Here is a 124,282-nt window from a genome sequence, read left to right on the forward strand (position 1 = left end):
TAAGCAGGGTGACAATGTCTCTTGCAATTAGGTTGCAATTTCTAGCCATGCCCCACAAGCAGGCTTTCCATGCTCTGCAGGAGCCCTTCGCCTTACGAGTTTCTCTTTCATTTTAATCTCTGCTCACCTCTTTCTCTCTGGTTCCTTTGTTTTCAATAATATCTTAGTAAGTCTCTTCAAATATTTGTGTACTGAGATAGAATACAAAAAAACTAAAGTGCAAAAAAAAAAAATAAAGTTCCAATATCTTCTCCATTTATTCTTTAAACTCATACTCCCTTCAAAACCCTTTTTTTGAATGGCTGCAAGTTGTGTGGGTGCCTTCTGACCTCCTCCTCCCATTCCTGAGGGTGCTTTCTGCTGCATTCACATTTGTATTGGCTGAGGATGCAATTCCTGCATCACAATCTTTCCCCTTATATGCAATGCTTTTTGTTATCTTGAATGCTATAACCAATAACAAACTTAATTAGAGGAAGAGACAGAGGGAAATTTCAGATAGTGATGTGGATTTCTGGGCAGATTTAAAACCTTTAAGGGTGTTCACAATGTCTTTTTTTTAGATGTAGGGCTTTCCTCTCACTGGGCAATTTTCACTTAACAGTCCTTACATTGTGAAGTTCAACCAGAGTCTTATGCCTGTAAAGTTTCCAAGAACATCTGTGTACATGTATCTGCTGCTGCTGCTGCTAAGTCGCTTCAGTCATGTATGACTCTGTGCGACCCCATAGACGGCAGCCCACCAGGCTCCCCCACCCCTGGGATTCTCCAGGCAAGAACACTGAGTGGGTTGCCATTTCCTTCTCCACATGTATCAGGGTCATTTTTAAAGCTACTGTAACCTTTAATTCAAGAAAATTCATTGTCTTGAACATTTTTAAAAGTAAAAAATCAAGACATCCTTAATAAAGTTTCAAATTTAGACATTAAAATGTATGTGAAAGTACAAAGAACACAAACCATTCCTAACATCCATACATACCAAAGAAATTTTCTATTTTAGCTGATTGTATGGCTTTATCTTTTTATCCTTAAATAATTTCACCGGGTACCTTTAAGCCTATTAATTTCACCTGGCATGAGACTTTGGTTTGTTTTTTTTTTTTTTTTTTTTTTTAATATTGAAGACTTAGTTGGCAACCCACTCCACTATTCTTGCCTGGAAAACTCCATGGACGGAGGAGCCTGGTGGGTTACAGTCCATGGGGTCGCAAAGAGTCAGACACAACTGAGCGACTTCACTTTCAGTTCTTTCCCTACTCCAGGGAAGAAGATTTATCCTATTGACTTTTGCTACATCTGCTGTGTGGAACTTTTTCTTCTTTTCTTTTTTTAAACAACTGATTATCAATTTATTAAAAAGGTTGATTTAGACATTGGCAATGGCAGCTTCCACCTTGACTTCTGGCTCAGTCTTGATAGAAGGGATCTGCTTGACAATCTCAGAATTGTGGGTCCATGAGTCACTTGTGGATCCTCATCTGGAATCAATCCCAAGTCTTAGAACCATCATGACAAGGAGTTTTCCTTGTAGTTATTCTCCGAGTCTTGGGAGGCATTCAAACAGGTCCTTTCACTTTGAGATTCTTTTCCTTCATGCCTCTGCAGGTCAGCACATGCCTTCTTCAGAGACTTCACATTGAAGCTGGTGAGGGTGATCCTACAGGAATCAACATCTGGGCTTCCTGGTGGCTCAGTGGTAAAGAATCCACCCACAACGCAGGAGATGTGAGTTCGATCCCTGGGTTGGGAAGATCCCCTGGAGAAGGGAATGGCAACCCTTTCCAGTATTCCTGCCAGGGAAATCCCATGGACAGAGGAGCCTAGTGGGCTCGTGGAGTCCATGGAGTCACTAAGAGTCGGACACAGCTGAGCATGCACGCTTGGTGTGTTTATGTGAATTCCTCTTGACATTATATGTTTCATTATTGAAGAAAAGTACCTTTCATTTTTTTGCCTGAACTTTTGGTAAAGAATCCGCCTGCAATGCAGGAGACGCCAGTTCAATTCCTGGGTTGGGAGGATCCCCTGGAGAAGGGAAAGGCTACCCACTCCAGTATTCTGGCCTGGAGAATCCCATGGACTGTGTAGTCTGTGGGGTCACAAAGAGTCGCATTCAACTTGCACTTTCACTTTCACACTTTCACTTTTGAAATTCTGGCCTGTGTTATGAAGCCAGTGCTTTCCTGATGCATTGGCCAACCCTACAGTTTTTTAAGAAGTAGAATAATAAACTATGTGTGTGAATACATGAAATCCACCTTATCGGACACCATACCCACATTACGGAGCATGTTTGGTGTCATTTTACTGGTGGGTTCTTACTTGGGGGGGTCCCCGGGTGGGGTCAGTCCACATCTGGTGCTATCACTTTCCTGACTCCATTTTCCTTCTCCTCAGTGAGAATTTCATTAATTTAGAGAACTACACCCAGATAAAGCAAAAAGATGGTCCTAGGCTTGAAACTCATGCTTGACAACATTATACTCCACTGCCCTCCAAGGAGGTGGAATGTGTCTTTCATGTGGATACCAAATATCTCATTAAAAAAAAAAAATTTATTTACTTTACTTTTGGTTGCTCTGGGTCTTCACTGCTGCATGCAGGCCTTATTGCTGTGAGCGGGAGCTAGACTTCCTTGCGGTGGGAGGGCTTATTGAAGTGGCTTCTCGTTGCTGAGCACACAGGCTCAGTAGTTGCGGCTCATGGGCTTAGTTGCTCCTCGGAACCAGGGATGGAACCTGTGTCCTCTCCATTAGCAGGCGAATTACCACTGGACCACCATACCTCATTTCTGAAGTCCCAAACATCTCACTTCTGACCCAGAGAAAGCAATATCCAAGAGAGAACTTTGGCTAGGCTTTAAGACCATAAGAGTTACATATCATGCTTATGTCGTGTGCCTCTGTGTTGTGTTACCGTTTGGGAGGTACCTGGTCATGTATTCCAAGACGTATGTGAAACTCCGACCCCTAAGTGTTGGGGTTTTGGGGAATCAGCCCATCACCTTTAACTTCTGGAGCTTGGCAAACCATTTACAAACTCACTTCTCCCCGAGTAAAGTTGTTCTTTCTTCTCCATTCCAAGAGACGGAAGCCGCAGACGTCTCCTGGCTGCCCGTGTGGTTGGGTGACCGGGAGCGAGTGTGCAGCCAAGCTCCAGAGCAGATGTGTGCAGATGCTTTTGGGCAGCACAAACGCTTCCCCAGAGGGAGCCTGTTAGGACCCTGAAGATACAAATCTGAAGGAGCAGCACTTTTCCCACAGGTGTGGGGAGGGGTCCTTGAGCCCCTCACTGCTGGGAAGCCCTAAGCTCCACCTTTGAGACCACCACTCTAAACTTGGCTTTTTAAACGACTGCTCTAGAGTTTCATAGTGTGCAGTTTCACATGCGTGCAGTGTCCCCAGCCAGCCTCCCGTCTGGGGCAGACTTGGCATTTCTTCTCTGGAGTACGTGTCAGACAGTCCAGTTGAGACCAAGGACCTGGGGCCATAGGAAGTCAGCGTTATGTCCAGGAATAATTTCAAAAAATATGATGCGAGAGGGGAAAAAAAAAGATCCCCCAAATTGTTATCAGCATTTATTATGTTATTCTCGACTCTGTTTTCCTTTTATCTTTGATTTATCATTTACCCTCAGTTGATCAGTTTCCATCTGATAGTCTTACTGCTCCCAACTACCCCACAAAGTCCTACTCTGTGCTCTATATTGTCATAACTGTTTCTCTCTCTGCTAGCTTTCATCCCCCAAGATTTAAACACGACCCCACCCCTTTGGAGTTAACAAGTCAGCCTGTGACCTCCCCTCCCCTGTGGCTAACCCCACCCATGTGCTCTTGTGGATGGAGAGGTCTGTCCCATGGTCCTCAGTCTCTCACCCCCACGTACTGAAATGTTATCACTAAGGTCATCGGTTATCTTTGCCTTACCCAGTCTCTAGACACATTTCCTGTTTATTAAGTGTGTTTTCAGGATTATGTAAGGAATACGTTTAATTTTCCCAAATATAAAAAGTGAAAGGATACAATTAAAGTCACTCAGTCCCACCCACACATATAGCAGTGGTTACCATCTTGGTGCATTTGCTTCCATGTGCCTTATACACGGCACCCCACTCCAGTGCTCTTGCCTGGAAAATCCCATGGACGGAGGAGCCTGGTGGGCTGCAGTCCATGGGGTCGCTAAGAGTCGGACACGACTGAGCGACTTCACTTTCACTTTTCCCTTTCATGCATTGGAGAAGGAAATGGCAACCCACTCCAGTGTTCTTGCCTAGAGAATCCCAGGGACAGGGGAGCCTGGTGGGCCACCGTCTATGGGGTCGCACAGAGTCGGACACGACTGAAGCGACTTAGCAGCAGCAGCAGCAGCCTTATACATGCTGTGTGTCCTGACTGTGCACCCCCTTCTTTAACAGCTGCCCTTCCTGAAGGTGCATCGTGTGTTGGGTCCTCTGTTGTTGCTGTTTAGTCACTCAGTGGTGTCGGACTCTGCGACCCCATGGACTGCAGCACGCCAGGCTTCCCTGTCCTTCAGTATCTCCCAGAGTTTGCTCAGACTCATGTCCTTTGAATCGGTGATGCCATCCAACCTTCTCATCCTCTGTCATCCCCTTCTCCTCCTGCCTTCAACTTTATAGGGAAGCCGAGAGGGTGGAAGGCCCACTAAAGGTCACAGGGTGAGTGGTTGAACCCAAGCTGACTGTCTAAGGTCAGAGCTCCTGACCACTGGGATTTCTTGCCTCCTGCTTTTCTTCTGCTCACAATAAATCTTATTAATTTTTCTGTGTCATTAAAATACACCTCATTCATGGCACCATCTTCTTATTCCTTTTGCATGTAATGTTCTCCTATTATTGGAACTTTAGGTCATTTCTAATTTATTCTATGAAATGAAGATCTTCTGAGTATACCCTTTAATGTCTTTCTGATGATTTATTCTAGAATTTTCCAGAGCCAATTCACTAGGTCAACAAGGATAATATTTGAATTTTTGCTACATTGTTGCCATGTTGCTTTGCAGACTGGAAAATGACTTTTACCTCCCTCAGCCCCTCAACCATATGAGAGAGTTTGCACTAAGCTCTTTTCAGCATCAAACGCTGTCATCTGAGACTGTCTCCCCTGGATGCTTCATTGTCCCTGGAGGTTTATTGTTTGTATTACTAGGAAGGCATAGCATATGTTTGTGTTTATTAGTGACTTGTGTTTCCTTGTTTGATGGCTTTGGATTCTTTCACCCATTTTTCTACAGGGTTTTGTATTGTTCGACCTGGTGGTATGACTTTATGGCTTTTCCTTAGTATTTGATGCATTAACTGGTTTCTCCCTGGTGTGACTTTCACTTTCTCCTCCTCGTGGCTGTCATTTTGCTTTTCCAGTTCACCCCCTTTCAGGGGTGGATGACCCTCTTTCCAAGGATCCTGGGGGCCCCTGTAGACCCTCTCCTCTCCTCTCCTCTTCAGACCTCCCTAGAAGCCCTTGGTCCTTGACCCTATGTCCCCTCTCCTAATACCCCTTTCACACCCAAGCCTTAACTCCCAACTGTGTTTTGGAGACGGATAAACGGTGTACCTGGAATACCTGGCATGTGAGGCAGTGTGAAGGAGGTCCAGACCCATAATTAGTCAACTAGAATATCAGCTGACCTCAGAAAACCAATTAGAAACTAACATGGAATAAAGGCCCCTGAAATGTCAGAACAGGACTGCTTCCTGCCCTTTTTACACAGCCTTCCCATTTCTTATTTGAACTGTGATTAAAAAGCAAAAATAGACATTTTCTGCTGCAATGAAATAAGCAGTTTTTTCATTGCAAGCAAATGAAATCACTTGCTGACTGTTGGTGCCCTACTTAGAAGCCATTTGCTGCTGTATGGGAATCGCAGTAAATCCCTGGCAGGATTGATTTGTGGTTTTACAATAATGTATGTAAAGTACCAATTACTACTCCGAGTCTCTCTGTAAAACACCTAGAGAGGGAAGTAAAAGAAGCGCTTGTTGTTTTAAACAGCCTGGCCTGAGGGTTCTCAGCGGGCTTTAAAGAGGCGTCCAATCTCTGTGGCATGGGAGGGTTTTGAGGCTGGAACTGGCGATCTGGGAGGAAGAGCCAGGCTGGGAAGTCAGGAGCCGAGTGGCTGAGCCGTGGGTCTCAGCCTTTCCACTTACAGGGTGTGTGTAAGGTGAGGTGGAAGTAATATGCAAACTAAAGGAGGATTTTGGGGGTGGGGGGAGTGTTATATAATTGCTTATGTATTCCCTCAGTCTCGGTATTAATACATTCTGCTTTGGGCTCTGTGCCAGGCTCTGGGAATACAGTTGGTGTTCAGTCACTCAGTTGTGTCCAACTCTTTGAGACCCGATGGACTGCAGCATGCCAGACTCCTCTGTCCTCCAGTATCTCCTGGACTTTGCCCAAATTCATGTCCACTGAGTCGGTGACGCTGTTTAACTATCTCATCCTCTGTTGCCCCCTTCTCTTCCTGCCTTCAATCTTTCCCAGCATCAAGGTCTTTTCCAATGAGTGGGATCTTTGCATCCAGGGGCCAAAGTATTAGAGCTTCAACTTCAGCATCAGTTCTTCTTATGAATATTCAGGGTTGATCTCCTTTAGGGTTGACTGGTTTGAGCTCTTTGCTGAACAGATAGATCTGGTTTTAGTCTTAAGTAGACAGACAGGGGGCCAAACAGATCATGAAACATATCAGGGTACTCATGTCTTGGTGGAGAGTAGACGATGCTTCCAGAATAGGCCACTGGGCACCTGTGCCAGCCTGGGCATCATTGGTACATCCCTGAAGAGATGGTGCATAAGATTGGCAGGATGAGCAGGATATAACTAGCTGGATGTGGGGGGAGTTGGGGAAGAGGGCTGCAGACAGACTGTGGGACTCACACGGCTAAGTCGGGGCCCAGTGAGGAGCCTGGCCCAGAAGGAGAGGGAGGCAAGTGAGGTCAGGCTGAGGTACCTGGGTCTGGGGGCCAGCTGTGGGCCACTGGAAGAGCTAGAGAGGGGTGAAGGGGTGGGACTACCCCTTGGATGTGGTGATGACAGAGGTGAGGGTGGTGGGGGGAGGTCACGGGAAGCTGGGGGAGCTTGGTCCCAGGAGCAGACAGAGGGCCGGGGTGGGGGTGGAGGGAGAAGGCTGATGCCTTTGTTCTAGGAACCCCATGTTTGCTGTGTCTGCTCGACCGCCCAGGGATGTGGTGTAGCTGTTGGTGAATACAGGTCTGAGATAATGTTCGAGAGACAAGAGAGACAGGTTGCTCCTGCAGCTGGGATGGGAGACTCGGATCCCCAGAAGAGGAGGGGTACCCCAGAAGAGGAGTGGTATCCGGGGACATCTCCATGGCAACCGAGGCTTCTATGATACCCCGGGCTCAAGGCCTGCTCCTGGAGCCTGGGAGGAAATTGTCAGGGGTCCCTGGGACTCATGTGCTGGCTCCAAGTGTCGGGGTGACCCGGAGCTCGCTGGTCCTCAGGCCCTACTGCCCTGTCGATCAAAGTCCTCCTCCCCCTTCCTGTGACTGGATCATGGCAGGAGTCCTCTCTCCTGCCTGTCAGCTGGTCTTCTTGCTGCAAGCCGCTGGTTACAGCTCTCTCCAAAGCCATCAGCTTGAAAGGAGCCATCCTTTCCCCTCTTATGTGGTGGTCAGGGATGCTGGATCCTACCCCCCAGACAAGAGGGTGCACCCAGAGGGGCCCTGCCCACTAGGGAAGGGCCAGGGAAAGCATACGGAGGGACTGAACTCAGGCTGGGTCCGGGAGGAGAGATGAAGCGAGGAGAGCAGAGGAGGGGGGACAACTACCCGGTTAGGGGGGCCGGGGTGGGGGCGGGTAGGGATGGGGCTCTGGGGGCAGCAGACGGCGAGACGGGAGGGGCTCGGGGAGGGCCCTGCGGTGAAGCCTTCAGTGAAGCCTGTCCACGTTGGTGATCCCATCTTCCCCGCTCCGCTTTGTTCACAGGAGAAGAGATGTCTTTCAAGGGCGCACGGTTCAGCATGAGGAACAGAAGGAACGGCACCCCGGACAGCACCCGGACCCTGTACTCCAGCGCGTCCAGGAGCACCGACGTGTCCTACGCCGAGAGCGTGAGTTAACCGCGTCCCCTCCAACACGCAGTTAAGGTTCTTTGGGGACCTGTACTCCTTCTTTAAAAAGTTCATGTCTCATCTCACTCTTGTCTGTGGATTACTTTTGTCGAACGCAGAGATGTTTTCTTTTCTGTGTTGTTTGTCAAGCATTCCTGTTTTAAAGTTTGTAACTGTAACCTTACGTTGTTAAAGAATGCATTTCTTTTGGCCTTTTAAAAATAGATTTTATTGAAGTGTAGTTGATTGACAATGTGTTAATTTTTGCTGTACAGCACAGTGATTCAGTTAACACACACACACACACAAACACATATATGCACCTTTTCATATTTTTCATTATGGTTTATTACAAGATATTGCATATAGTTCTCTGTACTATACAATAGGACCTTGTTTATCCATTCAAGAGTGCACCTATTAACTGACTTATATAACATTTTAAATACTGCACTTTAAAAAATATTTATTTTTAATTGGAGGATAATTGCTTTACAATATTGTGTTGGTTTCTGCCATACAGCAACATGATTCAACCATAGGTACATATGTCCCCTGGCTCTGGAACTTCCCTCCCGCCTCCACCCCATCCCACCCCTCTAGGTTGTCACAGAGCACCTGTTTGAGCTCCCTGAGTCGTGCAGCAAATTCCCACTGGCCATTTTATATATGGTATCTATATTACACATGATATACACACATGATATTCATACTATGAATATTTGTTTGTTACTACTTAATGCTTGGTGTTTTTGCTTCCAGCCCTGTGGGTTCACCTTAGAAGTGAGTTTTGAAGTCCTTTTATTTAATTCCGTGGTGGGTGGCTCATTCTGTGTCTGCGTTTGTTCTGGCTGTAGCTCCCTTCTCTTTGGTACCCGTCTCACCTCTCGCCATTCTGTGTCCCTGTACACTGAGTTGCTGCTTAGGACTCAGGGCGGGGAGGGGTGACTGGGCAGAAGGCTCCTCTCTGCATGCCCCTCCCATCCAGTCCCACCTGCAGCTCCAGTGATGCCCACAGGCTTTCCGCTCACTCTCAGGTCCTAGCGAACACGCTCATGTGTCAGGAAATAAAGACAACATTCCAGTCTGATACCAAGGTCCCCCTCAGCCAGAGTGATAAAAGTCGGGGTGGTGGCTGACTCTGGAAAAGGGAAGGGGAAGGAGGGACTGGGCTGGGGCTTCTGGGGTGCTGGGCATGTCAGTATTTTTTTTTTTTTAAGCTATTTATTTATTTATTTTGGCCTACCCCCTGGACATGTGCGATCTTATTTCCCTCTCCCAGGGATTGAATCTGTGCTCTTTGCATTGGATGCTCAGAGTCTTAACCACTGGACCACCAGGAAAGTCCCCATGCGAGTATTTTGATCTACGGGGTGAGGTTCTCTGGGCACCCAGGCTCTTGCCATTCCCACCACCCAATGCCCACTTAGATTTTTGTAACTGCTGCGGTCACCCTGGCCCTGTGAGAATTACACCATGGGCAGAGGACCCTGGTGGCTTCTCCAGTGCCCTCTTCTCTGGCCTCCAGCAGTGTGAGACCCCTGGGAGGGCAGAAAAGGTCTTTCCGGATCCCACGTGGAGGCAGGCATGGGTGCTGTTGGCAGTCGGAGACTGACTCTTTCCTGTTTTGCTCCTCTGGGTTCCCCCAGAATTTCTGGATGGATTTCCCACTCTGCTCAGAGATGCCAGCAGTCATGTGGGTAGGATTTCTGAGACCACACAGGTACATCCCAGTTCTGAGGGTCCTTTTTATCCCTGAGAACACACACCTCTGCAAAGTACATTTTTCAGAGGGAATTATTAGCAACAAGATAGTTTTTATCCCCAACCCTTCTCCATCGATTTAAAAAGCTTATACATATAAGCTTATATATACTGTGGAGTTTTCTTTATCTGTGTGAAGTAGACTTAAAACTAGTGAAGAGCTAGAAAAAATTATGAGGAGGAAAGGACATCACAGGGCTTCAAAACTTATTCATTCTGAGGATATAAGATTTATTTTTGCTTTCTACATTTTTATCATTAATATTGGTAGAAAAGAACTTACAAACCTAAATTCCGAGCCTAAGGAAAAACAATACAACTAACACTCTTGCACCCATCGCCAGCACTTTTCAGGAGACTCCCATGTGCCCCCCATGTCAAAGCCCTCCACGCTCTCCTGAGTTTTGTGTTCCCCATTCCTTGCTTTTATTCATAAGCTTATGGTTTGAATATACGTGTGTAAATGGTGGATGGTTCCGTTTCGTCTGTTTTGACATTTGTGGAGCCCCACCATCAGCTCCTCTGTGGGTTCGGTTTTTTGCTAGCGTCCTTTGTTCGTGGTTCTCCGAGTGACCAGGTGTAGTGGCTGTTGATTCAATCCTGCTGGGCTGGGCTTTCTCTCGAGCTCCTTTGTCCAGCTTAAGGGGGATGAACATTTGAGTTTCTGATTTTGCCCTTAGGAGCAGGGCCATTCTGAACCTTCCTGGATGTGTGAGGTGGTCCCTGGAGAAGGTTCTCTGGGTTGAGGCTGCTGGGTGAAGGTGAACACCTCTCCCTAAGGGGAGCTGGGGTTAAGACACAGGATTTATGGCGAAACATCATTTAAAGGGCCAGGTAAAGGGGGCATGTGGTTCCCATTCTCTGATGTCTCAGAATGTACAGTGGTGGGTGCCAGATGGCTGAGGAGACTGCTGAAGGCACGGTGGGCCTTTTCCCAGGACAGGGACTGTCCCTTCCCTTTTTGTGGTGGCCTCACTGTGGGGGATGAGGAGTCAGGCTTGGCTTTGCTGCAAAGACAGGAGGAAAACCCACAGGACACTGTCTGAGAACCGTGGGTGCCCAGTGACCTGACGGAAGTGGGTTTGGGCTGCCAACCCCACCTCCACGGGGCAAGATAGTCCCCTAAAGCTGACAGCCCTGTGCCAGGCATCTGAGCGTGCAGGGCATTCCCAGGACACAGGGACTATTTCGAGGGGACAGCGGTGGCCAGTTTCTCAGAGTTGTGCCAATTTGCTCACTGCCCACAGTGGGTCTGAGGCCCCCTGCCTAGCCCTTCCCAGGCCTTTGGCGTTAATGCTTTCTTAATTTTTCCAGCCTGGTGCGAGTGTCGTGGGCGTCATTATGGTTTCCCTTCACGTTTGCCTCATTTCCGAGAAGGCTGAGCACCTTCTCACACATTTATGGTTGTATATCCACTTTTATTTAATGCCTGTTCTCATCTCCTTCTGTTCTCTTATGACGTTGTCTGTCTTATTCTTGGTGTCTCATCGTCCTTTATATTTTCGATTTACCAAGCCTGTGGTGATCAATACATGTTGCAAATATCTTCTCCCACTCTGAGGAGTATACATATTTTCAAAGTAGTTTTCAACCTTTGCCAATTGGTTTGCTTCTGTCACCTAAAGGGAAGTTTTCCATCATGTGTCAGAATTAGGTCCTGGATATGCCTGACCACCTGCCCGTGAGGAGACAAATGAAAGTCTGGAAAGAGCATTTGTACTTTATCATCTTTGGAAAAGCAAGCATTAGAGGAATGGGAATCTACAGTAATACATTATTTACGCTAAGCTACCAACAGATCCTTATTTTCCCCTGGTTGTTTTAGAGTTGAAAAAACATACTTTGCATGTGTGACATTTGTTACAAGATAATGCCAAGTAACTGTTAGAAAAATTTACATTCAGTTATAAAAATTTAAATGTATACCTCTTTTTTACAAGCTCTGTATGCTCTAAAGGTATGACGGGATACTGGGTGCTACTGATCTGCAATGAATCAATGAATCCTTAAACCCTTTGAAGTAGGTTTAGTTCATTCATGAAGAGCAGCAGGGGTTAAGAGCAAATTAGTGACGTGTTGTTCCCATGTTCTCTCTCCAAAGGACTTGGTGAATTTCATCGAAGCAAATTTTAAGAAACGGGAGTGTGTCTTCTTTACCAAAGATTCCAAGGCCACGTAAGCACCTCTTTTGCCTCCGATTTTGCTAGTATGTTCAAAGATAAATTATTAACAACCACGACAACAGACTAGTTCATTATTCAAGTTATTTGCATCTTGCAGTTCTCAGAAATGGTGTGCGAGCAGGAAGAATTTGGCAAGCAGCTTGTCCCTAGAGAGGTATCTTTCATATTTTAAGCTTTGGCAGGAGTGGGTGAAGGTTCCAAGACAGGCTGTCAGTCTCTTGGTATTCCCATGGGCCTGGGACCCCGCCCGAGTGGCCGTGGCAATCAACCTTGTTATTTCATAGCCGTTGGCAGGCGACAGCAGGCATGCGCACTCGTGGCAATCTGACTGGCTCCTCTGTCTGGCTGTTGACTGTGGCTATACTGTAGGACTTTGTTGTTTATCCTTTCTCTATATAGTAGTCTAGTTATTAATTGATTGTTTAGTTGCTGCCATAGTTTATGTTTAAAGACTGACTCTCTGTTGACCAGAGGCAGTTACAGCAAGATCAGGAGTGTTACCATCAGCCTTAGATCCAACCTTGGCTTGGCTGCCTGTTCGCTGCATGAACTTGAACTAATTATTATCTTCTGAACTGAATTTTCTTATCCTAGAAATCCAGCACAGTATACATTCTGGGTTGTGGTAAGGATTCAGTGGGATGTTTCGTAAAATCCCTACTCTAGGAAGTTCTCAGTCAGTGTGCTTTCTTTCTTTGTATAAGTTAGAAAACGAACATCAGAAAAAATAAGAGATTTCTATTTTGTCATTGGTATAAACTTAGTCATTATGAAGCATTTTGACAGAGTATAAATTCTGTGAGTCAGCTATCTACCCCCCATATTTCCCTGAAAGATTTTGTGTTAATTTGTTTGACTGGTAGAACACACCATTTGGATTCATTCACTCATTCAATCAATATTTATTGAGCATCAGCTGTATCAAGGGGACTTTACATACTTGATCATGAATTCTACAACTGCCCTGCAAGGTAGCTGTTATCATTTGACTGACAAGTCAAGTGAGGCCTGGAGAGGCTCAGTATTTTACCCAGGGTCTCATCACTGGGCTTCTCTTGTGACTCAGATGGTTAAGAATTGGCCTGCAATGCAGGAGATGCGGGTTTGATTCCTGGCTTGGGGAGATCCCCTGGTTGGAAATGGCAACTCACTCCAGTATTCTTGCCTGGAGAATCCCATGGACAGAGGAGCCTGGTGGGCTACAGTCCATGGGTGGCAAAGAGTCAGACACTGCTGAGGGACGAACACTTTCACTTTCATATTGCTGGTAGGAGAGAAATAAAGGATTGAACCCAGTTTTCTAATCTTCTTTGTGCATTTTTTTAAATTATTTTTAAATTGGGAGAAAATTGCTTTACAATGTGATGGTTTCTGTCATACAGCAATGCAAATCAGCCATAATTATGCTTATATCACCTCCTCTTGAGCTTCCCTCGCCTGCCCCCAGACCACCCCGCTGGATCAGCACTATTTGTAATAGCTAGGACGTGGAAGCAACCATGTGTGCATTCTTTTTGGGCCCAGCTCCTGCCCCTTCTAAGAACGACCCTGCCTTGGCCTGACTGTATTCATCAGTACCTTGTCATTTGCAGATATCCAATCTAATTGGCTGAAATGAGTGGTGATTGTAATGGGACCTCGTGGCTGGAAAGCACAGCCAGATCCAGGGCTTAATATTACCAAGACCTTGCCTCTTTTTTTACCTGTGAGTCTGTCCTTCTCTGGGTGTGAAGTCTCCTCCTTTGTAATGCAAAATGGACACCACAGCTCTGGCTGATACCATTTCAGCTTACCACTGAGGGGAAAGATGGCCTGGTTCCTAACAATTCTCCCCAAAGTCCTGGAACCTTGATCTTGGAGTTCATGGCTCTTATTGGCCTGGCATGGGCCATGGACCAGCTCTAATCCTTGGGAAGGTGATGGAATATGTAATTGGCCAGTCTTGGGTCATTGGAAGGACTGATGCTGAAGCTGAAACTCCAATACTCTGGCCACCCGATGCGAAGAACTGACTCATTTGAAAAGACCCTGATGCTGGGAAAGATTGAAGGCAGGAGGAGAAGGGGACAACAGAGGATGAGACGGTTGGATGGCATCACTGACTCAATGGACATGAGCTTGAGTAAACTCCGGGAGTTGGTGATGGACGGGCAAGCCTGGTGTGCTGCAGTCCATGGGGTTGCAAAGAGTCGGACACAACTGAGTGACTGAACTGACTGACTGGGTGTTGTGTCCATATGGACCTGGTGTGGGAAGGATGGGTCCTCAAAGGAAAGACAGGGTGTTTCTACTAGCTGCAGCAGAAGTGGATGGAGGATAGGGAAATCTACAACTGCCCAGCTGATGGTGTCTGACTGCAGCTCAGGTCTGACCCCAAACGAAGGGACTTGCTGTGAGTAGCCCTCACCCTCCACAACACCAGCTGAGGACAGGAACACCTCGGGGTCTCCCAATGCCTATCTCAGAGGAGACCCAAGGTTACAGACCAGAGTCAAGACTCCATAAGCTTTTTGACTTCTCATATTTGTTATTTTCATCTGTCTACTGGCAGCGGGGATGCTCTGTGTAATCTAAATTACTCATCAGACAAAGGAATCAAGGGAAGTGACTGGTAACAGTGATACTGTAATTTTGCTGCTGCCTGGCACACCAGCTGACGTAAGCTACTGCAAATCTCCCCAGAGTTGTCCCTTATATGCTAAGCCCAGACCATTCATGTTTTTCTTCTTTAACCCCTTTCGGATGTCTGTTTCTTGTGTGGTCACAGGAAAGTGATGCCTGACTATGGCCCCTGTTGCTGAGGGTACCCTCTGAGACACTGCTGCCCAGTTAGGGGTCGCCTCCTGGCACTCCCGAGGCTGTAGGTCCCTGAATCTGGGTTTGTTCTCTTCAGTTCTCACTGCCTCAGCTATCCTGGATTCTAGGTAGAGATAGGAAGAACTTTGTTTTTGCTGTAATGGGCTCTGTGCGATGGACCTTTCTACTATAATGGGAATATTCTTTATCTGCATCAGCCCATATGAGCATTTGAAATTGGCTAGTGCAACCAAGGAGCTGAATTTTCAAATTAAATTAAATAGTCACACATGGCTAGCGGCTACTATATTAACAGTGTAGTTCTGTAGGCTTCTGACTTGTCCCAAGGGGTAGAACTAGCATGCTGACTCTCTCCTAATCCTCTCCATCTCCCTTGTCTGTCACTTCTATGCCTCCTCCAAGTATCTATGCTCCTAACGCCTTCCTAGCATTCTTCCCACCTCCTCTCCATTTGTAGACCAATTTACGTACATTGGTGCTCAGATATGCAGATGACACCACCCTTATGGCAGAAACTGAAGAAGAATCAAAAAGCCTCTTGATGAAAGTGAAAGAAGAGAGTGAAAAATTTGGCTTAAAGCTCAACATTCAGAAAACTAAAATCATGGCATCTGGTCTCATCACTTCATGGCAAATAGATGGGGAAACAGTGGAAACAGTGGCTGACTTTATTTTTCTGGGCTCCAAAGTCACTGTGGATGGTGATTGCAGCCATGAAATTAAAAGACGCTTGCTCCTTGGAAGGAAAGTTATGACCAACCTAGACAGCATATTAAAAAGCAGAGACATTACTTTGCCAACAAAGGTCCATCTAGTCAAGGCTATGGTTTTTCCAGTAGTCATGTATGGATGTGAGAATTGGACTCTAAAGAAAGCTGAGCACAGAAGAATTGATGCTTTTGAACTGTGGTGTTGGAGAAGACGCTTGAGAGTCCCTTGGACTGCAAAGAGATCCAACCAGTCCATCCTAAAGGAGATTAGTCCTGGGTATTCTTTGGAAGGACTGATGCTGAAGCTGAAACTCCAATACTTTGGCCACCTGATGTGGAGAGCTGACTCATTTGAAAAGACCCTGATGCTGGGAAAGATTGAAGGCGGGAAGAGAAGGGGACGACAGACAATGAGATGGTTGGATGGCATCACTGACACAATGGATATGGGTTTGGGTGGACTCCGGGAGTTGGTGATGTACAGGGAGGCCTGGCGTGCTGCGATAACATGGGGTTGCAAAAAGTCGGACACAACTGAGTGACTGAACTGAACTAAACCCAATCATCAAGATGGAGCCAGGCAAGCTTCTTATTCGAGGTCACCCAAAACACACCCCTATTCTTGGAAGGGAAAAGGGTTCGAGAGTCACTCTTCAGTTGTAGCAAAGACAGATGGGACAGGGGCTTCCCTCCCCAGTTCTGCAATGAACTCGGGGAGGGGGTGTGGAAGGACCCCAAAGGATAGTGGCACAGAAACAGCTAAAGAGAGAGGGGAGGAAGCCACCTTGGACCACAACAGTGGGGAGGATCCTGAAACCACCAGGAGCAGCCTCAGCTCAGGAAGTGCTCCAGGGCTAGTCAGAGAAAAGCCTAAAGCAACTGCAATCAAGTCCAGTTGACTTTTTAAAATTTTTCTTGCCCAACTGAGTGATGCCTGAGAGACCTGTTCCAAAAAGAGAGGCAAGGTTACTGGTGGAGGAGTGATTTTGGATTCTAGGTTCTAGCTCAGTTTTTATAACTCTAGAAAATAGCGAATGTTTTGATATCAATACAGCTAATTTCTATACCCTAAAGTAATTAAGATTTGGGCTTCCGTGGTGGCTCAGTGGTAAAGAATCCACCTGCAATACAGGAGACATGGGTTTGATTCCTGGGTCGGGAAGATCTTGGGGAGCAGGAAATGGCAACCCACTCTAGTATTGTTGCCTGGGAAATCCCATGGACCGAGGACCCTGGCAAGCTCCAGTCCACGGGGTCGCAAGAGTCGGATGTTACTGAGTGACTGAACATACGTGTGCACACACACATACACAGTGTTAGTAGTTAAGACTTTCAGTTACAAGGAACCCAAGTTATTTTAACCTAAATGAAGAAATTTACTCTAAAGAAAAGGAAGTGCCTTGCAGAACCTGAGAGATAAGTGGCTGGGATCTAGAATAGATAGGGCTATGGCCAGAGTGTGTGAAGGCTCAAGAAGTCTTCTCTGTTGTCATTTATTCCATGCCTCCCTACATTCCTGCTTTCTTCTTTCTCAGTGGAGATGCAAGTGAAGTGTATTGCCTGAATCTTCCACGTCACAGGGATAAAACATCAAGAGAGTTTTTAACAACCAAGATGATGAAAACAGTCTGGAAATTAGATGTGATGCTAAAATCTCTTTTTGTGTTGATTTAAGCTAATCATGTGTGGTCTACAAGACGTGATGAAACATTAAAGTAGGTTTAATGAAATCTGTTCCTTCCTGTCAATATCCTCCTGCTCAGGGAGAATGTGTGCAAGTGTGGCTACGCCCAGAACCAACACATAGAAGGCACCCAGATCAACCAAAACGAGAAATGGAATTACAAGAAACATACCAAGGAATTTCCCACCGATGCTTTTGGAGATGTTCAGTTTGAGACTCAGGGGAAGAAAGGGAAGGTAAGCAATGGTTTTCTACTTGAACTAGCTAATCCATATGCTAACATGGTAGGTTACTGAAGTACCTTGAGTTACTTCAAATTGTCTGATAGTATGTATGAAAGCAGAAGAGATGGGTTGTCACCCAAAACATGATTGCAGAAAAAGATAAATCTTGTGAAAAATCAAGCGCTGTGATTAGATCACGTGCCATGGCAACACTCCTCAGGTGATTGTTAAGGCAGTAGTGAGTAGCGAGGAAAGAGCAGAATGAGTTCCACCTGTAAGGTGTTGGTAACGCCAAGGTGGCGGGTTCAGTTCCCATATGGGCCACCAAATGTTATGACTGTCTGGGCATGTGCTGGAAAAGAATTTCCAGACACAGAATATTTTAGAAGAGAGGATTCATTGAGAACAAAGGACTGAGGTAGTGAGAGGTGCTGCAAAGACAGCAGGCCGGCTTTCTGACAGACCAGGGAGAGATGACTGCCAAAGAGAGAATAGAGCGGAAGATGCTATTAGACCAGCAGGCCGATCCTGAGGTGTTTTCAAGGGAGAGCTGATGCTTTTGTGGGCTTGCAGCCAGTTTTTATAGCCTCAGGACAAAGAAAATTCCTAAGGGAAGGGTTGGCGTTAAGCCATTGGTTCTATATGGTACACGTGTTATTTAATATAGAGATGGGAGCTGGCTGGTTAGGGACAGGCTGGCTCTTGACAAACAAGATGGCTTTTGACAATGGTGGTCGTGGAGCTTGGCTCATTCTGGAAATATTGGCCTGTGACTCAGGATGGCTGGCTTGTCACCCAGTGTCCTTTCTCCAGGCACAGCGCAGGCTCATGTGATATCCTTGTTGACCCTCCCTGCTACAGACAAATGCATTTATGGTTTAGTTTGGCATATGACATTCTTGACAGTAAATGTGGCCTTGAATAAGGCGGCATTTTCCTTTGCACACCCACACTGCAGGCTCTTACACAGCATTTTACAAAGCTGTTTAATGGATTGTGTCGAATGGAAACAAAAAGGATAATGTGAGAATTGTGAGTTAAGTTTTATTGGGGGCAAATGAGGACTATAGCCAAGGAGACAGCAACTCAGATAGCTCTGAGGAGCTGCTCCAAAGAGGTAGGGGGGGGAAGGTCAGTGTTACCTATGATTTTAGTGAAGGGGGTATGTGCAGTCAGGCACCCACTTTGGTAGACGCTTGCTGCTGGTCATGAGAAGCAGGTGTCTTCCATGAATGATTTTAGTGCTTTTGTAGATATGAGAAGATGCAAGAATTTGGGCTCATATAATATGCTGAAAATACTTAACTGTCTGAAGCCCAGTTCTGTGGGTTTTCCCCAGAGCAGGAGAGTTTCCTTCTTGATCTCCACCCTGAACTCATTTCATGATGTGTGGAATGTCACTGATGACAGTGATTGATTGCATCCTTGTAAAGGCAGCTCCCTGGTGGTTAGGATCCGGTGCTCTCACCGCTGCGGCCGGGGTTTGATTCCCCATCAGGGAAGCCTTTCTTCTTCCTCTCCCCCTGCCACCTACCGACCTCCCCGGTAGGTCCCTTTAGGGCTTGAATCTGCCTGCAATGCAGGAGACCTGGGTTCGATCCCTGGGTTGGGAAGATCCTCTGGAGAAGGGAATGGCAACCCACTCCAATATTCTTGCCTGGAGAATTCCAAGAACAGAGGAGCCTGGCGGGCTATATCCATGGGGTCACAGAGTCGGATACGACTGAGCGACTAATATTTTCCCTTTCAGAGGCAGATGGCAGGTGACCGTTTTCAGTTGGCCATTATTAACAGTTTCCTTAAATTCTCTTCTGTCCACTCTGTCTCTTCCCAAGGCCTCTGTCTCGGAATGGGCCACCACTGTCTTGCCTCCCTGCCTGTCTTGGCTCACAGTCTGTAGTTAGCACTCCTGCTGGAGGGCTCCCTAAAATGTAAATCCCTTCTGGCTTCTACTCTGCTTAGAACACCTGACGGGTGCTCCACTGCCTTTAGGACGAAGTCTCCAGCTCTCCAGCTGGCTTGGGTGTCCCTTCCACTGCCCCAAGGGGACCTTCCTCACCTGCCATGCGCTCCCGTCCCAAAGGCACAGGTAGACTGGGCCACGCCCCCGCCATCAGGAGAGCACCTGCGGATCCTGATGCTTCTGTCCTTCCCCACAGTATATCCGACTGTCCTGCGACACGGACGCGGAGACGCTGTACGAGCTGCTGACCCAGCACTGGCACCTGAAAACACCCAACCTGGTCATTTCCGTGACTGGCGGCGCCAGAAACTTCGCCCTGAAGCCGCGCATGCGCAAGATCTTCAGCCGCCTGATCTACATCGCGCAGTCGAAAGGTGCGCGGGTCCCGCGGTGGCCGAGGGGACCGGCCCGGGTGGGGACGTGGCGCCCGCGGGTTTGTCCTTCCAGGCTGCGCCACGTCTTTAGAGACTGAACGAAATTGTCCTCTGCCATTCATGCGCAAGACTGCAGATACTCTAGGGCTGTATGATTAATCCTGATCTTAATTAGAAACAAGATCCTTAAATGAGGAAACAGATCCGGAACTCTGGAGGGTGGGATGGGGTCGGGGAGGGAGGGAGGATTTCCTTAATCAGAGCTCAGGAAATTGCATGTGGGTAGTTGCATGTTTCTCTTAACCTAACGTTTTCATTTAGTCGTTTTTACATAAAACACTCAGAGTATTCTGGCCAATCAAAAAAAGAAAGTTTAATTTTTGCTGTTTCATTTGGGGACCATTCACTTTCATGCATTGGAGAAGGCAATGGCAACCCACTCCAGTGTTCTTGCCTGGAGAATCCCAGGGATGGGGGAGCCTGGTGGGCTGCCATCTATGGGGTCCCACAGAGTCGGACACGACTGAAGTGATTTAGCAATAGCAATAGCAATATGCTTTGAAAAAAGTGACCGTGCCTGGCAGGTTGTGAGCGCCAGGTGAGTGTCTGATAGGGATCAAAACACAGAACCCTGGCTTTGTTATTTGAAATATTTTGCTTATTTTTTTCTATTTTGATTTTTTGTTATGATAAATTTTAAACCTACAGAAGAGTTGTAAGAATAATCTAGTGAATATCTGTACAGCCTTCACTTAAATTCACCAGTTGTTAACAATTTCTCATGTTTGTCTTCTCCCTCTCTCTAGATATTCACATATTATGATTTTAAAAATCGTTTGATGGATTCCCTGGTAGTCCAGTGGTTATTGTTGTTATTGCTCAGTTGCTAAGTCATAGCCGACTCTTTGCAATCCCATGGACTGCAGCATGCCAGGCTTCCTTGTCCTCTGTTATCTCCCGGAATTTGCCCAGGTTCTTGTTAATTGAGTTTTGTTCTTGTTCAGTTGCTCGGTTGTGTCTGACTCTTTGGTAATGCTATCTAACCATCTCATACAGTGGTTCAGTTCAGTTCAGTCGCTCAGTCGTGTCCCACTCTTTGCAACCGCATGAATCGCAGCACGCCAGGCCTCCCTGTCATCACCAACTCTTGGAGTTCACTCAGACTCACGTCCATCGAGTCAGTGATGCCATCCAGCCATCTCATCCTCTGTCATCCCCTTCTCCTCCTGCCCCCAATCCCTACCAGCATCAGAGTCTTTTCCAATGAGTCAACTCTTCACATGAGGTGGCCAAAGTACTGGAGTTTCAGCTTTAGCATCATTCCTTCCAAAGAAATCCCAGGGCTGATCTCCTTCAGAATGGACTGGTTGGATCTCCTTGCAGTCCAGGGGCCTCTCAAGAGTCTTCTCCAACACCATAGTTCAAAAGCATCAATTCTTCAGCACTCAGCTTTCTTCACAGTTCAACTCTCACATCCATACATGACCACTGGAAAAACCATAGCCTTGACTAGATGGACCTTTGTTGGCTGCTTATCAATATGCTATCTAGGTTGGTCATAACTTTTCTTCCAAGGAGTAAGAGTGGTTAGGATTCTGAATTTCCACTGTAGGGGGCACAGATTCAACCTCTAGTCAGGGCATTAAGATCCCCCAAACCGTGGGGCACAATAGCCAAAAAAAAAAAATCCTTTGCAAGTAAATTTTAGGTATCATGAGCTTTAGCCCTTAAGCACACACATTAGCACATGTCTCTGAAGAACAAGCCTGTTTTCTCATGTAACTGGTATAACTTTCAAACCCGAGGAAGTTCACGCCGACCAATACAGTCATCTAACAAAAGGTTCTTGTTTTAATTTTGCTAAGTTTCCCAACAATGTTCTTCAGAGCAAAAAAATGTTTTTTGTTTTTTTTCTCCACCTGGATTCCAATCCATTTAGCTTTTCATATCATTGAAAGCTGAAAAGCTTTCTTTGCTCTGGAAATGTTCTTTAATCTTTTTGGCCTTTCAGGACATTTTTGAAGACTATAGGCAACTTTTTTTTTTTTTTCCAGAATTGCTTTCATTTGAGCTTGACTGATATTTCCTTTAGTTTTGATTCTGTTTATCAAAGTCTAATATTTATTTTATTAGTTTATCTAATGCTAAGATTTTAAAAACTTAATTTTTTTCATCATGGATTTTTTGGCATCAATTTTTACATTTATTTATTTATCGGCCATGCTGCATAGCATGCAGATCTTAGTTCCCCACCTGACCAGGGATTGAACCTTTGCTCCCTGCAGTGGAAACTTGGAGACTTAACCCCTGGACCACCAGGGAAGTCCCTTGAAAACAATTTTATTAAGAATATTGGTTGACAGAACTAAGGTAGCATGTCTTATTCTAAATATGCTTTTTCTTAAAATCAAGAAGAAAGGATGGTTTCTCCCCATATTTATTCTTAATTTCCTGATCAACCAGATGGGACCACAGTAGATACTTTGTTATGAAACCCAGCAGCTGACTTCCTCACCACTAAATCCGAACATGCATAATGCATTCCTTCAGCAAATACTTCTTAAATGCCTGCCATGTGTCAGAAATTGTTTTAGGTACTGGGAATACATAAAGTAGAACAAAGCAGACAAAAGCGCGCAGGCCGGGATTCTTCTTAGATGAAGTGAATGGCCGGAGCTGGGGGTTCATTGTCTTCTTGTACTCTGGGTCAGCCATGTGGAGAGCTGCTTTGTCTCCTATTGCCTCATTTGAAATGGGGGTATTGACAACTGAAATCTGTCTGCAGGAAGGAGACTGGGTGCCAGGGGGTCTGGAATTCACATCTTGTGAGAACTGGCCAAAGGAATGGGATCTGAATGTTCTAGGGACTACATCACATTTACCGTAAAATATTGGAAGGACTTTTCTGTGGGAGATGACTAAAGTAGCTCCCTGTCGGGAAGTCAGTAACAAAATTGGAGAATGGAGACAACAATGAACAAAAGGACTTTCTAACAGTTGGGGGAGGGGGCTGCCTCAGGACTCCTCAGAATTCAGGGAAACTGGTGGCCAAGCCTCAGGCTAGATTCCTGCCTGGGTGGCACACTGGCCTAGGCACATTTTCAGCTTTAGATGCCATTATTACGTGAAATCATATTTTTAGGTATTTTGTTTACTACAGTTTTGAAAACAAAACTGTGAAAAATTCTTGGCCTTGCAAAGATCATCAAATAAAAACCTTCAAACACCAGTGTGCAAGCTTGTGCAATTTTAAAGTTAAATTGTAGGCACCAGGGTCATGCTAGAAGACCCCATGGCCTGTAGCCCACTAGGCTCCCCTGTCCACGGGATTCTCCAGGCAACCTGGAGTCGGTTGCCATTCTCTTCTCCTGGGGATCTTCCTGACCCATGGATCAAACCCAGGTCTCCCACATTGCAGGCCGATTCTTTACCATCTGAGCCACTAGGGAAGCCCAAAGTTAAATGGTAGGCACCAGGGTCCTGCTAGGAAGATCACTCCAGATCCATGGGGCGGGAGGCGTGGGAGCAGAGCGTTCCACTTTCCATGATGACATTGCTTAACTTGCTCAACAGCTAAGGGCAGGTGCTTATTAGCCCTGAAAAGATTTACCTGAGAGATGATTAAAGGGACAGATTTCTTGGCCCCACTCCCCAGAGAGTCTGATGATGTGAGTCTAGAGTCGGGTCTAGAATCTGTATCTTTTTAAGCAGCATCTCTTAGACACGCGGACATCCTCTTCTCTTTCCTAAGTCCATGTCTTAGGTTGAACATAGTCCAAAGTGTGGCCAGCGATGCTGGGTCCTGGTGCTCACGGGTGGGGCTTCTTTAGGGATTGAGCACAGGATGAAAAACTTATTCAGAGCCTCTGTTCTCCTCTCTTGTTGGCAGGTGCCTGGATTCTCACTGGAGGCACCCACTATGGGCTGATGAAGTTCATCGGGGAGGTGGTGAGAGATAACACCATTAGCAGGAATTCGGAGGAGAACATTGTGGCCATTGGCATCGCCGCTTGGGGCATGGTCTCCAATAGGGACACCCTTATCAGGAATTGTGATGTGGAGGTACGGGCAGGACATGAGGAGGTCTGCGGGGTCACGGGGGAGAGTGGCCCTGGCATGGGGCTCTGGGATGCCATCAACTTGTAGAAAGTTGGCCTTACAAGGTTCCTTTGGAACCTCAGGAATTAAAAACAAGGATGACATAATCAAAGCGATTCTGTGAAGGAATTACCAATAGATGTGTTTTGTTCATGAAAATTTGTTCCTGGCAAATCCTGTTAGAGTCAGTTCTTTAGTTTTTTATTCTCTGGAACTAAGTCTTATGACAAAGTATATGTTTAATTACCTCTTTTCATAATCCTGTAACTATGTGCTCCTCAAGAGCTAAGACTCCATTTTATTCATTTTCTAATCCCTAGACCCTGGCATAGGTCTTGGCATATGATGGAGTCTAGACAAATATGTGTATATCAATATCTACCTCTACCATATCCACACGTACACAAATATGTATGTCTGGACACACACACACACACACATACACACACACACTCTTTACCGAATGCTTCAGGGTGATGGAACAAGAACTGGATTGGGAATCTGATTCTTACACTGCCACCAGTCATTTATGTGACAATAGGCAAGTGATCCAACTATTTTGAACCTTCATTTCCTCAAACTAATACAATTATGTAAAGTTTAAAAATAAAATTAAAAAAAAAAATAAAATGATGGCCTGAACTATAAGATTTTTAAGACCCTTCTGCACTTAGGAATCTGGAAAGAGGCATCAATATAGTTGAACCCAAAGAGTCAGCCTTTCGTGAACCCATAAAGATGTCATCAGGCATTTTGGCCAACAAGCAAGTCTCAAAGACAAGTTGCTGTGTGCCCTTCAGGGATATTTTTCAGCTCAGTACATTATGGATGACTTCAAGAGAGACCCTCTGTACATCCTGGACAACAACCACACCCACCTGCTGCTCGTGGACAATGGCTGCCATGGGCACCCCACGGTGGAGGCAAAGCTCCGGAATCAGCTGGAGAAGTACATCTCCGAGCGCACGATTCAAGGTCAGTGCTTACGAGATGGGACGTTAGAAAAACATATGAACAAAAGCAGCAGCAGCATCAACAATAGCTCCAATTATTGAGTGAAGCGTGGTAAACCCATCCTATCAGATGCTCTACTGCCAAAGAAGAGCCGTTGTATCTCTTCTTTAATATACTAGAAATGCCTCTGCTAGTATGATAGGTACCCTCCAGTGTGCTAGAACATTGATGAATGCTGCCTTGTCCCACTCTGGATTGGCAATAAAGAGACCTGCTGTCCATTCTGCTTGACAACATTTAAGACCTGGTAAAATTCACGGTAGCAAATTGCACTGATGAAGCAATGGGGTTTGCTAGAGTAGAAGTGATAAAAAACCAACCTGCTAGCTTCACAGTTAGATGATTTATTTCTTTGACTATTGGCTACTTCTCTATACCATTGTTGTTTAGTTGCTAAGTCCCGTCCAACTCTTTTGTGACCCCATAGACTGTAGAATGCCAGTCTCCTCTTGCCCATGGAATTTTCCAGGCAAGAATACTGGAATGAGTTGCCATTTCCTTCTCTAAGTGATTTTCCTGACCCAGGGATTGAACTCGTGTCTCCTACTCTTTACTACTGAGCCAACTAAAACCTCCTAAAACATTGGTTTCAGGGGGAGAATGCAACCATGGAGTGAAAGCCTTTATTTCCTATGGAAAGTGATAAATAATGTCTTCCTACTGCTGAGATGTTGGTGTTGAGATGTGTCCTGTTGTGGAACCGGATTACCACATCATCTAGTGACAGTCTCCATCACAGAGACTTGTTGGAGATAATCTCAATCTTTTCTTTTCTCAATGGGAAGTCTGTGGAGGAAGACATTTGTATATGCAGTCATCTCTCTGGAGAAGACACATAGTTATGCAAAATTTTCATGCATAGATTATGCAAATGAGTGAAAGTATAATTATTGTCAGGATAAATTTGAACCTGGCTTAATATATTCAGGTCAGTTCAGTTCAGTTACTCAGTTGTGTCCGACTCTTTGCAACCCCATGGACTGCAGCACGCCAGGCCTCCCTGTCCATCACCAACTCCCGGAGTTTACTCAAACTCATGTCCATTGAGTCGGTGATGCCATTCAACCATCTCATCCTCTGTCTTCCCCTTCTCCTCCTGCCTTCAATCTTTCCCAGCATCAGGGTCTTTTCAAATGAGTCAGTTCATTGCATCAGGTGGCCAAAGTATTGGAGCTTCAGCTTCAGCATCAGTCCTTCCAATGAATATTCAGCACTGATTTCCTTTAGGATTCACTGGTTTGATCTCCATGCAGTCCAAAATATTTATTAACAAGAGTCAATCATTCACAGACTTTAGCATTTTAAATAAATGTCATGCAGTGTGACTCATGTCATGCTACTGCTGGTTTGGAGCCCAGAGATGATCCATTGTGATCAACTGATTGTCAGGTTCATTAGGTCTGCAGCCAGCACCCCCACCCTGGGCTCAAGGGGCAGAAGTTCCCTTGAGGTAGGTGAGTATTTCTGATGAGCCCAAAATATATTTTATGTTTTATATTTTACAGAGTCCAACTACGGTGGCAAGATCCCCATTGTGTGTTTTGCCCAAGGAGGTGGGAAAGAGACTTTGAAAGTGAGTCTTGGTTTGGTTTTCTAGAAGATTGGTCAACAAGTTTGCTCAACCAGTTTGTATTTTCATGGCTTTTGGGGCTCACCTAACCTAATCTGGTTGCTTTCTTTTCTACAGCAAGTAAGTAGCATTTTTCCAATCACACAGCCTGTTGCCCTAACAGACTTATGTTGTCTCCTCAGCTGAGAAGATTTAGGAAGAGACTTTGTAGCAACACGAATAGTCTGTGTACTCACTGTTGGCTTTGGCCATCAACCAGCCAAATAGAAGGGCTTGACCTGAACTCAAAACACTCAGGGATGGTAATCAACACGTATGTTGGAAAACCATGGCCACCCTGTGATCACACACACTTAGAATTACATGAAATTTCTGGCAGAGTTAGTTGGAATCATAATCTGATGCTTCTCTTTGTTTATTATTTTCTGTAACAATGATCCTTACATTTATTCCTTCATCAGCAGGTATTTATTATGTACCTTCTATGAGACCTACTGTTGAAAACATTATTAAATAAAGATTTTTCAGGGAAAGACTTTTCAGAGAAAAATTAGAGATTTTTTTCAGGGTGAAATAGTCAGTATGGAAATGCTTGAAGAGGCAGTCACATTAAAGAGGAAGAGAGATGGAGAAAAAGTAATTGAAGATGGTTGCCTCTATTATCACTCAGATTTTAGATTTAGAATTAAGGTTTCCAGCGAGGTGCTGCCGGTCTAGAGTATCGTATTTCTGTAGCATTTCCCTCAAAGTCTGTTCAGGCAATTCACAACCCACAGATGCTACAGGAGAGAGGAGAAAGGGAAGAGAAACTACCCACTGAGCTCTTCATCCTTCAGCTCACTCTCCTATACCCTCACTCCCGCCCAAGCACAGCCCCAACACCCACCTTTGGCCCAGGTAGGGAGGTGAAGATGGATCCCAGCCTGATCTGGTGAAGGCTCCGCACTCTGTGGGCAACGTCTTCTGTAAGGGGGACAGCACTCCTGGCTAAAGGAAGGGGCTGTGCTCACATGTACATTACTTTGTCTTGTCAAGTGATTAAAATTCTTAAGACCTGATTCCCCTATGCTGGTCTCTGTGGGTTTTATTGGGGGAAATAAAACTGTGGTACGTGTTTATCCAGAAAACAAATATATTTTTCTTTTCTTTTCATAAAAGGAGAAAAGAAAATTATTTGAGGAGGGAAATATGTGAGTCAAAAAAGTGTGCCAGCTTCTGGGAAGGTATTTTCATGCCTTAAATCTATGCATATTATTCACCTCTGGCAGATAAGCCATCAATGACAATGTTGGGTACCATCTTAAGAGTTGTCATTTAAATCTATGATGTCAATATTTGGAATGATCAGTTTTGTATAGAGGGATATTTTGAAGCACTTATTTATGGAAAACTTGCCAGCTGCACACGTCCTTACTATCGAATTTGATACTAACACAGGATGTAAGACAACTGGCTTACATTTTTGATTCTTAAACGGTTGCAAGTATTTGGTTTGCTTCTGATTGAAAATGAACCTCCCCTGCCCCCACAGAAGGATACAGTGCAGAGATATGTCCATGTGATTAGTTCACCAGCTTGATTAGAGCCTCGGCCCCGGGCCGGGTTCTGTTCATCTGGTCGACTCTTACCTCCCTTCTCGCAGGCCATCAATACCTCCGTCAAAAGTAAGATCCCCTGCGTGGTGGTGGAAGGCTCGGGGCAGATCGCCGATGTGATCGCGAGCCTGGTGGAGGTGGAGGATGTCCTGACGTCATCCATCATCAAGGAGAAGCTGGTGCGCTTCTTGCCCCGCACGGTGTCCCGGCTGCCTGAGGAGGAGACCGAGAGTTGGATCAGATGGGTGAGTTGCAGGGGGGGCAAGTTCATGGGAAGGGAGGGGGCGGGTGCCGCCACTGCCAGCCTCTGCTATGGAAACTGCACTCCAGCCCAAACAGGTTTTTCCTTGGAAACTGAGGCTCACATACATTAAATGACTTGCCTAGTCTCCATACCTCAGGAGGTGTAGCAGATGGGGCTTAAATTCCAGTCCGCCTGTTTTCGAAGCTGATACTCCTTCTTTCATACCCTGATGATACACGTTGAGTTTCTGTGTCTAGTATCAGCAGTGGGGGGTGAGGGGGTGGGGGGTGAAATCCCTGTGATGATGTTTTAGGAATGCAGATTCTAAATTGAATCTGTATCTAGTGGAGAAGCTGTTACTACAGAAAGATTGCCTTTCTAAGTTAACTGGCCTGTGATTCATTCACAATCTCTCCTCTTTCCTATTGGATCATGTAAGAAATGTGTACTGATTGAAATACCTCCGGCTTCTTGTTGCTAAGCCTGTAAAGCATTTTAACATAGTGCTGTGCTTTCTCACCTTTCTCTCTGAATCATGACTGCTGTTGATCTGAAATGACTTTCATCTTGTTGACTGTTCAGTTTGTGATAGAGTTCACATTGGCAGGAGTGGGAACGTTCCCATCAGCTCCTCTGAAAGTGGCCTTCGATGTTTGGGTATTCTTAGGAGTGTGTGTTGCCACTTGGAAAGTTTGCCATAAAGGAAATAACAGGATGTAGACAGCAAGAGTTATTTTAATCATGGAACCCATTTCATCATTAGAGTGAAAGGTTGAATTTAGTATAAATAATTTTAATAAGTCTTTTAATTAACTTCAGCAGCATTTCATTATAGAAGAATCTCGAAGTGTCAAATTTGGCAAAATTTGACACTAAAATCTTGGAGTAGTGAAGACAATCTTGCTCATGGTAGCATTTGTCATTATGTTTTTTCTTTTATCTAAGTGTAGTTGATTTGCAATATTGTGTTCATTTCAGGTATACAGCAAAGTGATTCATATATACATGTATGTATGTGCATACACACATGTGCACACATGCATACATATATATGCACGTGTATGTATATGTATGCACATATATATGTATATGTATACATATATGTATATATATGCATATGTATGCATATATATATATACACATATATATGTGCTGTGCCCATTTACTCAGTCATGTCTGACTCTTTTGTGACCTCATGGATTGTAGCTCACCAGGTTCCTCTGTCCATGGGATTTTCCAAGCAAGAATACTGGAGTGGGTTGCCATTCCCTTCTCCAGGGGATCTTCTAAACCCAGGGATCAAACCCTCATCTCCTACATTGGCAGGCAGATTCTTTACCACTGAGCCACAGGGGAAGCCCATATATTAAATCAGATCAGCTCAGTCGCTCAGTCATGTCCGACTCTTTGCGACCCCATGAATCGCAGCACGCCAGGCCTCCCTGTCCATCACCAACTCCCGGAGTTCACTCAGACTCACGTCCATCGAGTCAGTGATGCCATCCAGCCATCTCATCCTCTGTCGTCCCCTTCTCCTCCTGCCCCCAATCCCTCCCAGCATCAGAGTCTTTTCCAATGAGTCAACTCTTCCCATGAGGTGGCCAAAGTACTGGAGTTTCAGCTTTAGCATCATTCCTTCCAAAGAAATCCCAGGGCTGATCTCCTTCAGAATGGACTGGTTGGATCTCTTTGCAGTCCAGGGGACTCTAAAGAGTCTTCTCCAACACCACAGTTCAAAAGCATCAATTCTTCAGCACTCAGCCTTCTTCACAGTCCAACTTTCACATCCATACATGACCACAGGAAAAACCATAGCTTTGACTAGATGAATCTTTGTTGGCAAAGTAATATCTCTGCTTTTGAATATGCTATCTAGGTTGGTCATAACTTTCCTTCCAAGGAGTAAGCGTCTTTTAATGGCTGCAGTGATTTTGGAGCCCAGAAAAATCAAGTCTGACACTGTTTCCACTGTTTCCCCATCTATTTCCCATGAAGTGATGGGACCGGATGCCATGATCTTTGTTTTCTGAATGTTGAGCTTTAAGCCAACTTTTTCACTTTCCACTTTCACTTTCATCAAGAGGCTCTTTAGTTCCTCTTCACTTTCTGCCATAAGGGTGGTGTCATCTGCATATCTGAGGTTATTAACATTTCTCCTGGCAATCTTGATTCCAGCTTGTGTTTCTTCCAGTCCAACATTTCTCATGATGTACTCTGCATATAAGTTAAATAAACAGGGTGACAATATACAGCCTTGACGAACTCCTTTTCCTATTTGGAACCAGTCTGATGTTCCATGTCCAGTTCCAACTGTTGCTTCCTGACCTGCATACAAATTTCTCAAGAGGCAGATCAGGTGGTCTGGTATTCCCATCTCTTTCAGAATTTTCCACAGTTTATTGTGATCCACACAGTCAAAGGCTTTGGCATAGTCAATAAAGCAGAAATAGATGTTTTTCTGGAACTCTCTTGCTTTTTCCGTGATCCAGCAGATGTTGACAATTTGATCTCTGGTTCCTCTGCCTTTTCTAAAACCAGCTTGAACATCTGGAAGTTCATGGTTCACATATTGCTAAAGCCTGGCTTGGAGAATTCTGAGCATTACTTTACTAGCATGTGAGATGAGTGCAATTGTGTGGTAGTTTGAGCATTCTTTGGCATTGCCTTTCTTTGGGATTGGAATGAAAACTGACCTTTTCCAGTCCTGTGGCCACTGCTGAGTTTTCCAAATTTGCTGGCATATTGAGTGCAGCACTTTCACAGCATCATCTTTCAGGATTTGGAATAGCTCAACTGGAATTCCATCACCTCCACTAGGTTTGTTCATAGTGATGCCTTCTAAGGCCCACTTGACTTCACATTCCAGGATGTCTGGCTCTAGGTGAGTGATCACACCATCGTGATTATCTGGGTCATGAAGATCTTTTTTGTACAGTTCTTCTGTGTATTCTTGCCATCTCTTCTTAATGTCTTCTGCTTCTGTTAGGTCCATACCATTTCTGTCCTTTATCGAGCCTGTCTTTGCATGAAATGTTCCTTTGGTATCTCTGATTTTCTTGAAGAGATCTCTAGTCTTTCCCATTCTGTTGTTTTCCTCTATTTCTTTGCATTGATCGCTGAAGAAGGCTTTCTTATCTCTTCTTGCTATTTTTTGGAACTCTGCATTCAGATGCTTATATCTTTCCTTTTCCCCTTTGCTTTTCGCTTCTCTTCTTTTCACGGCTATTTGTAAGGCCTCCCCAGACAGCCATTTTGCTTTTTTGCATTTCTTTTCCATGGGGATGGTCTTGATCCCTGTCACCTGTACAATGTCAGGAACCTGATTCCATAGTTCATCAGGCACTCTGTCTATCATATCTAGGCCCTTAAATCTATTTTTCACTTCCACTGTATAATCATGATGGATTTGATTTAGGTCATACCTGAATGGTCTAGTGTTTTTCCCTACTTTCTTCAATTTAAGTCTGAATTTGGCAATAAGGAGTTCATGGTCTGAGCCACAGTCAGGTCCTGGTCTTGTTTTTGCTGACTGTATAGAGCTTCTCCATCTTTGGCTGCAAAGAATATAATCAATCTGATTTTGGTGTTGACCATCTGGTGATATCCATGTGTAGAGTCTTCTCTTGTGTTGTTGGAAGAGGGTGTTTGTTATGACCAGTGCATTTTCTTGGCAAAACTCTATTAGTCTTTGCCCTGCTTCATTCTGTATTCCGAGGCCAAATTTGCCTGTTACTCCAGGTGTTTCTTGACTTCCTACTTTTGCATTCCAGTCGCCTATAATGAAAAGGATATCTTTTTGGGGTGTTAGTTCTAAAAGGTCCTGTAGGTCTTCATAGAACCGTTCAACTTCAGCTTCTTCAGCATTACTGGTTGGGGCATAGACTTGGATCACTGTGATATTGAATGGTTTGCCTTGGAAACGAACAGAGATCATTCTGTCGTTTTTGAGATTGCATCCAAGTACTGCATTTCAGACTCTTTTGTTGACCATGATGGCCACTCCATTTCTTCTGAGGGATTCCTGCCCGCAGTAGTAGGTATAATGGTCATCTGAGTTAAATTCACCCATTCCAGTCCATTTCAGTTTGCTGATTCTTAGAATGTCGACATTTACTCTTGCCATCTCTTGTTTGACCACTTCCAGTTTGCCTTGATTCATGGACATGACATTCCAGGTTCCTATGCAATATTGCTCTTTACAGCATCAGACCTTGCTTCTATCACCAGTCACATCCACAGCTGGGTGTTCTTTTTGCTTTGGCTCCATCCCTTCATTCTTTCTGGAGTTATTTCTCCACTGATCTCCAGTAGCATATTGGGCACCTACCGACCTGGGGAGTTCCTCTTTCAGTATCCTATCATTTTGCTTTTTCATACTGTTCATGGGGTTCTCAAGGCAAGAATACTGAAGTGGTTTGCCATTCCCTTCTCCAGTGGACCACATTCTGTCAGATCTCTCCATCATGACCCGCCCATCTTGGGTTGCCCCACTGGCATGGCTTAGTTTCATTGAGTTAGACAAGGCTGTGGTCCTAGTGTGATTAGATTGACTAGTTTTCTGTGAGTATGGTTTCAGTGTGTTTGCCCTCTGATGCCCTCTTGCAACACCTACCATCTTACTCGGGTTTCCCTTACCTTGGGCGTGGGGTATCTCTTCACGGCTGCTCCAGCAAGGCGCAGCCGCTGCTCTTTACCTTGGACGAGGGGTATCTCCTCACCGCCCCCTCCCTGACCTTCAACGTGGGACGGCTCCTCCAGGCCCTCCCGCGCCCGGGCAGCCACTACAGCACTACCCCTGCAAGGAGCAGATCCCAGTGAAGAGGCGGGAAGGGGCTGGCTGGGCACGGCCGAAGTGGTCAGTTGCCTATGTCACTCCCCAACCCCAAGCCAATCGAGGGAGTGGTGAAGAATCCACCTGCCAGTGCAGGAGACGCAGGAAACATGGATTTGATCCCTGGGTTGGGAAGATACTGTGGAGAAGGAAATGGCAACCCACTCCAGTATTCTTGCCTGGAGAATCCCTTGGACAGAGGAGCCTGGCAGGCTACAGTTCATGGGATTGGAAAGAGTTGGACATGGTTGAACATGCATACACACAAACACCCTGAATACCCAGGAGCCCGATTTGAATAGAGTGCCCTCTGGCTGAAAATATGTGGGTGAGAGAAATACGTATAACCCACAGTGGTCATTTCTGTTCCCCATATATTCAGACCTAAACAGCTTAAGTCTTTGCAAATGTATCAAGGGAGCAACCCCAAAGCACAGATAGAAACCTAAGACTTCGTGTGTTGAGCAGTGTCGTCAAGACACTTTCCTGTGATGGATGGAAGAAATCCAGCGGTCAGTTCAAGGATGCTCGCAGACAAAGGAACAAACAACTCTTAACTCACCCATCAAAAATGGCCCTGGGTCCATTCCAGTGACTATCCTCTTATTTCTTATGCACATTGCTTGTAGAGTCCAGACAAGGTCATGTCCAAAGGGCCATGCCACCATATGGGTCCCCATACCCTTTATAAAGGATATTAAAATTTTTTTTATGTGGGCCATTTTTTAAAAAGTCTTTATTGAATTTTTTATAATATTGTTTCTGTTTTATGTTTTGGGTTTTTGGCTGTGAGGCATGTGGGATCTTAGCTACCCAACCAGGGATTGAATTGGCTCCCCTTACATTGGAAGGTGAAGTTTTAACCACTGGACCACCAGGGAAGTCCCTTTATGACGGGTTTTGATTTTCTGCTTCAAGAAAACTGCTACAGGAAAGTCACGTGAAGCAGGCTAAATGTCAGACACATTTCACTTTCTATGATTATATTGCCCTTTCTGGGATGCGTATCTAATTCATATTCATATGCTAATGATTTATCATAATTATAGTCATGTCAATCAGAAGACATACATCAATAATAAAAATTAGCCTGGCATTTTAATTGTGCATTTATATGGGGTTTGGCAGTTGGTAGAGATTTCCCAAAAGACAAAGCTCAAGAGTGGAATTATTAATGAATGAACGTATACATTCAGTCAGACATTCATTGAGCAAGCTCTCGGGGGAGTTGCAGGTGGCCTCACTGGCCATGTGGACAAGCAGCCCCTAAGCCTGGCGTCACAGTTTCTCATCCTCCTCAAGAGACCCCATATGCTTGCCCACTGGGCCCAGGCCCTCCTCCCCACCAGGGCTCTCATAGTTCCCCACTCTGCCCACTCCCACCTTCTCAAGAGCTTGACCCTTCAGCGTCTCCCAGCCAGCCAACCTGGTATCATTCATTTCCAACACTTGCATTTATTCAGTAGTAATTTATTGAGCACATACTGATGCCTGATCCTGCAACAGACATTTCAGAAAGGAGAGTACACAACAGGGAGTGCTTGTCTTCAGAAAGAAAATGGAAATTAAAAAAAAAAAAAAAATTCCTGTTGAGTGATTACAGTACAGGGCACTGTTTAATATCCTACCAGAAAAGGGAGTTTTGAAGAAAATTAGTAGTGTGGATACACGGGGCTTGAGCCAAGGGAGCCTGGCCTGGTGTGGGAGGGCCTTTCAGCAGAGGGCTTCTCAGAGGAGGTGACGTGGGACCTAAGATCTGAGTGATGGGTGAGGGTCAAGAGTGAGGGCTGGGCTTGTTTGGAGCATAGCTCCCAAGACTCAAGATAAGCCCAGCTCCCCAAGGGACTGAAAGATGGAGGTGAGGGTGGACGAGTTGGGGTGGAGACTGTGGGACTTAGGAAGGGCCAGGCCAGGGAGCTCCTTGAACACTGTCTAGAGCTTTTGGTCTCATTCAGGTGTGTCAGGAAGTCACCGAGGAGTTTGAGGCAGGGTGAGGTGCGATCTGAGACTGTTGCAGTTGAGCTCACATGGGCTGCAGTTGGGGGTCGGGATCCTAGGGAGATGGAGTATGGGTGGGTGCCCCTGCAGAGTCTCTGGGTTCCATCCATTTGCTCTGTACCCATGTTCATCTTCTTCTTCTTCCTTTTCATTCCAAAGGAAAAGTTGTCTTGGCCCTTCTGTGCTGCCCACCCCCAGCTGGCCCCAGAATCCTGGGACCTGGACCCCTCCTCACCTGTCATTTCTGGCCAGACCCCTTTCCTTTGCATGAACAAAGTCCGCCAGCGTGGTGAGAGGACCCTTCCCTTCCTGCCGTCAGCCCCTCTCCCTCTCCGTCAAACTCACCGTGGTCTGTGCCTTCCTGCAGTTTTCATCTATTTCCTCGTCACCCTCAGAAGCCTCTTGAATGAAGCCCTTGGACACCACCTTTCCCAGGAAACTGCAACCTTAAGGTCACCTCCTAAAGTCAAAATTCAAGGGTGCTCCTTTTTTCTTTTTAAAAAATTGAACTCAAGTTATAATACTGTGTTCTATCAGGTGTACAGCCAAGTGATTCAAATATATATATGCATATATAAATAAATGTACTTACTGTTGTTGTTGTTCAGTTGCCCAGTCGTGTCTGACTTTTTGTGACCCCATGGACTGCAGCACGCCAGGCCTCTCTGTCCCTCACCATCTTCCGGAGTTTGCCCAAGTTCATGTTCATTTCATCGGTGATGCTGTCGAGTCATCTCATTTTCTGACCCCCCTTCTCTTTCTGCCCTCGATCTTTCCTAGCATCGGGTACTTTTCCAATGAGTCAGCTGTTCGAATCAGATGACCAAAATACTGGAGCTTCAGCCTCAGCATCAGTCCTTCCAGGGAATATTCAGGGTTGATCTCCCTGAAGATTGACTGGTTTGATCCCCTTGCTGTCCAAGGGACTCTCAAGGGTCTACTCCAGCAACATGATCTGAAGGCATCAATTCTTTGGTGTTCTGCTTTCTTTGTGGCCCAGCTCTTACAACGGTGTGTGACCACTGGGAATACCATAGCCTTGACTCTGTGGACCTTTGTCAGCAGAGCAGCGTCCCTGCTTTTCTAGGTTTGTCATTGCTTTCCTGCCAAGAAGCCACCGTCTTCTGATTTCACGGCTGCAGTCACTGTCCTCAGTGGTTTTGGAGCCCAGGAAGAGGGAATCTGTCACTGCTTCCACCTTCTCCCCTTCTATTTGCCATGCGGTAATGGGGCCGGATGCCATGATCTTAGATTTTTAAATATTTAGTCTTAAGCCGGCTCTTTCACTCTCCTCCCTCACCCTCACCAAGAGGCTCTTTAGTTCCTCTTCGATTTCTGCGATTGGAGTGCTATATCTGAAGTTGTTGATGTTTTTCCCTCCTGTCTTGATTCCGGCTTGTAACTCACCCAGCCCGGCATTTCTCATGATGTGCTCAGCGTATAGGTTAAACAAACAGGGTGACAGCAGACTGCCCTGTCGTACTCGTTTGTCGATCTTGAACCGATCAGTTGTTCCATACAGGGTTCTAACGGCTGCTTCTTGACCCACATATGGGTTTCTCGGGAGACAGGTAGGATGGTCTGGTATTCCCATCTCTCAGCTTTCCATAGTTTGTCATGATCTACATGGTCAAAAGCTTTAGCAGAGTTGATGAACAGAGACAGGTGTTTTTCTGTACGTATATATGTGTTTGTCTATATATAAGAATAAGAATATATGTACACACATATTTTTATGTGTCACATACACACACTCACACTCACCCCTAGTCATTTTATCTTGCAGCTTTCTGATAGGTTCTTTTTGATATACGTATCCTTATAGAAGTAGTGCTTTATGCTCTATAGGTGGTCTTTAAAAAAAATGGAACAAGACATTCCTCACCAAAAGAGAGAGAAGTTTGTACTCCTTGGGCCTGAAATCAGTTGGCTGACAATTCTGCTCTTTAAATCTTGCCAGCTCAAAGAAATTGTCGAAAGTTCTCACCTATTAACAGTTATTAAAATGGAAGAAGCAGGGGATGAAATTGTGAGCAATGCGATCTCCTATGCGTTGTACAAAGGTGAGTAAAAATAGCTCTTCTAGAAATGTGACTTTCTGTGGCTTTTAATGGCTGGCATTTATTTTTTAAACAGCCTTACTGGAAATATAATCTTGCATTTAATTTTCATTATCATAGGTTGAAAGTTATAATAACTATTATTGACCTCCTTGGATGTATGTATTTAATAGAACAAGAATTTTTATGTCATTAAAATACTGGTTAAATATGATCACAGTGCTTTCCAAAGAATTGTCTCTAGTAGTGGTTTAAAATCTTTTTCTGAGGCTCAGACACCTGGGAGATGTGATAAAAGCTGTGGACCTTTGTCCTAGTATTCCACATCTGTGTACACATGTGCACACACACTTCACACACAGATGATTCTGCATTCAGTTTCAGGGGCTAACACATCTCCTGAAGCTTGTGAATGAACCTTAGTTTTAAATTCTCATGTGTGAACTTTGCTTCCTGAGAATCCCATCCAGGTGGAATTACCTGAAGCAAATCGATCCTTGACAAAGACCGTGCGGAGTTGAGCCGCCTGATTAATATCTGTAAGGTATGCAGAGCAGCGCAAGGCACCTCGGAAGTACATGTTAAGCACTAACTATTTATTAGAAACATTCTTGTCATACTTGTCAGAAATTTGGTTTAAAAGATATTTATTGAAATGGGGCTACATCTGTAGAGATATGCAGATACAGAAAATAATAGCTCTGGAAAAGACAAGTAGAACATTGTTATAATATAGCTCTTTATTTCATAGATTTAGATATAGTATAAGTCAGATGTGCCCCTGGAAATGTAATATTTGTGGAATCTGAATCTATAGGAAAATATCAATATGCCATAGTTACACTGTTAGGATATGGGATGGAAAGATATTATCACCTAAATTGATCCTCATCATATACTTTGGGACATAGAGAATATGGATAAGAATCAGTGAAAATAAAGTGTCAGTGAAACGACAGCTCTGAATGTCTGATTCCTTTTTTCTTAAGGAATTTTTTTTTTTTGATCTGGACCATTTTTAAAAAACCTTTAATGAATATATCATAATATTGTTTCTGCTTGTTATGTTTTGTTTTTTCGGCTGCAAAGCATGTGGGAATCTTAGCTTCTTGTCCAGGGATTGAACCCACACCCCCTGCACTGGAAGATAAAGTCTGAACCACTGGACCACCAGTGAAGTCCCTCTAAGTGTTTGATTCTAAGAGAACATGTTCAGAATCTCCTTTGACAAATGGCTCTGATAGTTGGCCATATGGAATGGTTCTGATGCTCTTGTTTCTGGGTGTTTGGTAAGTTGACTTTTTCCCTGTCCTCTTACAGCCTTTAGCACCAATGAACAAGATAAGGATAACTGGAATGGGCAGCTTAAGCTTCTACTGGAGTGGAACCAGCTGGACATAGCCAATGATGAGATTTTCACCAATGATCGCCGATGGGAGGTAAATAAGAAGCCCTCCTCAGGGCTTCCAGTGGCAGGTCTAGTCCGTTTCTAAGAAGGCCTTTGATACTGAATCTTGAAATGGACGTTCTGTCTGGTGCATCTGTGTTGCTAGGCCTCATTTTCTTCATCTGTTCTTGCTGTTGTTCAGTCGCTAAGTTGTGTCCGACTCTTCTCGACCTCATGGACTGCAGCATGCCAAGCTTCCCTGTCCATCACCATCTCCCGGAGTTTGCCCAAACTCATGTCCATTGAGTCAGTGATGCCATCCAACCATCTCGTCCTCTGTCACCTCCTTCTCCTTCTGCCCTCAATCTTTCCCAGCATCAGGGTCTTTTCCAATGAGTTGACTCTTCACATCAGGTGGCCAAAGTATTGGAGCTTCAGCATCAGTCCTTCCAATGAAAGTTCAGGATTGATTTCCTTTAGGATTGGCTGGTTTGATCTCCTTGCTATTTGAGGGACTCTCAAGAGTCTTCTCCAGCACTTCTTCATCTGCAGTATGGGATAATAACATTGACTTCGTAGGTTGGTTGTAAAGAGATAATAAAACTAAATACACTAATGTAAGGTAGCATCAAGCCACCAATATCATCTAAAGTTTACAGCTTTTCAGCTATGATGTGAGAGGCAATTCTCCATCTGGGTGTAGAGGTGAAGATTTCCTCTTGGGGGAAATATATGCTTGACAGTGGTACTCATTTTGTGCCCTACTCTACCTTCCTAGCCAAATTTTAATAAGAAAACTGTCAGACGTGAGATGCATAAGAGACAAATAGAACAAGTTGATTGAAGACGTACAATGAATATCATAGAAAATCGGGCCTCCCCCAGGCAAACCGGTGCCTCCAATATGGAAGTTGTATGTCCAGGAAATCTGTAATTTTTCCCCAGTAAGCTGACTTTTCTCATTTAGAATTAATTTTTTCACATTTATTCAGCTGCACCGAGTCTTGGTTGCAGTAGGCGGGGTCTTCCATTGCAGCATGGGAACTCTTAGTTGCAGGATCTAGTTCCCTGACCAGGGATCAGACTCGGGCCCCCTGCATTGGGAGCACAGAATCTTAGCCACTGGCCTGCTAGGGAAGTCCCTCTCACTTTGAATTTGATGACAGCTGTAAGGCTACACTTTCCAGCAGCATCCTCTTGTATACAACTCAACTGAGATCCACTTCAGGAATTCTGTTTCATAGGAACAATTATAAAATGTCACACTTGGATCCACATAGCAAGGGCTTCTTTGTTTTCAGCTCTTCAGTCACTGGTGGGCAGTGAGAATTTCATTTTATATGTGTATAACAGTATAAGGCATGTGTATTTCATAACTGTGTATCCTTCCCAGTCAGACTCAGAAAACACTTTTAGGCCCATCATCATATAATCAAAGATGAAGAATTCATTTATACTAACGTGATCAATTTTAATAATAGAATACAAATAAAGTCATGGCTTATGGACATTTAAATTATTCATTTCTTTAGCAAACACTATCTTTGTTTGGTTTTTGCAGTATAATGAGCCCTATCTCATATGGCAAGCCTTGAGTTAGTTGAGGGAAAGTAGAATTGCAAGTAGATTTAGCTAATTGATTCATAAATGAACCCATGTGTGTGAACTGTCCTATTTAAGTGAGGTTAGACGGTACAAATACACATAAAGTTGGGCACATATTGAATTGATCACTTAATTTTACTAACTTAGATAAAGATAGTTAAGCATGAAGGGTCTAATGGTTGAGAGAATGGACTCTGGAGCCAGCTCCTCTGCATGACTTAACCTCTGCAAGTTACTTAACTTTTCCATGCCTCCATTTCCTTGCACAGTGGTGAGTTGGGGTCAGCTCATACTGTTTTTGGAGAAGGCAATGGCAACCCACTCCAGTACTCTTGCCTGGAAAATCCCATGGACAGAGGAGCCTGGTAGGCTGCAGTCCACAGGGTCGCTGGGAGTCAGACATGACTGAGCGACTTCACTTTCACTTTTCACTTTCATGCATTGGAGAAGGAAATGGCAGCCCACTCCAGTGTTCTTGCCTGGAGAATCCCAGGGACGGGGGAGCCTGGTGGGCTGCTGTCTCTGGGGTTGCACAGAGTCGGACACGACTGAAGTGACTTAGCAGCAGCAGTAGCAGCCATGGGTACCATGGGGGCGGGGTGGGGGTGGCATTCTGATGGCATTTTGGGAGCCTGTTCTGAACTTGAATCTCTAAAGGCATCTTGACCTGTGTTACCTCATTTCATCCCCACAAACACCTATTTTACAGATGAGAAAAATGAGGTTCAGAGACACAGTCTCATTCAAGGTTGCACATAAGGTAAGGTAATGGTAAAACCAAGGTGTGGAGACAAAGGTGTGTCTGACTTTGAAGCTGTTCTCTTTCCCTGTGTGCCAGGGGTTCTCAAAGAGTGATCCCTGGACCGGGGGTAGCATGGGCTTAACCTGGAAGCTGGTTAGCAGTGCAGATCATCAGGTCAGCCACCGCTTTTTGCCTCTGTCCCACTGGGAGCCACAGTGTGGGGACTGAAGGGCCCCTTGCCAGTTCCCTCTGCAGGCAATGTGTGATCTTCCTGAGACCAACATCAGACAGAAACAGAAACTGCTAATGCTGCCCTTGGCCGGGGATATTCCCCTGAACTGGGGCTCAGACACTTCCAGTGAGGAGAGTGGATTGGGTGGGCGGCAAGGAGATGTGTGTGGGTTCGGCGCTGCAGTGCCCAGGCTCCTGGAACTGCCCCCACTGGCTCCAGCTGATGGTTCTCCGTGGTGTCAGATCGTCTGGTGTTTACTCGTGAGTGTTATTTGCTCCGTCATGTCTGACTCTTTGTGACACCATGGACTGTACGTAGCCCGCCAGGCTCCTCTGTCCATGGGATTCTCCAGGCAAGAATACTGGAGCGGGTTGCCATTCCTTGTTCCAGGGGATCTTCCTGACCCAGGGATTGAACCTAGGTCTCCTGCATTGCAGGTGGATTCTTCACTGTCTGAGGCATCTGGATTTTAATGCTGGAATTGTGGATTTTTATGAACCATCTAATTTTTAATTAATTTTTATTACAGTATAGTTGCTTTATAGGACTTTATAGTGGTTTTGTAGGACTTCCCTGTAGCTCAAATGGTAAAGAATCTGCCTGTAATGCAGGAGACCAGGGTTCAATCCCTGGGTCAGGAAGATCCTTTGGAGAATGGAATGGCAACCCTCTCCAGTATTCTTGCCTGGAGAATCCCATGGACAGAGGAGGCTGGTGGGCTACAGTGCATGGGGTTGAAAAGAGTCGGATACTACTGAGCGACTAACACACACACATAGTTGCTTTAGAGTGTTGTGTTAGTTTCTGCTGCACGGCAAAATGAATCAGCCGTACATATGCATATGTCCCCTCCCTTCCAGATTTCCTTCCCATTTAGGACACCATGGTGCATTGAGTTCCCTGTGTTATACAGTATATTCGTATCAGTTTTCTATTTTATACATAGTCTAATTGTTAATGTTGGCAACTGAATCAAACTGTAAAAAATATTGGGTTGGCCAAAATATTCATTCAGGTGTTGAAACACATGAGTGAACTTTTGGGCAACCCAGTACTAAGGAGGACATTGGGAACCAGTGGTGTGATCTGTGGACCACTGGTTTGTGCCTGAAGAATGTATTAATTATTAAGATTTTCAATAAGCTTCTATGGGATAAGACTTAAGGAGCCCAGACAGTAGAGAGAAAGGGAAATAATAACTGGGTATCACTGTCAGGTGTTCCAGTAACTCATGGTTTTTGAACATGGGCAGGCGTTTCCTCATGGTGTGTGAAGGGCAGCAGGGTGACCCCACGGCACAGACGGAAGAGTTGGTTGGTGGTTGGCTCATAATGGTGTCTACTGTAGACCTCAGAGAAATGGTGTGAGCTGGATGGCAAGTTCCCTGCCCCGTAACAGAGTCAGTGCTTCTGTACGAGACATTGGGATCAATTCTTGGTCAATGTCATCCCACATGGTGCCATCGTCTCCACTTTACCATAGCACAAGGCCAAGTCCCATCCAAACCCACGTCTGGCTGAGTTCAGATCCCACCACGCTGCTTCCTTCTCCTGCCTCAACGCTTGAGCTAAAATCCAACATTGTGTTACAACTGAAAAGATAAATTTTATTTCCAAGGCAGAACTGAAAGAGAATCTGATAATCCTGTTACTTTGTGGTTGAAAATGCGATGTAAGCTGAGGAAGAAAATGGCTTGCTTCTTTAATTGGATTTAGGGTGTGTGTCCTCTCTCTGCTCTTTCTCCTCAGTCCGCTGACCTTCAGGAAGTCATGTTTACAGCTCTTATAAAGGACAGACCCAAGTTTGTCCGCCTCTTTCTGGAGAATGGCTTGAACCTGCGGAAGTTCCTCACCAACGACGTCCTCACGGAGCTCTTCTCCAATCACTTCAGCTCCCTGGTGTATCGAAACCTGCAGATTGCCAAGAATTCCTATAATGATGCCCTCCTCACCTTTGTCTGGAAACTGGTTGCTAACTTCCGAAGAGGCTTCCGGAAGGAAGACAGGAATAGCAGAGATGAAATAGACATAGAGCTCCATGTATGTACTGGGATGGTTGTCTGCCTGAATTCTCTGATGTCTTGAGTCTTCCTTCAGAAAAATCTCTCTACCTCTCTAGATTCCTACTCCCTACCTCATCACCATCATGTAGTCAACATATTGGGTTTGTTAATTTTCTTGCCCTACTTCATTTATTTAAGCTAGCAAATCCTACTGAGATAATAAATGGTGCATTTTCTTGCTTTATTCTTTGTGTTATATTTATAACTAGTTATTGCAGTGTTTATTAATTGCAAAGGTTGGTGTGATGCACTTTCTGAAGGCATCTAACAGAGAACAGGGGCAAACAAATGGCAACCTGTTCATGCCTTAGCCTTTTGGACGTAATCTGCCTAAAATAGTTCTGTGCTATCCGTGCAAAGGACTGGAGAACTACCAAGTTTTCCTTTGTGAATGAAAAGGGAAGCAAATCTTTCCAAAAGGATAATCCTGGTTTCCACTTGAGAGGATGTTATGGATGTACCACTTATATTCTTTCAAGATTTTCTACTTAAAGGACAGGCAGGGCCAGTTTCCTGCACCTGCAACTCTTTGCTGAAGGCTTGCTCTGCTCAGAGCCCCCTGAGGGTCATGTTGGTGTATAAATACCCCAGCAACCTTCCTGCTCAGAGGGGATAATTCTGAGGCCTGTGTCCTACACTGGCCCCTAGAGTGGCCTAGTGGGACTGTTGTTGTTTAGTCGCTAAGTCATGTCTGGCTCTTTGCAGCCCCATGGACTACAGCCCGCCAGTCTCCTCTGTCCATGGGATTCTCCAGGCAAGAATACTGTAGTGGGTTGCCATTTCCTTCTCCAGGGGATCTTCCTGACCCAGGGACTGAACCCACATCCACCAGGGAAGCCCCACCTAGTGGGATTAGTTTCTGGTTATTTACCATGATCACCTGTTGGTCCGTCCTTTTCTAATTTCGTTTCCTCAACCTCCGAGTGGTTTTCCTGGAATCACTTCTCAAATAAAATGCTTGTCTCAAATCCTTTTACTTCTGGGAAAACTCAAGCTAGGTCATTATCTCTTATAGTTCTAGAATTTTAATATATGTGTGTGTTGTAAAAATCTAAATGAGCTAGGTGTTTGAAGAAGTTGGAAGTGTTTAAAAAGCTGTTTGATTCTATTTATAGTGAAACTCTCCACAGCATCCATAACTGTGCCAGAAACATTTTGTATCTTGGTAAAACTTGTAGGAAAGATTAAAAGGAATCTATACATAGAGTTGTTTTTCTATCTGAAAAAGATTCTCTTGGGCGGCTAAATGAAGCTGGGATTCTAGCTGAAACATTAGGAATTGAAACTTTGAATAACACTCCAAAGAAATAAATATAGTTTTACATTGTGATAATTGAACTTTAACTATCAGAAAGTCGGAATTTAGATTGAGCATTTTTCTAGATGAGAAGGAGATTTATATGGTGAGAAGGAATTGCTTTCTCTTCCGGCTGTCAGAGTCATTCAGGTTTTAAATTGCTGTCAGTCAGCACATTTTCCCCACCCTTTATACTTTTCCATCTACTTGTACATTGCCTTTTGTGATAGATCAAAGATTCCGTGTCAGATTATACCACCTGGTGCATTGGGGAGATGAAACGCTCATCTGTATTCTGTGAAAATGGATTCAGGCACCGAGTTACAGAGCCCTCCAAACACGGGGTGCTCCCTAGGGCATCCTGACCCCATTTTCATTCTCACACTAGTGTGTCTGCTAAAGTGGTGTTCCAGCTGCAGGTGCTGACTCCCTGCTCTAACCCCTCCCAGGATGTGTCTCCTATTACTCGGCACCCCCTGCAAGCACTCTTCATCTGGGCCATTCTTCAGAACAAGAAGGAACTCTCCAAAGTCATCTGGGAGCAGGTAAATGCCCATTTCCTTGGCAAATGTGTGCTTTGCTGTGGTTGTTCTGACCCTCTCAGAACTCACACATGTGTGCGCATGTGTGTCCACGCTCAGTCCTGTCTGACTATTTGCTACCCCAGCGAGTGTAGCCCACCAGGCTCCTCTATCCTTGAAATTTTCCAGGCAAGTATACTGGAGCGAGTTGCCATTTCCTTCTCCAGGGGATCTTCCTGATCCAGGCTTTGAAGCTCTGTGTCTTGGATCTCCTGGATTGGTAGATGGATTCTTTACCACTGCACCACCTGGGGAGCCTAATCTTAAAGCATCACTAATGAAATGAAATTTTTGATGTAACAAAAATGATTGTGGCTTGTTTTTAATGTGAACAGAGGTGTGTTTGGGAGGGGAGGTCTCTGGAAAGTCCTGGGCTTTGTGGGCAATCCAGGAAGCACTTACTTCTTAGGTGTGTGTGGATGTGCGATTGTTTTCCAAGTGGATGAGGTTTTTAAGTTTAGTTTAAAAATTAATTTCTAGCTTTATCACATTATAGACAGGAAAGTAGGACCTGTACAAAATCTGCTCTGGGAAATGATTGATACTTTTCTCTGTGATTCCATACATAATGATTTTTCTAAATGATTTATGAGCAGTTGAAAAGCAGTTACCTTCTCTGCTAAATATTAATTCACACACAGTCTTACTAACTACATTGTCAGATCTTTGTGTCCTTGGCCACTTTCCCACCTGAGCTCTTACAGCATGGGGGTGGGTCTTCAGACCTCCCACTGCCCCATCGAACTATCAGCTTGTCCTACATTGATCCTGATACTGTCTTTTTGTCTGTTAATTCCGTGTTCAAGACTGTGAGTATATTCAGGTTCAGGACTCTTGGTGCACATTGCACATCTTGTTGGGAATCCATTTCCTGCTTTTGCCACAATTTTTTTCCTTGTCTGACTTTGACGTTGGCTTGATCACAAGGGATTTAGAATTAACGGCAGCATGCTCACTTCTCTGAAAGACCAGGGGCTGTACTCTGGCCGCCCTGGGGGCCAGCAAACTTCTGAAGACTCTGGCTAAGGTGAAGAATGACATCAACGCTGCGGGGGAGTCGGAGGAGCTGGCAAACGAGTACGAGACCCGGGCAGTGGGTAAGCCTCCTGGAATGGGACCCGGGGGTGGCATAGGCATGCTAGGGGGCATTTACTGACTTTCCTAAGATTTAAGGTGGGGAAAAATGGGGGCTTCCTCACCCCACAGCCTCCCAGAGCCATATCCAGGTCAAGTCTAAGTAACTCAGCACCGTAGGGGAGCCTTGGAGTGTTGCTATTCAGAAACCGTGACAGGTCTGAGGTTTCACCTGACATGTGAGCTAATGGGTTAGCCTGCCAGTCTCCCATACCCATACCTAGGGAAGACCCCAGAGCCCTAGTTAGGGGCCACAGATAGTTTATTACTGTGGGAAAGGCAGCATTCAGAACAGCATCCAGGGTTGTTCCTCATGCCTCGATTCCCCACAGGGTGATGTGAATAAGAGCTGGTGTTGACAGTCCCACAGCTCCCCAAAATCAGGAGACTCAGGGCCTCTATAATATAAGACGACAGACGAGCTGCCCAGCGCCCTCCAGGGGGAGGTTTCTCATCACCAGGAACAGACGTGGGCAGAGACCTTGCTGAGTCTGATGCTCCCGGAACATCTGTCCTCCGTTTGCTTCACCTGCCCTTGAACAAAGCTTATCAGTGCCCCTGCTCAGAAGGCCCGGGCCATGCGAGGTGTGAGAAATCCAGGACCAAGTTGCCTCCCAGCAATGCAGAATGTTAGGCCAGTTCTATTTTTTTTCCCCCCCAACTTGGGAGTTTTAAGTTTGCAGTTTGGCACATTGCCAACTGCAGCCGTGTTTATCTGTTGTCTTATGTAATGAAGAAATCCTCATGAGTTGCTTCTCTGCATTGGAAAAAAAGGTGTCTGATTTTTTTCTTCTAATATATTTAAAATTTGAAGATACCATGTTGATTTCAGATTGACCTAGCTAGCCAATGAATCCTAACATTTTGACTTTTAAAATAGTTCCTCTGAGGATCAACACACCAATCTCTTTGTCATAAGAGCACAAAATATGAACTCTTACATGTCAAAATACGAGACATCCTCAATGCAATTGGTCAGTGTTTTTTTTATTACATCATTTTGGCTTTTTTTTTTGGCCCTGTGCCTTAACTGCAGAGACCCTCACCAAGAAAGCACAAAAGGTAGATGAGATAGCCGAGGGTCTGAACCCTCCCCGCTGTGGCTGAGCCCCATCAAAGCGGGGGGGCTCCCTGTGTTCACTGCAGCTCAATGGGCATTTCTGACACGTGCCACCAGGCGGTGCTGTAATGGGCATGGGGTGCCCAAAGAAGACCCCTTGCCCTGTGGAGAATTCTCTTCTGTTGGCCTTATCTCTGCCTTTTATAAACCAGGATAGTCACAGCCGGGGTTTTGTGGAAGTCGGGGCTTGGCTGGGGCAGAGGGGGCAGGGTGAGAAAGTGCTATGTATTGGCCAGCGCTGCCTCCCTCTTCCCTCTCTCTGGGGATGCTGTCGCTTAGAGCTGTTCACAGAGTGTTACAGCAGCGATGAGGACTTGGCGGAACAACTCCTGGTCTATTCCTGTGAAGCCTGGGGTGGAAGCAGCTGTTTGGAGCTGGCCGTGGAGGCAACCGACCAGCATTTCATTGCCCAGCCCGGGGTCCAGGTGAGCAGCACGCCGTCACCAAACAGCATGCCTAGAAATGGGCCTTTCCCATCAGCAGGGTCTCGGGACCCAGTGTTACCTCTAGCTCGGTGTAGGGATGGGCCAGTTACACAATCTCTCTGAGCCTTAGTTTCCTTATCTGTAAAATGGGCAGAGTAGGGGGTAGAGAAAGGCTTGCTATGAGGATTCAGTGAGGCAGTCTGTGAGTGGAGCCGGCCCTTTATGGGAGCAGTTACTGTTACAGCCATTATCAATAGTACTGGGAGCAGAGAATTGAGTATGAAGTGGGCTCAGCCACTGTCGGTGCTTTCTGCCTGAATTACACTCACAGCAATCTGTGTCTTGTGCCTCAGGTTTGGGAGGGGAGATACTTCACCCACCATCCCAGCTGGAGGAAAGGGAGGAAGGTAGGGAAGAGGACAGACTGACACTCATCTACACACTCCTTGTACACACAGTCACGCTTTATCTTCACAGCATGCGTGCACGTCAACATCATCCTGTTTTACTGATGAAGGCTTGCACAATAAGAATTACAGTTGGTTAAGGTTCATAGGTTTAGTGAATTTGGACTCATACAGCCTCTATTTTAAAGTCCACAGAACTGAAAATCAAGCAGAAGTTTCAGTGGTTTAATCATAGCCCCTTAGAATCCAGGTAACCAATATAAAAGAATAAGGATCTCAATTCAGAGAGTGAGGGGAGGTTTGAGGGCTGGGAAGAAAGGTTGCACACCATCCAGCAAGTCATCGCACTGATAAGGACCGGTTCCTTTGTCTGTTTCCTCTAGAATTTTCTTTCCAAGCAGTGGTATGGAGAGATTTCCCGAGACACCAAGAACTGGAAGATTATCCTGTGTCTGTTTATTATACCCTTGGTTGGCTGTGGCTTTGTATCATTTAGGTATGAAACCAAGGCACACAATAGTGTGTGTGTGTGTACATGCATCTGTGAATGTGTGAGCACGTGTGTGTGTACATGCATCTGTGTGTGTATATGCATCTGTGTGTGTAGACATACTTGCATGTGTACAAGCATACGTGTGTGTGCACATGCACCTGTGTGTGTACATGCACCTGTGGGTGTGTAAGCGTCTGTGTGTATACATATATCTGAGGGTGTAGATGTACTTGTGTGTGTACAAGCATCTGTGTGTGTGTATATGCACCTGTGGGTGTATAAGCGTCTGTGTATATACAGACATCTGTGTGTATAGATGTACTTATGTGTGTACAAACATCTGTGTGTGTACAAACATTTCTCTGTGTGTACATACATCTCTGTGTGTATAGATGTACTTGTGTGTGTACAAGCATGTGTGTACAAGTGTCTGTGTGTAGATGTACTTGTGTGTTTATAAGCATCTATGTATGTACACGCACCTGTCGGTGTATGAGCATCTGTGTGTACATGCATATGTGTGTGTACATTCTTCTGTGTGTGTACAAGCATCTGTGTCTGTACAAGTGTCTGTGTCTGTGCACACATCTCTCTCTGTGTGCTCTTGTGTAAAGAAAGCATTGTAAGGCCTGGAATTTATGACGTCCACTCTAGTGCCTGCACACATTAGGTCTGGGATCTCTGTGGGTTTTCCCTGGGTTTGAAACAGGCAGAAGTGGGGTCATGTCCTTATATCTGAGGCAGAATTTGGATCTGGTAGGCAAGCAATGCCAAGGCTGAATTCTGGCTGCCTGGCCCCAGCCCGGCTGTGGGTCAGTGTTCATCTGTGTTCAGCAGGGGAGATGAGGCCCACACAGCGACGCTGGCTGGGATGGTGACAGGGCTCTCCCCTCTCGGTCCAGGAAGAAGCCCCTGGACAAGCACAGGAGGCTCCTGTGGTACTACGTGGCCTTCTTCACCTCCCCGTTCGTGGTCTTCTCCTGGAACGTGGTCTTCTACATCGCCTTCCTCCTGCTCTTCGCCTACGTGCTGCTCATGGATTTCCACTCTGTGCCCCACGCCCCGGAGCTAGTCCTCTACGCTCTCGTCTTCGTCCTGTTCTGTGATGAAGTGAGACAGGTGGGTCAGCCCTCACGTGCGTGCCCCCTCTTTTCCTCAGTGGGCGGTGGCTTCCTAATGCCAAGGAGGAACAGAAGCTGCTCCTGAAGTTCCAAAGTCACTATGTCCCCCAAACAAATGTTCTCATTAGGTGACCACCCGTGAACACGAAGACACACTTCCGTGAGATCTCTTAGCCCCAGGCCCATGCTTTGCTCAGTAATTAATGTTAATGGAGATTAATTACTCGGGATCAGGAATGTGTTCAAAGAGCAGGTTGACCTTGGACTCTAAACCCACTCCTGTGTTTGGGGATTAGGAGCTATTTGTGGCCCTGTCAGTACCATCGCCGGGGGAGGCGGCACCATGCGTGGCAGGGGGACCGGAAGGACTTTCCATTTAAGAGCATCTCAATGCACAATGTGTCAGATTGACAGTGCTGGGAATTCATGTTCATTCTTGTGAATTTCAGGGAGTTTGTTTCAATTATTCATGGTGCTTTTCTGTAGTTTCTTGGGATCTGCATTGTTTGGCATGCTCTTTCCACCCTTGAATCCAAACTTGGCCCAGGCTGGGCATGTAGCAGTGCTCAGTTAATAGTTGTTGAATAAATAGATGTTGATGTTGAAGGTCAGTGTTGTCCTTAAACCATCATAAAAAGTCATCCAGAAAACCCTTTTAAAATGGTAATTTGTAAAGTGTATGAGAATTGCTCTTGCCATCACTCTCGTCCCATATGAGCCCAAATGCAAGAACATATCCATTCAACAAGTACGGCCTAGGTGCCTGTAGTTTGTGAAGTGCTGTGCCAAGTGATACAAGATGTTTGGAGGGGCAAAGGATACTGGTCTTGACCTCACAGAGTCACTGCCTAGAATGGGAATCCTAAATTGGTTTCAACTATCATGCCAACTCTAATAGATTCTTTTTGGTGGCTTCTAGAATCCCTGGGTTGAGAAAGACTCTGAGGCTCTGTTTTCAGCAGGAGCGCACCTTAATGAATTAGCAGCATCTGCCATGGGCACAAGGGATGGCAGAAGTCCTGGCACCAGTGCCCTGAATCTGCCTTTGCTTGTCCAGTAGGTGGGAGTTGTAGGTGTGGACTGGAGATGGGGTACAGGTGGCAGTGTGTTGAGCATGGTGAGATTATCAGGCTTCTGGTCTCCCCCAGGTCTCCCCCAGGTCTCCCCCAGGACCTGGTCCTGCTAATGTGCAAAAGGCTTCTGTGATTTCAGATCAGCCTCACGGGAGCCCCAGCACTGGTTCAGGAGGTCACAGTTCAGCCCGGGGCCCTTCTGTTTGAGTCCGTGAGGGCCAGGGCTGCGATGATGGCAGGGCTAGGGTAGGCTGCAATGATGAAGCACCACCAGGTGGCTGAAACAGCACAAGTTCATCATCTCATTGTTCTGAAGGTCAGAAGTCTGAGATCAGGTTGGGGGCAAGGTTGGTTCCTTCTGAGAACGCAAGGGAGAGCCTGTTTGAGGCCCCTCCCTGGTTCCTGGAGACTTGCTGGCCATCTTTGCTGCTCCTCTGCTGGCGATGTGTTGTTTGATCCCTGTCCTCATGCCCACACCACCTTCTCCCTATGTGAGTGTCTCTGTCCCAGCCTCCCTTTGTCATGAGGACACTAATCGTTGGGTCAGGGGCCCATCCTGCTCCAGTATGACCTCATTTTGGCTAATCCACACCTGCAAGGACTCTACTTCCAAACAAGGTGCTGGGGGGTATTCCTTAGAAGTATCAATTTGGAGGGGACATGGTTTGACCCACAACTCCTTCCATGCAGTCTATCAGTGCTGTCTTTACTTGCTAGTTCTCTTTCTCTTTTTTGGACTTAACTGCATATCAGCAGCCAGGGTAGGAAAATACCTGCATGAGAGAATCAGAGAAAGATGGAAGGAGAGTCAACAATTAGAAATGGGCCATCGTGAGAGTTAACTAAGTTAAACTAGCACCTCTTGAGTTATGTTGTCATGGGAGTTGGCACTGCCCAGGATCACACATGCTTCCTCCTAGACCAGTGGGGTCGGGGCTGGGGCCCTGCCTCCCTGCCTTTGCTCCACTCCCGGGCATGGTTGACTACCTTTCAAAGCCACATCAAAGAGAAAGCTTAGCTACTGCAGAGAAAGACGATGAAAGGGTGAGTTTGAGGGACTTTGGCTGGCTGCGGGGGGAAAGCCCTGAGTCTCACACCATCTTGGAGGCTAGCAGACCTCTTGTCCTCTGTGGGTGGGGGATGCCCAGCAGGGAAATAAGTCATGAGCCCAAAGAAGTGGAGAGGGAGAGAGAAAGAGAAAACCAGCAGGAATTGCAAACAGCATGGTTGTTGTTCAGTTGTTCAGTTGTGTCTGATTCTTTGTGACCCCATGGACTGCAACATGCCACGATTCCCCGTCCTTCACTATCTCCCAGAGTTTGCTCAAACTCATGTCCATTGAATCGGTGATACCATCCAACCATGTCATCCTCTGTCATCCTCTTCTCCTCTGGCCCTCAATCTTTCTCAGCATCAAGGTCTCTTCCAATGAGTCAGCTCTTTGCATCAGGTGGCCAAAGTACTGGAGTTTAAGCTTCAGCACCAGTCCTTCCAATAACTATTCAGGCTTGATTTCCTTTAGGATGCACTGGTTGGATCTCCTTGCAGTCCAAGGGACTCTCAATAGCATGGTAGTAACTGAATTTCTTTGATCTTCTGGTTTCCTGTCCTTAAATGGGCATCTTTCCTACTGTAAGCGGTAATTTCTTTCTGTTTTATTGAAATATTGTTGATATAGCCCTGTATCCATTCCAGGTGTGTAGTATAATGACTTAACATACATAGAACTGTGAAATGATAGCCACAGGAAATCCCCGAGAGGAGCCACAGGACCGGATGCCTTGTGAGGCAACCTCGCCCGTCTCATCCGCATCAACTCTACTGGGGAGTTCCAGCTCCTCGCCCAAACTCTGCTCCTGACCAGAAGTGGGTGGCAGGGGAATGACTTCATTCAGACATTTGGTTTTTATTCACATTTAATCCATGGTTACTAGCATAGGAGCTGGTGCTATTGTGTTTCTGGCAAGCGTGTGTATCTTTTTAATAAAGGAACTGAGAAGGCAGGGTCTTCCTGACTGAACCCCAGAGCTGTGCTCTGACTGAGAATAAGTGGGGAGCCCTGAAGCCACAGCCAGGCTTTGGGGAGGAAGCTCGCAGGAAGGGCTCAGGGGTAGCTTTTTGGGCAGTGGGTGCTGTTGGCAGCTGCTTCTTAGAACAATTGATAAAAAGTTCTTTTCCTGCTCTTAACTACCCCTTACTCACACTCCCAACATTTCTCCCCTAGTCCCACTCCTGACCCTGCCTCCTGGCTGCATTTCATCACAGAGCCTGGGATGTGATTCCCAAGGTCATCTGTATCCTCCAGGCACCTAAAGGAGCATCAGGTCCAGAGAGAGGGCTTCTCCTGGACTGCTTCAGGGGCAGAGCTGGGCCTGAATGGAGGACGCAGGGAGAGTCATCCTGGCTCAAGCCAACACACTTCATCCACACCCTCCTTCTTTGAACAGATATTTATTGAGCACCTACCAGGTGCCAGGCGGTGTTTGGACCCCAGGGATGAACCAAGCAGGCGAACATCTCTGTCCTCATAGACTTTTTACCAGTTAGAGATGACCGTCAGGGTCACTTCTGAGAGCTTTCAAGGAGAGGAGGTGAGCATAGCAGATAGTGTAGAATGAGCGAGTTTTGAGTTGATGGGGAGGTTGGCGGAGAGGACCCAAGAGAGTGAAATTCTAAGTCCTCTCAGCCCAAGTGTGTCCCTTCAGATTCGGATGCGTATCAACTGCTCGTCACTGATTTGGGTCATGCAGGAAGGAGCCTCAGGACAGGTGTGTTTAGCTTGGAGAGGGGCTCTGGGCAGGCGGAGTGCGTGGAGAGTTGCCCAGGAGAGACACGGCGGGGACTCTGCGTGGGAGGACGGCGGGCTAGTGTGCTCCCAGTTATTCCCCAGGCCTGACGTGATGCCCACAGTGTCCGACTGGGTCCCAGCTGTCCTGCCTTCCAAATGGGGGATATTTGACCGTGTGTAGCTCTGTCCAAGTTGATATTTGACCACATGTAGCTCTGTCCCATGGACGGAGGAGCCCGGTAGGCTGCAGTCCATGGGGTCGCACAGAGTCGGACACGACTGAAGCGACTTAGCAGCAGCAGCAGCAGCTCTGTCCAAGTTTGTCCTCTCTTTCTCTGTAAAAAGTTATTCTTTTGAATTTATTTTTAGTTGGAGGATAATTGCTTTCCAATGTCGTGTTGGTTTCTGCCGTACAACAACGTGAATCAGCTATCAGTATAAATACATTCCCTCCCTTTCGAGCCTCCCTCCTACCTGCCCATCCCACCCCTCTAGGTCATCACAGAGCACCGAGCTGACCTCCCCGTGTTACACGGCAGCTTCCCACTAGCTGTCTGTTTCACGCGTGCTGGTGTATGCCTGTCAATGCTGCCCTCTCAGTTTGTACCCCGTCCTTCCCCAGCTGTGCCCTCAAGTCTGTTCTCCATGTCTGAGTCTCCATTCCTGTCCTGTGATAGAATTCATCAGTATCATATCTCTAGATTCCACATGTATGCATTGTATGTGTGCATGTTCAGTCACGTCATGTCTGACTCTGCGACCCCCATGAACTGTAGCCCTCCAGGCTCCTCTGTCCATGGAATTCTCCAGGCAAGAGTACTGGAGTGGGTTGCCATTTCCTCCTCCAGGGGATCTTCCTGACCCTGGGATTGAACTCACATCCCCTGTGTCTCCTTCATTGCAGGCAGATTCTTTTACTACTGAACCATCAGGGAAGGCCTATATATATGCATTAATATATGATACTTGTTTTTATCTTTCTGACTTACTTCATTCTGTATAACAGGCTCTAGGTTCATCCTGTAAAAATTCTTCTTGAAGGGGCAGTTTGAATCCAGCAACCTTGCGTATTAGGGCAATGGTGAAGGACATGCTTAAGGTCGGGAGCGTGGGGCCCAGGCCAGCCCTGCCATCCGAGAGCCTTTCTGACTGTGTGGTCTGTGAGCCAGTCTGCGATGCCAGCCAGCCTTGCAGATTCTTGTCATTACAAGACTCTGACACTAGAGGTCGCTGTTTTCCCTCAGGTGTGCAGTCTCAGGCCTTTGGAATCCTCCATGCGGTTGGTTTCCTCAAACCATCAGTTCTGCCAGCCTGGTACTGTCTTAATTAACCCAATTCACACTTGTTAGCGAAAAGCAAAACCAGGAGGGATGCTACCTGTTTCAGATCGTGTCTGGGTGTCAAACGCATGCTCCTCGGTGTCTGCCTGGGTCCCCTTGCCCGTGGGGGGATGGTGGTGGCAGAGGTTGCTCTGTTAATTGGAGTTTTTAACCAAGGCAATCAATGAGAACAAACAGAGTTAGTTGCTAAATAGCTCTTAGGTCTGTTAAGCAGTCTGTGAATGTTTATTTAAAATGAGGCAAGTCCCAGCATCCCTTCATGGAGAGCACACTCATTCTTCAGGCCCTCGAATCCCCCAGTCATGAGAAAGATGGTGAAATATGGTGTTTTATGAATGTAGCCTGACCCTGGCATTCCATTCAGAAAAGAGACTGCTGTTCCTTTTTAAAAATGTCTTCTTACTGTAACAGTGTCTCCCAGCCGCAGAATTGATCTACTTACTGTTCCTCCCATCACGGGTTCAGAGGCTGAGCCAGGCTGGTGCTGTCCGGTTGCCCTGTGCCTACCTGCCTCGCAGGCCAAGGTCTCAGAGAGGGAAGTAGGTGGCAGGTAGGGCCTGTCCCAACTGCCCTCATCTTGCCCTGGGTGGGTGGGGTCCACGTCACTGGGGCCACCCAATGGACCGTTCTGAGCCCATGAGATCCGCCACCCACAGGGGAACAGGGTCAGATCAGGCTGCTTAAATCTGGGGGATTTTTTTTTCTTGTTTTTTTTCTTTTTAATTAAGGTTTTTGTTTTGTATTGGGGTATAGACAATTAAGGGCTTCCCCGGTGGCTCACTGGTAAAGAACCCACCAGCCAAATGCAGGAAATGTAGGAGACCCGGGTTCAGTCCCTGGGTTGGGAAGATCCCCTGGAGAAGAGACGGCAACCCACTCCACTGTTCTTGCCTGGAGAATCCCATGGGCAGAGGAGCCTGGCGGGCTACAGTCCATGAGGTCGCAGAGTCAGACACGACTGAATCGGCTGAGCATGCACGCACATAGCCGACTAACAATGTCGTGATGGTTTCAGCTGAACAGTGAAGGGACTCAGCCCTACGTATACATGTATCCATTCTCACCCAAACTCCCTCCCATCCAGGCTGCCACACAACATTGAGCAGAGTTCCATGTGCTGTATGGTAGGTCCTTGTTGGTTATCCATTTTAAATATAGCAGTGTGTACCTGTCCATCCCAAACTCCCTAACCACCCCTTCCCCGGTACACCTGGGGCATTGTAATACTTTCTTGGTGCTTGATTTCATAATGTTCTCACCACCTTGCCCACTAAAGTTGCCATTTGCATTTATCAAAGAGTGAAGAGAAGGGCTTCTTGAGAAACTGATGCTGTTTCTTGAATCTCTTCCAAGTCTAAGACTGGAGGATCCCCATGGACTGTAAAGAAGCAGGGTGATGCTGGAGAGAGGAAACTGGATTTCAGAACCCCGAGACCCCCCACTTGCTGCCTTTCTGTCCTTGGGCGAGTTCTTTGCTTCTTTTTCTCAGGCCCTGGTTTCAGGTGTAGAATAGGAAAGGAGATATCTGGATAGCGGGTGGCCCATGGTGGTGAGTTCATGTAGTAGATTTGAAAAGTGCCATGTTCCTTTGATGACGCGTTTGTTATTTTCCTCTTCCCTGAGTAAGGCAGGTACGTGGTTTCCTTATCTGAGCTCACTGGGACCTTTGGTCTTACCTCCCCTCTGACCCTTATCACATTTCATTTTAAACATGTTTAACATCTATCTTTCCCACGGGCCAGTGGATTCCTTCAGAGTCCACGTTGCACCCAATCTGATGTCTTTGTGTCTTAGGAGCCCACCACAGGTATTTGCAATCCTGTGGACTCTCAGTAAATATGTTCTGACTGGATGAGCAAATGACAGGTGAGATGACCTCCCTGGAATCACCAAAATCTAGTGGACGGATTGCCAGAGAGGCTGTCCAGATGCAGCCTCTTCTAATGGATAATCTTATCCCTCTTCAAGTGTTTTCTTGACATGCTTTCTTCTGAGAAATCATGACTGATATATACACATCATGACAAAAAGATCCTTATGACACATTGTTCACATCAGTCATTTCTGTGACCACATCTGTTCCCTTAGGTGCCATGTATAGCACCTGCGTGCAAAAAAGGGTTTTGAAAACTTCTAAAAAAATGTTCCCTTTTTAAAGACGTTTTATTGTCATGTGTCAGAAAATATTTATAGTAAACACACAAATCTGTGATGACGGCAGTATGGGTAACAGCCTTGAAGAGTTGTCCAGTGCACAGCCTACACCACTGTACATGGCGGTTGGGGGAGGGTTCCAACTTGGCCCACACAGGCTCTGCAGGTTCCTTCTTAAAGAACAGTAAGGATCTGTGTGTCTTTTTTTCCTTGACTTTGTTAGCAACATATGAGCAACAGAACAGCAGGCATGTGACCTTACTTTCCAATCCCCCGGGAATCACAGGGGTCAGTTGCAGGGTGTACTTGGTACATCACGGACTCAAAATGGATCTGGAGAGAAATGTGTGAGCGTGAATAAACCTGGACGCAGCTGATGTTCCAGCTGCTGTGTCCTTTCTGTCCCTCTGCTCTGCAGTGGTGCGTGAACGGCGTGAATTACTTTACCGATCTGTGGAACGTCATGGATTCACTCGGGCTTTTCTACTTCATAGCGGGGATTGTCTTTCGGTAAGTAGTCCTCAGCACATCTTCAAGTGTCAGTGTGCGGATTCTCTCAGGTGGAAAGGTGGAGGAGAGACATTTCAAGCCCAAGGTAAGTGAGATAGGGTGAAATATGGTCCTGATATTTTATGAATACAGGGCTTCCCTGGTGGCTCAGTGCTAAAGAATCCACCTGCCAATGCAGGAGACAGGGGTTCGATCCCTGGGTCAGGAAAATCCCCTGGAGGGGGAAATGGCAATCCACTTCAGTATTCTTGTCTGGGAAATTCCATGGACAGAGGAGCTTGTGGACTACAGTCCATGGGGTCACAAAGAGTCAAATACGACTTAGCGACTAAACAGCAACAGCAACAACGTTATGAGTATGGTGGTGGTGGTTTAGTCGCTAAGTCGTGTCCGACTCTTGCGATCCTGTGGACTGTAGCCTGCCAGGCTCCTCTGTCCATGGGACTCTCCAGGCAAGAATACTGGAGTGGGTTGCCATTTCCTTCTCCAGGGGATCTTCCACCCACTCAGATCTAGGAATCGAACTCAGGTCTCCTGCATTGCAGGCAGATGATTTACCAACTGAGCTATGAGGGAATAGACTATCTCCAGAACACCATTTAGAAAAGCGGTGGCTATTCCTTTTAAAAAATATTTTCTTACTACAGCAGTCCCTCTGAACCCCAGAATTGGTTTGCTTACAGTTCTTCCCATCACGTGGCTGGAGGGTGAGCTGGTCTGGGGCTGCCTAGTTGCTATGTATCCTCCCTGTCCCCCTCATTTAGAGATTATTACAAATACCTGTTGTCTCTGCCTCTTAGAGACACAGCCTGGTTGATATAAAGTTGTGTCTCCTCTCATCCCCCCTCTTGGTGATCTGTAATTGGAAAGGGGTTCTTCATGGTTTTTCTCTTTGTGCTTGTAGAATTTGGGGAGAGGAAATTAGAAATTGAGGGCCCTAGAGAATGATGAGGGTGTAAATATCACACAGCGTTTTGCTTTGAGGCCATATAATCTAACATGCATTTAACTTCAACTCGAATGTTGGTTCTGGAGCCTGCCCTCCCAGCTGCAAGGTTTCCTCAATCTCAGAACTCATGATTGGAAAAACCAGTTGGAAATTGTGTTTGGAGGGAAAAAGCAACATGACTCCACCTGATAGGGATATTGGGGTGCACCCAAACTGTGAACCCCCTTGCCGAGTCCTGCTCCTTGCAGACCTGCCTCCCCAGTAGCTTCAAGGTGAAATTCGTGGTTCTGATGGAGCAGAGAAGCTTTTCTATTTGTATTTACACCCACCTAAATCAAATCCCTTATGATTATACAGTGGAAGTGAGAAATAGATTTAAGGGCCTAGATCTGATAGATAGAGTGCCTGATGAACTATGGAATCAGGTTCATGACATTGTACAGGAGACAGGGATCAAGACCATCCCCATGGAAAAGAAATGCAAAAAAGCAAAATGGTTGTCTGGGGAGGCCTTACAAATAGCTGTGAAAAGAAGAGAAGCAAAAAGCAAAGGAGAAAAGGAAAGATATAAGCATCTGAATGCAGAGTTCCAAAGAATAGCAAGAAGAGATAAGAAAGCCTTCTTCAGCGATCAATGCAAAGAAATAGAGGAAAACAACAGAATGGGAAAGACTAGGGATCTCTTCAAGAAAATCAGAGATACCAAAGGAACATTTCATGCAAAGACGGGCTCGATAAAGGACAGAAATGGTATGGACCTAACAGAAGCAGAAGATATTAAGAAGAGGTGGCAAGAATACACAGAAGAACTGTACAAAAAAGATCTTCATGACCCAGATAATCACGATGGTGTGATCACTCACCTAGAGCCAGACATCCTGGAATGTGAAGTCAAGTGGGCCTTAGAAGGCATCACTACGAACAAACCTAGTGGAGGTGATAGAATTCCAGTTGAACTATTCGAAATCCTGAAAGATGATGCTGTGAAAGTGCTGCACTCAATATGCCAGCAAATTTGGAAAACTCAGCAGTGGCCACAGGACTGGAAAAGGTCAGTTTTCATTCCAATCCCAAAGAAAGGCAATGCCAAAGAATGCTCAAACTACCACACAATTGCACTCATCTCACACGCCAGTAAAGTACTGCTCAAAATTCTCCAAGCCAGGCTTCAGCAATATGTGAACCGTGAACTTCCTGATGTTCAATCTGGTTTTAGAAAAGGCAGAGGAACCAGAGATCAAATTGCCAACATCCACTGGATCATGGAAAAAGCAAGAGAGTTCCAGAAAAACATCTATTTCTGCTTTATTGACTATGCCAAAGCCTTTGACTGTGGATCACAATAAACTGTGGAAAATTCTGAAAGAGATGGGAATACCAGACCACCTGACCTGTCTCTTGAGAAATTTGTATGCAGGTCAGGAAGCAATAGTTAGAACTGGACATGGAACAACAGACTGGTTCCAAATAGGAAGAGGAGTTTGTCAAGGCTGTATATTGTCACCCTGTTTATTTAACTTATATGCAGAGTACATCATGAGAAACGCTGGACTGGAAGAAACACAAGCTGGAATCAAGATTGCCAGGAGAAATATCAATAACTTCAGATATGCAGATGACACCACCCTTATGGCAGAAAGTGAAGAGGAACTAAAGAGCCTCTTGATGAAAGTGAAAGTGGAGAGTGAAAAAGTTGGCTTAAAGCTCAACATTCAGAAAACAAAGATCATGGCATCCTATCCCATCACTTCATGGGAACTAGATGGGGAAACAGTGGAAACAGTGTTAGACTTGATTTTTCTGGGCTCCAAAATCACTGCAGATGGTGATTGCAGCCATGAAATTAAAAGATGCTTACTCCTTGGAAGGAAAGTTATGACCAACCTAGATAGCATATTCAAAAGCAGAGAGATTACTTTGCCAACAAAGGTCCGTCTAGTCAAGGCTATGGTTTTTCCTGTGGTCATGTATGGATGTAAGAGTTGGACTGTGAAGAAGGCTGAGCGCTGAAGAATTGATGCTTTTGAACTGTGGTGTTGGAGAAGACTTCTGAGAGTCCCTTGGACTGCAAGAAGATCCAGCCAGTCCATTCTGAAGGAGATCAGTCCTGGGATTTCTTTGGAAGAAATGATGCTAAAGCTGAAACTCCAGTATTTTGGCCACGTCATGCGTAGAGTTGACTCATTGGAAAAGACTCTGATGCTGGGAGGGATTGGGGACAAGAAGAGAAGGGGACAACAGAGGATGAGATGGCTGGATGGCATCACTGACTCGATGGACGTGAGTCTGAGTGAACTCCAAGAGTTGGTGATGGACAGGGAGGCCTGGTGTGCTGCGATTCATGGGGTCGCAAAGAGTCGGACACAACTGAGCGACTGGTCTGATCTGATCTGAGAATGAGAAGCTTTATAGTGAGTGCTCACACTATGATGTGAACTGGGTAAAGCTAAATTTCCTCCTTCAAAACCTCCCTTTCTGCTTGGGTTAAAGGCTCAGCTTTTGTATCATGGTTGGATGTGATTTCTGGATCATTCCAGTTAGAAAGCACATAAGGTTTTCAATGAACATGTTAGCAGATGGTTAGTTAACCAAATGATCTGGTGCAAATGAGGTAAGTTTCACTGGGGGGAACCTGGCAGGCTCAGGTGCCAAGTGGTTGGCATCATTGTGGAAGCCTTGTGAGCCGGGAAGTTAGCGACAACAGGATTGGGTCCTACAGTAGTACAATAAATCCCCTACGGTCGAACGTGTTATGTTAGGGGAGTGTGTTCATTAAGTCTGACAAAGCCTAGGGACCCATGTAACACAATCTGCTACATAGTACTGTACTGTAATAGATTGATAGTACTTTTCACTCAAATAATACATTAAAAACAAACACAAAAAATGTAACATTTTTGATCTTACAATATGGTACCTTGAAAAGTATAGTCCAGTTCAGTTCAGTCGCTCAGTCGTGTCCGACTCTTTGCGACCCCATGAATCGCAGCACACCAGGCCTCCCTGTCCATCACCAACTCTTGGAGTTCACTCAGACTCACGTCCATTGAGTCAGTGATGCCATCCAGCCATCTCATCCTCTGTCGTCCCCTTCTCCTCCTGCCCCCAATCCCTCCCAGCATCAGAGTCTTTTCGCATGAGGTGGCCAAAGTACTGGAGTTTCAGCTTTAGCATCATTCCTTCCAAAGAAATCCCAGGGCTGATCTCCTTCAGAATGGACTGGCTGGATCTCCTTGCAGTCCAAGGGACTCTCAAGAGTCTTCTCCAACACCACCGTTCAAAAACATCAATTCTTCAGCGCTCAGCCTTGTTCACGGTCCACCTTGAACCAGCTACGTCACTGCTGCTTTTGCGCTTGCTTCCGGACATCCTGGGCTTGAAATGGAGTCGCAGCACTACCGTACCCGACACTGTGGTTTAGCCTCTGAGTCGTGTCTGGCTCTCGTCGGCCCCGTGGGCTGTAGCCCACCGGGCTCCTCTGTCCACGAGATTTCCCAGGCAAGAATACTGGAGCGGCTTGCTTTTCCAGGGAATCTTCCCTGGAAAGATACTGGAGTGGGTTCCTTTTCCAGGGAATCTTCCTGACCCAGGGATCAAACTTGCACCTCCTGTGTTGGCAGGCGGATTCTTTGCTGCTGAGCTGCTTGGGAAGCCCACGCTAGACAGAACTGTGCAGTGCGGTACACAAAGCCCAATCTACAGGATGCGTGGTCTTGACAGTGCACACCAGACAGCTGCACTCACTCACATAACTGGACGTGGGAACCCATATTTGCATCTTTGGAAGTTCACATCTTGAAGGTCCATGTGGAGGGGACTTACTGTACTTAGGCTGAAGGGCTGAAGTGTCGGGAGTCTTGGGAGCTCTGCTGTGTGCGATGTCCTCATCTCTCCTGGAGTCACGAGGGCAGTACACGTGGCCCTTGGTGTTGAGTGGCTGAAGGGCGGGTGCAGATCCTGGTCTATTTCCACTTTCAGTTCCCAGGCTTTTGGCTGTTTCTTTGCATTTGGTTATTTTTAAAACGAAAACTTTGATTATAAATCAACTACACTTCAGTAAAACTAAAAGACAATATAGCAAATAAAATCCAGAAATAAATAAAAGTGATACAAAAGCACAGCTTTGAAATGTTTTGTCAGCGTCTCACAAAGTCTTTCCCTTCTTTCCACAGGCTCCACCCCGCTAACAAAACCTCACTGTACTCTGGACGAGTGATTTTTTGCCTGGATTACATTATCTTCACCCTAAGGTTGATTCACATTTTCACAGTCAGCAGAAATTTAGGACCCAAGATTATAATGTTGCAGAGGATGGTAAGAATAAAGAGTATCTGTGGTTAGTTGTCCTTCTTCTGACTATACCCAGAGTTCCTTTCGTTGCCGAGAGGAACTTTTTCTCCACAGAGGGATGGTGGCATTTCATAATCAGCAGTGTTTGTTTTTTTTGATCTGTTTTCCTCAGGGGCCCCTTCCAGGTTAAAATTTAATGAAAGATGACTGTTGGGAGCAAACTGCATAACTCAGCACATTACTAGTAAAGATCTCTATTTAGACCGTCCATGTTACCAAGTGCTTTCACTTGAGTCTTAAGTATTCACTAGGGGTGGCACAGTGGTAAGGAATCCACATGCCAATGCAGGAGATGCAAGAAACTCAGATTCAATCCCTGTGTGGAAAAGATCCCCTGGAATAGAAAATGGCAACCCACTCCAGTATTCTTGCCTGGAGAATCCCATGGACAGAGGAGGCTGGTGGGCTACAGTCCACGGGGTCACAGAGTCGGACACGACTGAGCACGCGTGCGTGGGCAGGATAGGGACTTTTACACCCATTTCATAGATGTGGACAATTGGGTTCAGGAGGTTCACATGTTTGTCTGGAGACATGCAGTGAGCTAGGAGCACAGCGAGGTCTGGAACTTTAATCTTATAACCACGTAATACAGACCTCAGGGAAGCACCACCAGACCCATCTCATGGGGCCAGAGAACAGAAAGATAATTATACACTGACCACGTTGCTTCTCCCAGCTTGTTTTCCACGTGACCCAAACCTCTGTGTTTTTGTCTTTAAATCAGATGGGCATTTGAATGAGCTCATCTCGAGGTTCCTTTCCAGGGCTGAGCTCCTCTGAGTTTGTGGTTTTAATTCAAAGCATATCTGGGGCATCGAGTCACCATGAAGTCATGCTGTGTGTGCAGAACATTAAAAACAATAAAATGGTGCATTGTTGTTTAAAAAGGAGAGCTTGTATTTTCCTTAAAAAAAAAAAAAAGCAATAGCTCAGGGGTTGGCTGGAGAGGAGGGGGGCGCTGCGGAGTTGGGGCCCTCTTCTGCTCCCAGGTGGGTCTCATTCAGAAAGTCTCTGCTCTGAGATGGCCTGGGAACCTGCAAGCAAAGATGCATCCATCGGCGCATGCCCCGAGACCCCGGGGTGATGATGAGCATGTTTAAAAATTGGTGGGTGGATGATGCTGGCTGCCTCAGGTCCCTGGGGCCCCTCTGCCCTTCTCCATGGTCAGCGGAGCAGTCGAGCCGCCCTGGTGCAGTCCTGACGCTGCTCTCCTGTCCTCCTCCCTCGACAGCTGATCGACGTGTTCTTCTTCCTGTTCCTCTTTGCTGTGTGGATGGTGGCCTTCGGTGTGGCCAGGCAGGGGATCCTTAGACAGAACGAGCATCGCTGGAGGTGGATCTTCCGCTCAGTCATCTATGAGCCCTACCTGGCCATGTTTGGCCAAGTGCCCAGCGATGTGGACGGTGAGCCTGACATGGTCCGGGTGGGGACAGCTGGGAGGCAGAAGATGCTTCCAGAACCAGCTCCCAGGGAGCCTCCAGGGCTTCCTGGTTTGATCCTGAGACCTGTCCTAGGAACAGGCTGCTGGAGTCCGGCCAACATCAGGCAGTGGACACTAACCCTCAAAGCCTTTTCCTTCTCCTGAGCAAGATCTTATGTACCCTGGCAAGCTTGTCCCCAGCATCTCAGCCTGCAATTTTTAAACCTTCTTAAAAAAAGTGTTTCTCAAACTTCTGACAGCAGCATGGCCGATGCCAGCCAGAATCCTCACTGGTGTAGAAAAGAGTGTTGTGGGTCTGTCCAGAGTGACAGGGTGCCCATTTATTTCAAAAAGTGCAATAGTGAAAAATTTTGCCCTGGAACCTGGGATTTAAGCTTCTGGTATGAGTTCACTGCCAACTGTCTGGAGGCAGGTTAATGGTAGCAGAGATGGCATTAATTTGATCACAGCCAGTTGGCATGAGGAAAGCATGGCGCGTGTGCAAGCTGGGTGTGTTTTGGATAAACTGTAGAACATCTTTGTGACGCTGGCAGTAGCTTGGGCTCATCGCGTTCTGTCCTGCCACAAGAAAACCCCCGATGTTCGCCCAGGCCTAGGCTTGTATTTCCTAGCTCCTTGGTGTTTTCTCCATTATCCCCATGGCCTCATGTGGTCTTTCTGGTGTCTTCTGCTGCAGTCTCTTCCAAGACCTTAGAGACAGCTCTTTTCTATGCGCCGATGGAAAGGCGCCTTGTTATTATTATTCCCCAATCTGCACTCTGCACTTGCCATTTTACATAAGTGGGTGTGTTTTCCTCCCAACAGTCCTACATGTTGGTGGCCTTAGTCCCACGGGAGGCGGTTCATGGTGACCTAAAGAGTCAGTGACAGGTAGTGTTCAAATCCTGGTTCTGTCACTCGTGTGCTGTGTGACCTAGGATGCAGTTGGCATCTCAGCCTCTAAGTTCTGCTGCAGGTAACATGGGTGCGGCACCATCTTCTCTGACAGGTGTCTCACCAACCATCAGGGCCAAACTCTCACGCTCAGCGGAAGGTCTCGAGTCCAGAGGGACTCCTGGAGGGCCAGAAGCTTACATCCACTGCCTTCTCTAAGATTCCCAGGAAAAACTCTTCATCCTCTCTTCCAGATCCAGACTTTCTCCATGGCCCCCATTCTAGGCTGTTGCCCCTGGTCACACAGATGCGTATCAGCCTCTCAATTTACCACACACCCCCTCCCCACACCATTTCTTCCCTGGTAGCCATGTTCGTTTTCTACACCTGTGACTATATCTGTTTTGTAGATAAGTTCATTTTTTACCATTTTTTAGATTCCATATATAAGTGATAGGGTTTCCCTTGTGGCTCAGCTGGTAAAGAGTCTGCCTGCAATGTGGGAGACTTGGGTTCGATCCCTTGGTTGGGAAGATCCCCTCGAGAAGGGAACGGCTACCCACTCCAGTATCCTGGCCTGGAGAGTTCCATGGACTGTATAGTCCGTGGGTCGCAAAGACTCAGACACGACTGAGTGACTTTCACTATAAGTGATATCATATGATATTTGTCTTTCTCTTTCTGACTTATTTCACTTACTGTGATAATCTCTAGGTCCATCCATGTTGCTACAAATGGCGTTATTTCAGTGAAATATTAGTCAGTGAATGAAGTATGATTCTGAGGCTTATGCCTGGTTGGGTAGAGTGTCTTGGAAAAGTGCCCAGCACAATGCAAGATCTTCACCTTGTGGCCCGCTGGGGTGCCTTAGTGCCGCCCTTCCGAGTGTCCTCACCTTGCCTGTTGGTTGCTGCATCCTCAGGTACCACGTACGACTTCTCCCACTGCACCTTCACTGGGAACGAGTCCAAGCCCCTGTGCGTGGAGCTGGATGAGCACAACCTGCCCCGCTTCCCCGAGTGGATCACCATCCCCTTGGTGTGCATCTACATGCTGTCCACCAACATCCTGCTGGTCAACCTGCTGGTCGCCATGTTCGGGTATGTGCTCGGAAATGCACTGGACGTGCTCGGAGACGCACTGGACGTGCTCGGAGATGCACTGGCTGGGTGTCCACGCGATTCCAGGCCCCGTGCTGGGCTGGGCTGGAGGCAGTAGGAGGGAGGCAGCAAAGGTCTCCCTTGAGGAGCACATGATAGAGGTCTCTAGGGCACTGGTGGTCTAGGGTAGGAAGGGGCCTTGAAGGGAATATATTACAAATATAGCGTGTCCCTGTAAGCTATAACCTGAGTTTATTTGACGCCAAAGACAGATGACTGTGACCCCCTCCGGCATGCTCAGACTGTTAGCTTTCCTCTTAGCTACCTCCCCTGAGCATCACGATGCTGGCCTGCCGGTGACTGCATCCCAGCTCAGCTCAAGGTCCTCACTTTCTATGGACTCAGATGGATGGTTTCCAGGGCTTAAGGGACTCAGCTGTTAGGTAATCACTGCTTTAAAATGTTGAGTTTAAGTACAAGTCCAGAGCACAGGGTCAGGAGAGTGATTCTCTTTGGGGCTCGTGTCTAATGAGGTTGGCTTGAGAACTCGATGGGACTCTGAAACATTTTTATTGCCTTTGGCCATTCTCTTTACTACATTTAGAAAATCATGTTTGTCTCACCCCTTATTCTTTCTTAAGAGGGTTTCAGAGAGCCTCATGTGTCGGTTACAGTGGAGGTACCTTGGTTTTCTATGCTGTTGCTGTGAAGTAGCTGGCTATATTGAGTACATGAATCCTGGCACAGAGAGAGACACATAGTTTAGAAACAAAATATAAATTAAAAAATTATTTGTTAAACCTTGGAGTGAATGAAAACTATAGTTGAACCCCCAAACTAGGAAACTATGACAGACAAGAAATACGTTTGATTTCATTAAACAAATGTTTTAGGTACAGGGGACCACAGATAGAGTCACGTGATAAATGATAGCCTGGGGGCAAGCTTCGCCTAAATGTGAGCAGAGGCTTCTAGTTCTTAAGATAGAATGGGCTCCTGCACACTGGTAAAAGAAAGATGAGCCAGTAGAAAATGGGCATTTCAGTTCAGTTCAGTCGCTCAGTCGTGTCCGACTCTTTGCGACCCCATGAATCGCAGCACGCCAGGCCTCCCTGTCCATCACCAACTCCCGGAGTTCACTCAGACTCATGTCCATCGAGTCAGTGATGCCATCCAGCCATCTCATCCTCTGTCGTCCCCTTCTCCTCCTGCCCCCAATCCCTCCCAGCATCAGAGTCTTTTCCAATGAGTCAACTCTTCACATGAGGTGGCCAAAGTACTGGAGTTTCAGCTTTAGCATCATTCCTTCCAAAGAAATCCCAGGACTGATCTCCTTCAGAATGGACTGGTTGGATCTCCTTGCAGTCCGAGGGACTCTCAAGAGTCTTCTCCAACACCACAGCTCAAAAGCATCAATTCTTCGGCACTCAGCCTTCTTCACAGTCCAACTCTCACATCCATACATGACCATAGGAAAAACCATAGCCTTGACTAGATGGACCTTTGTTGGCAATGGGTAAGGGGAATGCAATTCAGAGAAATTTAAATGGTCCCTAATCATATGGAAAGGGGCTCACCCTTGTTGTGGGAAAGGTCAGATGAAACCAAGAACGATGTGCTGCTTTAGGATCCGTCAGATGAACAGACATCACAAGAAGCCTTGGGGGTGGTTCTGGGAGTCTGAATTGTCTCCAACTTTTGGGACAGTGATCTGAAAATAGCTATTAAAAATATACAAACCTTTGGCCTAACTCCTTCACGTCTGGGAATCTTTACAAAAGGTACATATGTGAGAGCATTTATTAGATCATCATTTGATGCCTGTCAATAAGGTGATGAGAGGACAAAACATGTTCTAGCCACACCATGGAATATTATGCAGTCCTTAAAAAGAAAAGGCAGGGTCTCTGTTCATTGACTTGGAAGGATATTTTGTTAAATATAAAAAGCAAAGTGCAGGCTTATTTTAGGGTATAATCTTATTTTCTAACAATAAAAAAGCAAGACATTTTAAAAAATCAAGTATATATTTCCCTCATCACAATGATCACATATTACTTCTATAATTACAAAAAAAATCAGTCAGTAGTCACACAGAGCCGTGAGGGGCGCCAGGATTGTAATCGAGGGTCATCTTTCTCTGTTGGTCAGTGGCCCACCCTTGAGTGAGGCTGGGTGGGGGATATGTGCCTCTGGGGACATCATGCATCCATGGCACTGGGCAGCGAGTGGTCATCTGGCCTTCAGGTGCACAGAGACATCTGCCTCTAGTCCAGGTGCTTCCAAAATGTCACTGCTTTGCTTGAAATTCTGGAAATATTTTAGTATTTCCCCACAGTGTTCGGGGTAAATTTCAACCTCCTCCAAGGCCGTCTGTGACCTGAACTTTGAAAACACCTTCAGGATTCTGTCCGCAGGCATCCCACCTGTTCATCCCTGAGCGAGGTGATCTGTCCTGCCTGACACTTCTGCAGATGTCACCACTCTGTCGCATCACCTGTTCCATCTTGACGGCTCCCTCCCCCTTCCTCCTTGTCCTCTAAGGAGCCCAGCAGCATCCTTGGCCTGAGTGGTCCATGCGCCCTCCCTTCTGTGCATAGCAACCCCATGCGCCCCCTTCACAGCCACAGCCTCCTCTCCTTCCAGACTGTAGCTCTGGAGGGCAGAGACTGTGTCTGTCTCAGCGCTGGCCCTTCCTGGGTTTGTTCCACAGATGAAAAGAACAGAATTCGTTCTGCTTTTAGTTCATTATTTGGTCACCACTGAGGAGCTTAGCTTCCTCTTCTGTTAGTCAAGCAAGCGTTAATAGTGAAGTCGCTCAGTCGTGTCCGACTCTGCGACCCCATGGACTGTAGCCCACCAGGCTCCTCTGTCCATGGGATTTTCCAGGCAAGGGTACTGGAGTGGGTCGCCATGTCCTTCTCCAGGGGATCTTCCCGACCCAGGGATCGAACCCAAGTCTCCCGCATTGCAAGCAAATGCTTTACCGACTGAGCCACTAGGGAAGCCACTAGGGAAGTGTTAATGGTGAATGTCAAACTAGAGACAGGTTCATCACATAGATAACATCTGTTCTGTGTCAGGTGTGTGGGCCATGGAGGTCACGTGGCCATTGGTCCCGCTTGGCCTTAAAGAGGGAATGTGTAACCACTCCCCTCCCTCAACCATCACTGGTTCTAACGGGGTCCTGAAAAGGACTTAGGGATCCAGATACCTGTATTGCTTAAGGGAAGCTGGACCATGTCAGGCTGCCGAACGTCCCCAAGTCTGAGCTTGCAGAGAGAGATGGCAAGAGGAGTGATTATGTATCCATGTGAGGGCAGAGAAGGGAAGACCAAGTCCCAGACTTGAAGCAAGAGTGGGGAGGAAATGAGATGACTGGGATTCTATTTGACAGTGATAGCCTCTCCTATCAACCTTTATGTTGAACACTGGGCTGCCCCTGTAAAAACCGACCACTGATATAACATCTACAACCATTCAACAAAAAGGCTGACAGCTCCCAGTGCTGTGGACTCTGAGTGACGTGAATTCAGTAGATCTCAAGAGGCAAAGTGGAATAGTGCTTAGAGCTTGCCTGAGTCTGTGGGCTGTGTGTGTGTGTGTGTGTGTGCGCGGGCGCTCAGTTGTGTCCAACTCTTTATGACCCCGTGGACTATAGCCTATGGCGGACGTCTCTGTGACCAGGCTCCTCTGGCCATGGGATTCTCCAGGCAAGAATACCAGAGTGGGTTGCCATTTCTTCCTCTAGGTGTTCCAAAGCCATTCTTCAGGATTGTATCAGTTTGTAATTCATTATGTCCTTGACAATCATAAAATGATAGAATTTGGAGCTGAGAGGGACAGGAGTCTGGCCTGTTTTTTTGGGTCAAGGAAGTGGAAGATGGGCAGCTCAGCATCCGCTGTGCTGGCCACACTGCCGTCCAGTTTGCTGTGTCCATTCGAGACTTGAACCTGAGTGTTTTCCCCACGAGACCTGAACCGTTGGGCTGGGCTGCAGCCCACTGTTGCCTCATTCAGTGCTTAAGTGTAAAAGCTGGAGGAGTTCCCTTCCCAGGGGGGCTTCCTGGATTCCTCTTGGGCTCAAGCAGAGGCCTTTTCTTTGTTAATCCCTGTCTGGGCACTTGAGAACAGTCCCCTTGCTAACCTTAGGCTAACGGATCAGAACACTGTCTTGGAAGATGGTTGTAATGGTTGTTCTGGGCTTCCTTGGTAGCTCAGCTGGTAAAGAATCTGCCTGCAATGCAGGAGACCCTATTTTGATTCCTGGATTGGGAAGATCCCCTGGAGAAAGGACATGCTACCCACTCCAGTATTCTGGCCTGGAGAATTCCATGGATTGCATAGTCCATGGGGTCGCAAAGAGTCAGCCATGACTGAGCGACTTTCACTTTCACTTTTTGAGCCCACAGCTCTGGGCTATGACCCCCATCTGGCTTCACATCAAAATATTCATGTAACAGCTTAACTATACACAATGGCAGCCTTTTGAACTCAAAGTAAATGAACACTTGGGATTTTAAAGCGATATTGGAGTGTTCTCTAGATGGTATTCAGCGGGGAAAGGAAGTGGATGTGAACATCTGTGATTATTCCACATTAAAATTATTGATCACAGGCCGTGTGGGGCTTATCAGAGCACGGAGTGAACTTAATTGTCAGTAGATGACTCGGGGTCACGCTAACACACAGCTGAGGCGCCTGCACGTGCTGGGTCCTGAAGATCAGTCCACCAGAGGCTTTTCTGCTGAAACGGACCCACCAGACATGCCCTGTCTAGGGTGATTTCTAAGAATGATTTTTTAGTTTTAGGACTAATGTATGTTTGTTACAAATATGGAGCAGAATAGGAAAAAAAAATATCGTGTGGTACAGACTTAAGCGTTGGGGTGACTTCATTAGTCCCAGGCAGGCTATTGAATCAGGATGAAAAGGGAGCAGATAATGGTAACGATAATAATAGCTAATATTTATTGACACTTTATTGGGGTAGGCACATCCAAGTGCTTCACATGTGTGGCCTTATGTAAATTATTCATCATTTTTGTGTAGGCGTGGCTTTAGAACCATTTATAAATGAGGAGTTGGAGGCAGAGAGAGGTTAAAATCTCTGCTATTTGAGACGTAGAGAATGGACATGTGGAGATGGGGATGTGCGGTGGAAGGGGAGGCTGGGACAAATTGATAGAGTGGCGCTGACATGTATGCCCTGCCATGTGTGTAACAGCTAGCAGGTGGGAAGCTGCTGTCTAACACAAAGAGCTCAGTTTGCTGTGCTCTGATGACCTAAGGGAGCAGGGAGATGGGGACCGAGTAGGGAGGGAAGCTGAAGAGGGAGGGGATGTATGCTTACCTATGGCTGAGTCATGTTGTTCAGCAGAAGCTATCACAGCACTGGAAAGCAATTATATTCCAAAAAAAAAGAGAAAGAAATCTCTGCTCTTTGAAGGTGATGGGCACGAGGCATAGTGATATAAGATGGTGTGATGTGATACAAACAATATAAACAGCACGAAAAGGCTCTTGACAAAGGCTCATGGTGCTGAGTGGGGGTCATAACTTGCGACAGATCCTGGGTGGGCAGCAGTGAGTGGATGAGACCTTTGCCCTTTGAGGTTGGGTTGGAGAGGGAGAGGTAGAGGAGATAAATCGGTCTGGGGAGGACCAGCGACTACAGAGGGGAGGAAGTTGAAGCGGTAGGTTATGGAGTCTTTTCTGCCATGGCAAAGAATTTGGAGTTTTTCCTGCAGGTGAAGGGAGATTTTCATGGGTCTCGACACAGGCAAGCAGCATAATCTTAGTTGTGTTACTTTGACAAAAACAAACTCAACGTTTAGCATCACAAAAACCAGTGCCATGAAATCGCTGACTGTCTCTTACTGTTCGCTTTGATGCATTTTTGGTGCTGCAGAGTCAGAGGGGAGCCTGGATGTGCGGAAACATTTTAACACACCCTCTGGGGCACTGCATGGGTGCAAAACGTCAGGGTGATCCAGGGTCCTTGGATATGGCTAGTGTGTCAGGCAAAGAAGGGCAGATGGAAAATGCCTGAAATCTGTGAAAAGCTTGGAAGAGAGGTTGATCTGCTTGCAGTCTAGCTGGCAAGTTTTTTGTATTGCAAGTTTTTCTAGATTCTGACATCATTTTAGTGTCTACTTTTTCTTTGTGAGTTTTTTGCAGACTTTCCCTTCTGCTCTGTGGATTGGTCTTTCTTTTTTTGTTTTTACTACCAAATGGCTTTAATTACTGATTTTTAAAAATCATTTTAACATCTGTTGTATGAAGGCCCTTCATTAGTCTTACTCAGACTTTTCCTGGCTTTTCTTGTATGTTTAATCAGATGGAGGGCCTAAGGCTTATCTTCTGAAATCCATTTTTCTTTCCTATTCCAAAAATTTTGTTAATGAATTTTATTGTGCTGATGTTAACTTTGTAGATTCATTTAGGGGAAGCTGAAATCTAAAAGAAGTGCCAGAAAAAAAAATGGGTTTTTCTCCACTTAATTAAATACATATAGTTCCTCAGGTTTATGGACTTTTTTCCACATGGATATGGTCAATGTTCTGTACATTTTTTCCTAGCCATTTGTGGTTGTGAGTGATATAGTTTTTCTATTATGTTTTTTCGATAACTGTTTTTTGATGTGTAGGGAGGTTATGAAATATAACTTATTTTGGAATAAGTCTCTTTTGTTATTGTTGTTCAGCTGCTAAGTCATGTCTGGCTCTTTGCGACCCCATGGACTGCAGCATGCCAGGCTTCCCTGTCCTGCAGTATCTCCTGGAGTTTGCCAAACTCATGTCCACTGAGTTGGTGATGCCATCCAACCATCTCATCCTCTGTCGCCCTCTTCTCCTCCTGCTCTCAATCTTTCCCAGCATCAGGGTCTTTTCCAATGAGTTTAATAAATAAGAAACAGGAGGAAACTTCCATGATGTGATGAAAAGAGAAGAGAGAGAGAAAAAAATAATTCCATGTCTCCTTACTGAATTCTTTTTTTTCTCTCTCTTTTCTTTTTATCATGTCATGGAAGTTTCCTCCTATTACATATTTATTAAGCTCCTTCTTTCTTCTACTTCTTTCTTCCCCCTCCTAATCAGAAATGGATGTTGCATGTTGCCAGAAAACTTTCTAGCAATAATTGAAATGGTATATTTTCTTTTGATCTATGATGTATTACAAAAATGATGAATTACATAAGTGACCTTAATATTTAGTCATCCTTTTGTTCTTTGGTCAGGCACATTACTCTTTTAACGTAATGCTGAATTTCAGCCATGTGTATTACAAGGCTATCTGAATCCTAGACATTTATCTCTCAGTAACATTTTCACTGTCAAGGGATGTCTGAGAGTTCGTCTCTCCTGTCTCTTCATCCTCTCGTACTCAGCTGCTCCTAGGGGACAGAGATCCTGCTGGCTGGGTAGCTGAGGGCACAAGATATCACAAGAGATGTTTAGTCAAAGGGGACCATGCTCAGATTTCCTTGGTGGTCCAGTTAAGATTCTGTGCTTCCAATACAGGGGGTGTGGGTTCCATCCCTGGCTGGGGAACTAAGATCCCACATTTAGCATGATTCAGCTAAATGTTTTTTTTTTAAAGGTGGAGACCTTGCAGAATTTCTCCCAAGGAAGACACTAGATGGCCAGTGCTTGGCAGGGAGAGTGAGGACCATCAGAGTTGGGTGGATGAGAGCCTGAACCTGAGGGAGGGGCCCTGAGCTGCTCTGGACAGTTGGGTTTGCTGAGGGGGTTGAGATGCATCGACAGGAGAACTCAGCCCCCTCCTCTACGGAAATGGAAAACCATGTCTAAAGAACATCAAAATCATTCGAGCAAAGTGCTTTGAAGCAGTGCCCAGTTATTAGCCTCCCCTGGGGAGTCCTTATGTCTTTTTGGCGGAGGCTGGGGCTGACTCGAGAGAAGAAGAGCAATCTGGAAGGTCTAGGGTGGGATTTGGCTCCGGGTCACATGTGTCCTTTTCTACTGCTCTCTGGGAGAAGGTGGGCCTGAGTAAAGGTGGACTTCAGCATGGTCAGCTCTGGAAATGTGTGACTTCTGCAAAGCGGCCTTTGGGTATTCATGTTCAGTAATCAGCCAGCTTGTCCACAACCTCTGGGATGCGGATCAGGGCTTTTACTGCTTGCCCAGGAGAAGAACGCCGCTCACTGGATCCACCTGGAGCCTGAAGTGCAGAGGAAGCAGTGGTTCCAGCTGGGGCTCCATGGAGCCTACTGGGTTGTCCTGAGGAGCACGTGGGGCAGAGACAGGAGGCAGAGTTCTTCAAGGTGAAGAGTGCTACCAACACCCGCCTCTGTTGTGGGCACTGGTCTAAGTGCATTTTAGACCAGGGCTTGGCAGCCTTTTCTGTATGTGCCGGCCAGGGTCTGGCTTCGACCAGAAATGCGGAAAGAAGCCATGCCTCATGACCCTGTACCATCCCCTCCTCTCTGCTCATGGCCCCTTACAGAGCAGTTTTGGCCCCTGGGTCACATTGCCAATTCCTTTTCTAGATGATCTGAGAGGCTTAAGATGTTTTCCGTTGCCTCTGAGTGACTGGTGAAGCTAAGATGCCAATCTCTTCCCACTAGGAAGGACCCTTCTCGGCCATAGTTCCACTCAAAGCTTACCAGGAAGAGAGGGAGGGTTCACGTTCTCCAGCTCTAGGCATCCTGAGTGTTCCTCCCTTCGATAGGAATGAATAATTCCTTTTGGATAAAACTTAAGAAGACAACATTTGATGCATGACAACGGATGCAATTTTTTTTTTTTTTAATTTGGGCATTACAATAGCAATTGGCAGACACCATTTTTGGGTGCATAGGTAGGAATTTAAGATGCTGCTCCCAGGGCATTACCATTTGAATGGTGATACTGGTTCTGGCATAAAGAATAGAGTAAAACGTGATTCCTGGCAGGCTGCCTGCCTGGACTTCGTTAACCTGGGCGTGCCTGCCATCCTCTCTCATTGCAGCGACAGAAGCTGGCGGTGTCCTTTGCAGACGCAGAATCAGCAGGGACTGGCCAGGACAGATAATGATGCTGGGTGTTCGTCTCCGAGCAACCTGACCTACATTTGGAAGAAGCAGCAGCTTCCCTGCCGGGTTCAGTTTGCTGCACGCTCACGCATCACAGTCCTGTCTGCTTTTCACCTAGAGAATCTACCACGTAGAGATGACACATAATCAATCAAGAAACCGTTTTACATGCCTAGTCTGGGAGGTTATGGATAGTAGATACTCAGTAAATGTGAATTCCCTCCACTTTAAAAACCACCCCCTATTGAAGAGGCATTCCCTGCAAAAGCCTGCCCCGCACAGACCCCAGGACCTGGAGGAGTCTGATTCATCAGTCAATGCCAAGATAAGAGGAGCTGAACTTAGAGGCAAAGCCACAACCATGCTCCGTGTAGGTTAGGGCTTTGCTTGTGTGTATGACCATCACTTGCCTGAAGATATTTAAGTCTTAGGTGGTAGTGTGGCAGAGAGCAAGAGTGAGGTCTCACAACAAATGTATCCCATTTGGTCTGCCTGAGAAGGTTGGCCTCTGAAGTTTTTACCCAGAGTTTGGAGAATTTCATCTATCTGCAATCAGGGTTTGCTTGGAGGTGATTTCTAAGCATTCACTGCTACTTCTTTGGCTCTTAATGGGGTGGTTTGGTGTTAGCAGTAAAACTGTCTTGGATGATTGAACTTCAGTGAATGGCAGAATGCTTCACAGTAATCTTTTACTAAGTAGTCCAAGCAGATCAGCGATTCAATGGACATGAACTTGGGCAAACTCTGGGAGATGGTGAGGGACAGGGAAGTCTGCTGTGCTGCAGTCCATGGGGTCACAAAGAGTCGGACACGACTTGGTGACTAAACAACCACCACCACCAAGCAGGTCCTTTTGAAACAAGCATAACTCAGAACACTCATGCACCATGTCAAGCGATGGCATCAGGCAGTGACAGGGCAAACAGGCTCTGGAGTGGGTCGCAAGGTCCAAATTTTGGCTTCCTCACTTCCCAGTTGGGCAACTCAGACAATTTACTTACCCTGCTTCTGCCTCTGTTTCCTGATCTGTTAGTCATAGCACTTATATGCTACAGAGTTGTTTGCAGATTAAATCAACTAATATAAATAGACTGCTGACAACAGGGTCTGGTAGATACAAGTGTTGGCTACCTTGCAATCTTGGTTTAATTTGCAACCGATAAGTCAGTAGTATAATCAGACATTTTCCCAATAAATAGACATCCTAATTTTCCTTATTGGGATCTCTTTCTCCCTATGAACTGTGATTTACACAGTGGGATGGGATTGTAAGTAAAAATCCAAGCCTTATTATTTTCACTCACATATAAGCATTTCCCCAAAGTATAAAAGTTAGTTTTAACCGTAATTTTTAATGACTGCATAATGTAATCATATGGATTAGCCATAATTTGTGGTAAATTTTCTTAGTGTTGAACATTGGTTGTTCCATGCTGCTGGGTGGATGGTGGGGGCACCAGACACCCATGAATGTATAACCGTTTCTATATTCTCTTTTCTCAGTGTCTCCTTATTCTTAGGTTAGATTTCCAGAAATAAAATCAATGGGTCAAAGGGATAAATATTTTTAAGGCCCTTGATAAATATTAACAAACGGCTCTCCCAGATCGTTTATAATTAAACTCCCACAATGACATAGGCAAGTTATTCCTATGAGAGTCATCCCCTTGGGCCTCTCAATATGAAACATGATACCGGACTAACGGACAAAGAGGACCCTTGAGAGGTCTTGAAATAGGAGTCATTTTAAAGTTCATTGGACAATCTTTTGTGATTAGCAACAACAACAAGACAAAAGCCAGATCTAATTTTGACCCAGCATGAACGAAAGAGTGCCTGGGTTGTTCAGGCTCTGATACCAGCATGGATTTTTCTCTCCTGTGTCAGTGAGAGCTTGATACCAATGTTGCCGTATTCGGCACTGGAACAGCCAGGCCTGTGGGAGGCTGAGTCTCGACTTTCTCTCCCCTCCCGCCAGCTACACCGTGGGCACCGTCCAGGAAAACAACGACCAGGTCTGGAAGTTCCAGAGGTACTTCCTGGTGCAGGAATACTGCAGCCGCCTCAACATCCCCTTCCCCTTTGTGGTCTTCGCCTACTTCTACAAGGTGGTCAAGAAGTGCTTCCGGTGCTGCTGCAAAGAGAAGAACATGGAGCCCTCCGCCTGCTGTGAGTGGCTCAACCCTTGTGCTGGGGCCCAGAGGCAAGGGTTCGTTTCTGGGAGGGTGTCTGGTCCACATCTCAACAGTGGGGTTAGTCACAGTTATTTCAGCACTCACAGTGGTGTGTCCTGAGACTTCTCTGATGGCCCAGTGGTTGAGACTGAGCTCCCAAGGCAGGGGCGGGGGGCCTGAGTTTGATCCTTAGTCGGAGAACTGAGTGAGATCCCACGTGCCACACAACCGAAAAAAAAAAAAACCCAAGTGTTCGTCTGTGAAGGTCAGGCATCGAGTCCCCTAGTGACTTAACTCAGGAGGAAGAGTAGATTAAGAAAGACATCTAGATCTGCTGGGACAGCCTTGTTCCAGGGGGCTCGCTTTTGGACGGACATCATAATGGTGTAAGTAGGATGTTGAACAAACACAATGGGTGGGATAGTGTCAAAATGTGACTTGGTTCTTGCTCTCTGTTGCTTCCGTGACATTTATTCTCTGGGAAACCTTAGGTCTGATTCTGGCAAGGCTCATTGTTGCAGAAGCCAGTACTTGAGAAATCAAGCACCACACTCGGAGAGTTGGAGAATTCAGGTTTATTACGCTGATGGGCCCAGAGGAGTTAACACTCCAAGCTCTGAGCCCCGAACAAAGGGATTACAGAGTTATAGACACAGACTGTGGTGGGCAACACTAGCTGTTAATAGGCTGGTTTAAACTAAGGGGTTTCATGCATGCAGGAATAGCAGTCAAGATGGGGAAGGGGATGCCTGGCCTGGACAGGCATGATTAAGCAGGCCTGCAGGGGCTGGGCGATTGCAAAGAGCAGGAACAAGAGTGAGTGAGATAAACTCAAGTTCCTAGTATTGCAAGTCCCCACTTTCTGAGATTACGTGACCTATGTGATCTAGTCTTTGCAAGGGGCAAACTGAGTTACAGAGGCAGAACAAGAAGGAGGTTATGTCAAATTTTAACTTTTCCTCTTCATTCATGACTTTTCTGGTTGCTCTTAGAGAAAATCTTCCGATGACCTTACTTGGTTAAAGAATCTCAGTTTAGGAATTGAGACCTGCTGTCCAATAGATTAACCAGCCCGTTCTCCATCTTCCAGAGGGGAGGCCTCCCCTTAGCACCCTTCTCAGCTGGTGGACTCGTCAGGAAGGGTGGGCCACTGGCTTTCCTCTCTCCCTGCCTCCTGCCCACTCACTCATCAGCTGCTCTAACTGACCTTCTGTGGGTTGGAGCATGGGAGAAGGGAGAGGAAAGAGCAGAAACCCTCTGTGGAAACAATGGTGCTGCCCTGGGCTGGCTCTGTGCCCTCTGGCCTGTGCGTGTTTCCAGCTGACCCACGATCATGTGGCGCATGGTGGGTCCTTCAGCTGAACCCTGCCCGACCCCTTCACACCAACCACTGCTCCTGGGGTCTGGCAATGCTTTCTCTGGGGGCTGCTCCCCGACCCAAGCCTCTGGTCTCCAGGGGTGTCTTCTGCACACTCTCCCACACTGCCTTCTGGAAGGCAAGAGTCCACACGGCCGTAGGGTTTGCTCTGTCTCTCTTGCATGCTTGCCCACCTCCTCAGCCCTATTAGACTCGAGGCAGGCAGTTCCCCACCAGCCCCTCTGCTCGCCCCGGCTGTGGGAGCTGGACTCTGACCCTTGACCCTCGGTCACACCGGGTTCCACCATCTTTTTGGCTGCAGAGAACCCACATTCAGCTCTCTCCCCCGAGACCCTAGGGTTTCCTAATGCCCCTTCCTCGAGCCACTAAGCTGGGCAAGTGTTCCTCACCCACAATGTGTTTCTATCAGATTCAGCCCAAAGGAGAGAGAGGCCTAGTTTCATTCCTCCGGATGTTTGGACGCGAAGAAAGAGTGGGAAAGAGCACCACCAGCTCCTGTAGCTTGTCCTCTAGCCTCAGGCTTAAGTGGGGGCTCCATCTCGGGGTGGGAGTGGGGCGCAGCTGCAGGGCAGACATCTGCACATTGACGGGGCCCAGACCCTTTGGGGTCCACATGGATCTTTCCATTTCTTTTAAAAGTCAGAAGGAAAAGCAATAATTTTTAGGTGACAGAAAATCTATTGGTACATGTGTGGGAAGCCACCACTTCCCTGGTGACTCAGACGGTAAAGTTCTGCCAAAGGTGCGGGAGACCCAGGTTCAGTCCTTGGATCAGGAAGATTCCCCTGGAGAAGGAAATGGCAACCCACTCTAGTACTTTTGCCTGGAAGATCCCATGGTCGGAGGAGCCTGGTAGGCTACAGTCCATGGGGTCGCCAGGAGTTGGACACAATTTCACTTTTACTTTCATATATGTGGGTGCATGTTCAGTTATGTCCAACTCTCTGTGACCCCATGGACTGTAGCCTGCCAGGTTCCTCTGTCTTCATGGAATTTTCCAGGCAAGAATGCTGGAGTGAGTTGCCTTTTCCTTCTCCAGGGGATCTTCCTGACCCAGGGATCCAACCTGTGTCTCCCATGCCTCCTGCATTGGCAGGTGGATTCTTTACCACTGAGCTGCCCGGGAGACCCCTATTGGTATATACTTGTCTTTATACCAACCCAGTCATATAATCTTTTAAATATTTTCTTCATCCAGGAAGGAGCCCATGATGGCAGACGTGCCAGTGCTGAGGGCCTGGGGTGACTGACTTATCTCAGTTGCCACAGACCAGCCCTACAGTAAAATTAGAAGTCCTGTATCCCAGGGACTCCATCAGTTCAGGGACTCACAGAGGTCATCAGTGGCTCTGTGTGCTGCTTAGGGATGCAGAGTTGATGACCCAGATTGGACTCAGCCCTAGAACCTGTGAGATTTCCATTCTCTCTCTCTTTTTTTTTTTTTTGAGGAAAAGCCAAGAAGGGTCTCACTGAGTCTCTAAGAAGATCTCTTGTATCTTATCTAACAACTCCACGAGACCTGGTTGCTTGAAACAGCTACTTTTTATCTGCTCACTGACTGGACTTCCCCAGTGGCTCGGACAGTAAAGAATCTGCCTGCAATGTGGGAGACCTAGGTTTGATCCCTGGGTTGGGAAGATCCCCTGGAGGAGGGCATGGCAACCCACTCCAGTATTCTTGTCTGGAGAATCCCTGTGCACAGAAGAGCCTGGCAGGCTGCAGTCCATGGGGTTGCAAAGAGTTAGACACGACTGAGTGACTAAGAATGCACGACTACCATCATGGGATTCATGTTTCATTTTGGGCCAATCATTCCTGTCTTTCTAGTATATCCCAAATATTTTGATGATTCAGAAAGTAAAAACATGAATTTTACTAACCTAGATATGATAATTGGCTGTAATTAAGAAAAATTTAATTTGCCAAGAACCATCATTTTTTTTGTTTGATTCGTGCAAAGAAAAATGGGGGAAAGATACTCAGGAGTATGACTTTCAGTATTGTTCATAATTTGCTTCTGTGTTACCCCTGCAGCCATGATCCCCTAAAGTCTGGCTTTCAGAATGTAAATGTACAAGGACCCCCATCTCATGTCACAGTTTAAAGAATCCTCATTGTCGACTCTTTTAACAGCATTATTTCAAGATGTTCAATGTCACTTTGGGGATGTCATTAGCTATCACATGTATGTAATTGCCTTTCCTAATGAGGAAAAGTGTTTTGACAATTTGGATAAGTTACCATCTTTCTTCTCATTGTTTTGCTGTGGAAGACAGAGTGAGTCATTTCTAACCAAAAGAATGAGAAGTCTTTATATCAGGGATGGGAATTGAAAGCTGAGACCTGGAATTTGTACTCAAAGACTACACCCAAAGATCAGGGGCATGTCATGAAGCATCTCAGAACTACCTTTGAGTCTGTTTTGAAGCCATGTCATGGATGAATGTCTGTAGAACCTGTGGGAGGGCTCAGGGGACCAAACCAAGCCTGCAGACTTGGAGGCAAATGCAAAGTAAATTTAGGAAATGTGTTGCCAACTAAAGTCTTTGGCAACAAGTTTCATACTTCTTCCTGAATGGTTACAGAGAAAAAACAAATGATGGAGAAAGGTTGTGGGGAGGAAGGTTTGATGAAGTATAAAGGCAAGTGAAAATGAAAGTAAAAGTCACCCAGTCGTGTCCGACTCTTTGTGACCCCCTGGACTATACAGCCCATGGAATTCTCCAGACCAGAATACTGGGTAGCCTTTCCCTTCTCCAGGGGATCTTCCCAACCCAGAGATCGAACCCAGGTCTCCCGCATTGATTGTTTGCCAGTTGAGCCACAGGGGAAGCCCAAGAATACTGGAGTGTGTAATCTATCCCTTCTCAGGGGATCTTCCCCACCCAGGAATCAAACCAGGGTCTCCTGCATTGCAGGCAGATTCTTTACCAACTGAGCTATAAAAGCCATGTCTAACAGTTAGTGCTGTCTGGAAATAATGTGGTGCCTTGTGAGGTAGGGAATTCCTCATCACCAGTGGGATTCCAGCTGGGGGTGGGGAGGTAGAAGGGCTCCATGGGAGGAAGGTCTGCTCTCCAGCCCAGAATCAATAGAATCAGGAGACGTGATGTATGGGTGAGGACAAATCAGTGCTTTGGATTCAGGATGGGCTGAGAAGGCAGGATAAGATGCAGATATCCTCCCCAAACTTATTTGTGATTAAGCATAATAAGAATGTAAATGTAGAAAACAGGCATGTGGACACCGGGGGCCGAGGAAGGTGAGGGTGGGGTGAATTGGAGATGAGCTGTCTGGTGGCGTCCCATTCCCGTTCCATTTCTGTATTCTTCCTGAGACTAAGAGCTGTCTGGAGAAAGCGTTGTTGGCTCACTGTTCCTCCAATTGTGGCGAGCCCTTCAAGGAGACAGGTACAGAATAATACCGCTCATTCTGACGTGTTGCTTTCTCTAGTTGATGCTCCTGTCCACTTGCTGGCCAGGTTTGGGGATGTTCATTCATTCATTCATTTATTTTTTATTGGAGTATAATTGCTTTACAATGCTGTGTTGGTTTCTTGGTGAGCACACACACACTACCCTGTGTAAAATAGAAAACTAGTGGAGAACCTGCTACAAAGCACAGGAAGCTAGTTCAGCACTCTGTGACGACCTAGAGGGGTGGGAGGGAGGCCCAAGAGGGAGGGGATACATGTATGCGTATGGCCGATTCACTTTGTTGTACAACAGAAGCCAGTACAACATTGTAAAGCAACAAAGCAACATTTGTTGGTCAGTTGCTCAGTCGTGTTTGACTGTTTGTGGCCCCATGGACTGCAGCACACCAGGCTTCCCTGTCTTTTACCATCTCCCAGAGCTGGCTCAAACTCATGTCCATCAAGTCGGTGATGCCATCCAACCATCTCATCCTCTGTCATCCCCTTCTCCTCCTGCCTTCTGTTTTTCCCAGCATCAGGGTCTTTTCCAATGAGTTGGCTCTTCTCATCAGGTGGCCAAAGTATTGGGGTTTCAGCTTTAGCATCAGTCCTTCCAATGAATATTGAGTGTTGATTTCCTTTAGGATGGACTGGTTTGATCTCCCTGCAGTCCAAGGGACTCTCCAGAGTCTTCTCCAATTAAAATAGATAAATAAACAAAGTGAAAACAAATCCCCCAACCTGGCCAGCAGGTGGACAGGAACTTCAACTAGGGAAAGCAAAGAAGGCAGAAATGAGCTGTGTTCATCTGCAACTGTCTCCTTGAAGGGCTCACCACAATTGGAGAAACAGTGAGCCAACGACGCCTTCTCCACACAGTTCTTAGTTTCAGGAAGGAATAAAGACATAATGGGGGATGGGGTGGAGGACAGGGTCCTCCAGCCACAGTGCAATGATGACAGAAGACAGGGAGCCAAGAGCCTCTTTACTCCCTGGAGATTTTGGGGCATCTGGTCACCACCTGCCCTCTTGTCTTTCTTTTGGGATGGCTAATTCCTGAACCACAGCATTCTGTGGCCGTCGACTCCCCTTACGGTAACTCATTTCCTACATTTGCTTTGCATTTGCCTCCAGTGATAGGAGAATCATGGGGTTTAAGCTTCACATAGCTCTTCTTTAGAGAAAAATGCAAGATTTTTCAAATAACTTTTCAGAAAAGGTAGACTCCAAGCTTCCCTCTTTAGTACTTTTGGGGCGATAATTTCAAGTGATAGTAAAATGTATGCTACCCAGTGATTACAGTTTTATAAAACCCATCGCTTTTCATGAATGAAAAAGTATTTATTTATAGAGCATTTGAAAAATACAGAAAAGCTCAACTGAGGGTAAGAGCAGTTGGGCTTCAGACGGTGAAGAATCTACCTGCAATGCAGGAGACCTGGGTTCAATCTCTGGGTTGGGAAGATCCCCTGGAGGAGGACATGACAACCCACTCCAGTATTTTTGCCTGGAGAATCCCCATGGATAGAGGGACCTGGCGGGCTGCAGTCCATGGGGTCACACACAGTTGGACACAACTGAGTGACTAAGCACAGCAGCACAGCACATCTAGAGATAAATATTGATAGCATATTGGTATTGATTCTGTTTTCCTTAGGTGGTTGTATGATAATTTGATTGCTGTGTACATACATATTCAAAATATAATTTGCTCATTTAACTAATAACCTCCCATAGAACATCTCCCATCACCATAAATATATACCTTTATGACAATTTTTAGCTGTGGAATATTCCAGCCTGTGAATATACTGTACTTCATTAAACCAATCCCTTGTTAAGCATGTATGGTTTCTCCTCTTTGGTTACTATGTCACACTATGATAAGCAGTTTTATATATTCATTTTTGAGTGCATCAGTGACTTTTTTTCCCTTTGAATTCTTTCCAGAGGAGAAATTTCTAGACACAGTGTATGTACATGTTGAAGTCTTTTGATATGTTTTTTCCCATCCCATCCCTCATTCCCTAAGGCTGTAACAGTTCACAAATTTTTCCCAGTATATGGGAAACCTGTTTACTCACCTCTTTGCCAACACACGGTACAGTCATTATTGTAGACCCTGCTCAGTTTCCAGTTTTGTTATGAAAATGCTATGTTATTGTCTCAGTCAACATTTCCTTGACTCTTAGAGAGGTTGGACATTTAGTCATTGGCCATTTTTGCTGTCTAGCCACCTAGTTCAGGAGCATCTATCCTTTTCCAGTTGATTATTAAGTTCTCCTATTGGGCTTCCACATACCTTTAGTTTGAGGAAAACAAATTGAGAATGACTTTGCTTGGAAAAATCCAGTTAAGAGGAATTCAGTTAGGAATTATTTTTTTAAGTGAATGACCACCATTGAAAAATAAATCTGGATTTGCTATCTGCGATCTGCTTCAATTCTGCCCCTTGCGTATTGGTTCTGCCTTTGACTCCCAATTAATTCTGTTTATACCTAGGAAAATCTTATAACAATTCCTAAACTCTAACATCTTGAAGAACAAATTTAAAACTAAACACTGCTGCTGCTGCTGCTGCTAAGTCGCTTCAGTCGTGTCTGACTCTGTGACCCCGTAGACGGCAGCCCACCAGGCTCCCCCATCCCTGGGATTCTCCACGAAAGAACACTGGAGTGGGTTGCCATTTCCTTCTCCAATGCATGAAAGTGAAAAGTGAAAGTGAAATAGCTCAGTCGTGTCCAACTCTTAGCAACCCCATGGACTGCAGCCTACCAGGCTCCTCAATCCATGGGATTTATCTTATCTCAGAATAAGATAAAGTGCATGAACGTATGCACTTTTCTTTCCCCACAAATTCATATAGAGGATTGCTGTCCATTGCACTAGTCCTGGAAACACAGGTGACACGTTGATCTGTTCTTTTGTTTGCATGCCATCTGAAAAGCTAAGTCACTGTAAAAAGTGTTAGTTGCTCAGTTGTGTCTGACTCTTTCTGACCCCATGGACTGTAGCCCCGGACTCCTTAGTCCATGGAATTCTCCAGGCAAGAATACTGGAGTGGGTTGCCATTTCCTTCTCCAGGGGAACTTCCCAACCCAGGGATCGAACCTGGGTCTGCTGCATTGCAGGCAGACTCTTTACTGTCTGAGCCACCAGGGAAGCCTTACTGTTAAAAAAAAAAAAAAATGAAGTAAAAATCTTGCTGGAACATTCCCCAGGCCAATTTTGCAGCACACCTGGGTTAGGTGAGAGGAAAAGACTAAACATAAGATTTTCCTTGAGGTCTACACCCAGATTGCATATTTCAAGAGGATAGGAATGAAGTCCAGGGATGATTCTCCTCTCCTCCAAAGTTTCTACCCCAGCATTAGGTTGAGAATAGACAATCCATCAGTAATTATCCAACTGAATAATCAGTGTAGCATTCTGATGTCATCAAAATGGGATGTAGGAAATGTGAGAACCAAATCGACTAGTGAAATGATTTTGTTAAGTCACAAGACACACAGATGGGCTATGGCTGGATCTCGGTTTAGAATGAAAATTACATTCCTATTTCATGCAAGCTCCAATTCCTCATTGTTACCAAGAAATTCATTACTCTTCCATTGCTCTGCTGCAGTCACTAGTGAGTAACATTAGTCAGATCAGCCTGTGCAGGACGAATCCAATTCCTTTGGTTCCAGAGTATGGCAAAATGCCTAGCAGGTGTTGATTTAGAAGGGAAGTGGGTAAGTGAAACAATTTGAATGTTTTTCTTTGTCTCATTATTCAAGGTTTCAGAAATGAAGACAACATGACTCTGGCATGGGAGGGTGTCATGAAAGAAAATTACCTTGTCAAGATCAACACAAAAGCCAGCGACCCGTCAGAGGAGTATGTCAGCTGTTTATTCCTGCTTTGCGAGGCTCCCCTTGTGTAGGGAACCTAGCAGATCACAGGCAGCTTACTTGAACAAACTCTGTGTAAAGAAAATCTGCACCAGAGAGCAGCAGCATAAGGCTCAGACAGCCAAAGGTGACAAACAGAAGGGTGTGTCAGCCTTCCAGGAAGGGCAAAACCTCCCCACCTGCTATCTGATGGCCCTCCTGATTGCAGGGGAGAAAGAGGTGTTGATATTTGGAACTTGCAAGGCAACGCCATGGACCGGGTGCCCAGAGCATGGGTCCCTGTGCCATAGCTGCAGAGGTGAATACTGGGAAGATCCACAGATCATGGGCAGCAGTCATTACTTCACAGGGTCCACACATGTATCTCTGCGAGGAAGAAACAGAGAGATTAGAAGATGGCAAAGCCCTTGGGTTGATCTGTCACAGACTTTTGTCCCTGAGAAGTCCTGAGCATCCTCTATGAGGCACATGGAGTTGCTGTAAACATCCCATAGAACTAGACACATAACTCCCTCCATAGATGGTCCACGAAGAATGTGGGCTGCAGGGTCTCCAGGAGCATGCCCTTTGAACTTAAAGTGGGGTTAACAGGGTTAATAGTCAAAGTGTAATTCTAACGGACAGCTCCAGACACACCTCGGAATTCGTCTAAGGAAGGGTAAACATAAGAGCAACTACTCCCTTTGTTAGGCTTAACACAGCTATCGGGAGCATGGGACGTGAGGCATACTTTTCTCTTTGAGCAATGAGGCAGAGGCCTCTATCCTCCTCCGTCCCTGGACTCAGAGATCTTAGTTTTGGAAGGAAGGAATGGACATTACGTGTCATCTTCCACCCCCCACCCACATCAACAAAGGTTGCATCAATTTGCTGTCCTTCCAACTGGGACAAGAATGCAATTCTGCTTTGATTGGGTATTTGGAAGAAAGTAAAAATGATAAAAGCAGCTGATGTTAATTTAGTTGAAGATGAAAATGATCTGTATTTTGTTCTTTAAAATGGAGCCTAATAACCCTTTTTTTTCCCTCCCTCTCTCTCTGTTCTCTCTCTTTTTAAACATCTTTGAAGAATAAGGCATCGTTTTAGACAGCTGGATACAAAGGTAGGGTCCTGTTTATAGTTTGGGAAATATTTTTTAAACTCTATTATCTTTGAGCTTTCAGCTAGAGGCCAGTGTCCAAAAATAAATGAAGTTAATTGTTTTGAAAAATGGATATGACCCTCTTCTGTGTTCAGTTGTCTTCGTTCACTGTGTAAAGTCTGACTGCTGGGACAAAATTGCTTCTCAGATGTTCCTAGCCCACGTGGGAATAGTCCTGAATCCCATTTCTACAACGTCTGAAATTTCTCCTGCTTCTGTCTAACCCAGGACCCCATTTCTCTTTTTCTCTCAAGAGAAAGATGCTTGCAATGACAAGGAGCACCAGGCAGGCTCAGAAAAGCAGCTTGGGAGCCTGGGAGCCTCTATGCCAGTCTTTGTTGCCATTCTAATTTGTCACCTACTGAATTTGAATTATGAATGCATGAATACACACATAAATGTCAAGCCTAGAGAGGGAATGCCCACCTCCATCCTGAGCTGGGCAGCTGGAAATTATGATTTGGTTCAGGAGAAGTGGCATTCGATTCATAAATACTGGCTCCCTGTTAGACTCTGAGGAGGAGGTGGTGTCTCTCTTATCGTGGCGTTTTGAGGATGGGCCCTGGGTGTTGCAGTCACATGTCACATTTGCTGCTTCCTGCCTTGCTGCCCCCAGGATGTGCCGTTTCACTGCTGATAATACCCCATCAGGGGTGGCAGGGTCTCCAGTACCCAAATCCCCTCCTGTAGGAGGGTCTCAAGGAACATTGAATAAATGAACCAAAAGTGCTCTTTTCCGAGCTCTAACTGATGATTTATCCAGTCCACAATTCCTTGCATATGTATTTCTGTGTTAGTTATCAGCAGCATGTAAAACATCTGAGGCCATGTGTCTGTGGGTCTCCCTTCCTGCGCTCTGGTCCCGTGCAGGATGCTGAACTGATGCCTGGAAGCTTCCTACCTGTGCCCCCTGCCCCCATGGCTTGTCTCTTCCTTCATCTCCTTCCCTCCGCTGGAGCCGCCTGCTCCATACATTGGTGTCAACCACTCAGGATGATGGTACATTCTGTGTAGAATGTTTTTGTCACAATAAGCTTTACTTCCCTACAGTTTAGGGACTTCAAACAACCATCTTATTTCCCTCTTGCTTTTCTGGATCAGGAGTTTGGAAAGGGAACAGCTGGGCAGTTCTTCTGCTTCTTGTCGTCTCAGCTGGGTTTACGGGGCTGGATTCAACTGGCAGTAAGGCCGGGACCTGGCCCCTTGGTGCTCCTCCTCATTGCTTTTCTCCCCACATGACCTCTGATCTATGTAGCTTGGCCATCTTGGGTCAGTTCCCTTTGTTCCATAGGGGCTGGCTTCCAAGACTGAGGAAGCGCTCCCCAAGGTGGGACCTGGACCTGGCATGACATTGAGTAAAGAAGCCCCAGGCCAACTGAGATCTAGCTGGGGGAAGAGTTAATGCCACGCGTCCATCCTCTACCCCTTGAGATGGGAGTGACGCATAGACATGGAGAGACGTGACAGCTATCTTTGGAACCACACCATCACACAAGAGTATATCCTGTTTCAACTGCTCTCCTTCTGATGTTGTACTATTGCTGGTTTTTAATTGAGTGACTAGGAAGACCCCTAGTATGCTAAGGCTATATATCGTCACCCTGCTCATTTAACTTCTATGCAGAGTACATTATGAGAAATGCCAGACTGGATGAAGCACAAGCTAGAATCAAGATTGCTGGGAGAAATATCAATAACCTCATATATGCAGATAACACCACCCTTATGATAGAAAGTGAAGAGGAACTAAGTGAAGGAAGAAGAGGAAAGTGAAGAAGAGCCTCTTGACGAAGGTGAAAGAGGAGAGTGAAAAAGCTGGCTTAAAACTCAACATTCAGAAAACTAAGGTCATGGCATCCAGTCCCATCACTTTATGGCAAATAGATGGGGAAACAATGGAAACAGTGACATCTTTTATTTTCTTGGGCTCCAAAATTACTCCAGATGGTGAAGCAGCCATGAAATGAAAAGATTGCTTGCTCCTCAGAAGAAAAGCTGTTACAAACCCAGACAGCATATTAAAAAGCACAGCATTGCTTTGCCAACAAAGGTCCATCTAGTTAAAGCTATGGCTTTTCTGGTAGCCATGTATGGATGTGAGAAATGGACCATAAAGAAGGCTGAGGGCCAAAGAATTGATGTTTTTGAACTGTAGTGTTGGAGAAGACTCTTGAGAGTCCCTTGGACTGCAAGGAGATCCAATCAGTCCATCCTAAAGGAAATCAATCCTGAATATTCATTGGAAGGACTGATGCTGAAGCAGAAATTCCAATCCTTTGGCCACCTGATGTGAAGAGCTGACTCATTGGAAAAGTCCCTGATGCTGGGAAAGATTGAAGGTGGGAGGAGAAGGGGACAACAGAGGATGAGATGGTTGGATGGCATCACTAACTCAATGCATGAGTTTGAGCAAACTCCAAGAGATGGTGAGGGACAGGGAGGCCTGGTATGCTGTGGTCTGTGGGATCTCAAAGAGTTGGAGATGACTGAGCCATTGAACAGGGAAGACACCATTGGGCTAAGTGCCATCAAAGCAAACATGGCCCCCAAATTTCATGAATGGACCCTTTGTTGAATGTTTTGAGTGTGGGAGCATTTTCAGGCAGAATTATGTAGGATTAAGTAGGAATAACATTTTGCAGTATCAGGCGTGTTTTCCAGATTGCCTGAGTCTACAGTATCAGGGAACAAGGTCAGCAGCTGTGAAGATCCTAAGTCCAGAGAGGCATGGAGTGTTCTAGACTAGAGAGGGACAGTGTGAACGAGGGGGAACCCCGAGTGGGAAGAAGGGGGAAGTTATTCGTCCTGTGAGGGAACTTGTTGACCTCTTTTAGGGATGTGTTTTATTCCCCCACAAACCTCTGGGGACACTCCCTTCAAAGAGCCCTCTGAGCAGTCAGAGTGGCCACATAAGAGGGACTTAAACAGTTTGGCTTGGGAATAGAGGTATGAGGCATGTGTCTAGATGTGTGTGTCTGTATGTAGAGAAAACGGGCTATTTTTGGTTATTCTGTTGCTTTACTTGTGAGTCCATTTGAGGTGGCTTTGGAGAGAGTCGATGGAAAGTGGACTTGGGGTTGAACTCAACCTTCTGTGTGCCTTGCTGGGGGGCATGCAGAACCTGGGCAGGATGGCAACATGGGGATGGAGCAGAGTGGGACTGGGGTCAGAGGTCAGCCGGACATCTGGGCACTGGTCCAGCTGAACTGATTCCCAGGGTTCAGGGAGGCCTCCTAGTCGGTGAGCTTCTGGGAGGGTTGGGGCGATCTGGTGGTGGGGGTGGTAGGCCTGAGCAGTGGGGGCTGTGGGGGCTGCTGAGGGGGTCCCAGATGGTTGCAGTCACAGTGGGGGCTGTCCACACATACGTGTGAGCCTGGGTTCTGTGGGGCCTTCAGGGGAGGGCCTTGGGTCAAGGCCCCTTGGCGTCTCTCTGGCTGTGGAGCTCAGCCTCTTTGTGGCTCTTATAAGAAGCCCCCCACATGCTGCATTTTGCAGGTTTTGGTAGAATTTAGGCAGATCCCTTCAGTGTTCTTGCCTGGAGAATCCCAGGGATGGAGGAGCCTGGTGGGCTGCTGTCTATGGGGTCGCACGGAGTTGGACACGACTGAAGCGACTTAGCAGCAGCAGCAGCAGCAGCAGGCAGATCCCTGGGAAATCATAAACCACACAACACAGAGCCCTCGGCCCCACCCACAGATTTCACTGCCTCTCTCCCCTCTCTTGGGGCTTCCCTGGTGGCTCAGATGGTAAAGCGTCTGCCTGCAATGCGGGAGACCTGGGTTCGATTCCTGGGTTGGGAAGATCCCCCGGAGAAGGAAATGGCAATCCACTCAGCAGCACTCTTGCCTGGAAAATCTCATGGACATCCGAGCCTGATAAGCTACAGTCCATGGGGTCGCAAAGAGTCAGACACGACTTCACTTTCACTTTCACTTTCTCCCCTCTCTAGTCCTGCCGCCACCCTCTCTCCTTTTTATCTCCTCCCCCATCCTCTGTGCCTTCTCCTCTGAACAACAAAAAGTTTCTCCTTCATATCCGAAGAGAATTTTAGGGCTGGCCACTTGTTTCTTGAGCAAGCTCTTGATGTCTTCAGTTCAGTTCAGTTCAGTCACTCAGTCATGTCTGACTCTTTGCGACCCCATGAATCGCAGCACGCCAGGCCTCTCTGTCCATCACCAACTCCCGGAGTTCACTCAAACTCACATTCATTGAGTCGGTGATGCCATCCAGCCATCTCATCCTCTGTCATCCCCTTCTCCTCCTGCCCCCAATCCCTCCCAGCATCAGAGTTTTTTCCAATGAGTCAACTCTACGCATGAGGTGGCCAAAGTATTGGAGTTTCAGCTTTAGCATCATTCCTTCCAAAGAACACCCAGGGCTGATCTCCTTTAGAATGGACTGGTTGGGTCTTCTTGCAGTCCAAGGGACTCTCAGGAGTCTTCTCCAACACCACAGTTCAAAAGCATCAATTCTTCGGCGCTCAGCCTTCTTCACAGTCCAACTCTCACATCCATACATGACCACTGAAAAAAACATAGCCTTGACTAGATGGACCTTTGTTGGCAAAGTAATGTCTCTGCTTTTGAATATGCTATCTAGGTTGGTCATAACTTTCCTTCCAAGGAGTAAGCGTCTTTTAATTTCATGACTGCAATCACCATCTGCAGTGATTTTGGAGCCCCCCAAAATAAAGTCTGACACTGTTTCCACTGTTTTCTCATCTATTTCCCATGAAGTGATGGGACTGGATGCCATGATCTTCATTTTCTGAATGTTGAGCTTTAAGCCAACTTTTTCACTTTCCTCTTTCACTTTCATCAAGAGGCTTTTTAGTTCCTCTTCACTTTCTGCCATAAGGGTGGTGTCATCTGCATATCTGAGGTTATTGATATTTCTCCCGGCAATCTTGATTCCAGCTTGTGCTTCTTCCAGCCCAGCATTTCTCATGATGTACTCTGCATAGAAGTTAAATAAGCAAGGTGACAATATATAGCCTTGACATACTCCTTTTCCTATTTGGAACCAGTCTGTTGTTCCATGTCTAGTTCTAACTGTTGCTTCCTGACCTGCATACAGGTTTCTCAAGAGGCAGGTCAGGTGGTCTGGTATTCCCATCTCTTTCAGAATTTTCTACAGTGTAAACCATACTAAACAGTGTATTGAAGTGGTTTTACTGCAACAAATATAGAGATTTCTCCAAAGCCCTCCAGTAAAAAAAAACAAAAACAAAAACTCCATCTCATTCTTACACCAGAAAACAAAGTCATTCCTTGACCTTAAATCTGTAAGTAGGAATCTTACTATGCCTTCTTTAGTTTAGGCAGCCCTCATGGTTTCTTTTTGTCCTTTTCTAACCTCACAGTTAAATTATGAGGTTAATACTGGAAAGAAGCCATAGTTAAACTGAGAGTTTTCCTTGAGTGAATGATATAGCACGTTGGAAACCAACTGTACAGAGATTGCTTTATGTCTATAGCTTTTATCAAGTGTAACAATATGGCTTGTAATTTGAAGTGATCTTTATCATCTTCATGTATCTTGTGTAAAAACTTGTGAAATATGCATGTATTGAAAATAATTTTATCATGCCTTTTACCTAAATTTGTTTTGCTATTTATACTGTGTTTTTGGTGAGGGGAGACACTTTATTTGCAAAAACTTGATTAATATTATATTATTTTCATTAGTGTTATGCTTTTATCAAAGCAAAGCTTTATTGATATCATTTATTGGCATTAGTTACATATAACATTATGATTTATATGTGTAAATTTATATCTATATATAGGTTATATATTATTTCTGTGTTGTTAAAAATCTCTCATTTCCATGTGGGAATCACTAGTGATTAAGATCTGTGCTTCCCTGATGACTCGGCGGTAAAGAATCTGCCTGTAGTGTAGGAGACACAGGTTGGATCCCTGGTTTGGGAAGATCCCCTGGAGAAGGGAATGGCAACCCACTCCAGTATTCTTGCCTGGAAAATCCCACAGAGAAGCCTGGTGGGCTACAGGCCATGGGGTCGCAAAGGAGTCGGGCATGACTTAGTGACTAAACAACAATAGCAAAAACTAATCCTAATTGGTGCTAATGCTTATTTACTAGTGATTTGATTTCAGAAAGTCTGTAGTGAACAAGCTCTGAAATATCACCTGTCTGGTATTCTGCCGTACTCCAGGCATGGGCCATACTTCTTATTTCATGTACAGTTAATCTGTTTCATGGAAAAGCCTTAGAGTCAAGATTTAACCTTTAAGTTGGAAAATTGATCTTAAGACTGGTTCTGTTTTTCCCCTTTCCAAGCTTAATGACCTCAAAGGTATTCTGAAAGAGATTGCTAATAAAATCAAATAAAACCGCATGGACTCTGATGGAGAAAAATTTAATTCTAGCAAGGTAAGTCATTTTAATAGCTTTCTTTTTTTTTTGATCTGAAAATTTACATATTTTGAGACTAATTCAAAATCATTATATTTTCTCAGTTATTTTATTTTCACATGTGATCAGATTTGCAAAATAACACTGGTGTAAAAAAAACAATCAAGGGATATAGAAAGGATAAAGGTGGAAACCCACCTCCCATAACTCCCCCTCATGCCCCCACTCCAAGACTGTTCCCTGGTCCAAGGTGAGCACTGATAGCATCCTTTTGAAACTCTAAAAAAAAACTTGCAAATTGTACAGCTATTTTGACATTAATTGAATCAAGATCAGACTATTCAAAGAGTTGGCCTTTTTTTTTTTTTTCTTTAACTTAACTCTAGATCATGAGTGTCTTTACAGATCTGTGCTTCAAATATGTACCTCATTCTCATGGTGCATCATTGATGATTATTGCTGTAGGGGATACACAGAAGTCTGGGTCTTTTGGTTGGTTTATTTTCTCTCAACAAATTCATGTTGATCACATCTTACTACCAAAAATGTTTTAGTAAAGCTTTTAGATTTGGGGGGCTTCCCTGATAATTCAGACAGGTAAAGAATCTCCCTGCAATGTTGGGAGACCCTGGGTCAGGAAGATGCCCTGGAGAAGGGAATGGCTACCCACTCCAGGATTCTTCCTTGGAGAATTCCATGGATAGAGGAGCCTGGCAGGTTACAGTCCATGGGATCACAAAGAGTCGACTGAGCCACTAACGCTTTCTTTCACTTTCAAGGTTTTTAGCAATAGCTCATTTACACAATAAAAATGTAATTCAGTTAACTGGCAAAATTGAGCCCAAGGCTTTGCACCATGATCTGAGCATTTACTTTAATTAAGTTTTCTCAATACCTGTCCAAATGCTGAAACCAAATGTTAACAATGTTGTTAGGGAGTTGTAGAGCTAGGAGGAAACAGCTATGAGCATTCCATTTGATTAGAATTTTTTTGAGAAAGTGAATTGCATGGAATGGAAACACAATTAAGGCTCCCTTCCACCTTCCCTCTTCCCCTTCGTGTTTACTGAGCACCTTCTAAGTGCTGAGGCTCAGACTCTGATTTCTACCTTTGCATACATCCTCTCACAGCAGAATTTCTATTCACAGAGTGGCTGTGTTATAAGGGTAACTGTATTAGGACCTATTTGGTTTATCTGGTCACTCAACACTTTTCCTTGGGTTCTGACAATTACAGATCATATTCTAAGCCCTCTATCCTGGAAGATTTTGTAAGGGCAAGATTGGCGCATATTTTATTTGCATATTTATTTTGTGTGGAAGCAGGGATAGCCTCGCAAGTTGCTCAAGAAAACAAACCTTGTACATTTAGGAAGAATGCATTTCAACTCTTTCATCATGGTGTTTCACGAACACAGTATCATACTTTACAGTAAATTATAATTCGAGTTTTGAAGCATTTGTTATTTTGTTTATGAGCTGAGCCATAGAAAGAGCAATTAGGAAGTGATGAAACAATCCAAAATGATTAAAAAATCCATAGAGGTGTAACAATCAGAAAAGATGTACTCATCCACCTCTTAAAGCTCTAATCTCATCTCTTTTTTTTTTTCCAAAAGTGTTGACTATGAGGAAAATGAGCGCATAGACTGGTTTCTTAGCAACCTGCTCTTTGCTTAGACTTAATTTTTTTTAAGGTAGGGAGAGTTAATTCATTGGTGAATGAAGATGAATCGGGAGAAGGACATTACTTCATGTCCGTGTGGGCATCTGTGAACCTGGAGATGAGAAGAGCGTGAGAACACAGAGGCCTGAGATAGTCTTAACCACAGATATCTTTAGAAACAGTGCGCTTGGCACGTCCAGCTTGTTGGTATACTTTTTACTTCTGGGTAGAAGATCTATTTTCTTTTTTTGATGTCGTCTGTCTGGCATGTCCTTAAGAAGTTCGCAGAAAATGTAATTTTATAGGCAACCACCTACATGCTGCTAAAATATATATTTTTTGATTTTTTAAATTGAAGTATTGTTGCTATAAAATATTATATGTTATAAGTGTAGAGTATAGTGATTTGCAATTTTAAAGGTTAATTCTTTAAAAGTTAACTCTATTTATAGTAATTATAAAATGTTGGCTACATTCCCCGTGTTGTATAATATATCCGTGTAGGTTATTTTCTACCAATAGTTTGTACCTCTTACTCCCCTCCCCATATCCTGCCCCTCTCTCTTACCTCTCCCCACTGGTACATGGGGCTGAAATATTATTATTGTAGTGTCTCTCTGATACTGCTTTCTCTAGAGAGGTGAGGATATCTTTCCTAGGAGTAGGGTCAAGGAAGTGAATGCCAACTCAAGCGGGTCTAGGCTGGGCACCAGTGAAGGCAGGGCAGAAGGGGACACCTGGGGACAAGTCTTTATCAATTTGCCCATCGGGGCTCTCCATCTTGAATCAGCCTTTGATCCAATAACTTGGGATGAGATGTTTGGGTATAAATATTTCTTCCTCCCATGCTAAAATGGAAAGGAAGTAAGAACCAGGGTGAGAGAAAGCTATTTGTTTTCTCGTACCCTAACACCTTCCCTGAGGACGGGATGGAGTGAAGGTGGGGTGGGGAGTACTTCCTTTGGGTACCAGAAATCGTTTGGTCCTTCCATAATCATCCATCGGTTCTTGTGTTGGCCGCACTTAAACTCTAGCTCATCTCTTCGGTACATTATTGCAGTTCTTAATGTTGTTATCAACTCATCCTTGTGCAGAAATCACTCAGCAAATAGGGCACTTGGAAGCTTTCTGGGTCTTTTCTTTGAGTTGAGTCTTAACTATAGTCATTTTGTTTACATTGGCAAAGTGGTCAGAACTCACCTCTTTAAGGGAGGAAAAATGGTCATGTACTCGCTCCAGTGCTGAAAGGCAACGTCTCAGTGCCTGGTTTAGGCACTTAGGCCCTCTGTCAGTATGTTGCCAGTGTGTTTTGGAGCCAACAGTGTCCTGAGAACAGAAGAGGGAGATGGCTCTTAAGGCAGTGCTCTCCCTTTGTTTTCACAGGTCGCATCAGATGTCTGCATGGAGAAGATTTGAGGGATCCTGCTGAACAGTTGCATCTTGACAACAGCTGTGTTTCTGACTAAGCGAGAATTGTTCAGGCCCCTGGGTGCACCTTGATGGCTTTAATCACTCCAGTGTGCTCAGTCTGAGGAGAAAATGTGTCCCCGATTTCACTCAAGAAAATGGATGTAAAGGAAGAACATTTCCTGCTTCCCCCAGGCCGCCCTGTTGCTCTCCACGTCTCCGGGGCCAGAGCCCCCTGTGGATGGTCTGAGCTGCCCTGTGTTCTCCCGTTTCCTCCTCTTGTCCTCCTTGGACCCATGCATGCTAGGGAATGTCTCTCCTAGGAATAGCAACCTGGTCCTGCTTTCTCTCCTGGATCCTTACTTTGTCTTCAACTGATTCTCTTTTGTTTCCTTTTTTTTTTTTTTGTAATATGTGACTAGCTGTCACAGTGTTAAACGTTTCTGCAGTCAGGTCAGATTCTAAGATGTGCTACAGCTAGAGGACTCTGGTTTTTTTCAGGAGAAACTCTTATCATTGCTCTCTATGATTTTAATCATTAAAGCAGGTGATAAAGCATCGTCTTCCTGGACGTGCCCCAGGAACCCCACTTGACGGAAGTACCCCCTTCCTAGCAGTGTGAAAAGGCACCTGAAGGTGACCTCCCCAGAGGCGCGTCTGATTTTGTTTTCACTGAGTGTCCCCCTGCTTATTATTTTCCCATTATAAATAATTCATGGGTATGATAGGAAATTCCTGGGTATTGTACAAAACGTAGACTATGAGGAAAGTAGAAAATATAAACAGTCTCATTATCTGAAGATAATCACTGCTAACAAGTCAGGGTGTTTTTCCTTTTTTTTTTTCTATGCATGTTTTATGTCTCTTTTAAAATTTTATATAAAGTCAGCATACCACATATACATTTTACATAAGCTTTTTCACTTAATATTTTATCCAAGATGTACTCCTTATATACAGGGTCTTAAACTTTATATTAACACTTGCTTGCTATTCAGTCTCTAGTGATTTCTGCTATGTTGGTCATTAAAGGTGGTTTCTTGTTGCCCAATGGGGTGAGCATCTATGCGTATGAATCTTTTTCCACAGTTGGGAAAATTTCCCATGGCTAGATTCCCAGGAATATGTACTTCTTATTAAACTATTTATAAGTTTTTTTCCAGAAATGTTTAGCAAATACGAATTGTTAGCTTGATATCAGTTCAGTTCAGTTGCTCAGTTGTGTCCAACTCTTTGTGACCCCGTGGACTGTGGCATGCCAGGCCTCCCTGTCCATCACCAATTCCCGGAGTGCCAGGCCTCCCTGTCCATCACCAATTCCCGGAGTTTACTCAAATTCATGTACATTGAGTCAGTGATGCCATCCAACCATCTCATCCTCTGTCATCCCCTTCTCCTCCCGCCTTCAATATAAGTCTTATCAAACTATTTATAAGGCTTTTTCAGAAATGTTTAGCAAATGGGAATTATTAACATGATACAGAACCTAGAACTCCTAAGATAAAATATTGCATTTAATCCTTAGTTTAGGAAGAAACCAGTATACTTATTTCAGTATTATAGAGGGTGAGGGCATTGGTATAGAATTCAAGGTATTATGTTATTGAATGCCTGTAGTCCCAGCTTTGTCTGGAAGTGGTGTTTTCTTTGCACAAAAGAAGTACATAAAGTTATTTTAACATTCGTGATTAGTTTTTCCACTTTGAATAGAATGTACTCAGTGGCTAAAGAAGAAAATCTTAGAAGGAAGCTATTAAATGATTATCTCATTAGAAAAACTACAAAAGCATGAACCAAAAAAATGTTTTTCTGTTTTGTCTGGGCAGTAGTTAAAATGACTCCTCACAACACTCATGATGTTTGTAGGGAATGAACACAAATAAAAGGTGTCTTTTTACCTAAACTTCTTTAATGACCTGACAAGGAATCTTAGTGGTGGGGATGATCAATTCATGGTTTTGGATTCTGAAAGGTGGAATAAAATTTACTTGGCAAAAATTGTCGATGAATCGAATTTTCAAGTTTTCTCTGTTAGCGAGAGAATTTTGTTTTTGTTTCACCATGGCAACTAGAAGAACTGCCTTTTCTGAATCCACCAAGACGAGGCTTGTGTTATCGCCATAGTGACTGGAAAAAAAAACAAAGTATTTGGCCCTGTCCATAAGACCACGTAGAGAATGACAACCATCCCAACCTTTTATCCTCAATTCAAATGGTGAATGTGAATAAAATCAGTAACTTGAAAACCTCCTAGAAGATGAAACTTAGCATAACTCTTGGCTGATCTCCTTAAATGTGCTTGTCCCTGTGTTCACGTTTTCACAGACTGTGCTTTTGTTAGTGTAAGAAATAGGCCGTGTGCACATCAATATCGTGAGTAAAAGCAACTGCTCCGTTGACGCTAATGACGGAGAACTTGAACGACGCGCGGAGTTCACTTGGGGGAGCTGCCCAGTTGTTTCCAGCTCGGCTTGCCTGGCGGAGGTTTTCGCGTGGTTCCTCTCCGTGATCTCTGTGCAGGACAAGTCCTTGTTTTGGGTGCAGCTCATGAAAACAGCACGTGTCTTGGCTGCACCTCTAATCAAAGGTGCTGTCTTTGTATCTGGTACTGAAGGTGTCCTGGGCGTGTGTACACGGCTGCTGTTAGCCTTGCGGCTTGGTTCAAATGACTGTGTTGAATTAAATGAGGAGGAAATGTCATGGGTTGCCTTTGTCATTCTTCTGAGAATGGAAAAAAAATACAGTCCCTCCCTTCAGATTTATTTCTATGGGGATCTGACTCGCAGAGTTACATGAGCTGACTTTGATAAGCAGATAACTCGAGCATTCTGATCGCATGCAAGCAGAAGGCTGTCCCCCATGGTTCTGATTCTTGCCATCAGGGCCAGGTTTGGATTCATGGTCACTTTTTGGTGCCCCCGGTTGGGCACCCATCTATATCCCCAGGGTCTCCAGCTTCTGTGACTTGGTGACACCCTGCTAGGTCACCACCCTTCAGATATGTGTGGCTGTTTCTGAACTTACAGGGTCTCCTGTGGGCTCAGGATCTGTCTTGGGGCCAAGATGGTGCCTTATGTCCACAACCCCACGTGCTCATGGAGGCTGGGGCCCAGACCCTGTTTCCTTGCGAAGGCAGAGTCCTCCAAAGCCACCTTGGTTCCAGACACAACTGGGGAATGTGTCTCCCGCCTGCCGCCCCACCCCTTCATGGTCCATGTGGTGGACTGAATTCGGTGGTTGTTATGGACACAGCCTCTGCCCACAGCCTCCACCTCAAAAAGAAAAGGCTTAGGAGTTGGCCCTTCTGTTGAGCTGGGGCTGGATTTTGGACACAAACATCCCATTGCCTTCCCTGACCCACCCCAACCCAGGCACACGTGGACTGGACAGGTCTCTATTCTCCTGAAGATGGAAAACATGAGGGGCAAAACGGCCTTCAGTGGCCTGTGCCATTCATCCGTCAGACCTCGGTGGATGTTTCTGAACCATAGTTTAGGATCAAGCTGGGGCTTTGGGACTCCATGGGCTCATTTATAGCCTCAAATTTTTAATCAATGTTTTTGCCCCTGCAGAAGTCTTGTTTGACTAGGAGCAGTTTCCCTTATTTTTCTCATAATGTGCAATGTGTTGTCAGTAAGTGGCCACTGTGAATACTTCCTGGGGATTAAGAATAAAATAAAAAATAAAAATAAATCAAAATAAGAAAGGAACAGGAGGCCCTGCTCTCCACCATCTTACAATCCATTAGAGGAGATGAAAGTGAAGTCGCTCAGTTGTGTCAGACTGTTTGAGATCCCAAGGACTGTAGCCCACCAGGCTCCTCCGTCCATGGAATTTTCCAGGCAAGAGTACTGGAGTGGATTGCCATTTTCTTCTCCAGGGGATAGTCCCGACCCAGGGATCAAACCCAGGTCTCCTGCATTGCAGGCAAACGCTTTACTGTCTGAGCCACCAGGGAGACAAGATTGATTTAAGATAAACAGGGACTTGATGCTTCCTGGTGCTGCTGCTGCTAAGTCACTCCAGTTGTGTCTGACTCTGTGCGACCCCACAGACGGCAGCCCACCAGGCTCCCCCGTCCCTGGGATTCTCCAGGCAAGAACACTGGAGGGGGTTGCCATTTCCTTCTCCAATGCATGAAAGTGAAAAGTGAAAGCTTCCTGGTGGCTCAGTGGCAAAGAATCCACCTGCCAATGCAGGAGACCTGGGTTTGATCCTTGGGTCGAGAAGGTCCCCTGGAGTAGGAGATGACTACCCACTCCAGTATTCTTGTGGAGAATTCCAGGGACAGAGGAGCCTGGTGGGCTACATTCCATGAGGTTGCAAAGAGTCAGACATGACTGAATGACTAAGCATGCATGCATGCATGATGCTGCAGGCAGTAAGCTGAGTGCAAAGGCCATGAGTGTGGACCCAGGAGGGACTGTGTGGGGTGAAGGGTCCAAGAGACACCTGATCTTGCGGCAGATGGAGGAGACTGGCTTCCCTTAAATCCCTCTGTGTTTGTATCAAAGAAATGCCTTGAGAAGCTCCCTGGGGTAGACAGCAAGACCCAAGTAGCTAAAGCCAGTCACTGACTGCTGTTCACCAGCAGGGCTGAGGTGTTTGAAGTTGTTGGAGGTGGGGTGGATTGTGGCAGGATTATTGAGATGGGGACAGAGAAGAAAGATGAAGGCCAGGAGGGGTGTATTAAGGGGTGTGTAGGGTGTTGTTCTTGGGAGTGCCTCTTTATGATGGTACCAATCATCAGGAAAGAAATACAAACCAGGAAGGAATCATGGCAGCAGACAGAGAACACGTGCAGGGACCATATCGCACCTAGAGCCACCCACGGGCTCACATCACACTGGACCACTGCAACATCCTTCTATGTGTCTCCGTCACAGCACCCCCTCCTCCCGATCCTTGGCCCTGCCTGAGAGTCATCTTCCTGACACTCCCCACTGAGCATCCCGTGCCCCGCTCATGAGTCTCCAATGGTTCCCCACTGAATTCCTGCCCAAATCCCAGAAAGGGAGCTTATGACTGGGGCAGTCTGGCCCCCACCCACCTCTGCAGACACACGATGTGACCTCCTGGCCTAGTCCCCAACCTCCAGGAACAGCTGTCCATGTAGCTCTCCTGGTCTGAGTCAAATGCTGTGTCTTCCTCCCAGCCTGTTTCTTACCACTGACCATCCAGTATCCTATATCCCAGGAAAGCCACACGCCTTCTGTGGTTTTGCTATGTGCCTCAATGGATCATTTACTAGGGAACAGAAATCTGGGACACATTAACCTTGCTGTGAATCCTAGTTTCACTGCTTTCTGGCTATGTGACTTTGGGAAGGTTACTTAAATTTTCTGTGCCTCAATTTCAGTTCAGTTCAGTCGCTCAGTTGTGTCCGACTCTTTGCGACCCCATGAACTGCAGCACACCAGGTGTCCCTGTCCATCACCAACTGCCGGAGTCTACCCAAACCCATGTCAATTGAGTTGGTGATGCCATCCAACCATCTCATCTGCTGTCATCCCCTTCTCCTCCTGCCCTCAATCTTTCCCAGCATCAGAATCTTTTCAAATCCATCAGCTCTTCACATCAAGTGGCCAAAGTATTGGAGTTTCAGCTTCAACATCAGTCCTTCCAATGAACACCCAGGACTGATATCCTTAGGATGGACTGGTTGGATCTCCTTGCAGTCCAAGGGGTGCTCAGGAGTCTTCTCCAACACCACAGTTCAAAAGCATCAATTCTTCTGTGCTCAGCATTCTTTATAGTCCAACTCTCACATCCATACATGATCACTGGAAAAGCCATAGCTTGACTAGACGGGCCTTTGTTGGCAAAGTAATGTCTCTGCTTTTTAATTTGCTGTCTAGGTTGGTCATAACTTTCCTTCCAAGGAGTAAGCATCTTTTAATTTCATGGCTGCAATCACCATCTGCAGTGATTTTGGAGCCCAAAAAACTAAAGTCAGCCACTGTTTCCCCATCTATTTGCCATGAAGTGATGGGACTGGATGCCACGATCTGAGTTTTCTGAATGTTGAACTTTAAGCCAATTTTTTCACTCTCCTCTTTCACTTTCATCAAGAGGCTCATTAGTTCTTCTTCACTTTCTGCCATAAGGGTGGTGTTATCTGCATATTTGAGGTTATTGATATTTCTCCTGGCAATCTTGGTTCTAGCTTGTGCTTCCTCCAGCCCAGTGTTTCTCATGATGTACTCTGCATATAAGTTAAATAAGCAGGGTGACAATATATAGCCTTGATGTACTCCTTTTCCTATTTGGAACCAGTCTGTTGTTCCATGTCTAGTTCTAACTGTTGCTTCCTGACCTGTAAACAGGTTTCTCAAGAGGCAGGTCAGGTGGTCTGGTATTTCCATCTCCTTCATAATTTTCCACAGTTTATTGTGATCCACAGTCAAAGGCTTTGGCATAGTCAATAAAGCAGAAATAGATGTTTTTCTGGAACTCTCTTGCTTTTTCAGTGATCCAGTGCCTCAATTTACTCATGTGTAAAATGACCTTCTTCCCTTCAGAGAGGTGGGAGGGTTAAATGAGGTAAGTTTAGAGGTGCTTAGGTCCAGGCTGGCGCTTCTTTACTGCTCAGTGAAGGCTTGTTGTTTTCCAGTCACTAAGTCGTGTCCGACTCTTTGTGACCCCACGAACTGCAGCATGCCAGGATTCCCTGTCCTCCTCTATCTCCCAGAGTTTGCTCAAACTCATGCCCATTGAGTCAGTGATGGTATCCAATCGCCTTATCTTCTGCCACCCCCTTCTCCTTTGACCTTCAATAATTCCCTGCATCAGAGTCTTTTCCGATGAGTTGGCTCTTTGCATCAGGTAGCCAAAGTATTGGAGCTTCAGCTTCAGCATCAGTCCTTCCAATGAATGTTCAGGGTTGATTTTCTTTAGAATTGACTTTTTTCCCTTCTATTTACCATGAAGTGATTCAATGAAGATTAGCACTCTTTATTGTCACCACTCTTAGTTTGTTCCTTTGTTCAAAATCTCTCTACCTCTCCTACTCTATTGTCAGGGCCCAACTTGGGAATCACCTCCTCCAGAAAGTCTGCCTTGACCCTGCACTCCCAGGGAAGCTCTGTCCTGAGAGAGTTTCCCAGCTTTTCTACCTCCTGGCCGTGTGGAAGATATGAGTACCAATGGGTCACCAGAGTGCTAGAGGGGACTTCTCGAGGCCACAGGCCCTGGCCATGTCCCCACCCAGCCACCCAGGAGCTGGAGGGTGAGCACCTCACTCACTGACCCCCTGCTTGGATGGGCATCTTGGCCAGGAACCTGTGGTTAATAGTTTCCAGCATGGTCCATTGTGGGTCTCACTCCCTCCCTCGCTGTGACCTTCCAGAGGGAAGGGCTTTGTGTTCCCCCTGTGTTTGGCTCACTGCATCTGGACAATGCCCGATCTATTGTGGGAGCTCAATTAGTCACCATTTTCCATGTGCCCTGTGGTCTCCTTATCAGTCTGTTCCTCCTCCCTTCTTGGCTGGTTAGAATGACTCATCCCTTCCCAGGTGGGCTCAGTGGTAAATAATCCACCTACCAACGCAGGAGATGCAAGAGACGTGGGTTTGATCACTGGGTCGGGAAGATCCCATGAAGTAGGAGATGGCAACCTGCTCTTGCAGGGAGGTCCCATGGGTGGAGGACCCTGGTGGTTCATGGGGTTGCAAAACAGCCAGACGTGACTGGGCAACTGAGCACATACACACACACCCCTAATTAAGTGCCATCCTGCCCTTGCCTTGCACCGCAGGCAGAAGTCACCAGTCCTTCCCATGTGAGTTTGGAACATGATTTGTAAACTTGACTGCAGCCCTCCCAGCCTGTTCATGAGGTGTCATGGTTGTTCTGTAGAAATTTGTCCTCCCACGGGTTTAGGAGCTCTTGTAGGACAAAGATCTGGTCTTTTATACGATTTCATTCATTTGTGCTCACAGACACACTCGCTGTGTGCCTCACCATGCCTGGATATTACAGAAACCCTGTCCCCAGGGATCTTACTGTCTGCAGGGAGTCCTGAGACTTGGGGGCTGATGGGGGCTGTAGTACAGGGGTCCAGGGGGCAGGTATGAGGGCCTCTCAACCTAGCTCTGGGGGAGAGGCAGGAGGGATTCCTCAGAACCAGCAAAGCGATAGAGAGGGTTAATCCAGGAGAGGAGGGGAGTGTCTGAAGCAGAGGGAACACACACAGCAGCAGGGACATGGTGGAAAGCAGGAACTTGAACCAGCTCGAGTATGCGTGCTAAGTTGCTTCAGGTGTATCTGACTCTATGTGACCCCATGGACTGTAGCCCACCAGACTCTTCTGTCCATGGGGATTCTTCGGACAAGAATAATGGAGTGGGCTGCCATTTCCTTCTCAAGGGGAATCTTCCTGACCCAGGGATCGAACACTCATCTTTTCTGTCTACTGCATTGTCAGGCAGGGAAGACTGGGAAGCGCCGCCTGGGAAGCCCTTGAACCAGCTCACCTGGGCTCAAATCCTGATCCCAGAGTACACTTAGACCTGACCTGGCAAGAAGCCCTGACCCGCAGGACGTTAGCCTTGAACCTGTGGGTCCCTTATTAACTTCCTTTAAATTCTGGATTCTGTATTCTCCGCAAAACACTTCACCATGTGGTATGGGAAATTCACCCTTACATGTCGGGAAAGTTTAGCTGGGGAAGACAGCGACTAGCAGACACCTCCAGGGAGCCATGCTCACACAGGCAGAGAGGAGGGGGCTTCCTGCAGGGCACAGGGCACCGGCGTGGGGGCCACTGCGACACGTCTCCTTTCCACACTCAGCCAGAGTGCGTTCTTCACACAGACACACAGAGGAGCACTTGCTTTTATTTTGTGTGTTCATATTTTGTATGTTCATTCGCTCAGTCACGTCCAACTCTTTGCTACGGACTGTAGCCCGCCAGGCTCCTCTGTCCATGGGATTCTCTAGGCAAGAATACTGCAGTGGGTTGCCATTTCCTACTTCAGGGGGGTTTATTTTAAAAATAAGCCAAAAAGGATGTAGCTCCCAAATTGAGATTTAATATATGTGTACACACACACACACACACACATATATACATCGTTCTGAGGTAGGAGAATAGTGTTTGCAGTAATTTTGTGTGCATGAATGTAAAACCTCATGTGCTCCTTTGTCTTCCTGCTGTTGTGTTAGTATTAGTCGCTTAGACGTGTCTGACTCTTTGCGACCCTATGGACTGTAGCCCACCAGTCTCCTCTGTCCATGGGGTTTCGCAGGCAAGGATACTGGAGTAGGTAGCCATTCCCTTCTCCAGGAGATGTTCTTGACCCAGGAATCGAACTCAGATCCTCAGGCAGATTCTTTACCATCTGAGCCGAGTACAAAAGAACAAATTGTGTTACGGTGCTGCAGTGACCCCAGCTGAATAGATGTTAAGCAGCAATGGTCTCTGTCCCCATTTCCTGTCCCCCTACCTCCTCCCCTGCACCCCCGCCCTAAGCCTCCTCCAGCCTTTCCCTTTCTCACTCTCTCCCTCCTTCCAGTTCAGCGCTGGCAGATGACTTTGATGTCTACTTAATTTTTCTTGGAGATGGGTGAAGAACAAGAGCGAAGCTGCCCTTCCACACTGACAGAGAGGCTTTTCGCCTCCGATTTCACCTCTCATGTCCCCTGGTTCAACCTCCGGGCACAGACAGCCCCCACCCCCCACCCCTTGCAAAGTGAAAATCCCCCGGGCGCCCTCAGCTTTGCCTTGAATCTGCTCGCAGAAGCTGCCAAGCTCTCTTATTATTCCAGAAATGGATTTTCTTTCAAGCTCCACTGTCAGTTTCTTTCAGGCAGATCAGGCGATTTATGGATGCTTAAGGAGCCGTGTGCCTTCAGTGACCCAGAACAGAAGACTCTCAGGAGTCCTGGCTCTGGTGGCAGGAGGGCGGGGGTCGTCAGCACACTCACGGGGTTTCCCTAACAGCCCACCTCCTCGGGGAGATCCTGGGCACAGCCTGCATTCTCTCTCCCTGCAGACCCCACGCTGTCTACCCACCATAGCCACAGTCTCTGACCCCTGCTGTCCTTGGAGAGTCTGGAAACAAGAGACTCTCATGGCAAATGAGGGTTGTTTCCAGGTCAGGAGAGTCATTTCCTTTCCACTTCGGAGAGCACTCGGCCTTCCGGCTCCAGAATCCTGGGCCATGTTCTTTCCTCTTGAGCTTTCCTCTGATCCGTCTGAAATGAGGCGACACCGTTTCTCCCCTGATTAAGCAAAGAGAGGCTTTCATTTTCAGACTTGTGGTGCATTTGACTTGGAGGGAAGCATTTGGGGGTTTGGTGAGGGGGAGATAAACTTACTTTCGTCAAGCACTCACTGCCTGCCTCTGGATGCAGTGTGCCCAGATTAATTCTCAAAGAACGAGGACACCTGTGGGTGAGCAGCTGCCTTTAAACCTCTCTGGGCTTTGGGCTCCTCATTAGAGGGAGGAGAAGTTGAGCTTCATCTCTCCCCAGGCCCTCCCCTCTCTGAAACACCAGCCTTCGCGGCTCCCTGGGTAGATGAGCAGAGCTTGGCTTTGGCCAGAATGCTGATGGATTTTCTCTTCTGGGTCATTTCGATGGCTTTGAGCTTATTTCTGTAAATGTGTCTTGGACGAGAGGGTGGATATGAACTGAGGAGTGCTGGCAATGATCTTCCCTCTCACCAGCCTGCCAGGCTTCAGAGGCTTCCTCAGGCCACCTCTTGTAGGAATGCTTATGGTGACAGGACTATGCGGGGATGGACACAGGCAGGCTAGTGGAAGGGAGAAGGGAGCCCGGATGTGAGGGAGTGTTTACAGAGAGTGGAGAGACTGAGGTCCTGGCCTGTGTGTATGTGTTTGTGTTTATGAATATGTGTGAAGCATGTGAACGCATATGCATGCATATGTGTTCATGTGAACATGTGCATATGTGAGTGTGCTTGTGTGTATGTCTGCATATGTGTGTGCACGTATGTGTGTGCATGTGTGTGAAGCATATGCACACACGAGTGTGCATGTGCACACATGTGTGAGTGTGTGCCTGTATGTGGGCACTGTGTGCACGTGTATGCATGCAATGTGTGCATGTGTGTGAACACACATGCACACATGCATGTGTGAGTGTGTGCGAGAGCACATGCATGTGGGAACACGCATTCACATGTGTGCACATGTGTATGTGTGAACATTGTGTGTGCACACGTGTATACATATGTGCACGTGTTCATGCACGTGTGGACATGTGCTTGTGCATATGCACATTTGTAGGTATGTGTGCCCGTGCATGTGTGTGAGCACACATGTGTGTTCGTGTGTGTGCGTGCACACACAAACCATCTGGCACCCTCCTTGTTTTCCTCTGTCCCACTTGTTCTCTGCAGTGGCTGCCTCCAGACACATTATCCTGGAAACCTCTGGCTCCCCCTTGACTCCATCTCCTTCTTTGCCCTTGGTCAATAACCTTGCTTCCTCCTCCCACCCGCATTCCCATGGGCTCACTCGGCCACCCTCTTCCAGATTTGCGGGCACCCTGACACCCACTGAGGGGCCTTCCTTCCCGCTGCCCTTTGTCTTCTCCAAGTCAGTTCCTTCCTCCTGTGCTTTGGACTCCATCCTATGCTTGTGCTTCTCAGGAACTTTCTAGGGCTGGTTACTCTTCTTCCTCACTTTCCTTTTATCCCTTCTCTTCTCAAGGGGATTCTCCCCACTGGAAGTGTTTCTGCTTGCTTCCATATTTTCCATCCTAAGAATCGAGCTCTGCTGCCCTCCACCTTCTGTGGCCCTTCTGTCTCCTCCCTCTTACCACCTGAAACCTCACAGAGGTGCCGGGACTCTTGGGCTCCATTCCCCCGCCGCCCCCCGCCACACACACGTGGCTGAGTCTTCTCCAGCCGCCTCCACACCCCTCTGCTTGCATGGACCACCAGTGTGCTCCAGTCTTCTGTCCACAGGTGTTTGCCAGTCTTCCTGTGACCTCTCTCCTCCAGGCTTTCTGGAACCCCAGTCTGGGCTTCTCTGACTTGATAAGCACCCTCTCAGTTGCCTTTGAGACTTGCCCTGCTCTGCTCATCTGTCCATGCTGGCTTTCCCAGGCTCCATCCTTGGCTCTCTCCTCCTGTACTTGGGTTCCCTCCTTCACACTCCGGCTTCAGTTAGCATCCAGATGATGTCAGTGCCCAGGTGTATGGCTCCAGCCTGTATTTCCCACCTGAGCTCATACCTGCTCATCCCACTGCCAAGCTAGCATTTCTCCTTACCTTCACTAATATTTCCTGTGATAGTGCCAGACAGAAATTCTAGCGTCATCACTGATGATCTATTTACTCCCAAGTCATAGCCTGTCCTTTGTACCCCCTAAGTGTCTGGAGTCTAACCATGTCCCTTCTTCACCACTTAAATCCAACTTCTTCTCGCTTTACCATTCTCATCCAAGCCACTGTTTTCTTTGTCTGAACCACAGTCATAGATTCTGATGACCTGATCATCTCCTCTAAGTCCTTCTCTGCATCGACACCAAAGTGATCTCTTCAGAATGAAAACCTGCTCATGTGATGCTCTTGTTCAAAACCCTCATGTAGCACCCCGTTGCTCTTGGGATAATGACCCAAGTTGTTAGCAGTGCCTGCAAAGCTCAGCATGCTCTGGTCCCATTTATCTTTGTAGAGCATCATCTGAAACATGCTGCCCTCTCCCTGAACTCTGAACCTCTCAAATCCTCGGATGGCACTATTAAAAAGAAAATATTGGAGTATAGTTGCTTTACTATGTTGTGTTATTTTTTGTTCTCCCACAAAGTGAATCAGCCATGTGTATACACATATCCCTTCTTTTTTTGGATTTCCTTCCCATTTAGGTCACCACAGAGCACTGAGTAGAGTTCCCTGTGCTGTGCAGTAGGTTCTCATTACTTATCTAGTTTATACATATACATAGTAGTGTGCATATGTCAATCCCTTGTCCCCCTTTCCATCCTCGGTGTTCATACATTTGTTCTCTATATCTGTGCCTCTATTTCTGCTTTGCAGATAGGTTCACCTGTAGCATTTTTCTAGAGGGAAGAGGGATGCAATTAATGATCAGTCTGCAGCAACTGGCTTGAAAGAGACAACAGTCATGGGAAAACCGTACTATTCACCCACTCACAGGGGACATCTGCCCTCTGACTCCGGGGCCTTTGCTCATTCTGTCTCATCTGCCTGGGAGTCTCTTTCTTGCTACATCACACTTTTGTAGTATCCACTATGATACGTCTCTGTGGTGGCATGAGCCCTCCTCAAAGGGTCTTCATCACTGTTGCCATTTTGCATGTCTTTTTGTGATCCTGAATGTATGATTACCTTCCTGGCTAAAAGTGTAAGCTCCCTGCAGTCAGGAACCATGTCAAGGTTTGCTCCCAGATGTATATCCAGCAAGCAGCTCAGTGCCTGGCATATAATGGCTAAGTGATGTCTAGTGTGTGAGTCAATGGATCAATCAGGTAATTTCTGGCAGACACCAATGGATACACTGGTTTCTCATGAGTCAGCACATTTGCCTCTGTTTCTATTTGTTCAAGGATTTTTGCATGAGGAACAGCCTTGGAGATAGAAGTAATTTCTCCCTTTAGAAAAAAGAACAGGCCCACTAACACTCCATATAATAAAGATAATATCTTCCTCTGGAAAAAAAATGGCAGGCATGCTCACTGCCGCTTAGAAAAGCCTAGGATTCTCTAAGGTCTTCTTCTGTAATGTGGTTGACCATGTGTGCAGGTATCACGGCTCTTTTTCATGTTGCCTTTGGGAATCAGGGCTCAGGTAACCAAAGCAACAGATGCAGATACCCTGGCTACTGCTGTGAGTGATGGAGCCTCATCTCTTTCACAGGAGTATTGGGTCTTCTCTCAGCGTCCACGTCAGCTACACGTTGGGAAAAATTTCAGGCTTTTCCCAGGGCCTGACATTAACTAGAGTCCCAGGTGGCGCAGTAGTAAAGAATCTGCCTGCCATTGCAGGAGATGCAGGAGACACAGGTTTGAGCCCTGGATTGGGAAGATTTCTTGGAGTAAGAAATGTCAACCCACTCCAGTATTCTTGCCTGGGAAATCCTGGGGACAGAGGATCCTGACAGGCTACAGTCCATGGGGTCACAAAAGAGTTGGATACAACTAAGCATATCCTATTCTAGGCATAATGAACATGAAAAGCAATTCTATTTTATCCATTTTGCATGTTTCTTGGATTTCAGTATCAAGATGTGAAGAAATGAAATGTGAATGCTTTGAGGGCCATCCCTTTATTCCTTCCACACAAATAATATCCTTGAAATACCCTCTGAGCCAACAAAGGTCCATCTAGTCAAAGTTATGGTTTTTCCAGTAGTCATGTATGGATGTGAGAGTTGGACTATAAAGAAAGCTGAGCGCCAAAGAATTGATGCTTTTGAACTGTGGTGTTGGAGAAGACTCTTGAGAGTCCCTTGGACTGCAAGGAGATCCAACCAGTCTATCCTAAAGGAAATCAGTCCTGAATATTCATTGAAAGGACTGATGCTGAAGCTGAAACTCCAATACTTTGGCTACCTGATGCAAAGAACTGACTCATTGGAAAAGACCCTGATGCTGGGAAAGACTGAAGGCAGGAAGAGAAGGGGACGACAGTGGATGAGATGGTTGGATGGCATCCCCAACTCAATGGACATGAGTTTGGGTGAATCTGGGAGTTGGTGATGGACAGGGAGGCCTGGAGTGCTGCAGTCCATGGGGTCTCAAAGAGTTGGACATGACTGAGTGACTGAACTGTTCTGAATTGAGACCCTCTGAAGCCACCAATGGTTTTCATCTCTTTCTTACATGTTTTCTTTTTCTCCTTCTAATTTTGCAATTTTTTCCCTCCTAGGTCTTTAGTCTCTATTCTCTTCCAAGTGGTTAAACTAATTTCTCCCACACTGCTATCCAGATTTTATAGAGGACTCTGAAAGAGGACATACAATCAGGGTTTAATAAAGCATCAAAGAAAAAGCTCTGGGCCAGAAGTTAGGAGACAACTTTTACATTCATTAGGAGTGATTGGTTATGGACAACTGGGCAGGCTGCAAAACTTGTTTCCTCATCTGAACTCCCTCCCTCACTCAACAAGTCACTTATCGAATTATTTGCAATAAATGACTTTGTTGCTGCCTTCAGAGGACTCACTGTCTAATGAGGCAGACAGGAGAACTCAAGATCTTCCCACGGTGAACAGTGTGACATCAGAGGAAATCCTGGAGAGCCACTGCAGAGCCCTGCAGTGGGCAGAGGAAGGTGATCTGTCAGAGTGAGCTGGGGCCTGAGCCCAGTCTGCTCGGGCAACTGGCCATGAAGAAGGCCAGGACAGGGGTTTTAGTCAAAGGAAGCAGTCCCTACAATTTCTACTGAGTCTTTCCCTTACCATCCTTGCTTGCCAGGCTCTGGCTCTATGATCAAACCTCTAATGCTAATCTCCCTCCCAGGGGAGAATCTTTATCACCCCCAGGGCCACGTGTACCCTGTGGACAGCAGTGTGAGGTTTCTGTGAAGGGCCCAGCCCCCCTCCGCCATAAGCCTACTGTCTGGACCCAGCCTTCTTGTCTGCCTAAAGGGGATCCTATTAGCATCCCCCATGGGGTGGTCATGCTTCACTGATAGCTCAGCTGTAAAGAATTCGCCTGCAACACAGGAGATGCAGGTTTGATCCCTGGTCTGGGAAGATGCTCTGGAGGTGGAAATGGCAACTCACTCCAATATTCTTTCCATGAACCCAGGAGGCTGGTGGGATACAGTTCATGGGGTCAAGAAAGAGTCGGACATGACTGAGAGACTGAGCACGCACACGACAGGTGGTTGTGGGACCTGAGGGCTTGACACAGACCTTGGCGAAAGGCAAGCATCCAAGTGCCTGCATCCAGATGGGGGCAGGGAAACTTGGAAATTATTCATGGCCTCTAGTCCCATCACTTCATGGCAAATAGAAGAAGGAATCATAGAAGCAGTGACAGATTTTTTTTTCTTGGGCTCCAAAATTACTGCAGATGGTGACTGCAGCTATGAAATTAAAAGGTGCTTGCTCCTTGGAAGGAAAGTTATGACCAACCTAGACAGCATATTAAAAAGCACAAATATCACTTTACCAACAGAGGTCTGTATAGTCAAAGCTAAGGTTTGACTATGTAGTAGTCATATATGGATGTGAGATTTGGACCATAAAGAAGACTGAGCACTGAAGAATTGATGCCTTCCAATTTTGTTGCTGGAGACGACTCTTGAGAGTCCCTTGGACTGCAAGGAGATCAAACCAGTCAATCCTAAAGAAAATCAAGCCTGAATATTCACTGGAAGGACTGATGCTGAAGTTAAAGCTCCAATACTTTGCCACCTGATGCAAAGGGCTGACTTATTGTAAAAGACCCTGATGATGGGAAAAATAGAGGGGAGGAAGAGAAGGGGCGACAGAGGATGAGATGGTCAGATAACATCACTGACTCAATGGACATGAATTTGAGCAAACTCTGGGAGATGGTGGAGGACAGAGGAGCCTGGCATTCTGCAGTCCACGAGGTTGCAAAGAGCTGGACAGGACTTAGCCACTGAACAAAAACAACTTTCTTTTTTGCCTCTTTGAGAACACATACATTTCCCCAGTTGGCCTAGCATTTCCATCTGCCTGGGGTGGGAGGAGGGAGCCCAGATCAGAAACATATCAGCATCCTGCAGGGAGGCAGAAATAATTCCCAGTTTCTAACATGCATAATAGGATTAGGGAGTAAGCAGTTAGCCTTGGAAGGCAGAATATTGTCTAGAGGTGGAATTTACAAACTCTATTATTCTCCTGTCCTGAGTCTTCTCCCCACCAGTCTTTAGAAGAAAGACAAGAGTGATTCAGGGCATCTGGTGAGAATATGCAAGACTGTCAGTATTATTTACATCTATGTGAGTCAATAGAAAGAGTTTAACAGCCTCAGTCACCTGGTGTTGGCTGACCTGCCAGGAACCAGCAGGGAGACAGAGCCATGCTGGCCCCAAAAAGGTCCCATTCCTTCTGTCCTTCAAACAAGCATATGCTTGGAAAATGGCTGTCATGAAAATATCCATATCTTATCAGGTAGAAAAAAAATTAATATTTCTAATTCATTTCAGAGGGTACAAACAATCTCAAGAATTTGGAAAAATCACAGAAGCTTTTAAATAAATCTTTGGAGTGCATTCAGTGATTGAGCCTGCAAACAGGTCCTCTGATTTACATTTTTAAAATAAAAGTGTGCTATTTTAAAATTAGCTTTATTCCAGTCTCATGGAAATGGCATTGTGCTTCCAGGGGGTTGGAACATGGCTAGATGTGGTTAATGGAAGAGTTCAGTTCAGTTCAGTCACTCAGTCATGTCTGACTCTTTGTGACCCCATGAATTGCAGCACGCCAGGCCTCCCTTTCCATCACCAACTCCTGGAGTTCACTCAAACTCACGTCCATCAAGTCAGGGATGCCATCCAGCCATCTCATCCTCTGTCGTCCCCTTCTCCTCCTGCCCCCAATCCCTCCCAACATCAGGGTCTTTTCCAATGAGTCAACTCTTCGCATGAGGTGGCCAAAGTACTGGAGTTTCAGCTTCAGCATCAGTCCTTCCAATGAACACCCAGGACTGATCTCCTTTAGAATGGACTGGTTGGATCTCCTTGCAGTCCAAGGGACTCTCAAGAGTCTTCTCCAACACCACAGTTTAAAAGCATCAATTCTTCAGCGCTCAGCCTTCTTCACAGTCCAACTCTCACATCCATACATGACTACTGGAAAAATGGAAGGGTAAAAGCTTGCAAATCATTCTTTGTTGGGGGTTACTGAGTTCTTTAGTTTTCTTTGCTTTTAAATGATGCTTATGTGTTGGTTGTGAAAATGGAAACAGACTCAGGATTTGCTCCAGGGCTGAACACTTGGAGCTGTGTGGCAAAGATGCCAGTAATGCAAATCATCTCTCTCTTCCCTTTTCTGCAGAGAAAGATGACATGGAGGAGAACATGGCAACCCACTCCAGTACTCTTGCCTGGAGAATCCCACGGACGGAGGAGCCTGGCGGGCTACAGTCCACAGGGTCACAAAGTCAGACATGACTGAGAGACTTCACTTTCTTTCACTTTCTCTTTGGGACTCTCCATTAAAGGGTTGCCCTCCAGCACGCCCCACTGCCAACACACACAGAATTGTCATCCTGGAGATCCCCTTTATCTCAAAACTTTGGAACATTAAACCCCTGGTTCCTTGAACTCAACTTGGCAAAGATTATTATCCCTACCTCTATAACTATCGTCCTAACTAGTGGATTGTATTTCTCGGCCTTCTTTGCAATAGGTGCGCTCTATAACTTATTTTTGGCCAGTGAGATACAAACAATAATGTATGTTAACTTTGGAAAGTGTCCTTAAAGAGAAGAGGCTCACCCTTTTCTGTCTTTTTCTTCATCAAACTGCACGTAATAGAATGTGATGGTTGGAGCTTCAGCAGGCATTTTGGATCATAATGACAAGGATATTTTGCAGAGGTCTAAGCCCCTAATAATTACAGCACCACAGAACAAGCACCATTCTGTTCACTGCCACATCTTTATTTTTTAGTGTGAGAAATATACTTTCATCTGGCATTCAATCTAGTATTAAGCTTTTGGTCACATGAGGTTGAAACTGATTCAAACTGGTCTTTTTGCTCAGTTAATTCCTTTGTTTTGGTGAAGCACATCCTCTTAGCTGTGGCTCGGTCAGGAAATAGAAGCAATTCGTATCCATGTATGAAGACTTTTAATACAGTAAAGAAACTGTTAAAACTTCACAACTTTTATGAAAATTAATTCCAAATGGATTAACGAAGTATAAAAAAGGAAATCTAACACATAGGTAAACATTGATGTGATTCTAAGCTGGAGGAAGACTGTCTGAAGATGACACTAACAAAAATCATGTTGAGTGGGTTTGAAATAAAAGTAAGAAATGAAAAGTAAAATCATCTGTGATACGTGGAACACCAAAAATAAAATAATAAATAAAAATGAATAGGAGACATTAAAACTCGGAGTTGCTCATCAGAGTTCTTTCCTTTCACCATGGTTTCTCAGCCTTGGAGCTATTAACATTTTGGACTTGGATTCTCTGTTATGGGAATCTGTCCTGTGCCCTGTAAGGTGTTCAACAGAATCTTTTGCTTCTATCCACTAGATGCCCACTACAACCTCTCCGCTAGTTGTTGACAACTAAAAATGTCTCCAGATGTTGTGAAATGCCCTGGGGGTAGGGAGGCAAGCTGACTCCCAACTGAGAACCACTTGAGTGTTCATCAGAATCCCCTGGAGGATTTGTGGGACACTGATGGCTGGTTCTTCTCCCTAGGGTGGCTGACATAGTAGGTCTGGGTTGGGGGTTGAGAATTTACATTTTCAGTAAGTTGCCATGTGATGCTGAAACTGCTGGCCCAGGGAACACCCTTTGAGAACTTCTGATTTCTGCCACTTTGATTGCAAATAAACATGCCATCCCCTATAAAATAAAAGTAACAATAATACTGACGTTTTGAGAACATGGAAAAAGACAGCAGAGTTCAGGAGTTTAGAAACCAGGCTATTACAATAAATTGGAAGACAGCTGCAAAATTTGTGATTTATGGATTGGATGAGGAAATGGTTTATGCTTGGTCTTCCCAGGCGGTGCTAGTGGTAAAGAACCCACCTGCCGATGCAGGAGACATAAGAGACATGGGTTCGAGCCCTGGGTCAGGAAGATCCCCTGGAGTAGGGCATGGCAATGCACTTCAGTATTCTTGCTTGGAGAATCCCATGGACAGAGAAGCCTGGTGAGCTCTAGTCCATGGGGTCACAAGCAGTTGAACATGATTGAAGCAACTTAGCATGTACACACATGGTTTATGCTTGCTCTAAATTTAGTGATTTTTCTCAAATAATATTACTGTAAGGATGACCACAATGAAAAGAAACTGTCTCAAGAGAAATGATAAAGGTAATAACAATGAATTATTAGTCTATGATGGGTGTCATACATCTTTATTCATCTTTTCCAAATTTCTCATTAGGCTTCTGATGATAAGTTTTATATAAATTTCCAGAGGCCACATAAGAAAAGTTACACTGTATTCTTCCCTTAGTGACACAGAACTTTTAATACCTTAACTAAATACTTTTTGTTGAAACAGCAGGAAACTGCTGGAATTATTGCTGTGTACATTTCTGCCATTCAGAAAAAGAACAATGAAAGAAATCATTGTGGCTTGAATTTAAGTGGTTGGCTTCTATTTAATCTTCTAGGTTTACCAGACATGATGGAACTCTGCAGAGACATTTTTAGTAGTAATCGCTCTTTAACACTAATCAGTGGCTGCCCTGCATGCCCAGTGTCAATGTTTATTGTAAACAAATGAATCTGAGAAATAAAATGATTTACCCTCCGCACCAGCAGGATACAAACAAAATCAATAGCCCTGTGCTGGCAACGTTATTTTATTGTTGTCTCCTTAATCTTCTCTACTTTTTGCAATTACTTTTATTATTACTGCTCATTTAATGAGACCCTGGAGTTTGGAGCCAGATGGTGCAGTCAGTTAAATCTGGAGGGCCATAATAGAGTTGAGTTCAAACCAGGTTAAGAGTAACAGAATCAAAAACCTTAGCGGTCATCATCTCATAGGGAATTGTTTTGTGTACATTTTGTGCACCAGAAATCGGTGCAGGCTTCAAACAGAAAGACTTGGATTGAGGTTCAGAGAGACCAACGGGGCTCACTCACTCACTCATTCATTCATTTACGCATTCATTCAACAAATATTTAATCATGTTTCTACCTGGATGCTTTAGCATCACGATTCATAGGGTCGCAAAGAGTCGGACATGACTGAGCGACTGAACTGAACTGAACTGAACTGAGCTACCTGGATGCTGCACTTTGACATCAACAAGACAGGTGTGGATCCTGCCCTATGGAACTTACAGTCTACTACGAAAGTGAAAGTCGCTCAGTTGTGGCCGACTTTTTTCGACCCCATGGACTGTAGTCCATCGATTTCGCCAGGCCAGGATACTGGAGTGGGTAGCCCTTCCCTTCTCCAGGGGATCTTCCCAACCCAGGAATTGAACCGGGGCCTCCTGCATTGTGGGTGGATTCTTTACCAACCGAGCTATCAGGGAAGCTCACAGTCTATCAGTTCAGTTCAGTTCAGTTCAGTCACTCAGTCATGTCCGATTCTTTGCGACCCCATGAACCTCAGCACTCCAGGCCTCCCTGTCTATCACCAACTCCCCGAGTCCACCCAAACCCATGTCCATTGAGTTGGTGATGCCATCCAACCATCTCATCCTCCATTGTCCCCTTCTCCTCCTGCCCTCAATCTTTCCCAGCATTAGGGTCTTTTCAAATGAGTCAGCTCTCCTCATCAGGTGGCCAAAGTATTGGAGCTTCAGATTCAACATCAGGCCCTCCAAAGAACACCCAGGATTGATCTCCTTTAGGGTGGACTGGTTGGATCTCCTTGCAGTCCAAGGGACTCTCAAGAGTCTTCTCCAACACCACAGTTCAAAAACATCAATTCTTCTGTACTCAGCTTTCTTCACAGTCCAACTCTCATATCCATACATGACCACTGGAAAAACCATAGCCTTGACTAGATGGGCCTTTGTTGGCAAAGTACTCTCTGCTTTTTAATATGGTGTCTAGGTTGGTCATAACTTTCCTTCCAAGGAGCAAGTGTCTTTTAATTTCAGGGCTGCAATCACCATCTGCAGTGATTTTTGGAGCCCAGAAAAATAAAGTCAGCCACTGTTTCCACTGTTTCCCCATCTATTTCCCATGAAGTGGTGAGACCAGATGCCACAATCTAAGTTTTCTGAATGTTGAGCTTTAAGCCAACTTTTTCACTCTCCTCTTTCACTTTCATCAAGAGGCTCTTTAGTTCTTCTTCACTTTCTGCCCTAAGGGTGGTGTCATCTGCATATATGAGGTTATTGATATTTCTCCCAGCAATCTTGGTTCCAGCTTATGCTTCCTCCAGCCCAGCGTTTCTCATGATGTACTCTGCATGTAAGTTAAATAAGCAGGGTGACAATATACAGCCCTGAAGTACTCCTTTTCCTATTTGGAACTAGTCTGTTGTTCCATGTCCAGTTCTAACTGTTGCTTCCTGACCTGTAAACAGATTTCTCAAGAGGCAGGTCAGGTGGTCTGGTATTCCCATCTCTTGAAGAATTTCCCACAGTTTATTGTGATCCACATAGTCAAAGGCTTTGGCATAGTCAATAAAGGAGAAATAGATATTTTTGTGGAACTCTCTTGCTTTTTCAATGATCCAGCGCATGTTGGCAATTTGGTCTCTGGTTCCTCTGCCTTTTCTAAAACCAGCTTGAACATCTGGAAGTTCACGGTTCACATATTGCTGAAGCCTGGCTTGGAGAATTTTGAGCATTACTTTACTGGCGTGTGAGATGAGTGCAATTGTGTGGTAGTTTGAGCATTCTTTGACATTGCCTTTCTTTGGGATTGGAATGAAAACTGACTTTTTCCAGTCCTGTGGCCACTGCTGTGTTCTCCAAATTTGCTGGCATATTAAGTGCAGCACTTTCACAGCATCATCTTTCAGGATTTGAAATAGCTCAACTGGAATTCCATCACCTCCACTAGCTTTGTTCATAGTGATGCTTCCTAAGGCCCACCTGACTTCACATTCCAGGATGTCCGGCTCTGGATGAGTGTGAAAGATCACACCTTCATGATTATCTGGGTCGTGAAGATCTTTTTTGTACACCTCTTCTGTGTATTCTTGCCACCTCTTCTTAATATCTTCTGCTTCTGTTAGGTCCATACCATTTCTGTCCTTTATCGAGCCCATCTTTGCATGAAATGTTCCGTTGGTATCTCTAATTTTCTTGAAGACATCTCTAGTCTTTTCCATTCTATTGTTTTCTTCTATTTCTTTGCATTGATTGCTGAGGAAGACTTTCTTATCTCTCCTTGCTATTCTTTGGAACTCTGCATTCAAATGGGTATATCTTTCCTTTTCTCCTTTGCTTTTCACTTCTCTTCTTTTCACAGCTATTTGTAAGGCCTCCCCAGACAGCCATTTTGCTTTTTTGCGTTTCTTTTTCTTGGAGATGGTCTTGCTCTCTGTCGTGTGTACAATGTCACGAACCTCTGTCCATAGTTTATCAGGCACTCTGTCTATCAGATCTAGTCTCTTGAATCTATTTCTCACTCCCACTGTATAGTCATAAGGAATTTGATTTAGGTCTATAGGAGAAAGAAAATATCAAACAAACAAGCAAAATTACTACCCCTTGTGTTAAGTGCTAGGAGGGAAGAAGCAGACAGCTGAAGTAGGGGCAAAGGATGTGTGACCTTCAGGTGGGTGGTTAGAGAAGCTCTCCTGGGAGGTGCTATTTAAGCTGAAACCCACATGATAGGAAGATGTGCAGGTGAGGAAGCAAGAGAAATGTCCATGTCCTGTTGGAAGGAGTGGCACAAGCAAAGGTCAAGGAATGGAAGTCGCTTGTCTTGGAGGAACTTTAAGGATACCGGTGTGGCTGGAACCTAGTGCAGGAAGGAGGGTGGCCCAACAGGAGGCCAGGAGCTGGGGGACTCAAGGATGATGTGTGTGTGGGGAGGGTGGAGGGCAATGGGTATTTAGGCACTGGGATTTTCTGGGGATTTTAGACACAGGCTTTGTGCCAATGTGCTGATGACTAAGACTTACAAGAAGAACACTTTTTGGGTGGGAGCAGTAAGTATTCATGATCCAGACGGTATGTAAAGTCAGAAGCGCGAGTTTAACCCCTTGTGCAGAGGGCAGGGAAAGCAGAGGGAACATTTTGGTTAATAAATTTGCCTTGTGTAGTAGCAACAATTAGGATTTTGCATCGCTGCACTTCCCTTTAAGGCACATCTTTCCTGTTGAATCTACCCAGTGTTCCTGCTTCCGTCCCCCCGCCCCCTTTCCTCCTCTGTGTTGATAACAAGGCCTGGCCTGCCTCTGGCAAACATCACCTCCTCACATCAATTACACCTTTGGAAAATGGCTGCAGCCTTCTCCCCGTGGTTTCCTGTCTGTTCTTTTTCTTCTTGGTCTGAGTCTCCATCTCTCCTGTTGGATACTTCTGCATCTGTCAACCAAAGTGACACACAACCATCTGGGAACTAAAGTCAGGAAGACTGAGCAAATTGCCAAAGACCCCAGTATCTCTAAGAACTCTCATAGCAATTTATGCTTCCCTGTTGGCACTGACATGTGCCTTGTTTAAGCAGGGTGAGCTACATGATTCTTTATTTAGATATTCTCTGGATGCTGATAATTCTTCAGTGCTCAGCTTTCTTTATAGTCCAACTCTCACATCCATATATGACTACTGGAAAAGTCTTTTACATAGCAGATTCTAAAAAAATATTTATCGAATTAAATTCTTGTCAGCAGTTCCTATTTATTGAGCAATTAATTTGGCAAGCATTCTCTCTAGGGTTTGTTATTTAATTTTTATGTGATGATTGATTTTATGTGTCACCTTGGCCATGAGTGAGTGAAGTCATGAAGTGCCCAGATATTTGGTCAAGCATTATTATAGATGTTTCTTTTATATCAGTCAGTCATCAGTTCAGTCAATCAGTCATGTCTGACTCTTTGTGACCCCATGAACCACAGCACGCCAGGCCTCCTTGTCCATCACCAACTCATGGAGTTTACTCAAACTCATGTCTATCGAGTCGGTGATGCCATCCAGCCATCTCATCCTCCATTGTCCCCTTCTCCTCCTGCCCTCAATATTTCCCAGCTTTGCATCAGGTGGCCAAAGTATTGGAGCTTCAGCTTCAACATCAGTCCTTCCAATAAACACGCAGAACTGATTTCCTTTAGGATGGACTGGTTGGATCTCTTTGCAGTCCAAGGGACTCTCAAGAGTCTTCTCCAATGCCACAGTTCAAAAGCATCAATTCTTCAGCGCTCAGCTTTCTTTAGAGTCCAACTCTCACATTCATACATGACTACTGGAAAAGTCTTTTACATAGCAGATTCTAAAAAATAATTTATCGAATTAAATTCTTTCCAGCAGTTCCTATTTATTGAGCAATTAATTGGCCAAGCATTCTCTCTAGGGTTTGTTATTTAATTTTTATGTGATGGTTGATTTTATGTGTCACCTTGGCCATGGTGCCCAGATATTTGATCAAGCATTATTATGGATGTTTCTGTGATAATTTTTAGTGAGATTAACTCTTAAATCAGTGGACTCTGAAGAAGTCAGATTGCTCTCTGTATTGTGTGCGGGCCTCATCCAATTAGTTGAAAGCCTGAATAAACAAAGACTGTTCTCCCCACGAACAGAAAGGAGTCATGGCAATAGATGGCTTTTGGAGTTGAGCTGTAACTTTCCTAGGTCTTTAGCCTGCTACCCATCCTGCAGATTTTGAATTTTCAACACTCCCCCACCATTGCATGTACCAACTCCTTAAAATCAATCTCTCTCTGTGCCTTCCTGAATAATAACACGCCTTTACATCTAAACATTTATGCCCATTTTATGGATGAGGAAGCTGAGGTTCAGAAGTGCTGAGTTCATGCCCAAGGATACATATCTGACAAGCATGGAACCAGAATTCTGGTCCAGGTGTTTCTGAGCCCCAGAACAGTACAGCTTCTAAAGCATGAAGTCAAGTACTGAGAATACCATGAATTACAAGTAACACAACATGTATTTACTGTAAAAAGTCTCTTCTTTTTATTGATTCACAAACTACCTTGGAATCTTATAGTGCATGAGACTCATCAGCATGCAAATACCTTGTCATCCAGGTGAGATGTGACAACAACCGTTAGCAGAGAAGTTTGGTGGACATGATGGCACGTCACTGCTTTTTATTGCATGTGAACCTGCTGGGCATATTTACATTCTGAAGGTTAGGTTCTCTACTTTAAAGTCATAATTTCCAGTGAGATTGTGAAATAACCACACATTTTTTATGAACAGTCATCTTTAGGAATATGAGAGGGAACGAAACAGATAACATTTTAAAATTAACCACTTTGTGGAGATGCAAACATAGAGAACAGACTTATGGACAAGGTAGGGGGGAAGGAGAGGGTGGGGTGAATGGAGACAGTAGCATGGAAACATGTATACTACCATATGTAAAATAGACAACTAATGGGAATTTGCTGTAGGACTCAGGGAACACAAATTGGGGCTCTGTAACAACCTAGAGGTGTGGGATGGAATGGGAAGTGGGAGGAGTTTCAAGAGGGAGAGTTTCATATGTATACCTGTGGTTGATTTACAGTGATGTATGGCAGGTCAGGAAGCAACAGTTAGAACTGGACATGGAACAACAAACTGGTTCCAAATAGGAAAAGGAGTTCATCAAGGCTTTATATTGTCACCCTGTTTATTTAACTTATATGCAGAGTACATCATGAGAAACGCTGGACTGGAAGAAACACAAGCTGGAATCAAGATTGCCGGGAGAAATATCAATAATCTCAGATATGCAGATGACACCACCCTTATGGCAGAAAGTGAAGAGGAACTAAAAAGCCTCTTGAAAGTGAAAGTGGAGAGTGAAAAAGTTGGCTTAAAGCTCAACATTCAGAAAACGATCATGGCATCCAGTCCCATCACTTCATGGGAAATAGATGGGGAAACAGTGGAAACAGTGTCAGACTTTATTTTTTTGGGCTCCAAAATCACTGCAGATGGTGATTGCAGCCATGAAATTAAAAGATGCTTACTCCTTGGAAGGAAAGTTATGACCAACCTAGATAGCATGTTCAAAAGCAGACATTACTTTGCCAACAAAGGTTGGTCTAGTCAAGGCTATGGTTTTTCCTATGGTCATGTATGGATGTGAGAGTTGGACTGTGAAGAAGGCTGAGCGCCGAAGAATTGATGCTTTTGAACTGTGGTGTTGGAGAAGACTCTTGAGAGTCCCTTGGACTGCAAGGTGATCCAACCAGTCCATTCTGAAGGAGATCAGCCCTGGGATTTCTTTGGAAGGAATGATGCTAAAGCTGAAACTCCAGTACTTTGGCCACCTCGTGTTAAGAGTTGACTCATTGGAAAAGACTCTGATGCTGGGAGGGATTGGGGGCAGGAGGAGAAGGGGACGACAGAGGATGAGATGGCTGGATGGCATCACTGACTCGATGGACATGAGTCTGAGTGAACTCCAGGAGTTGGTGATGGACAGGGAGGCCTGGGGTGCTGCTATTCATGGGGTCGCAAAGAGTCGGACACAACTGAGTGACTGATCTGATCTGATCTGATCTCTGATGGCAGAAACCAATACTGTAAAGCAATTACCCTTCTATTACACATGAATAAATTTAAAAAATTAACATGGAAGCAACCTAGATGTCCATCAGCAGATGAATGGATAAGAAAGCTGTGGTA

At 45.8% G+C, this 124,282-nt stretch overlaps 1 protein-coding gene across 1 annotated transcript; it reads left to right on the forward strand.

Annotated features, from left to right (window-relative positions):
• The first annotated feature begins 7,971 nt into the window (after positions 1–7,971).
• Positions 7,972–98,722, forward strand: TRPM8 (transient receptor potential cation channel subfamily M member 8). Its single transcript, XM_055587031.1, has 25 exons — positions 7,972–8,088; positions 11,954–12,027; positions 17,326–17,482; positions 19,630–19,807; positions 23,697–23,869; positions 24,706–24,880; positions 26,425–26,492; positions 28,132–28,329; positions 37,118–37,220; positions 38,538–38,656; positions 42,932–43,222; positions 44,992–45,087; positions 46,091–46,220; positions 47,657–47,802; positions 48,593–48,705; positions 49,605–49,821; positions 57,597–57,688; positions 62,810–62,951; positions 64,222–64,393; positions 66,227–66,404; positions 77,420–77,610; positions 86,188–86,287; positions 87,370–87,403; positions 93,746–93,838; positions 96,870–98,722. The coding sequence occupies exons 1-24, from the start codon at positions 7,972–7,974 to the stop codon at positions 93,794–93,796; spliced, it is 3,315 nt and encodes a 1,104-aa protein (XP_055443006.1). The 3' UTR covers positions 93,797–93,838; positions 96,870–98,722.
• The last annotated feature ends 25,560 nt before the right edge of the window (positions 98,723–124,282 follow it).

Source organism: Bubalus kerabau, chromosome 6 (assembly GCF_029407905.1).
Source record: "Bubalus kerabau isolate K-KA32 ecotype Philippines breed swamp buffalo chromosome 6, PCC_UOA_SB_1v2, whole genome shotgun sequence".
NCBI lineage: Eukaryota > Metazoa > Chordata > Mammalia > Artiodactyla > Bovidae > Bubalus > Bubalus kerabau.

Excerpts from the sequence above, each read along its gene's own strand:
- TRPM8 (XM_055587031.1), top strand. The coding sequence starts at position 7,972 with ATGTCTTTCAAGGGCGCACGGTTCAGCATGAGGAACAGAAGGAACGGC. Across the intron at positions 45,088-46,090 it reads CCAAAGTCATCTGGGAGCAG|ACCAGGGGCTGTACTCTGGC; the intron begins GTAAATGCCCAT and ends CTTCTCTGAAAG. Across the intron at positions 66,405-77,419 it reads CTGCTGGTCGCCATGTTCGG|CTACACCGTGGGCACCGTCC; the intron begins GTATGTGCTCGG and ends CCCTCCCGCCAG.